The 111,035-nt window shown below is 42.3% G+C and overlaps 6 protein-coding genes across 23 annotated transcripts in view; 3 read left to right on the top strand and 3 right to left on the bottom strand.

Annotated features, from left to right (window-relative positions):
- The first annotated feature begins 18,513 nt into the window (after positions 1–18,513).
- Positions 18,514–22,044, top strand: tmem9 (transmembrane protein 9). 2 transcript variants are annotated; one of them, XM_076095699.1, is made up of 6 exons: positions 18,514–18,647; positions 18,759–18,904; positions 19,795–19,886; positions 19,977–20,085; positions 20,179–20,310; positions 20,516–22,044. In XM_076095699.1, exons 2-6 carry the CDS (start codon positions 18,812–18,814, stop codon positions 20,654–20,656), a joined length of 567 nt encoding a protein of 188 aa, XP_075951814.1. In that variant the 5' UTR covers positions 18,514–18,647; positions 18,759–18,811; the 3' UTR covers positions 20,657–22,044. The 2 variants fall into 2 exon arrangements, with proteins under 2 accessions (XP_075951814.1, XP_075951823.1); XM_076095708.1 differs by lacking the exon at positions 18,514–18,647 and adding an exon at positions 19,463–19,501 and having other exon boundaries at positions 18,764–18,904.
- A 676-nt stretch (positions 22,045–22,720) lies between these two features.
- LOC142954584 (dihydropyridine-sensitive L-type skeletal muscle calcium channel subunit alpha-1-like) lies at positions 22,721–43,851 on the top strand. The gene is made up of 45 exons (XM_076095687.1): positions 22,721–23,333; positions 24,609–24,714; positions 27,073–27,212; positions 27,384–27,517; positions 27,676–27,828; positions 27,972–28,177; positions 28,337–28,440; positions 28,556–28,701; positions 28,775–28,853; positions 28,943–29,103; positions 29,203–29,428; positions 29,515–29,722; positions 29,925–30,045; positions 30,533–30,647; positions 30,741–30,840; positions 30,942–31,011; positions 31,440–31,572; positions 31,711–31,840; positions 31,927–31,986; positions 32,634–32,740; positions 32,830–32,917; positions 33,405–33,512; positions 33,649–33,701; positions 33,792–33,938; positions 34,215–34,416; positions 34,510–34,668; positions 35,397–35,507; positions 35,590–35,673; positions 36,388–36,435; positions 37,331–37,357; positions 37,438–37,563; positions 37,677–37,742; positions 37,886–37,977; positions 38,069–38,228; positions 38,372–38,499; positions 38,622–38,718; positions 39,338–39,440; positions 39,513–39,614; positions 39,713–39,846; positions 40,755–40,880; positions 41,001–41,209; positions 41,297–41,361; positions 41,699–41,745; positions 41,840–41,914; positions 42,369–43,851. The coding sequence occupies exons 1-45, from the start codon at positions 23,152–23,154 to the stop codon at positions 42,666–42,668; spliced, it is 5,538 nt and encodes a 1,845-aa protein (XP_075951802.1). The 5' UTR covers positions 22,721–23,151; the 3' UTR covers positions 42,669–43,851.
- A 357-nt stretch (positions 43,852–44,208) lies between these two features.
- On the bottom strand, positions 44,209–55,382 carry smc1a (structural maintenance of chromosomes 1A). Its single transcript, XM_076095674.1, has 26 exons — positions 54,961–55,382; positions 54,211–54,399; positions 53,668–53,780; positions 53,031–53,234; positions 52,405–52,643; positions 52,026–52,284; positions 51,556–51,696; positions 51,377–51,459; positions 51,168–51,267; positions 50,676–50,783; positions 50,348–50,533; positions 49,680–49,859; positions 49,428–49,574; positions 49,156–49,293; positions 48,861–48,977; positions 48,660–48,766; positions 48,413–48,554; positions 48,171–48,316; positions 47,903–48,056; positions 47,696–47,806; positions 46,764–46,920; positions 46,521–46,675; positions 46,233–46,384; positions 46,056–46,125; positions 45,840–45,950; positions 44,209–45,090 (listed from the first exon to the last, which is right to left on the bottom strand). The coding sequence occupies exons 1-26, from the start codon at positions 55,067–55,069 to the stop codon at positions 45,010–45,012; spliced, it is 3,699 nt and encodes a 1,232-aa protein (XP_075951789.1). The 5' UTR covers positions 55,070–55,382; the 3' UTR covers positions 44,209–45,009.
- Positions 55,383–55,947: 565 nt separating this feature from the next.
- On the top strand, positions 55,948–60,727 carry ribc1 (RIB43A domain with coiled-coils 1). The gene is made up of 7 exons (XM_076090960.1): positions 55,948–56,146; positions 56,322–56,539; positions 56,645–56,759; positions 57,029–57,147; positions 57,765–58,001; positions 58,656–58,822; positions 58,956–60,727. Exons 1-7 carry the CDS (start codon positions 55,948–55,950, stop codon positions 59,035–59,037), a joined length of 1,137 nt encoding a protein of 378 aa, XP_075947075.1. The 3' UTR covers positions 59,038–60,727.
- Positions 60,728–61,795: 1,068 nt separating this feature from the next.
- On the bottom strand, positions 61,796–99,485 carry l1cama (L1 cell adhesion molecule, paralog a). The gene is made up of 29 exons (XM_076090959.1): positions 99,391–99,485; positions 77,662–78,022; positions 76,431–76,445; positions 74,646–74,748; positions 73,863–74,065; positions 72,784–72,906; positions 72,150–72,320; positions 71,087–71,201; positions 70,680–70,864; positions 69,779–69,910; positions 69,549–69,695; positions 69,351–69,462; positions 68,838–68,998; positions 68,560–68,719; positions 68,112–68,236; positions 67,877–67,978; positions 67,217–67,414; positions 67,060–67,130; positions 66,709–66,934; positions 66,496–66,611; positions 65,865–66,081; positions 65,444–65,566; positions 65,004–65,180; positions 64,786–64,899; positions 64,502–64,651; positions 63,951–64,082; positions 62,868–62,940; positions 62,686–62,697; positions 61,796–62,179 (listed from the first exon to the last, which is right to left on the bottom strand). The coding sequence occupies exons 2-29, from the start codon at positions 77,786–77,788 to the stop codon at positions 61,918–61,920; spliced, it is 3,852 nt and encodes a 1,283-aa protein (XP_075947074.1). The 5' UTR covers positions 77,789–78,022; positions 99,391–99,485; the 3' UTR covers positions 61,796–61,917.
- A 9,767-nt stretch (positions 99,486–109,252) lies between these two features.
- Positions 109,253–111,035, bottom strand: part of huwe1 (HECT, UBA and WWE domain containing E3 ubiquitin protein ligase 1) — a 44,066-nt gene continuing 42,283 nt past the window's right edge. For all 17 annotated transcript variants that reach the window (XM_076095609.1, XM_076095600.1, XM_076095567.1 and 14 more), the window contains 3 exons: positions 110,689–110,870; positions 110,191–110,381; positions 109,253–110,093 (listed from right to left, as the gene is read on the bottom strand). In XM_076095609.1, the coding sequence (XP_075951724.1) occupies positions 109,991–110,093; positions 110,191–110,381; positions 110,689–110,870 (476 nt within the window). In that variant the 3' untranslated portion in view covers positions 109,253–109,990. The remainder of the gene's footprint in view (positions 110,094–110,190; positions 110,382–110,688; positions 110,871–111,035) is intronic.

Here is a 111,035-nt window from a genome sequence, read left to right as displayed (position 1 = left end):
TGAGAGGATCCTTGAAAAATGGTCGACACGTCCAAGGGACCAGGAACACAATATTTCAAAGCTTAAAAAGATCAAAACTTTACACATCCCCGTGTTCAAGGAAATAAGCACAAAAATCTGGATTTCTCAGATTTGTGGTGACACACTAGAAAAAAACCAATTTAACTGATTAAGTCTCGTTCAAATTGTTTTGACTTCCCTCGTTTTCCTCCAGTTCAGTTTATTTTTCAGCATCAGACAGAAACCATGACTGGCACTGAGAGGGTTGTTGTGGAAGCCAAGCTTATTAAAAGTATGCTGAAACGAGGGATGGTGCCAAATTCAGCTCATTGAAGAGGGGGTGGAGGTATTGTTGTATTGTGTTTTGCTGGATGAAGGGTAATGTAAAGTTTTTTCAAAGAAAAATCATCTTTCAAGCCCTTCCTTAAAAAGTGCAGGATTTCACTTCATGTGGATGTTTCACTTAATGCCATGACTGTAAGTGACAAAAGTTCAGAGATCAGATATCTTTTCCTGACACAATTCACATGTCACTGTCCACATAAAAAATGTGCCGTTTTCAGGAAGCCAATAAGCCTTTTAATAGATTCCTCCACTGGTTATATCTGCATCTGGAAAAAAAGAGCAAAGAGAGGACAGACACCCTAAATTGATTTGTCCTTATTGTTGTATACAGCATTTAACTGTAATATATTTGCATTCATTCAAAGAATGATTAAAATCTAATTATAAAGATAAAAATAAAAAGGTGTGTTTTAAATGAAGATGGTATTATTTTTCTATATTTTTTAAATAAGGAAAATTATCATTTTATTTAGTTTTATTGTATTTCTTTTGAGCCTACATTTGATTTAGCCTACATAAAATACGCGATGATCTACAATGCACAATCAACATGTTTCTGGTTGAATTTGAAACAAAGAAACAGAAATAGACAAAGAAAACTCACCATCTGCTCTTTATGATGCACAGATATTTTTGAAGCAGATAACATTTTTCTGTGAATCCGTTCCGTCCACGTCCCACCACAATGACCGAAGGACTTTAAATGGAGAGCCGGAGAGCCGACGGGCGCGCGGGAGATGCCAGGAAAGTAATGAGAGTTTCTTAATCGGCGCTTAATCCCCTCTTTTCCTTCCCGGTAGAAAATAGAGTTTAAATGCAGCTAACTTCAGAGGAAATTAAGCCCAGAAAATACCTGTTACAACACTTTGACGCAATTCCAAATGAGGGGCGCACGGCAACCAGACGCTCCTATCCAGAGTGGCTGTGACTCGCTTATCGCAGTGTGGTCCATGGGCAGCCCTCGTCGACACCTGTTAGATCTCTCTCTCTCTCCCCCTCTCTCTTTCTCTCTCTCTCTCTCTCTCTCCCTCTCTCTCTGTCTTTCTCTCAATCCTTTACATCATACTAGCATTTTTATTTTGCTATGTTGTGTCAAGCTGTATTGGCATTTACTGGCAACCACCTAATGTGGACTAGACAACACGGCTCCCATCTGCATCTTGTTAGCCTGACATTCACCTGTTGTTAGAGGCAAACTCTTAGAAGAAAATGTTTGATGAAGTGTTCCAGAATGAAGGCAGATGTTTCTCATCTTCTGTGCACCGCAGAAGGGAGGACAGAGGACGGTGACTTAAGTAAAAAATGCCTCAGCATGATGTGTGAGGAATGGAGAGGAGACACTAAATGTTCCCCTGACCATTGTATGTGTGTGTGACTCACATCCCACACCTATAAAGCCTCATTAGTGAGACACCCTGCCCCACAAGCGGTGCTGCTCTTTTTCCTTAACCCAAAAACCTTACACACAAACACATACAATGCTTGCAGTCTGGTACACAAACACGTATATGCACACACATAGACAAATACAGGTATTCATGGACAAACAGTTTTTGCACCATTAGTAATGGAAGGCCATGTTTGGTATTCTTATATCAGTTTTCTTACTGTGACAATGACAGTGGGGAAATAATGTGATGCTGTGTGGACTAAAATGTTTCCGGATCACCTTCCATTTCAGCTATACATCTTGGGCAGATTTTTACCTCATATCACCATTTCCTTAGAGTTTTGTGTCACCTGTCTGACACGCTCAATCGCAAATCTGCGAGTTTAAAGTTTGATGACTGATGCACTGGGAGCAAGGGGAATAGGACTGCATATTTGATGACACTCTTTTTATTAACCACCACCTCTTCGACCTCTCTCTCCTCAGATATGATGACCACTGTCTGGCCATGTAGGGATCAACCAACCTGATCCCACCGCACATGGAGGGGCAGTTAAGGTGGTTTTCCATGGATGAGTTGGTGTGGGTAGAAAAATACAAGTAAACAAAAAACATAATTGTAATTGTATTAGAGACATACATTTACCTTGTGAGGGGTAGTATCACGTTTTGTAAACATAGTGAGTTCATCAGCAATAACATAATGCCATAGTTCATCAGTTTCCCATGACCGATCAGAAAATTACACACATGTCCTCTATTACCAATCATAAGGTTTCAGCAGCTGTTGAGCATTTAAAGATGGACTGTTGAGATGAAAACATTGCACAATGCCTGGACAGTATCTGTTGAAGTTGATTGTTGCCCGACTTGCAAGTGAGAAGATTCTCAAGAATTAAACTCTGAACGAGATCTTTTCTTGATTACAGAATTTCCAGCACAGAGGGAAGGCTTGGGAAGCGATGGCCTGTGATATTTCCTTTGGGAAAAGTTGGTATAGCTGAGCAGCGTAGATGGAAGTTGAAGGCTGTGTCAGTCCCAGTTTGCATGGTCGGTCAGTCTGTCTTACTAGAACAGTGCTCAGAGGTCCTAAGCAGCATGGGGCAGATAATCATTGCCAACAGTCAGAGGCAATATGCTCAGGATTGGATTTTTAAAGCCTGTTAAAATATTACTGAGGTGATTAATATTGAAATATGTGCATGTCTTTCAGCTGTCTGTCTCCCTCTCTCCCTATTCTCTTCTTGATTTGTTCCCCTTAGTATTCACACTCGCCAAAATTTCAACATTATGCATTATGTTGATGAAATGGTTGTTTTTTTTAAATTCAGTGCAATTGCTTTATTGTGTCACTTGACTTTACTTTGACTCACACAGCCTCCACTGTCACCAATAGAAAACGTACGAAACAGTACTGGGCTTTTTGAATAATCAGTTTGTTTAATAATTAATTTCATATATAATGACACACCAAGAATAAATCTCTGTCTTTTGTGCACACGCCTGCATAATTCGAGCTCTAGCTTTTCTCTCGTCTGTTCTGTGTAAACAAGTAAGCGAGAAGCAGGAACTTATTTACGGTCACATTACTCATGTTGTATTTCTCTTCTGCTATGGCTGGTTTGTCTGCGTAGTTTTTTAAAGACACCACTAATTCTTCAATTCAGCCATTCACAGCAACATTTAATTAACTCGATATGATTTTGGCACAAAACAAAACAAATGTTTCTTGCAAGCGTAGTGGTAATGGGTGGAACAATCTCAGTCAGGGATAGGTACTGTATATGTGACATTGTTTTGTTTTGAGACTGTGGCACTGTCACACAATCCACACCAGCGCAGGGAGTGTGACCAACACACACTGAGCATCAGCTCTGAGGGATGATGACATGCGGTCCCCAAGAGGCACGTTGCTGCCGGAGGGCCGTCACTCCCAGGGGACCACTGCTCACGTCTTCCACAGTTAACAGTGACAAGAATCCAGCTATCAAGCTCCCATTCTTTGCTGTGAAAGACATTCTCTTGTAAAACAATTTAGAGGCCATTAGGGATATAAAGAGGTGATTTGAGGCAAGAATAAAGCATCTACATTGCTGCATATACATGGTCTGTACATGAAGAGTAACATATGAAGAAACATGTGATAATTGTATTTGGTTTGACCCTTGAAAATAAGAGTGCTGTAGGATATATCATGGAGTAAAAGCAAAATAAATGGAGGTCTTCACGGAAAACGTATCACGTTTCTAGCAAGATGATTCAAAGATGAATATGAAGTTTGTTCATGCAGGCCCACTAGTCCATGTGTTACATTGTGCTTGCACCTTGACATAAATGTATTACTTTCTCCATGACTTACCTGGGCATGTGTGTTTACTGTACAGTAGATTTGTAAGCAGATGTGTCCACATCCTGGTGCTGTGCTGTTTCATTAAGTTCTGATTATGGGGCCTGATGCAGAGTGACAGTGTGCAGATTGAGTTGCACAGCCACTCTAATTCTCTCTATTAATAACAACCCTCCACACTGCTGTCCTGAACCACATTTATTAATCACAATTTGTCATCTGTCCGATGCTCCACCCTCTCCTTCCCCCTTTCTCCCACCCTCCCTCTCTTTAGCTGTGTTCTCCTCCCTCCCAGCAGGGCCAGTTATCCCCTGCACCTCCCCACTCCCTCCTCCTCCCACCCCTCACCCCATGCTCCGTTCGCCATCAGCTCAGAGACATGGTCCAGCATACAGAGGGATGTTCTCACTCTCTTCCCTCACACATACACACACACACGCACACACACACACACACACACACACACACACTGTCCTACGAGTCTGATTAATCAAAAGCTCTTCAGCTTTAATTGGCCAAATAACAGTTAACAACTTGGATTGTATAGACTGTTTTGGTAACAATCGACTAAAGATTTATTCTAATAAATGCTCTTTGCCAGCCTTGCAGCATGAATAAACCTTGTACAGTGTAATGCATCATTATAGAGATATTCAACCATGGTTGAATATCTCACTGAGATCGCTTGCAATGGCCTTTTGGAACACATTGATTCTATTTTTGTTTTTTCATAAATCCCAGGCATCTCGAATTTCTATGTACACAAAATGTTGACATTTAATCAATAAGTGTGCTGGGATATCTACAATGTATTATTGCGATATTGGTGAGAAAGTTCTGATAACTAAAAATCACATTTCTGGTCATGTCTCAGTCAAATGGCCCTTGACCTCACTCAGAAATATGATTTATGAGTCAACTAATCCCCCTAGGTCCTGCTCTGCCACTCTAATTTCAAGCTGCATTTATGCTCATTATATTGACACTTTTTAGATATTAATTTACCCTAAAGTGCAATTTCACCCCACAGCTGAACTTTTCTTGTAGTTTGTTTCTTCAGGAGTTGAGTGAGTTTGATTGTTCAATGCTCAGTCGCACAGCTAAAATGCAATTCTTCCTTTGCCACCAACCATCCCACAACCCAGAGCCCCCATCACAGTGAACCAGGGTCCCTCTAATGTTTCCTTTGAGCAGAATGGGTGTTTGGGGGAAACAGAGGCGATTTTCATGTGCAAATGTCAGTCAGTCCGCTCCAAGCAATCACAGGCCCGTCTTCTCCAGAGATCGGGGCTTGAGACACAGCCTGAATAATTTAGCAGCTCTGTGCCACAGTGCTTTAGGGTCGCAACCTTCTAAAGTGATAACAGAAAGACGTTGGCTGACTTCCCCTCCCATTCACTCCCATTACCACTTATTTACCATTCCTGATTCCAGGCAGACGAAGCAGAAGGCCACGCTGGGGAAGAGAAATCATCACTGCTGTATAAACTGCGTCAGAAAGGAGAGCACAACCAAACAATGACATTTTCAGAGCATCCCCAAGTCGGTGGCGATCCCCTCCTGTGACACTCTGTGAAATAAACACACGCCGCACACATGATCACCCAAGCCAGCAGTCACAGACAAAAGAGATGATGGACGCACACGCGGAGAAAAGGTCGACAAGTGACACACAGCAGGGAGAGATGTCAGCGCTAAAACCCTACCGATGTATGAAAGGTGTGTGGATTAAGATTCAGATAGTGATGGGAGAACAAACATCCATATCTTCTATTTCAGGGTAGAAAATATTACAGTGGTTTTCAAGGTATGACAAGGAAAAACACTGAGACAAAAAGGACAGAGTGAAAGAAATTGATCCGTCTTTCAGTACAGACACACTCTACATTTCTGTCATTCAAAGGCAGACAGACAGCGCTTGGTTTGACAAGAGTGGTCATCACTCGTATGCAGCGGGGCCTTGACAGCAACATGACGAGGATGAATGGACTGGCCAGCTATCCCAACCAAGACATATGCTGTTGGGAAAATGATACATTTATCTGCCTCATAATCTCTTTCAATCATGATCAAGTCCTTCCGTTCCTGCATTAAATTATCCTTCAGTTCTTTCACAAATGTATTTTTAGCAAGAAATCGTGCAATCAAGAACTTGTATTTCTAATGTCACCCATATATATAATTTACTTCTATGTGTGATACCTTTTCATCCTGCAGAATTCCTATCCACTTGCGAAATTGGTATTGATCTGTGGGCTTATTTCTCTATGAAATAGGTGGAAATCCAAGGTGCTGTAAACAGCATTGGCTGATTCTGAGTGTCTCCACAGTACAGAAGGATTTTATTGGAATGTAAGGAAACAGCAGTGAATTGTTTATTAGTGATGCAGTGGGACGTTCCCATGGAGATGTCAATTGTGATAGCCTCTTAGTCCAGCCGGTGAGACGCAGGATCGGCAAGAAACACCGGGAGGAATGAGCAACACGCAGCGCTTTTCCCTCCACCCCTCCTTATAACCTGTTGTCATGCACCGCAGCAATACAGTCAGTCGAGTCAAACCCGGTCCAGTCCAATTGCATTCATGAAGAGTGTTAATGGGCATGCGGTTTGACTTTGTGTCTTGGGAATGCGTTACAAGGGCAGGCAGAGGAAGGGAGGACACAAGAGATCCCACTGAATTATTGAGAGTGATTATTTGGTGACTTATGGTTGGTGGCTGTCAGGTACAGCATGATAAATTGTGCTGAGCAGGAATTACACTTTCTCATTTCTCCTGCTGTGTATTTGTCTGCCTTTCTCTGCCTGATCACCCCTTCTCTACCGGACATTCATCCTTCAACCGCCTCTGTCCTTGTAGTAGTGAGGTCTCAGACTGACTTTTGGAGCAGCATGTCCTCAAAAGTCATGCAATGAAGCAGTATAAAGACTGTACAGTAGTGTTCACTTTAGGTTTTGTAGGATAAAAGCTACATGGCTTTGTTTTTTCTTACTCCGTGAAATAGCTCTGATGGATTGGAACACAATTTGGTAGAGACAATCATGATTTCCACAGGATGCATCCTACTGACGCTGGTGATCCCTTGACTTTCTGTCTACAGCCACCATGAAGTTGACACTTTCCCACACTTTCACACAAAGTGACTTTGGGTGAAATGCAAAGAAATGTATTTATTTATTTCTGTCCTCCTCGTGATAAATTGTCATAACTTTTGTCATGATTGATGATGACTCTGTCTGTCCTGTCTCTCTAGATACATCTCTAGTTCCCCAAATCAAACCATTGCCATGTTCCATCCGTCCACCAGATGCCCTTGGAAGTTCCCTCCTTTCCCCATCACCTGACTGCCACACCCATCCACACACCTGTACCCACTTAATCAACTCTGCCTGGCCATCCCCCACCTCCTCACCTACTGTATATCTCGTTGAATACTTTGCTCTGTCTGCCCGTTACCTGCCAGCCATTTGTACTCTGCCTGTAAGCAGTTTGCAATAATTCACTGAATTCATCCTGCTGCCTAGAATTCTCGGCATTTAACAAAAAAAGAGTAAAGAAGTGAGATAAAAGCAGTTATTTGCACTGAAAAAAGAATGATTGTGGATATGAAGATGCTTGAAAGTAAATGATGGACAATGGGGTGTGACTCTGCTTTTCAGACCATGAGAGGGGAGTTTCTTCTGGGAGCCAGGAGAAGAGGGGTCACTATGTGGAAAAAAGACAGAGGAAAGTAGAGCTAAATGGCTGGCAGGGGCCGGTGCATATGGCCTTAAGGTAAGGGAAGGTTTTTAATCTAACTACAAACAGCCTGCGGCAGCCAATGAATGGACTGCGGACAAGGGTTATTTGATGAGGGTGAAAATGAAGCAGAAGATATTATTCTGAATGAGCAGCGGTTGCTGTAAGAAGTGTTATGGAATGAGTAGCAGGGAGGAGTATAGCGCATTGATTAAAGCTTGAACATGGAGCAACGTTTTGTTCCCGGTCTGATGCAGTGCACATAGTTGGAGTTCACTTGGCAACTGGATAAACTGGTAAAGGAAAAGTGGACACAGGGACCACCTTGATTTTGGTTGAGCCCATTATAGCTGAGAACTCCTTTCTTGGGGAATAATAATCTCCCAAGACTATGAAATTTGGGGTTCTTCAAGACTTCTTATGGTGTGTGTTTTATCCTCTTGCTTCTCCTTGAGTGGCTTTGTTTTCCTTTTTATTGTGCATATTCCAGGAGACCCATTTCTAATTGGCATTCCCTGTTGCATAATGTTTCTAACTGACTGATCAGGTATCAGATATGGAGTTCTTTGTGTAAATGCAGTGTGAATAATTCATACAGGGCTGTCAGAGAGAGCGAGAGAAGGAGCATTTTGGAAATCAGCTCGCTAGGCCCCTGACCATGAATAATTGATCTGAACTGATTAAAATTTGCAGTGATTACCCCTCACCTCCCCAACAGATAAAACGCCACACCTGTGTTTGCTGTCTCTTTACTTATTCTCATCTTTCTCTCCTTTCTCTCACTCAAACATGTTTCAATAAACCCATGCAGTCACACTGTGTGTGGTGGAATGTAAGACACTTCCCTATCTTTGCCGTTTCAGTCAGTTGGATTTCCAGCATCAAGCTGAATTTACTCTGTATTAAAACAAAACAGTATTGTGCTACTGTCCTCTATGTTGGTGATCAAAAATACAATTAAGTTCTAACAGCTATTTCAAATATTAAACCTTGATTAGCTGCTGTTGAAGTGCCTTCCCCTCCTCTGCCCTCAAGCAGTGGATCCTCAGATAGCCGTAGACACGCCGTCTCAAGCACAACTGTAATTGCAACAAGCGTACTGTTAAGATACTATTCTCCCAGAAGAGGCCACCTTGATAAATGTGTGTCTACTCGCTGCACATCTCCACATCAGACAACAGACATGCACACAGACACATAGCAGGCTCATTCTGCATTGGGATCGCTTCTCACTTCTCTGAACCTTCAAAGTCCAACTAAAGATGGCACTTTGATCTGTGTTCCAGAGAAGAAAGAAGCGCGTGACAGAGAGCGACTTGAAGGAGGAGAGAGGCAGGGAGCGGGAGGAAGTGTGGGACAGTGACAGCTAATGACAGTAGCTACAAGCTGTGACCTTTCGAGCGATCACACAAGCATGACGAACGGGGCTCAAGGTGACAGAGAAGTGGGGTACTTTAGAAGAGGATGTTAAAAGGACAACAAAGCATTGTGTGTCTGTGGTTTAGCAGTCATGGTGCATCAGTGATATTGGAGATTATAGGTACACCGATGATCAATAACACTACAATATTTGTCAGAGAACAATGGTTAACTGTGTGTAAAGGCAGTTTAAGATTAAAGTTTTTTCATCACCTCCTAAATGTTCTGCTATGGTGTGGTGATTCCAGCCAGAAACCTTACTACCTATTATTACCTGACCAGGACTTTACGAGTGGTTTTTGCATGTTTAAACCCACAACCTTACAATATTGCTTGCAAACCTTTTTCTAACGATTTTTTTGGATTGATTTCGGACTTTTCTGGCAGCTAAATATCATTGTTATATGAAAAATAAATGTGAAACTTTAGATTTGCATGAGATAGGAAATCTATCGTTGTGGACCAGTTTTCTTTTTATCAGAGGTATAGTTGTGTAGAGTTCCATTTGTATGCAAGTAGGCCTAGTCTACAGCCATAGTGGCACTGTGAGCTGTGCTTTGAGCTAAATGCTAACTTTAGTAAACTAACATGCTAATGCAGAGTTAAGAAATCAATGATGACAGAACAAAACAGGCTTGACCTCGTCTTGTCAGAGCATCCTTGCTTTATACATTTCACATTTGTACGGCCAGGTTGAGGTGGTGCGACCATGGTTAAGCCAGGTGCAAGTCATTTTCATACCTGCATGGTATGTTTCAACATACCACAAGGTCTATCACAGATTCACTTATGCTGAAATGTAGAAGATGAGCAAGAGCTTCAAATGGAAGTTTACTAGAAAGCAAAGCAACTAACGACTGCTCTTAACTGAAACCGTCATAATTACCATTCAAGGAATTTGTTACTTGTCATTTGCATATATTAATAGTTTCACATTTGCCTTAAAAGTGAGCATTTTAAATGAATATGTTCCTCAGGAAAGATTTATTACAACCAATAATGCACAATGCTAGAATATAGGTAGGAGATGGACAGGTAGGTAGGTAGGCAGGCTGGAGGTATCATGTCAATCTTGTGGAAATACTTATTTAGTCAATAATGGAAAAGAGATCAGGGATGTGGTGCTCAAAAAAGATATCACATTCGTAGCAGGACCTAGACAATGTCCAGCCTGAGTGTAGTGAGTACTTGGACATCCACACCGTGGACAATTCCTGCTGTGTTGATATGTGTTTTACAGAAAATGAAAACTGTCAGACATCTGTGCAGCACTTACTTACAAAAAACAGAGTTGGCAGGAGGTGAAAATTAAATATCACAAAAAAAAACTGCAGTACTTGGACCTAAATATGGAAATAAAAAAGAGAGACGCAAAGGAAAGGTAATTGAAGTACGTCATGATTTCAGGGCACACTGCAAGCATGTCTGTAACACAATGTATTAATCACAGCAAACAAGTGATCCCAGTAAAAAAAACAGTATGCTGTCCTCTCTCCTTTTTCATGAATGACAGTACACTATAGTTATTGGTCCAGTGTACGGCTTTTGCAACTTTATCAGCCATTTCTAATCATCATCTCAAGAAGTGCAATAATACATTCATCAAACCTCTAACAGAGCAGCAGTCTTCATAAACACAATGTGACATTAATAAAGCCTATCACATGAATAATTATAAAAATAGTAATTGTCACAAAGTGAAAATAATAATAGTACTTAACTGCGTGGCAATACAAATAAGGCAAAGTAAATACATAAGAACTGTAAAAAATTCATATTGGTTTCTAATCAAAGTGACTGCTTGACTGAACAAATAAGGCTCCAGGATTAATCAAGCCTGGCTGTTCGGGGCAGACAATTACGGTGGCGGGAAAACACACAAAGGCAGGAAGTGAAGTGAAACAAGAGGCGAGGTAAGTAACACAAAATAAAACAGGAAACGATGACAAATGATAAAATAAGAAAAACATAACTTACAGTAGGAGACAAAATGAGACATGACAAAAATAAAGAATAGCTGAAAATGACGGACATGTTGTAGGTAAGCCTTTTTGTTAATAAACCACAGTATTGGTCGACAAACATTTATTTCATGAGTAATGTCAGCTGAGAGGCTACATTTTGATGAAAGAAATGATCAAATTTACATTTTCTTTTGCACAACATCCATGTTGGCTTCTTATTTGCCCCCTGAATTAGCTTTTCAGACACTGACTTTTAAATCAAGTGTGTTAAATGTGGAGTATGTATACTTTAACAATCCCAATGGCAACCTGCACTTCACTTGGTGGTTAGTCAGTTAAGTTGGGGTCAACCACGCTCTTTTCCTAAACCTAACTTAGTGGTGTACTGGGTGGATGTGTCCAGTGAAGGTCCTTTATTGGAGGTTTTCAAGTGGCTAGAAGCTCTGTCTGTCCTGTCAGCCCTGAGCAAACACTCCATCCTAAAAAGGAAGAAGAGAAAAAACTCCCAGCTAGCATCACACACGGCTGGCCAGGGCCTCACTAGCAGTCCACTTGTCTGCTCTCCCCTCCGCAGAGCCTTCACAAGAGATGGGAGGAATACTAAGAGAGCAGGCATAGATTTTCCGCTGGGGGGTGGAGGAAGAGAGAGATGGCTTTTGGAGGGTGGTGGGGTTGACTGCCCACATCAAACTCCCCTCCTTTTCTCTCACCCCTCTCCCTTTCTCCTCCTCTCCTTCTCATCTGCCCGACTCTGGAGGGACCCTCTGTTTGTCAGCCAGGCAGTGGAGCGTCTACCTCTAACCCCACCTCTTCCTGGTTTTCTCTCTCTCTCTCTCTCTCTCTCTCTCTCTGCTTCCTTTGTCTTTTCACACTCCTTGTTTCTTGCTTTCCTCAGGTCTGTTAAATAGCCTCTTCACTTCTCTTTTAAGGGAGAGTCTATTGAATGAAGTCAATAAAGTCCAGAGACAAAGTGAGATCCAATAGAAGGCACCTACCTTACTGCAAAGCAGTGGGAGGGGATTCATTTGATGCAAGAAAATGAATCTAATTAGGTTGGAAAAAGAATGCTCTTAACCACCCATAGCAAATCTACGAAAATAACAGAGAATGACTGGCCAATGAAAAATAAATGTGTGGTCTGTTTTTAGCATTTCAAATACTGTACAATTTTGAATGTAGATTCAGTTCACTCGTGTGTTGCACCGCACACTACTACCCTGTGAACCCACCACTCGCAGGAATAGCTATGGTTGGGTGTATTGTGAGCAGGGCAGCAGGCAAAGGCGGGGACTGCGTGGACCCCTGCCATCGCCGATTGGCTCTATGGATGTGGAATGTCAACTCTCTGGAGGGGTAGGAGCCAGAGCTGGTGTAGGAGGTGGAGCACTCTTTGTGACATGCGATAGCAGTGATGCAGGCATTATACCAGACCGTTTTGATAAAGCTCCGGAAATACCAGTCCGTTTTAGGGTGGCTGGGCTCAGCCTTAGAGATAGGGTGGGAATCGCTGACATATGTGAGGGGGCAGCTGAGGTGGTTTGGGCATCTGATTCAGATGCCTCCTGGAAGCTTCACTTTCGAGGTTTTCTGTGCAAGCCCAACAGGTAAGAGTCCTGAGTTCCCCCGGAAGAGCTGGAAAGTGTTGCTGCGGAGAGGGATGTTTGGAATGCCTTATTAAGACTACTGCAATACCGGTGGGTGGATGTATACCACAATGGACCTTTCACACGGGACGAGGTTTGCGCTGCGCTCGCCTCTGGGCTCAGCACACAAAGTTCAACAGATCACCAGATTGTGGCGCAGCGCAAGCCATTGAAAGTGATGGGTTTCAGAGCGCAGTGGCGCTGTTGCCTCAATCTATGGGAAAGGTCCTTAATACATCCAGTTGCACATCCAGTTGCATTGTGGGTAATGTGGAAACTAGGAATTTCCCAAGGAAGAAGAATGCATGGAACACAAAAGACAATATGTCTGTATCAAAACTGATTTTGATGCTTTTTATAAAACTGTCCATCATGACTGTGTCAATGTTAAGAGTGCAATCGTACTCTTTTAACGCGTGAGATCACCTGTATTACGACAATTTATTTGGGTTTTATTTGGTTTTGAGACTTCAAAATGTAGTTTGTGGTGTACACAGCATTGCAAAATGACAGCAACGTCTCGTTCCAAGTCATTCTAAGAAAATCTGTTTATCCAGAGTAATGTGAACACTTTTTTTGGGAAGACACATTATCAATTACATTTAGTAATGTCATTTTTCAATGGTGTAAGTACCACGAACAAAATTAATTTCACTCCCACTTTTTGGTAGGAGGCAAAAATCTGAAATGACAATCCGAAATCCTGGACAAAAAGAGGAACATGAAAGAAATGTTTTTTTAGTTTTTGGGTGAAATAACCCCTTAAATTCAGCCTCTTAAGTCCCTTTCTGAATTGATCAATGCGCATTTACTACATGGGAGATGTCCCCTTACTCAATCCTCACGTCTCGTCCTCTTTTCTTTTTGCCTGCCTTTACTTCTCTTTATACTTCCCTGCTTCCTTTTCAGGCCCGGTCCACACGTGTGTCGAGATTAGAGGGAGAACGGGGGGCTCTATTGATTTCTGAAGCTGTGAGCAACCCTGTCTCCTAAAAATGACGTTCCCCCAAAACTAAAATGCATTCTCAATTACGTTACCCTGTCTCCTAAAAATGTGAGATGACAAGTTGTGTCTCTGATCCCTCCGTCTACATCTGATTCACTGCAAGCCACTTCTGGTCTCAGAGAGAGAGAAAGCACCATTCCAATGTTTCCCTTGTTTACAGAAGATGGGTATCTGTTATTCAGCCATGCTGCGTGTACTCTACGTCTTAAGTATACAATTGTTTCAGGTTTGTGTTTGTGAAAGTGCCGGGGGCTATAGTCCATGGTGACACACCACCGAGCTGCCAGGTCAGATTGTAGTAAATGCCGAAACAGAGGAAGGTGAGTCACAATGGCATTTGGAGGAGGAGGCCCCTGCAGACAAAACCCATCATGCCTGCAGATGTGGCCTGTAGCTGGGGCAGGTGAATAACAAACTGCCACAACATGGGAATCTCTGGAGATAGTGTAAGGGGGAGGCATCGACTAGATCACTGTGGCTCATCACCATCCCATTAAGGAAAAGCCCCTCTACTACATGAAGACCCCCTCCCCCACCACAGACCGGAGATATTATGGGTGAGGTCCTTCTTGGAAGGATTAGTCTTGACAATGTTTTCTGATCTGCCATAGTTTTGTCTGAAAAACCCTTGACTCTTTGTGACATTTAGCCCTTTTATAACTTGTTTCCCCTTATTCATTGAGGCAGCTGATACAGAAAAGGTGTCACATATGATTTCTATATGGTTCTCTGTTAGTGAGACATACGTGACAAACATGCATCTGTTTTATTTAGTTTGCTGTCTTGATCGGCCAGGTGTATAGCATTTCTATCTTTAAGAATTCTATGCATCACTAGATGTATAAATCAGTCGTATGCTGGTCGCTGGTGTCACTGAACTGTGGACGTTAATGGCTGACATTCTATTGACTGGCCTGCCAAGCCTTGTTAAACCAACTGGCAGCTTTTCCGAGAACAAAGCCTATCGCATCCTTTTATGCCAACAACAAACTTCCTTCCTCCCTCCCCTGCAGCTATTTATCTACCTTTCAATTCATGTCACCTTTCATTTCTCGCTATTGTTTTCAGCTGTCTTCTTGCCTGACCCCTGGTCTCTCTTGAAGGATGCATGAGGATTTCTGGCAGCTTGCTGTTTTTTTTTTTTTCTACCAACATGCCATGATTCTATGATTGGCCTTTAGCTCTCTTTGAAGCTTCCCTGCATCTCTCTAAACATCTTGGGCAACATCAAAGACCACACATTACAGGGGGCTAGGGTTCAACTGGGAAGCACTGTGTTTCTAGCATCATCTCTCTTTTCCCTTTCCCCCTCTCCTTCAGGGGTCCTGTTTCGGTGCAGCACTGCTGAAGGAGAGGGGGGGGAAAGGGTAGGTAGAGGAGGCAGCTTCTCTCCCTGCGTTTGTGTCCATCATGTGTCATGGCCGCTCTTGCCTTTCATGTTCTGTCTGGCTGAGTCTCCTGCTCCAGCAGTCTGTTTCCTTGCTGAAAATCTGTGTCCCTCAGAGGCAGGAGACGTTCTCTCCACCGCATCCATTTCAGCTCGGCTCAGGTCAGCTCAGCTGGGTTCTGCTCTCACCTTGCTGACACCAGCTCCTCAGCAGACACCTCTTCTTTCCATGGGCTCAGCTGGCTGACAGGCAGCTGTCTGTATGGATAAAGCAGGAGAGGACAAACACTGTACTCTGAATCACCATCACTGCCTACTTTTCTAACACCTTTGCTATTTCCACCTCTTTGATTTGGACACTTCTCCTTAAAGCATCTCATGCTACCTTAGAAACAAAAAGTGAAGGTGATTAAGGTTATATTTTGTATGTATTTAATGGTTTCATTCTTGCTTTTGTTTAGTTTTTTACTTCACCACAATGTTCAAAGTAAACACAGAGTACCCTCTTCACCCTTTAATGTTATTGGTATTTGCTGACATAAAATAACTATGCTGACTACATCTCAAGTGTGGATAATTGTTGAGCCTGATAAAGCGGACTTTGACTGTAACACTTGAGAAGTAGTCCACGTTTGAAGGAAAATTCCGTCGCTGGGGCCCAAAACAAGCCAGTGGCTGATGAAGACAAATGTGCAAACACATGTTGGCAGAATTGCTTTTTGGTTGAGCGTGATCGGCTACGCTCAGGAGGGCGGAACCAGGAGTTGTGATTTATAGTTTTGTGCTGTCCCTGGACCACCACTGTCTGCTGCCTCCTACTACTGTAATTACCATGTGTGTCTATGAGAATAGTGCTGCTGCCCACAATGCATCGCCTCAGCCGAGAGGATAGGAGAGGAGAGGAGAGTTAACACACAGAGATAGGCTTGTTATTCAAACAGTGTTCTCTACAAAAGCATGATACAGAGGAAGGGAGGAGAGCAAAAAGATACTGCAGATTATGTGATAAAGGTCAAAAAGAACAATGCTGAAAGGTGGAGGGGTGCATTGAAAGTGCGAAAATAAGGGCAGACACTGGTATCTTCTTTCAGTAGGACATGTATGACTTTATTTGTATGCTATAAACCACATACAATGTTTGTTACAATATATATCTACACTGATTCATATTAAATTCTGTTGAGTCACGTTGTATTCTGTGGTGCTACAAACCTGCCATTAATGCAATTTAAATCAAACATCAATGTTTGTTTTTATGTAGCTTCACCTGTGGATTTCACAACATATTGAATCTTGTTTTGCATTATATCTTCCTACATCTTATCTGTATCCCTGTAGATCACTCCAAAGTCTGTTTCACCCAAAGTCTGCTGGTCTGGATTCAGTTTGCTTTGCCGTGGGCCTTATAGCATCTCCTAGTGGGCAAACTGCCTGCTGTTTTCAGTCTCATGAAATGAATGCTTGAATAATGTGATTTAGTCAATAACTCCAGGTACCTTGACAAATAGGAGAACTTGATATATTTGAGTTTGTTTATAAGGTGGATTTCTCTGCAGTGTTTCCATTAGGGATCATTTTCCTTTGCCGTTTGATAATCAGACTGTGCGCAGTCCCTGCCCACAAACTTTGTCAAAACATTTGTGTCTGTCTGCATCAATTACAGTTTTGTTTTGAGATCATAAACTATTTGACATAAGGTAACTAGATTTATTTTCTTTCTGAAATGAATGAAATTGGTTACCTCTACCTAAAAAGGAAATGAATCACCTTTTTTCTTCTTCATGAGAGCTCTGAAGCGATAATGAGACCTGGCACTGAGCTCTGGTCACTGTCATTTATGCTGTAATTGGCCTAAGGGTGTAAAGGGCAGCCATGCATCAGAGAAGACAGGGAACTAAGTGGCTTACAATGACAGGACTGAGAGAACGAAATACAAGTGGAGGGCTTGCATAAGTCCAAACTGAAGCGAGTTTATGAGCTGGTTTATTATACTACGTGCATTATGGCTACAAAGACACACAGTGATTATTACACAGATGAATAAATGCAAGCATGATTGAATGAATGAAAGATCAGTAACCATTGCAGTTGTTTTAAGTGGTTGAATCAAGCGGCACATGCATGTTTGAGGTTACACAGAGGATGGGGTTGTGCTGTTCACACCGATGTCATAGCTCATTAGAGAAATAACCGTGGTCTCCATTGATCTCTGTGACCGCAAGCTCAAGTGGTTCAGGCTGAATTTGTGAGGCATTGATTTCTATGGCTTATTAAAGGTATGAGTATCTTACAGAGAGATGTGAAAGCAGGATTACCAGGAAATAGAGGTATTGATTGGGTCAAGAAGCTGTGGCTTACATTTCAGATTTCACCAGGGAGACATGGTTCGACATTTAAAAAAGAAAAAAATCATTTTGACTGAAAGATATGGAAAAACATTCTGTTGAGTCACAAATTCCATAGTAGTGTGTTTAGAATAATACAGAATATTGATGTTATCTTATCATAAATGTGACTGATAAACGATGATTGTTACTCAAGATACTCAATCACTTGAGTTGTGTTTCTGTGTGCCGAAGAGAAAAACAGTACAGGCAGTAAAGAGAAGCAATACCCCTATGTACAAATACTCCAGTAAAAGGCCTGCATTCAAAACAGAAAAGCACTGAAATACCATCACAAAAATATACTAAACTAAGTATTTAAAGTACTCCTAAACAAACTGATTGACTGCTCTTAACACAGGGAGGGAGTCATGTTAAATAAAAACTCAGTCCAAGGTGTTAAAGATTTCTGCTGCTGCTTCGAGTTGACTGTACATCAGTAATGTTTCTAAGCACAATAGTAAAACTGATCAAAGAGTATTTGAAAACTTAGTCAAAACTTTCTTGACTAACAATTGATTTGGCCCAACAGGACTACGTTTAATGCTAATTATAATTATATTTGCAGAAAAACTTTTTAATTGCAGACTTTCTCAGAGCCCTATGCATGTTGGGGCTCTGGGTAGTTCCAATATTCCCCTCATTACTACGCCCCCTGTAAATAACACTCCATCGTAATCTAATATTCTATTAGATTACCATGCATTTTATGTGTAAAATATTAAAGACACTTGTCTTTAATATTAGCTGTAATATGAGTAAAAAGAAAAGTACAATATTTAACTCTGAAATGTTGTGGAGTACAACGTAACATAACATGCAAGTTATAAAGAGTCTATTTCTGTATTTGTCTCCAGTAGGTGTCAGTGTCGATGCATGTTTCTTGCGTGGCGCACGTGACGTCTGACGACAACCCGGAATAAGGAAGTCCAACATTTCTTTCTTCTAAATAAATACAGCTGGCTGGTGCATTAGCTACATCCTGAATGCATAGCAGCGACAAACACTCCAGCTGCCATTACAACGTAAGTAAACTGTATTGCTAGTTAAGGTTGCCTTTAGCTTCAGTGAATCTGCAGTGAACTCTCGTGTTTTTCTTGCTAGCTAACTGCTAACGCTGCGTTTGTTTTTGACAGAGCGCTGCAGCTGATTCTGAGACCATCGAGCAAATCGTGTCTCCTGTGGGAACATGTCCTCTGGAAGGAAACTATCGTGGACATCTGTTGTACCCGCAGTGGTGACCTTGTTGCTGCTGGATGCTCTTGTTGTTGTGCAGGCGAAGGTAAAACATGCAGCTCCGCACGTGACAGATGCTTTCAGAAACCCTCAGTAGTAACATCCATAAACTGTTGTGTGTCCCCTTTTCCTCTTCACTTAACTCATTTGTCCTAAAACAAAATCCCTTTGTGAAGGAGACTAAACTGCACGTTTATCTGTAATATTAGTATTGAGAGAGTGGAATAAAACCAGTGTTATTGTGGACCGTATTATTAATAATTATGTTTGTTTATGTAGCGTTAGCTATATGTTAATTAATGTCTTTTTCCCATTAAACTTAATTTGAGACCGATACAAGTATTCAGCTTGTAACCCACAACATAACCACTGTAACCGTGTAAAGGTTTCAGGTGTTTCAGCTGTAGATGAAATGTATTGTTTGACATTTATAATAATAGTTTGGCTTCTTCCTTATAAATTGTTGATTCATGAATATGAAATGTGGTCAGAGTAAATGAACTGAGGTCAATTGAATACGAGTATGAGTACCCGGTGTATCCAAACAATTCATTTTAATGTAAATTGAGGGTCATTAATATCAAAACATTGTTTTTGCTTGCAGTCAAGGCCAAAATGAATGCACCAGAGTTTCCTACGAAAAGTAAAGTTTGCATTGAATTCTTAAGTTTCTGTAAATAATGAGTGGCTTGATGAAAAGTGAAGCATTTTAAAGGATATATTTGACTCTAATGTAACGGTGTTAATTCAGAATTATTGCCTTTCAAGCAAGAATTACTAACTTTTTCTTTAACCCAATTGTGTTAATAATGCAGAGAGAGGGCTAGTGCTATGGAGAAAACATAGCATGAAAACAAGACATGTGAGCTGAGGCATTTTAGTAAGCAGTTCGCCAAGTTTGTGCTCACTTTCACTCAATTCTTTTGATGATTACAGAACTTTGAGGATGTTCGCTGCAAGTGCATCTGCCCGCCATACAGAAACTTCACTGGCCACATATATAACAGAAATGTGACTCAGAAGGATTGGTAAGAGAAAGCTTTTATTTAGTCGTTCAGTCATTGAGAAACACGATTAAGAGTTGCCCGTCCATCCCGACTCTTTGATGTGTTTTACAGTAATTGCCTCCATGTAGTGGAGCCTATGCCGGTGCCTGGCCATGACGTGGAAGCTTACTGCCTGTTGTGTGAGTGCAAGTACGAGGAACGAAGTAGCAACACCATCAAGGTACCACCAGCTTTCTTTGGGATTTTAGTGACTTTGAAATATACCTCCAAATATACCAACATTTCTAAATGTTTTCCATTCTGTCCGTCCCAGGTAACCATCATCATTTACCTGTCTGTTGTGGGTGCGCTGCTGCTCTACATGCTGTTCCTGCTGCTGGTTGATCCTCTTATTCGCAAACATGACGCCTACACCCAGCCACTGCACAATGAGGAGGACTCTGAGGTAACCATTCTAACAAATAACACGTGCAATCAAACACACGCACGTCGGTGTGCGAAATACCGTGTGGCAATCGTGGGAGGTCTCGCCCCAAGCCCTGGATCAAATTTGTATTTCGCACTCTGCATACAGTATATGCCTTTATTTTATATCAGTTGAATGTGAAATCCTTGCATTTTTAATTTATTTTTTGTTTTTGTGTGTTCAGGAGATGCGTCCTCCTGTGGACAGTGCCCAGGCCAAAGGAAACACAGTGCTGGAGCGGGTTGAAGGAGCACAGCAGCGCTGGAAAAAGCAGGTCCAGGAACAACGCAAGACAGTTTTTGACCGCCACAAGATGCTTAGTTAAACCCCACAGCTGACCTCAAAGAAGGTTTAGAATAACTTACCTGGGCTCAGCGCTATTACACTGTCACCAGCTGCACTACTACTAACCTTTTTGTTAATGCTGTGTACGGCACCCTCTCAATAAGTATTTCCTCACTAAGAAGACATACTGATCTAACAAGCAGGTGCTTTTTATTTATTATATGTAACATTTTAGGCAAAGTTGCAGTTGTGAAAAAAATGGCATGGTTGTGCACTGTTGACTGCTTGAAACCATCTCAATCATTTCAGCAATTTGCAATGCAACAGATTTTGAATGTCTTGATTTAGTAAATTAAGCGAGACTGACTAGTTTCTAAGCTTCCTCGATATCATTTTTCTTTTTAGCTTCTTGCTAATTTGGTATATTGTTTAGCTGTTTTTTTTCTTGCAGCATAATTTATGAAGTTACCTCGGAACAGAAACGCTTTGTGTATGTGAATGGTCTGTTTAGGTAGAAAGAGTTCTCTACCTATGCTATTGTCAAGCATAGCACATTTCCTAGTTTAGCACTAATAATCATTTTAGTAATTTATTTGTCTCCCGTTGCTGTGCATAGTTACTTGGGTATATTGAGTATCATTTGGATTAATAGAGTAATTGATGGATTATAAATGTCGGGGTTCGTTGTTTTAAAGCTCTGACCTTGCTACATTTAAGAGCCCCAATATGTGCCTTTTCTGTTTCTTTCCTTGTGAGGGTGAATGTGTGACAACAAAGTCCAGTGCACAACATGGATCCTAAATGTCAGCAATTCACAGTTATGAAATATAACAGATGGTAAGGTCTACCAATTCATTAGTTTTACTAGTGTTAGTTGTTAGTATAAATTAAATCTTTTATCTTGAATGTAAATGTGAAAACTGATTGAAAAAGGTTTGTTCAGTGAGGTTTTTGCGTGAACATACTTTCCCATACAAAGAGAGAACTGGAGAACGGCGCGTTTCACAAAGCTCTAAAGCTATCCTCCGTGTAATCAAATCTCTCCTACTGGAGAATGTCCTAAATCAGTAAAGCTGCTGATAATGCGGTTAAGTGTGGCAGAACCAGGATGCCTCTTTTCCCTCGTGCATAATTATGTGTCAGTGAATTCTCCGTTGCGTCCTACTACTGAAGCTCCCTGTTAGGGACCTTTTAATACAGCAAACTGGCTCACATCCTCTCATGCACAATGTGAACTGCTGCAGTGTATTTGTCTGTCATGGTTTGTATTATCATTGAAGTGTTTTTGATTGATTGATGTAAGTATAGTTTCCTATAACTAGTATCCGTGTTATGTTGTTGTATATTGCTCCAGTCTCACTGGATTATGTCACTGCTCATATTTATACATTCTGCTTGATGTGAAATAAAAATATATATATATAAATATTTTTTATTTTTTTTTCCCTTCCTCTGGATGTTTGCGGCAGAAGTCGCTGCTATTGCTGATTGACAATAGGAGGTGACAGAGTACACAAACAAGTTAGAAGCTGTTTGTTCCCAAATCATCAAAAATCTGTTTTACAAATGAGTGATTCTGGCCACTTTTTTGTTGTTTTTTATCGAGGTGTATGTTGAAGGTATATGCCACGCGTGGTAACCACTTGACTATCTAGACACTCCATTTTGATCACATTTTAATCTTAAATTTACAAAACGAGACGTTGGAATATTGGTCTAAAGTAAGGCTTACCATTGAACATCATTTTGATTAGTAAATGTCTATCTTGCTTGCATTTTCTATATTGTCACCTACATTGGAACGCCTTTACCATCTCCTATTTAAGCAGTATACAAACCGTTTAGTATAAATACAGCCAGACTCCTCCCCCCCAAGGATTCAGATAGAGAATATCCAACATGTAAAAACAGTGTTTGAGATTGTGAGGCAGAAATATCCATGTGTATTTTCTCTTCCTCTCCTGACAGTTTAGGGTTCAACACCAGTGTCCAGCAGCTGAGTCTGTTTTGAAAAGGAGAGAAGGTTCAGGGGGCTAATGGTGATATTCTGCTACTGCGCAAATCCCCTAAACTGTGTCTGTCCCCTTCTTGTGCTCTAGTCTGCCACTGCTGCCCTGACCCAACCTCTCCCTGATCACATCTACTCCCATCTTCTACCTTACACCCCCCACCTCCACTCCCACACCCCCCTAACCATCCCCAAGCATGGCCTGTCAGTGGTTCACAGTCTAAATTTAAACTACAGCAGGGCCAACTGCTCCTCCAGCCACTCTGGGCTCCTGTTATTTTTCTCTGCCGAGGGGGTTTTTCTGTCAAGGACCCTCAGCCAAGAGGAGAGGCCTGTGGCTCTGCGTAAGGGAGACAGAGTCAGGGGGAGAGGGGAGAGAAGGCGGCAGAGGAGCGCACACAGGATCGGCAGGTCTGGAACTCCGGGGCCTTCACAACCGGGAGATATAAAGTGCCTCAGTTTGGGATTATTCAGTAAGAAGACACACTTCTACAGGACTAGGAGCGTTTACCGGTTGAGGCGTAAAGATGGCGGCCAAAGCAGAGGACAAGCTGGTTATCATGAATGAAGAGGAGCTGAAGAGGAAGCAGAAGGAGAAGCTGAAGAAGCTACAGGCCACAGGGGGAAACCCTCGACCTGCGAGAACCCTCTTCCTCTTCAACCTCAAAAATCCCTTCCGTAAGGCCTGCACCAGCATTGTGGAGTGGAAGTATCCTTTATATCTCACATACACACACACACCTGCCTACATTATACACAACTCACAGACCTTTGTTTTTGTAATAAGAAGTAGAAATTGGCTTGGAAGTATTTTACCCCTGAGTATACAGTATGTATGATACTCAAGGTTTTAACAACATGTAGGGCTCTGGTTAAGAACACTGAGATACAGGTTAATTATCAGCCATGTAGTTCACCTGTGGTAAGCATGCCCAAGCCAAGCCTCTATCGAACTGTGTTAAGGCGATCCCTGAAGTGTTAAGACTTTGGTTATGTATTTGGTAGCTCTATCAAAGTGAGGTTTGTAGCCTTTGTATTTTCACCTGGAGAGCCTCTTAAGCCAATCTATTTACATCTGGCAGACAATTAATGAAGCCGCCTGTTCGTGTCCTGATAGCTGACATTCTGCTTTTAATGTGCAAATAGCTGCTCTGAAGTGCTGGCACTCTGTGAGGCTTGAAGCCTGAGGACAAGGCAGACTGCTGAGTGATGTTAGGGCCCCTAAAGGGGGTTTCCTGCTTTTAGCCTGATGTCCATTCCTGGATAATACATATTTTACATCCAAAATAGAAAGAACTAATTATATCTATCTAGTGACTGCCCTAATGTCACAATAGAACAGAGATGATTGTGTAAATATTTATTGTCTCCCAATCCTCAGTCGGGTCATGGGTTAGTTAAATCACGTTGGTATGTTATTCTGTAACAGAATGCATTGATGTTATGTTTAGAACCTAATAACAGGAATAGGCTGAACCCCTTAAATCCTTCTAATTGTACTTTTAAAAAGTATATAAATGCTCACAGATTTTAGGATAAATGAATATCCATTATAGAATGTAGAATGACCAAACTGCATTATTTCTGATGAGTAGTCTGTGTTTAAATGGTGTGATCATATTCTTGGGCTGTGCAGCTGTCCTGCGGCATCACAGGGAGACATGATGCTGACCTGGCAGGGGAATTCTCTGAGAGAGCCCTCTATGGACAAGAATGAAGCAGCACAGCAGACAAAGTTACATGTACTGTGGCTAAGCAATGGGCTAGAACAGAGATGATGTTTCAGGCGGCATTTAGAGGCACTTATTAATATAATCAGAGTTTGATTTATTTGATTTGATTTGTTACATTAAATCACAAAACATGAAATTTACAATTTATATTCTAACAGTGTTTCTTACCCATCCGTTACTGGACATGTAAACCGGGAGTTTACCAGTCCTCCTCGTGTGTTGTTGTTATGATCCTGAGTTTCCTCATCCAGAACCTTTGAGATCATCATCTTATTGACCATCTTTGCAAACTGTATTGCTTTGGCTGTGTTCCTGCCCATGCCTGAAGAAGACAGCAATAACACCAACATAAACTTGGTGAGTATGAGTGTGAACACAAACCCTTTCTTTGACGTATGACTCAGTACTCTACAGGAGGAGCTGTGGCTTTTCAGATATGGAAAGGATACAGAATATTTCACTCATGGTCTCCAGTATTTTACCATGACCAGTGGATGACTGCAGCTGTGTTTAACACATTCATATGACTGCTTTGAGCCAGACACTAAATATCTAAGAGTTTCAGCTGGTCACTGATCTGAGTGCCAAGCCACATTAGACACAACTCAGTTCTTAATTTGGAATCCCATCTGTGTCTGCAGAGAAACATGTCATCTAACAACTGTGCTGTTAGTTTATCATCCAACTCAGAAACGGGCTATGAAAGAAGACAAAAGTAACTAACCCTAACCCGTGATAATTAAGTACCAATATGTGGGATTTTGATATGTGTGATGATGTTTCCGCCTGCATGGATACATTTACAGAATACGAAAATGTTAAGTTCAGAAATGGCTTGTGATGTCTGTTTTTATGAATGTATTAATTGAAATGCCGCCAAACTGGTTGAAACGTACATGCCTTTAAAACTAGGATTGTTGCATCTGAGTGGATGACCTTTTTTGCTAAACGCAATAATTCAAGAAATATTTTTTATGTATTCTGTCAAAAACAAATGAAGAAGCCCAAGGGTTTCCTGACTCTCTAGATGGCGGGAGATTCACAAAGTCTCTCATGTTAAAGGAGATACAACTATCCACGCTATGCTGTGAGGATGTGGGTAGTGTATTAAAGGTGGCCGACTGAACAAATACCACCCAGGGATGATCCAAATGTCTGTGTGTTTAACTGAGCAAAGGAAATATGTTTGCTCTTGCACAGTGTACACAAATTGCCAATGTCTAGATATTTGAGGTTGTATTGACACTGGTGTTATGATATTGAGGAGGCTCCGTGAGCTGACGTCATATGCGGATCGCTGTCTGAGAGGTGTCGCCTCAAGCTCAAATCACCATATAGCGTCCACTAGCTTTCCTCCCTCCAGTCAATAAACTCCACACATCACTAGGTTGATATCCAACTGATTGACAGCTAAATTCATTAAGTCATCAGATATCTGAACCTGAAACTGACTCCATTTCTTTAATATCTTTACTTTGGCCCACTCACCAGCCTTCCACCAAATCCTCCTTACTTCTTACTGAGCCATTCCTCAGAGGTGAACGATGTAACAGGAGCTGGTCAACTTAACCCCCCTTTTTGCTGTTAGAAGTATGTCGGCACTGGCAGTGTCACTCCGTGACGCAAGTGGATACAGGAGAGTCCACAAATGGTGCCTCATGTAACCACATTTACTGTACACTCATGTACTAAATATGATGGCTCGTAACATTGATACACTACAATGTAGAAGCGCTGCTCTGCTTGTTCCTCCTCTCCATTTCTTGAGTTAGTCAATACATGTGTGTAGTATTGTTAATGTATGCAAGGTTGGCCTTGGATATTCTAATCGATTAGGGCTTGGGGGACTGCTGTTGGATGGTTCAGCCAAAAATGATTGACCTGATTTGTTTAAAAGGATCAAAGGGAAACAAACAGCATATCATATATAATTTATATTACGCTGTACTTCAACGGAACTTTGATGATGAATGAAGTTGTGGCAGGATTCCCTGGAGGCTCTATGGTACTGTTCTCATCTTCTCCTACATTTGTATTTACGTCAGCAATGACGAGCAAAAGAAGTAGTGTGGATCTAATGAGGACAATTGTAAGCAAATATGTGTGATGGAGTGCTTTGGTAGCAAAATAATACTACCCTGACGTTGCAGTTATGTTAGTTCCTCTTGTGTGCGTTCCATCGTCTTCATTCGTTTGTTGTCAGTGGCAGTCACCACTGAGGAAAACCGTACTCAGCCCTGTGTCTGTCTGCTGTTTGTCTCTGAAAATATCAACACTGGTGATAAATACACAGATAAAGGCCTGATTTGCAAACAGGTGATTTTATTCCATAGATCTGATATTTATCTGTTTACCACCTCTGAACTAAACATTTAAAATATCCGCCAAGAGTTTGCTTTCTCTTAAACTGTCAGACAAAGCTTGTAAATTGTGGCTGGTTTCAGTAATGTGACACATGGGCCATCGATCTGTTTAAACCTATTGAGGTCATGTTTAATCTGCATTAAACAGTAGCCTCATAGCTAATCACAATTAGCCATGAGGCTACTAAAGCTAGTTATTCTATTACCAACAACATCTACTGCTATTCCCCGTAGCCGGTGCTTAAATGCCAAAGTTGTAACTTACTCCAATCACTCGTTACTTGAGAATTGAACCTATAAGGTGTGAGCTTTATATAATGTAATTTCCAGGCATGTGTTTGTCTCGCTGCAGGAGAGTTTGGAGTACATCTTCCTGATCATATTCACGTTAGAGTGCTTTCTGAAGATAGTGGCGTATGGGCTTGTGTTCCACGAAGGCGCCTATTTACGTAACTGTTGGAACATATTGGACTTTGTCATCGTCTTCATGGGGTAAGATGAGCTCCAAGCTGCATGTGGATATCTCTACCACAGTGTTAAACCACATCTATGAAACTGCCATTGACATTTTGTTGAACATTTTATATCTTACAGTCACATCTGAACTGGAATATTGTATTGAGGAGGGGTTGGACACGTATGCTTGTGTAATATTTCCTACAGTCTCTTCACCTTTGCCTTGGATACCATCAATAAGATAGCAGGTGTGCCAAAGGAGAAGGGCGGGGGGTTTGACATGAAGGCACTGAGAGCCTTCAGAGTGCTGCGGCCCTTACGTCTCGTCTCTGGAGTCCCCAGTAAGAGCCTCTTCTGTAATCCAAAAATGCTGCAGAAACACCTTGTGTCCATGTAACACTGTGTGATTAATGTGGAAATACATTTTATGTGAAGAAAGCTTCCTGGAAACAGTGCTGAGATGTTGTTCTGTTGTAATGGTTTTACTGTTCACATTCAGGCCTGCAGGTGGTGATGAACTCCATCCTTAAAGCCATGCTGCCTCTGCTGCACATTGCCCTTCTGGTCTTTTTACTGGTCACCATCTATGCCATCATGGGACTGGAGCTATTCAAGTGCAAAATGCATAAAACCTGCTATTACACTGGCACAAGTAAGTGTAAAGGGCACAATCGTGACGTTGCTTCATTTGAGCTTTTATTTTGTTCTTTATAGTCATACCTGATACTATATTACCAGCTATAATTCCCCCGAAACTACATTTAAATAAATGTATCTCGTCTCTTTTGCCCACAGACCTCTATTCCACAGCAGAAGGCGAGCTGCCTGCACCATGTGCTCAGGCTGGTAACGGACGCCGCTGCATGATCAACGGGTCTGAGTGTCGGCCAGGCTGGGAGGGTCCCAACAATGGCATCACCCACTTTGATAACATTGGCTTTGCCATGCTTACAGTCTACCAATGTATCACCATGGAGGGATGGACCAAAGTTCTCTACTGGGTCAGTGACTGCTTGAACATCTTCTCGGTTGTTTTTTATTTTCAGCGTTTGTGCTCTTGCCACCAAAACCTTTACATCTGTCTACATGTTAGGTATATGTTGTGTAAAGTATACCTAACAGAATTCATTGTTTGTGGCTGACAAAGAGTTGTCTTTCAGGTTAATGATGCCATGGGAAATGAATGGCCCTGGGTCTACTTCGTGCCCCTCATTCTGCTGGGTTCCTTCTTCGTGCTTAATTTGGTTCTGGGTGTGCTCAGTGGGTAAGACAATTATAATCTTCTATCCTTTCTAATGTCTAAATCTTGCCTTTTTCGCGTGAACAAGCAAAAAAATAACCACTAATGCTTTTATGCTTTTCTTTGTCTTTCCACTCAGAGAATTTACCAAAGAGCGAGAGAAGGCCAGGTCACGTGGAGAGTTCCAGAAGTTGCGAGAGTGTCAGCAACTGGATGAAGACGTGCATGGCTACATGGAGTGGATCACTCACGCTGAAGTCCTGGATGCTGACCGAGAGGGCAAAGGTCAGCACTACCATCCACGTCAGGACCAATCCCTTGTAGAGATACTAAATCATATTTGTTCTTCTCTTGTCAGGACTCCTGCCTTTAACCAGCGACCCTGATACAGACAGCCTGTATGACCTGGAAGGCAAGGGCCAAATTGTCTACTACTAGTGAGTCTGCAGTTATGTAAATGTATCAATGTTTACATGCAATACACACGTGACTCGACACAGTAAGCCAGGGTTATTCTTGTGTTTAGTCGCCTGGCCCGTCGCTGGAACCGTTTCTTCAGGATGAAGTGTCTGCTGTATGTGAAAACTAAGAGCTTTTACTGGCTAGTGATGTTTCTCGTCTTCCTCAACACCCTGACCATAGCAACAGAACACCACCACCAGTCTGACTCGCTCACGTCTCTACAAGGTTGGTGAATAAAATAGTATTTAAATATTTAATTTTAAATAAAATGATATCGCTCCCAGCTCCATCCATTCATCTCCCCTTCCCCTCTTATCTCATCAGATGTGGCCAGTCGAATACTGCTGGTGCTGTTCGTCGTAGAGATGTTTGTGAAGATGTATGCTCTGGGTCCAAGAGCATATTTCATGTCCCTATTTAACCGCTTTGACTTCTTTGTGGTGCTCTGCGGTATCCTGGAGATGATCATGTTCTCTGCAGGAGCCGTGGCTCCCTTGGGTTTCTCTGTACTAAGGTGTATCCGGCTGCTGAGGATCCTTAAAGTAACAAAGTAAGTCATGTCTCCTCAAAGGATCGTGTTGCATTAAGTGTGAGTCAATGTAATTTCACACCTCTCTCCTTCTCACTGTTTTGCAGGTACTGGACCTCTTTGAGTAATTTTGTGGCTTCTCTCCTCAACTCTGTACGCTCCATTGCCTCCCTGCTCCTACTTCTCTTCCTCTTCATCGTCATTTTCTCCCTGCTGGGAATGCAGGTGTTTGGGGGGAAATTCAACTTTACCGACCACAGACCCAGACGCAGTAACTTTGACAACTTCCCTCAGGCCCTCATCAGTGTTTTTCAGGTGAAGCTTGACACTGATTCATAGATGGTCTGCTTTAAACTCACAGCAATGTCAGCTTTGATTTTGTTAAACCTTTCTTGCCTGATTTTGATGATCCATAGGGTATCATTACTTTCATTAACAGTGGTAGCATCTACATCATCCTTCCATACCTGACGATAATGAATCACCGTCTGTTTTTTAACACATGGCTGTCTCTCAGATCCTTACAGGAGAGGACTGGACCACCATAATGAACAATGGCATTATGGCGTATGGAGGGCCTGAATTTCCTGGCATCCTGGTCGCCATCTTCTTTATCATCCTCTTTGTGTGTGGAAACTGTATCCTTCACATACACTCACAGTGTAATCTTGGATTTAATAAGAGTCTACAGGCATGCGACTGGCTTAGTTTGCTAACATTTACTAATTGGCACTAAACACAATAGACATCGGAGTTTTATCCTGATGACATGAATGTGTGAACACGATTTAATGGCAATCAATGCAATAGTTGTTGAGATATTTCACTCAAAATCTCAAGTCAATCTCATGGTAGGGCTAGAGGAAAAGTTAGGGGTTCACCAAAGTTGGATACATTACCTGGGACTCATAAATGACTCATAAACTGACCTGCCAGATGGTTTGTTTCACAGATTTTGTGTTTTTAAGATATTTCAATCTAGACCAAAGTTGTGGGCCAACTGATATCTGACCATTTCCGACGTTCCCATCTATAGAACAATTCCACTAGTATAGCTAAAACTTGGATACTTCGCAATAATAAAAATAAAAAAGGTGTTTGTTCTCCTGAGTTTAGCGCGATCAGATATCCTCCTCAATGTCTTCTTGGCCATCGCCGTCGACAACCTGGCAGAGGCTGAGAGTCTGACTTCAGCTCAGAAAGAAAAGGCGGAGGAGAAGTTGAGAAGAAAGTTACTAAGGTGAGAAACAGAATACATAACATAAGTGCGAGGATTTGCTCCGTCTTCTCACAGCTAGACTTTACTATGTTCCCTCTTTTTATTACCCTCCAGGTCCAAAATGCCTGAGAAGACTGATGAGGACAGGGAGAGGATAGCTAAGAAACTGGCAGAGCAGAGAGCCAAGATGGAGATCATGCCCACAACAGCCAAGGTTAGTGTTATTTGTGGTATCATATCACATATTTACTGTCGGTAATTATATATTAATCAGGAGCATAAGTTGCTATAATACATGTTTATTTGTTTTTTCAGCTCAAAGTTGACGAGTTTGAGTCCAATGTCAATGAAGTGAAAGATCCTTTCCCACCTGACGACTTCCCAGGTAACAAATGTCGAAACCTCTACTCAAACTCTTCATCCTCTCACATTTCTCAGTGATGTAGTTGTGGCAGGAGGCGGTCACTGATCGCAGTAATTGATATTCATTACACTGGCTGTTTACCAGTGCTGCTATCCTGGCTACAGTATAAGTATAGTAACCCCTCATTATTATTATTAGACTCAGTCGAGTTTATAGCAGAGTCTAAAGTTAGGCTCTTTTCACACTACTCCTGTGACTACCATCTAAGGTCTATCACATGATTGAATATAGAGAGATTTCCCCTTTTTTCAACAATATTAGTTTAATTTGCTTGATTTTTGCTTTTTATTTTCTTCTGTAATGCTGCAACACAACTACTACCAACCAGTTTTAAAGTTAATTTGTCATTGCACTGTAGAAATTTGAGTCTATTTCCTTCCACATGGTAGGTGATGACGAGGAGGTAGAGCCCGAAATCCCCATCAGCCCTCGGCCCCGACCGATGGCCGACCTGCAGCTGAAGGAAGAAGCCGTTCCATTGCCTGAAGCCAGCTCCTTTTTCATTTTTAGCCCTCAGAACAAGTAGGAACCAGCCATACCAACCTGAGAATAACAGTGGTTGTATTTCTGAGTTTTCTCATGCTGTACCATGAAAAGCCAACAGTGAATTGATTGAACTCACTGATGACTGTATGTCTTTGCATATTTGTTGGTATCCAGGTTTCGTAAGCTGTGCTACAAGATCATCAATGCCTCCTCCTTCACCAACTTAATCCTTCTGTTCATCCTGCTCTCCTCCATCTCCCTGGCAGCTGAGGACCCCATCGATCCCAAGTCCTACAGAAACAAGGTAACAACCGGGTCTACCACTACTCATAGAGCATTATCGATTGAAAGGACAACATTTGACAGCAAACCTTTGTGCTTTTCCTCCAGATATTGGCCTATGCTGACATTGTCTTCACAACTGTGTTCACCATTGAGATAGTACTGAAGGTAATGTGCTGTATTTTTTTATGTTCTGCCCTATTTGTGTTGACCGATGTGGTTCTTTGAAGTCAAGATACCAGATAACACATAGAGATAGTTTTGTTCTGAAGCTGATGATGCATTTTTTCTGATATTCTGTGTTTGAATTTGAGCATTTTGTGCCAGAAATTACAGAAAACTAAACAATTCAATCTCTAATGTTATACTTGGCAAAGGCAAAAGCCTCTGAAACAGCATTCTATGTATAACAGGTCACTAGAATCTTACTTCATAATAATGAAATTGTTTTATGTGGGGGTGAAACATGTCGGACCAGGATGAGGCAGGTTTCTTTGAAGGCCTTACATGTTTCACAGGAATCACTGGGAACCTACTTAATTAACAATGATAGTATTTAAAGCCCCACTGCTGGAAATAAACAACAATTGTCAACATTAGAGCTGAAAATAGATTTACTTTCATTATCGATTAATCTGTCAATTAAAAGGAATCAGATTAATGTTCTGTCAATTGACCGATTGATTAATCAACTACTTTTCACAGTTCTATTTGACATTCAATGCAACACGAGTTCTTCTGACTAAATGAAAAGCTTAAACACAAGTATGTTTGGTGCAATGTCCTGGGTGTTACTGTATGTATCTGAATGACAGATGACAGTATATGGAGCATTCATGCACGAGGGCTCCTTCTGCCGTAACTCCTTCAACATCCTGGATCTGATTGTGGTTGGAGTCTCTCTACTCTCTATGGGGATGGAGTGAGTAAACATTTTGAGATTGCCCTATTAGATAGATATGTGCCACATGCACATTTTAAGATTTTGTTTTTGTCATGTGCTGTATGCAGATCCAGTGCCATCTCTGTGGTGAAGATTCTCAGGGTGCTGAGGGTGCTGAGGCCTCTCAGGGCCATCAATAGAGCCAAAGGGTTAAAGGTACAACACATGCATGAATACAGTAATTCCCCCTGGGGAAATCTCTATGTTTCCAGTGGTAGAAGAAGTAACCAGATCCTTTACTTAATAATACAATACAGTCAATACAACACTATAAAAAATACTCAATCACGAGTAAAAGTTCTGCATTCAAAATATTACTTTAGTTAAAGCATCAAATGACAGAGGCCCAGCAAGACACTGCTTTTTGTGAATGTTCACAAGCAAATATACAAACCACTGGTATCTTTAGCAATGCCTTGTATTTTATAGGCTAATAAAATGTGTTTATGTTAAATATTAATCTGAAAACTTGCTATAGTTATTAAAAGAGTCTAAAAAGTACAATATTTGATTCTGTTGTATGTGGTTGAGTGGTAATATAAAGTATCTTACAATGGAAATACAAGTAAAGTACAATACCTCAAAATTGTACTAGTACATGTATTCACAGTATTAAGTGGTCATTGTTTTTCTTTTATGACAGCATGTGGTCCAATGTGTGTTTGTGGCCATCAAAACCATCGGCAACATCGTCATGGTCACCATGCTGATAAATTTCATGTTTGCCTGTATCGGAGTGCAGCTCTTCAAGGTAATTTGTAAAAAGATGATGTTGACATTAAAAGTATTATAATACTGTTAAGGTCCTATTTCCCGATGAATCTACTATAACTATAGATGCCTTGCTGCTTATGTATTAAATGTGTCCCTAATCCTTTCCCTGCTAGGGTAAATTCTACAGCTGCACAGACTCGTCGAAAATGACAGGAGAGGAATGCCAGTAAGGCAAACATCTTTCAGACATCGTAGATCACATCTATCAAAACCGCAATGCTATTTTAGAGTCACCGTTCTCTGTGTCTGCTTTCAGGGGACTCTTCGTGAAGCACATGGAGAATTCCCTACAAGACACAGTGTTGGCTAAGAGAGAATGGCTCAACAATGACTTCAACTTTGACAATGTGTTCTCTGGCATGCTGGCTCTCTTCACTGTTTCCACATTTGAGGGCTGGCCAAAGTAAGCACAGCATACATTTTCATTTGCTAAATTGCCATTTTTCTATCACATCTGTTTGATTGAGTTAGATGACAGAATATCTTATTATGTGGGTATTTAGTTGGAAGTTATTCCATTTCCTGGAGCCAGAGATGGAAATAAAGGCAATATATATATTTTTGAATCCACTGAATAATTAATTCCATATATAAAAATTTGCCTTCTGGTATTTCTGATCTTTGATCTTTGTCTTGAAAATGTTCCCTCGTCTCTCAACATCACTCCATTTGTTTCCAGACTGTTGTACAGAGCCATTGATTCAGACGAAGAAGACATGGGTCCTGTCTTCAACAATCGCGTAGATGTGTCCATCTTCTTCATCGTCTACATCATTCTCATTGCCTTCTTCATGATGAACATCTTTGTGGGCTTCGTCATTGTCACTTTCCAGGAGCAGGGCGAGCAGGAGTACAAGGACTGCGAGCTGGACAAGAACCAGGTACACTAAGACACCAATCATTTCCAGTGAAATCTAAAAAAATGTTGTGTCGAATATTCTTTTCTTATAACCCACCTTCTGCCTCCACTTCAGCGCCAATGTGTGCAGTACGCCCTGAAAGCTCGACCTCTGAGATGCTACATCCCCAAAAACCCTAACCAGTACAGAGTCTGGTACATTGTCACCTCCTGCTACTTTGAATACCTCATGTTCTTCCTAATTATGCTCAACACCTTGTGTCTGGGGATGCAGGTATGTAAATTAAGATCGTGTTGCAACCTAAAAGCATTTATCATTTAATTAATGAGAATTTTTTTTAAGCTGTATTCAAAATACGGGGCATATACTGTATATGGATTTCCTGCAAAGTCCCAGACTAATATTGGGGGGGGATTAGGAGCGTTTGCACAGAAACACCAACAATTTTTATATGTAACGATGGTAAAAAGGGACCAGACAATACACTGAGAGGGTGAGATCCAGTTGTTAAAGTTTCATTATGGACATGATTTATTTTTTATTAAATGCTAATTAAATTGTAAGACAATTTTGATCTTATTTATTAGGTTTTGCCATCATTTCCATTGCTTAAGATAACATGGTACTCACCAAAACGATGTTCAGCATGTACCAAAGGGCTGGAGGTGGTGGCAACAGGAAGATGAACCGATAATCAGAAAACAATAAAACCAATTGTTTGTGGTAGAAACCGGCAACATGCTCAAGTATCTTCTGCCTCTGACATGAGAAATGCCACAAGATGTCTTTTTTAAACTCTTATATTATTTGTCCAGTCAAATAATTAATGCTTTAGAGAAAAAACTGATGGGCTTTAAGCCGGTACACTTTTTAAATTTCCTTCAAGTTTTGTGTAATTATCTTCAATAAAACTACATTGTAGTAGTACATTGTACTAAAACCTACACCAGATTAATAGTTGCTGTTGTTGAGATTAATATTTTTATTCCACTTTTAAACAGCACTGTAACCAGTCCGACCATGTGACCAAGCTGTCAGACACCCTGAACGTGATCTTCACCGTGCTCTTCACTCTGGAGATGATTCTCAAGCTCATGGCCTTCAAAGCGAGGGTAACAGCCTCACACTCAGATGATTATCCACCCAATCCAATGTCCTACTGTGTCACACTTTATGCTGTATCTGTGTGTGCAGGGCTACTTCGGAGACCCCTGGAACGTCTTTGACTTCGTCATTGTCATCGGTAGTGTCGTTGATGTCATCCTTAGCGAAGTCGATGTGAGTATGATAGAACTTTTATACGTCTTATCGATTCCAATGAATTCCACTGATTTCAGATTCACATTGCAGGTGTTGTGTATGAAAGTCCTTGGTTTTGTCTTAATGAGACATTTCCAGTCAATAGTGTGATTCGATTTGAATCGACTGAATGTATTTATTCAATGCTCTGACGCAGAAGCATATAAACTTTGCCCAACAGCTGATTGTTGCCAGCAGAACTAGCTCACCGAACGTGGTCAGTACTTTCATTGGCCATTCCCACCCCAGCTCCCTTTCTCCCAACCTCCTCAGTGCCTTGTGCGACCTCTGAAGCATCGCCATTTCCATTACCCAACCACCAAACTTTCCATCATTCCCACAATTATCCATTACAATATTTTATGTGATTTGATGTTTGTGTGTTGTCTGAGCACTTAAAATTAAAAGGAGCACCATATCAGTAAAGTATTTTAGTGTTATTTCATGGGGTTATGCTACACAAACCCAGTGTTTTTTCTTGCCAGTCACTGTTTCTCTCACTGCATTGTCCTCACCTTTTCCATCCACAAACACAAGCTTGTCGTAATTTCTGTTTTCTTCGTCTAGTTTCACATCTTCTCCTATTTTCCTCTTTATCTCCCATCCCCCCCTTTCTCTTCTTCTTTTGCTTATTTTCCCTCTCAATTCTCTGTCCTCCACGCACCTCACTCCTCATCTGTCTATCCTCCACAGAGTGCCCTGGCTGCCAGTGGAGGACTGTACTGTCTCCATGGCTGTGCTGTAAATATCTGATCTTCACTGCACTGCACTGCTGCATGAGCCTTGCTGTGTGAGCACTCCACTATGTTCTCTACTAAACTTTAGTACTACTGGACCCTGTGTGGCTCATACTTCTGGTGAACCAGTGCAAACGTAAGATAAGACCTAAAGGCGTTTGATATGCCCTTATAATACTATAAGGGCTCAACATTGACTATATCAGCCCAGCAAGTATTACTAATGGCTGGATTGACTGTACAGGACTTTTACCAGGGAAAGCTCTCCGTATATCGCAGTATACTGGAGTTGTGGTGTCTTGTGTCTGTGGCAACTTTCCCACGCTGACACACGATTGCCTGTAAGTGAACTTGCCGCATCTTCCCCACCCACAGCAACATTCTCTTCGAATCTTCCTGTGCAATTTTTTTTTTACTTTAATTCTTCCTCTTGAAACAAATTTATTTTTTATCTGGAGCTTCCACTCCAGAAACTTTTCTTCGGCGCTTCTTAGGATTTTTTTTACCATAGCTTCCAGCGTACTCCTAGCTCCTGCTCTGTCGCTGGTCTCTCCCATATGGTAATTACTCTTACTACTATAAGGGCGAGACAAAAGTTCCACACTGCAGCTTTAATATTTTGACAATGAAGTTTGTATAGAGTTTATTTCGCATGAGATAGAAATTGCAGTTGTTTTTCTGGTCTTCAGCAACTAAGACCTGGAGGCTTTGTAACTCATCAAAGGTGGAAAGATTGCTCTCTAATATTAACCCTGATTTGTGATTGTAAATCAAACCTTAACAATGTTTAACAGGTCAGTGCTATGTCTGCTATGTACCTCTTAATAATGATATCACAACTTCTATCAAACATAACTCATGTAACTACAGTATTTCATCTTTTCATCTACTTTGTGCAGGAAACCAATCCTATGCAAGCAATTGCGGTAAGCCCAAACTTAACCAGCAATGTTTTTCTCTTTTCAAGTTTTCTTTTCCTCAAATCCTCCGGTCTTTGTGTCTGTAGGCGTCTGAAAATGCCTCAGTTTCCATCACGTTCTTCCGACTCTTCCGTGTCATGCGTCTGGTCAAGCTGCTGAACCGTTCGGAGGGCATCCGTAACCTGCTGTGGACCTTCATTAAATCCTTCCAGGTCAGTCACACTCATATTAAAAAGTATTATTAAAAAACATGTTGAAAGTGGAAATAAAAATGAATGACCAAACTGTTTGTGTTTGTTTGTCTGTCTGTGTTTGTGTCTTACAGGCTCTTCCTCACGTAGCTTTGCTCATCATAATGCTCTTCTTTATCTACGCTGTCATCGGGATGCAGGTACTCGAGTCTTCCATTTTTATTTTCTGTATAGAAACATTTAAACCTCTTTAGATTGTTAATGTGTTTTTGAATAAATGCCACTAAGACAAGTTTCTGTATTCGTCACCAATTTTCGGCTGGGATTTCAAACAACCCTTCAGATCTTTGGAAAGGTATCCTTAGTTGATGGCACCCAAATCAACCGCAACAACAACTTCCAGACATTCCCTCAGGCGGTTCTGATGTTATTCCGGTGAGTCTTCAAGCGAGCATCGTTGGTTGAAAGCCCATTGGCTGCAAGGTCATAAACTGAGCCAGAATCTCACTTTGGTTTAAACACCCAGGTGTGCTACTGGAGAGGCTTGGCAGGAGGTCATGATGGCTTCAATGTATGGGAAGAAGTGTGACCCCAAGTCTGACTTCCTGCCAGGTGAGGAGTTCACCTGCGGGTCCAACTTCGCTGTCTTCTACTTCCTCAGCTTCTACTGTCTCTGTGCCTTCCTGGTGAGCAGCAACATTTATCTTTAAGCTTCATTAGTATCTGTTGTTATATGTAAACAATTGTTTTTTTGATTAAAAAAATACCTTCTTTGCCCAGACAGTTTAAAACTGTGTGAATAAGTGTCTTTTTTTCTTACCTACCTCAGATCCTCAACCTGTTTGTAGCTGTCATCATGGACAACTTTGACTACCTAACCCGTGATTGGTCTCTTCTTGGTCCACACCATCTGGATGAGTTTAAGAAGATCTGGGCTGAATATGACCCTGAAGCCACGTAAGCCTGGACACTAGTGAAACTTGACCCTTCATTTATTTATGCTCAGTCAACACAATAAATAGGCCGGATTCTAATTGGTGCCCCTTAAAATGACCCCTCAATTTTTTCTGATTTAACAGGGGGAGAATTAAGCATCTGGACGTGGTGACGCTGTTGCGACGTCTCCAGCCTCCACTGGGCTTTGGCAAGTTCTGTCCTCATCGTGCTGCATGCAAGGTACATACAGTACAGTCATAAACAGTGTCAAGGACCATGTGGTGCAATTATATATACAACTCATCAGACAGGCTGTTAGAAGGGTCTTATGTATGTTGATTGAAAACATTAACAATACAATAAAATCATTGTAAATGGACATTGTACTATAATAGTATAAAGAGACACACACTACACAAAAAGTGAGACCATAACATATTTAATATCCCAATGAAAACTATGAATAGTGTACAGGTCTTACAATGTCATTTTGGATATTTTAGAAAAGATTAGGCTGTATTAGATTGGTTCAGATTTTATGACTATAATATGGAATACTATGACATTTATTTTGACATTTCTATGATAAACTACATTATGAAATTTGTAAAGACATTTGTTGTGGCATACTACACTGATTTGGTTTAGATGCAGATCATTTGCATTTGTGAAAGTACAATTTACAAATGAAAAATACAAGGTCAACCATATGCTTGAATAACATTAAAAGGAAAGAAAATAATGAATGTCAAATATGAATGATAAAGCATGGTATTAATTTATTTTAAAAGATGCACTGTTTAAAACGATTGGGTGGGTAGACTAGTATCAATTTTAAAAAGCAGCTTCCTGTCCACAGCGCTTGATTGGCATGAACATGCCTCTCAACAGCGATGGCACCGTCACCTTTAATGCCACCCTGTTTGCTCTCGTCAGGACTGCACTCAAGATCAAAACAGAAGGTACAGAGCATTCAAAATTGTATATCTGTGACTTCAACTTGATGTACAAGTAATGTACATTGTTCTAAACAGGTAACTTTGAGCAGGCCAACGAGGAGCTGAGAGCCATTATAAAATCAATCTGGAAACGCACAAGTATGAAACTGTTAGACCAGGTCATCCCGCCTATTGGAGGTGAGTCTTTCAAGATAAATAGAAATACTTAAATTGCACCTTTACAAAATAATCCACTGTTTTTCACCCTGACAGCACTGTGACTTGTCTGATTACAGATGACGAGGTGACTGTGGGGAAATTCTACTCCACCTTCCTGATCCAGGATCATTTCCGCAAGTTTTTGAAGCGTCAGGAGGAGTACTATGGCTACCGGCCCTCTAAGAAGAACGCCTCAGGCCCAGAGATCCAGGTGAGCGGTCATTATGGGGTCAAAATCACATTTTATATTGCTATACTACGATTATTTTTGGACTTACTATACTATGACAATTTTCTGTGACTTTTATAACTAACTTGACTTTTTCAACATGCTATACTATGACTTTTTTAGACGTACTATATACTTTTTATGACTTCATTCGACATGCTATACTATGACTTTTTTCGACATACTATACTATGACTTTTTACGACATACTATACTATGACTTTTTTCGACATACTATGCTATGACTTTTTTCGACATACTATACTATGACTTTTTTCGACATACTATGCTATGACTTTTTTCGACATACTATACTATGACTTTTTTCGACATACTATACTATGACTTTTTTCGACATACTATACTATGACTTTTTTCGACATACTATGTTATGACTTTTTTCGACATACTATGCTATGACTTTTTTCGACATACTATGCTATGACCTTTTTCGACATTCTGTGTTAGAAAAATGTCATTGTATAGTACTTCATAAAAAAGTCATAGTATGTTTTGAAAAATTAGTATAGTACGTCAAACAAAATGTAAAAAAATCGTGTCTTCTGTCATAAAAACTCATATTATATATGTCATAAAGAATTATCAAAATAAATAGTAAAATATTCCTGAAAAAGTGACGGTCTTGTATGAAAAAAAGTCACAGTACAGTTTGTAATAAAAAACATCATATCTTTCATAAAAAGATCTGTATACTATGTCATGAAGAAATGGTCACAACAAAGTTAAATTAAATTAAATTGTACTTCAGTATTCCTGCATATACACTGTTAAGCCTGCGTATATCGAGCCTCTTGCTTTTCTTACACCAAAACTCGACTTAATTTTTCTCTTCTACCTCTCCTCGTTAACGCGCTGCCATGTTCTTCTAGGCGGGCCTGAGGAGTATAGACGATGAGGTTGCTCCAGAGATGCACAGGGCCATTTCTGGAGACCTGCAGAATGAGGAAGAGATGGACAAAGCTATGGAGGAAGCTGGGGAAGAAGGCATCTACCAGGTGAGGAAAACTGTCTCCAACTTGGGGGAACAGTTATACAGTACATGAAAAATACTGTGTATTTGGAGTGACTGGTCAATTCGATTATCTGTGTGTGCTTGTCTTACTCTGTATTTCCAGCGTACACACGGCCTGTTTGGTAACCGGATGGACTCATTCTCTAGTGAGCCTGTCAACGCTCAGTCCCAGCAGATGACCAACCAGCGGCCCCTCAAGTTCTCTGAGAGCCAGACTGAGTCTCCACCAAACTCCGCTGCCTTGGTGCCCACTACTGAATTTTTCCCCACAGCCGCACCAAAAAGCAACACTAACAACAACGCCTTTGCAGAGTGAGTATCAAACACACACACACAGACTAAATGACATATGCTCTGAGTAAACATGTCCGATGTGTGACAACTCTTGTTGTCTTTCAGATATTCATTTGATAGAGAAGGCAGTCCCGAAGAGTTTTACAATCTCAGTGAGGATGCAGAGCCAGGTATTTCAAAGCGCTTAACAGATGACCGACAATCTAATAATACATAATATATCAGTATAAACAGTATGATTTATTAGTATTTGAGACAAATGCACACAAAAAATATGAATCCCATGAAGGGCAAGGAACATGTTCTATGTTGACCAGGCCCCATTGCACTTTTTGCTCAAAGAATTTAAACATTTTATCTTAATACACATCAAATAACACATTTTACATTGTTGTTTATCCACTGCCAATTCTAGAGACACAAATAATGTTCATATAAAATCTGGTAAAGAAGTAGGTACCGTGCAGATTGATAGAGATGAATTTTTCTTTATTCTCACTTGTCAAGGTAACCTGCGCTCCTGGAACTTCACAGTGAGAACAGACAAAACGCAGGTAATATTTATTTATCTAAGGATGACTCATCCAGTGTGAATGATGATGAACAGCTCATATAGACAAAGTATGGATGCATATCTTTTCTTTGCAGTTCCCTTATGAGCCTAACTATGGTGACAGTCAGAGTGAGAGCTCCAGTACTGCAGCTGACCAGCTCGTCCAGGAGGTACGTGAGAAGGGATCTCTGACTCTACGTAGGGGATCATAAACATAACTCCTTTTTTAGCACCAGTCTAACTTCCCAGTCCTGGATTGAACCACATTTATCTCTCCGTTTTAATTTGTTTGAGAACTCCGTACACTTTACACAAACCAAATAATTGTCAAATTCTGTTTTTTAGTTGACCACATCAGTCGTCAAGAGTAAGGAAATATTTGTTAAAAACTATAAATCAAAGCTGAGCTGTTACGTGTTATCGAAATATATTGGAAATATGGCTGTATTTTCCCCTTTGAGAAAGATACTCCCTGTGCTTCATGGATGTTGTTCTGTAGCTGAGCCTGCATGCCTTCAATATAATAACTAATAACTTGATTCAAAATGTCAGGTATGAAATTGTATGATAACAATGAAAATGTCACCGTATGTAAGCAAGGACACTGCATGTTTTCCTCACCAGGCTCTTGTAAAGGGCGGTCTGGCCTCCCTGGCCAAAGACCCTGGCTTTGTCTCTGCGACTAAGGAGGAGATGGCTGATGCCATGCACACGACTGTGGATGAGATGGAAAGCGTGGCTCAGGGCATTCTCAGCGAACGTGCCGGCAGCGTCGCCTCCGTCAAAAAGAGACGTCCCATCCCGGTCCGTCCTCCTCCTGCCGTGGCAGCACGGGTAACGGGCCAGCCGGATCCAGCTGCGAGGAGAAAGAGACGTCCAATCCCCCTGATTCCCTCCGTACAGAAGGCAGACTCTAAAGTTTAGAAGATGCCACTTGAGTTTATGTGGTTATCTCGTGATTTATACACCTGCAGGTAGCTCCACCTCACCTCACTTTACTAAGCTCGTTTCTCTTTTAACAGTCTGTATCTACTAGCCTGGCTCAGGTTTGACATATTGTTAAGTGTGTTTGAAACTTAACTAAAGAGAAACAATATATCTGATGTTGAAACATCGTAATTTTCAGATTTATTGAAAGCACTGTAATAAAAATACTAACTTATTTCAGAGCAAACAGATTGACGCACTTCTTTCTTTGTAGCGTTTGTTGACGTTATCCATTCCATGTGACTTATGGGACAACCATGTGAGTGAGCAGAGCGTCTTACTGTAGGCTCACTGAAGACTCAAACAACTCTCTGAATGAAGGGAGCAGGCGGCCGACAGTGGGACAGTAGGAAAGGACTCCACTTTGGGGAAACGAAGACTTGAGTTTCTGTGCATGCAGGCCCAGAAAAGTTCACTGAGCAGTTTGTGCTTTTAAATGGGCACGGTGCTACAATGACAATGCAGGTTAAACCATTTTTTACTTTGTTGGCAAAGCACCGTCCTCTGATCAGTTAGGACTTTCTCTTAATACTGAGGTTTACTGAGTTTTCTCCTGCTCACCACTGTTCTTTTATGCAGTTGGTATCAGCAGATTTTATAGAGGAAACTTTATTTTTTTCTATGGATATAGAGGTACATTTAACCTCTAAAATAATTATCCAAAGATTTAGCTGTATTAAAAGTATTTGTTGATTTTAAAGCGGTGTAGTCAAAGCAGTGCATGTGATTTTGTTCCAAGTCACTTTAAGTCGCTCTACTGCTACAGGTTGTGTTTTTGATTTACCTTTGATACCTTTGAGTTAGGGACACTTAGTTTGATCCATACAGATGATGTATCTTCATACCTGGAGTATGTGGATTTAGATTTACACCTCATGACAATTATTATTCATAATTGCACTTGATTGATGTTTTTTTGCCTAATTCACACAGTGACAGGCCCTACAGGACTTTTTTTCTAACATTATCATCTGACCAGCCTGTGTGTTGCTGTTATACATACACGATGTTGGAGACGGTTTGAGTGAACTTTGATGCTCAACCTCAGGTCTCCTTTACTTCTGGGTCGATGCCGTTATGGTTGATGTTACATTGGCAAAATAAATAAATCATCCAAACATTCATTTCTGTGTTAGTTTTCTTTCTGCAAACAAACCAAAGATGGACATCTGAGCTCTCAGGCTGTTAAAGGAGAGGGAAGAAAGCCCCCCACAACAGGTTAGTTTCATTCATTAAATAAGAAAACTAATGACAGAAATGCCTTGAAATGAGAGCCTTGATGAAAAGATAGGTGTATGTTTTGCATGCTTCGCCCAGCAGAAGTCACAGTGTGAAAACTGAGACCCTCTAAAAATAGTCTCGCCAAGCACAGACTCCCCTTATGGAATGGAAACTAATGCAGTAAGATGCATTCTGCACCACAGCTTCAAATTATTGGAAGGAAGAAATGGATGCACAAAATGAAAAGGGGCTTAAATAATTAAAATTGTATTTATTGATGTAAGCCAATCTATGAAGCAGACCTGACAGAATTGTCTCTTTACCATTTTCCTGAAGCTGGTTCAGATTATCACTCAAGGAATATAAAGAGACTCCCGTTATTCATACAGCCGTATAACCTCTGCACATCTTCTGACAACATCTTTGACAAAGCTCCATGATCTCATTGCAGCGCTGCCAGTTGCAGCTTACTAAGGGTTTTCTTTAGCCGTCACACAAGGGAATGTAACAGCAGTTTCCTGAATAAGCTTTAAAAAAAAAAAAAGGGTAGCACATGAAAACGCAAATACACACAACAGATGAGAGGCAAGTATTTAAAGCACACCATTGAAAAGAGGGCCGTAAACAGTATAAAAGCTCCGAGAACAAAAACTTGTTTCAGGTGAATTCGACACATTTTACCGCATGATACAAATTCTACAGTCTGTTAAAAAGGTTTGATTCCTTCTCATTTACACTTGATTATAATTCATTTTAATGGATTATTATAATCACTCTTGTATTGCCAAATTGAGAAAGGGCGGGCTTTTATAAATGTACATACATCCTGGTTGTCTGACTATACAACAACCCCCCCCCCCCCCACAAAAAGAAAAAAGAAACTCACCAATTTACTACTCTAGCATACCCAAACAATATATCATTATAAAAACAATAGGTAATAACATGTGGGACCTAATGAATACATAATCTGTGACTACAGAACAGGTTAGCAATCCAGAGAGAGTAGCCAAAGAACGCCCAACTTGCCAAAATGCAGGTGTTGGGAGGGCTCGTATTATTCATTGGGATTTGGGTTGGCATCGGGATACTGGGAGAGGTCAAAAGTAAGCACTTTACTGATGACACAATCTCCTTGCTGTGAGTGGGAGAGAAAGAAAAGCAGTTAATACTTTGATCGTGTGGATGAATTCAACAACAGCTCAAGATACTTTGTTACTACCGGCAGGTTTCTGCTGAGACCAGGAATATGTTTTAATGTTTGAAATTAAGGGTTCCAAATACAACTTATTATGACGACTTGTTCTAAATCTATAATACACAAGTTCCATAGTATTTACAGACTTATGTGAAGTTATATTTTTTACTGTTTAATACGACATATATAATGCAATTCAATACCTTTCTTAAGGTAATACCGGTCAAAGAATAAAGGACTAGTAGGGACAATAAGGCCTATTATTTATCAATTACATGCATTTATATCATTTACAACATATTTGCCATTACTTCCCAGCAGTATATAACAATAATTTATATAAGTAATCAATTTACTTGACTTGGTCCCAAATAAGTTGACACAATTGATGGATGAATTGACAATTAAAAAATATTCTTATTCTGTTTTTGTCAATATAAGTTTTTGCCAAATTTACACTACATTGACCTGCATGCACAATCCACTGTTGCACCAATGCTCTCCAGACCGACCGTACCCAAATACAAAACAGTTTGACTGTCTGTTACAGACATGTTAATGAGGGAACTGAATTTAATGTTTTTTAAGACGTTTTGAAACCAGCATATCCACTTTAACATACAAGGCTTAAAACATCATGGCTGTCCGTTATTTAGTATATTGATCTTATTGTATATTGTGAAACACACCTCTGGATAGACACCGATGAGCGAGTCTGCCTTGGTGTAGAATTCCTCTTTCAGAGAAATGACGATGGCCTGGAAGTTCAGCACCGACTGGTCTTTGATATAATTGGCCACCTTGAAGGCACAAATGGAACTTATGAGTTGTATGAAATGTGATGACATCAAATGCAGCATTGATAAAACGCTCAAGTCACCGAAACAGAGATCGTTTTGACAGACCTTGCCGATGTTAGTGTTGTCCAGAGCAGCATCGATCTCATCCAGTACAAAGAAGGGAGCGGGTTTGTAGCTGGAGACAAGCAGGAAAAATGCTCTTGACAATATTCCGACTGTTTAACGTGAATAAATAAATGAATTAAACATGAAATAAAACTTTGTACTCGTCCGTTGTTTCACCTGTGAATAGCAAAGAGTAGAGCCAGGGCAGCAACAGTCTTCTCTCCTCCAGACAGGTTGTCCATGGGTCTGAACCGCTTTCCTGGAGCCACACAGTTATAGTTGATGCCATCCAGGTATGGCTCCTCAGGGTTTTCTGGGCCTAGGAAAGCCTACAGAAGAGGGACACAATCAATGTAAAACACAAACATGATCTGTGTGTTTTACTGCCATAGCATAAGCCACGTTTTGTTGTAGGGCATTGAATTTTTGTAGGTTATTGCAAAAAAACAAAACATGTTTGCATACCTGGGCACTGCTGTTGCGTGAGAGGGCCTTGTAGATCTCATCAATGTTGGTGGCCACAGACTCAAAGCAGTTATTGAAGCGATCGTACCTTTCCTTCTTGATCTGCTCAAAGGCTTGCTTGGCCTTCTTGGCTCTCTTACGGGCAGCCTCAAACTCTGAGGGAGAGAAAGAGAAAAAGGCATGAGATTCTCTCTCTCTCTCTCTCATTTAGTCCCACCCTCTAACATCATCCTCCCATCTCACCGTCACTGGTCTCTTGGAACTTGTCCCTGACACTCTCTAGCTTCTCCATGGCCTTCATGTTGGGAGCACTGATCCTCTGAAGGATACTCTGCTGCTCGTTCAGACGCTGCTGCAGTGTGTTGGTCTCCCCCTTGATCTCCTCCTCTGACAGAGCATCCTGTAGGACAGCGGCATCATATTCAAATTCAGCTCGGTCCGGTTAGAGAAAAGGTCCGGAACATCACAATGTTAAACGTTTGCTATGATTTAGTGCCATATGTATTGGAGTAGCCTAGTAGTTGGATCAAAGTTTGCGTGTAGTCAACAACTGAATGTCATTTCAAATAAATAAAGAAAGTGCAATTGACTAATATCGCAACAATATTGATAGTCAGTTTTTCACATTGCCGCTTTTAATAATTGCCAATAATCAACTGTCACTGAACATAAGAGACACACTGGTTTTGTACTGACAATGGGAAGAATGAACACAACAGTCTGTCCATTCTTGGTTAAAGGCTCTGGTTTCGCTGTTCACTTTTCTCTTTTTCGAGCACGCCATGTGAAATAATACTGACTCAAGAAACCTCTCTGACTGTTTGGTCTCTTGCCCCGTCTCTCCACTGTGTGTGTGTGTGTGTATATCTCACTCAATGCTGCCGCGATGCTAATGGAAATACACATTTAATGGCAGAGACGCACCACGTCTGCGGCGGTTAAGTGGTTTGGAATAGCCGCCTTTAACTATATACATCTCTCACGTTTCCTCTTTTGTATATTTCTAAGCACTTTGTAGAGAAAAGTGCTTTATAATTATTCTTATCATTACGGTCAGTTAGAAAACCAAGTAACGCAAATACAGAGAGCTGACGTCACTTTTAAATAAAAATGAGGGGAGGTGGTGAAGTTGGACCGTTTAAATATAAGGCGTCTTTGCCGTGTGCACTACCTACCTTAAGGTCTTCAGTCAGGTTGCTGTAGTCAATCTCTATGAGAGCCTCTTTAGCAAGAACAGTGGTGGATGTTGTCCTCTGGCTGCTGGACTCCTCTGTCTGGGAGCTCCCCTTGATTAAAAACAAACAAAAAGAAGGACGTCATTTTCTGTTTCTCTCCCACTAGTATGAAAGTTAGGGCGTGTGTAGGAGTGTGTTTGTGTGTACCTCTCCCTGGCTGATATCATCCATTGTTCCAGAACGAAGAGGCAACCTGATGTCCTGCATTTTGCAGGCTTGAAGCAAGTTGTGACGGTCGCTGCGCTTCTGCTCCAGTTTGGTCTCAATGGCCGTCACTTCCTTCTGGAGATGAGTCAACTCCCTGGAAGACACAAAAACAACATTTTTAACTCAATTGTAATATTTATCATATAATATATCTTATCATATAGATCATAGGACATAAACAAATGTATGTGCTGTTGCAGCCACTGACTTATTGGCGCCCCCCAGTTTTTTGCGGATCTCCTCCATATCATGGTTCTTATCGTTGACTTCAGATTTCTTGGTGAGGTGCTGGTTCTTCAGGTCCTGCAGTTGTGCCATTGTCTCATCAATGATCTTCATGTGCCTGTGCTCCTCCTGCAGACAGATGACAAAGAGACACACAAGTGAGAATAAACGACACACTACATTATTATAAGTAACGTTTTTTTATCCTTCACTTTACGCATTTACTTTCTTCAGTCGCTCTATTTCAGCCTCGTCCTTCTTGACGGTCTGCTCCCACATCATGACTTTCTCCTGGTCCTCCTTCAGCTGATTCTTCTCGTAGTCTACCTGGATACCCAGGCGGGTCTTCTGGGTCTCAAACTCCAGACTGAAGCAACATGTTGTGTGTCAGATTAAGACGACATAGGAAACCAGCAACAGGTTAAAGAACAACGTGGCGAGACTTAATACTTGAACTCATCACTACACTCACCGCTTCTTTGCGATCTCATTCTGCCGCTTCACCTTCTCCTCCTCAAACTCTCGGATGTTCCTCACCCCAATCTCCTTACAGAACTCAATAAACACCTCATCCTCCACCTGGAAAACAAAGAAACATTTATATTGACATTACTGCAATGCTACATATTCATAGACAGGCTTCTAAATGGACCTCACTTCGGGTCAGTCTCACCAGGTTCATGCGGTCTTGCAGGTCAGTGATCTCCTTCTCACGGGACTGGATGATCCTTTTGATGTCGTTGATGCGAGGGCCAAAGTTTGCCAATTCACTCTCGAGCTTAGACTTCTCCTGTATGACACAAATTAATCAAGTTTAAATGTAACCGTCACAATAGCAACAACAATCAACAGGAGGAATATATATATATATATATATATATATATATATATATATATATATATATATATATATATATATATATATATATATATATATATATATATATATATATATATTCAGGCTGTACCTGCATGTTGAGTGAGAGGTGACGGGTTTTTGTCTGTTCCAGATCACTCTGGGAGTACTTTAGTCTCATCTGCAGACCGTGGGCCTGAGACTGCACCTGACGCAGCTCTGCCTCCTTCCTCTTGGCCTTCATTTGCTCCTACGAAGAAAAACAACAAGTTGAAATTGTTGTGAATTTACTTCAAATGACAATCTATCAACAACAATTCACATTTTGAGGTTGCTGAAGATATCCTGATACACACTGAGAGGACCAATAATAATCATAGTTACCTTGAGCTCTTCCGTGAGTTTCTCTTTCTTCTCCTTGAGCTTGTCCACCGCCTTCTCATCCCAGCGCCTGGCCTTGGCCTTCAGGTCGCTGGCTCCTCCAGAGATGACTCCAGACTTCTGGAACAGAGTTCCATCCAGGGCTACCGTCTGGACACGAGGAGAGGTTAGGTGGAAGAATAGACTAAATTCTCATCTAAAAAAAATCATCAGGTGGACATGTAAAACATCAGTGAACTAAATTAAGTCAAATACCTTGTGTCTGTATGGCCCTCCGAAAGCGATCCTTCGTGCGTCCTCTACGTTCTCACAGACAAGGGCGTTGCCACAAGCATACTGGAGGGCTTTCTTGATGTGGGGCGGCTCATAGCGAATCACATCAATCACCAGTTTGGCTCCTCGCAGCTCTCTCAGCTTCTCATCTGTTGGTTTCACCTAAAATAAGACAAGAGAACAGCACAGTTAAAACTCCAGTGCCCTTTCAATCAGGAAACTGGTCTCATTTTAAGCAAGAGATGAATAACCTTTTATAGCTGGCTGTAAAAACTTAACTGTAAACCAGGCACCCAAATTGTTGGTATTTCAATGAGTAGCTTTTAAACGAACAAGACAAATTAGAAGGATGAATTAGGAGGATGTTTATTAATCGGAGTGATAAAAGATGCTTTGAAAAAATTAAAGAATGAAAAGAAAGATATCCGTATGCGTTTGGGTTCTTTTTCCACGGTTTCAAACCGAACCGTGCCTTTTGTGAACCGTTACACCTCTAGATTAGACGCATTTTATGTCTGACATAAATCTCTTCTTCCTCAAGTTTGTTGAAGTTTGATGTTTTCATTTAGGATTGCCACTTGATAGTGTTCAGTCTAACCACTCAAAAAGACTCTTGAGCAGAGCAATCGTCTGTACTTCAAAGTATTCACCTCGAGGTAGTCGAGAGGAAGGAAGGTCTCGGGCTCTCCTCTCTGCTCCTTGATGTATTGAATACAATCTCTGCCAGTCTTCTCCGAGTCAACAATGATGGCGTCCATGTTCTTGCCCAACACTTTGGTCACAGCAATCTGGTACTTTTTCTGAGTGGGCTGGCACAGGTCGATTAGACGACCATACTGCAGAAAGACGGAGCGGCATAGTATTGTTATTTTCAATAAATAAATAAATAAATAAATAAGGGAAACAGAAAAAAATGCAGCCCTGCAATCATTGGAAAATGACATAATCGTGTGCTGAATACTGTCACAGGTGTCTTACCACAGAGCCAGGGTAGAGTCTTTTGATGCTCTCCATGATCTCAGCCTTGCGCTGCTGGCGACTGTTCTCCTGCCTGTCGATTCTGGCGTCTCCCAGCTGCTCCATCACCTACAGCCACAGCCAATAATAATGGGATTCGTTAAAGACTCTTTCACAGTTGACATTTTCACTTGTCAAACGCAGGTGTAACTAATAACATCATCAACAGGAGTGTCGGTGCCAGGTAGTTAGGTGATAGTTAGGTGTGCCAGTAATCGGTGCATGTTTGCCCGCTAGCTTGGATTACTGGCACACCTAACTATCACTTATTATATTTATCACATTTGTGTTTTTCCCTGTGGAAATTTCTATTGATCTGCTTAAGACACTGTTACAAGGTAACGCGTGCAACCATGAACTCAAATATGAAACACACTGAAATCATTGTCAGTCAGCTAAGATCACAACATTTGAAGTCATTTGCGTTTCCTTCCTTGTGGATGTATTAAGCACCTGGTTAAGCTCCGTGTTGATCTCGTCAATTCTCCTCTTGGCACCCTCCACCTCCTCGGTCAGCTCCTCCTCCATGCGCTTCTGCTCATCCAGCGACTGCCTGAAGGTTAACAGGGCAAAACAGTGAATGAAGGAGCATAATGGGAAAAACCTAGTAAATCAATAAACTGAACACAGACTGTTTAAACACAAAGGTGAGAGCAGCATACCTGCTGGTGGTAATGTAATCTTCTAATTTCTCAATACGTTTCTGGTTTTCTTCAATTTCACGTATCTTCTGTTTGATTTTGGCCTGGAGAGAAACAAAGAAATATATGGCTGTACGCATTCAAATCGGTTAAATCCATCGAGTCTGGCACAGGCAAAGCTGCCATCAGCATCTACTTACCTCTGTCTCCACTTTCTTCCTCTCCTCTAAGTCGAGGCGGTCCTGGTCGGCCTTCTGGTCGCGGTTGAACTTCTCCAGCTCCTGTGCCAGGGTGGCCGCACGTTTACTGGCCTCCTCTTTCAGACGATGGTACTGCTTGACCTGGGAGGAGAGAAGCAGTGGGGGATATAAAGCCATCTTAACTTCGGGCTCAGCTTGACACCAATTTATGTTACAATTCACACACCAAAACATGAGATTTTCATGTGCCAGCATGAATGAATTTTGAGATATTATGAGAAGTATAGCAGTCAGGTAGTAGGATAGTCCGATATTTTTACTGCTAAATATTAACTATTATAAATTAAGAATTAGTTCCAGTGTTTCAATTCTATCAACTAAATTAAATCTTGTAATATTACATTATTGAATCATAATACATTATGAATCCAGGGGCCCTCAAATGTGTCCAACGTTCTAACATATCAGACCTGGTTTTCCTCCAGGGTGAGGTCTTGGCCCTGGCTCTGTGCCTCCTCCTCCATGCGCTCCTCAAAGTCTTGCTTGGCCAGCTCCACTGCCTTCATTTCGTCATCCAGCTCATCCATGTCCCCCTTGCGTTTCTTGTACATCTTCTGGGCATTTTGCAATGACTTGCGCGCCGCCTCGAGCTTCTTGATCTTGTGAGAAGTGTTCTCTTTGGCCTTGATGTACTGCGGTCTCTTTTGGTTCAACTCAGAGTCTTTCTCTCTGTGGGCAGAGTCGTCAAGTAATTAACAAAGCCCTAGGTCTTAAGTTGCATTAGCTATGCATCATCTGAGGAGTACACCAAGCCAGCTATGAGTGGGTGATCACATAACTGTCACTTACTTGATATCTTTTTCAACGGTCTGCTGCTCCCTCATCAGTCTGCCCAGCTCCTTCTTCTTGTCCTTCAGCTCCTCTTCCACATGGTCCATCTTTTTACGGTCCTTATCGATGTCCTTGTTACGCTGGCTCAGCTCTTTGTTCAGCTTCTCAATCTCAGTCTCATTGTGGTACAACTTGAAAAGTTGCAATTGAACACTTGCCCTGGCCACTTCATCTTTCAGACGCTGGTAACGCTCAGCCTAGTGGAAAGATGGGCGGAGAGGCAGACAGATGGTTTTTGATGGAGTATATCATTTTTGTATAATAATGGCGTTAGATTTCACCACGAAAGCAACACTGAGATTAAAAATCTCCTTTTCAAGAGAGTCATGGTCGAAATAAGGAGCAATAACAGTGAGTTAGCGACAAATAACACGAGTCAGACGACACAAAATAAACAGCAAATCAACCTAAGTAATCAAATTGTAATACTAATTGAAAGCGTATCTCAACAACTAAACTTTACAGCGAGTCAAATACCTAACATGCATAAACTTTTAAATCAAACCAAACGTTATATGAAGCATTTCATTTCCAATCCAAGCTGGACACAAATACATGGAGGTAAATGTAATTTGAGAACATACCTCCTCTTTCTCTTGCTTGGCTTCTTTGCGCTCAGCAGCAATGTTTTTCTTACGATGGTAATTGAACTGCGTGTCCTCCTCTGCTTTCACCATTTCCTTCTTCCTGCGGTCGTACTCCTGTGCCAGGTCTCCAGAACGTGAGATCTCCTCAAACAGAGCTGTGCGCTCCTTGGGGTTCTTCATGGCAATAGACTCCACAGCTCCCTGAAAGGAGAATAAGCCGGGAATTACAGTTAACAATAGCAACTGCCAACATCATGTTACCAGATATAAATTTAGCACAGAAAAAAAAAAATTTGTGTGTCTCTGCTGAAATTGGTTGAGTCGCATTAAAAGCTGCAATACCCAGCAAAGCATCATGCATGGTTTCATTAACCACACCACCATGAGTGCTGGCATTAAAGAAAACAAAACTAACCCACTACCAGGGCGGATTATCAATTACTTTAATCACATATTATTTGTGCAATTTCCATCTGCAATAAGCAACTTCAATTACTGATCAACTGTTTTGAGATCAATGTAAACTAAAGCATAACTGTCTGATCGAAAACCCGTGGCTTAGTACAGAAGCATTATGAAAGAACCTTTAGGAATAAAATCATCCTAGAAAACATTTTTAGGATTTCAGTCTCACCTGGAAGACCAGGAAGTTCCTAGCCTTGATCAGAATGCCAAGTTTTTCCAGCTCTTCGCTGTATTCAGGCAGGCCCACCACCTTGCTGTTGATACGGTACTCAGAGGAGGAACCTGATGCACACGCCACATGCACATTACAGGAGATAAAAAAATCTGCATATTAACGTACAAGATGGCAGCAATGGTCTTTCCTTTACCTTGTCCAATGAAAGAAAGACATTATAAACATAATATAATGTATTGCCTATCTAGTTTAATTTAATGACACAAAATAGTTCTGCAAAACTTAGTGTGATGTCTGACTGAATAGTTTGAACATTAGGTGCTTTAATATGCAAAGAGTACTGGCAGTAGCTTTCTTGTGGTTTTGCAGCTGTGCTTGGCCGTGTAGGCTTATAAACACATGGAATGCAACATTACACTTTTTGTTTGCTGCAAATGACAGAAGATAGTTTTCACAATTATGTTTTTCATTTCACACATATAGCAATAATGATACTGAAGCATTCAATCCAACATGACTGTCGATGGCGGTTCCTACCAATGATGGCCCTTGTGAAGGAGCGTTCCTCTCCGTTATCTTCCTGGTACACCATGCTGACAAAAGCTCTGTTGGCAGCTGGCTTTCCTACGGGTGCTCCATGGATAAGATCCTTAAGAGTCTTCACACGCAGGTTGCTGGTCTTCTCTGCCAACACGAAGCTGATGGCATCCATAAGGTTGGACTTTCCTACAACAGTATTCAGAATTTTAGGAACTGATACAGAATATGAAAACATAAAAATATACAAACGTTTATTAGGGACACTTCTGGTCAGTTTACTTTCTGTCAGAGAAGCATTGATTCAAATCTGGTAACTTAATTTCACAGCCAGCTGTTAGTGACATTGGATGGCATAAGAGTTTGTCCTCATCATATGCAAACACCTACATAATCTATATAGTTCACAAAGATGAGAAACAATTGTTTTGCAACTAATTTGCAAGAGAAAACGTGATCATGACCACTACAAAGTAATTGTTATGCACACAAGTTAAGTCACAAATTACGACACAAAAAAAGCCATTGTAATAAGCAGTGCAGAATGGTAGCGTTAGCTGGTAGGATAAGTATAACGGTATGTAACGTAGTTCAACTGCTGTCGAGTAAGTCAGACAATCATATTTAAGCTACACGTTTTGATATCTAACGTTAAAGATAACGGGGCACGACTGCACCGTGTTTACAGTTAGCCAATGCTAGCAATAAGTTTGCATTAGCCGCCAGTTAATATGTGCTATCATAACATACCAGATCCATTGGGTCCGATGATTGCAGTAAACTTGTGAAACGGTCCAATGATCTGTCTTCCTTTATACGACTTGAAGTTTTCGATCTCTATCAGTTTCAAATAACCCATCTTCGTGATAGTAATGACGCTGTTGTGGAAAACAAAACTGCAGGGAATATTATAGCTACAGCTAGTAAAACGTTAGCTAGCTAGCTAATGGTATCAACCGATGTTTACCGAGCAAGCGATGTCGAAGACGATGTATGCACGCAAATGAATGAACCTATCTGTTCAGTCTATTGCTGGCCTATGCACATGTCACATTATGAAGTGCATATTTAGTTTAATAATCTAAATAGCTTCATAATCTTAAACAATTAGACGCGATGCGGCGGTGACAACAATGCGCCATTTTACAATCTCACAGGAAGACCCTCGAGCGCGCGAGACACGAAACCTCACAGTTTATCGCGAGATTAACGGAGTTGTTCTCATGACTACAGTATTGTGCCTCTTTATTCCACCACTAACGGTAAAGCAGCCTATCTGAGTTACACAACACATTATGTTAGTTTCAGCGAGCCTTAATGTTTGGTTCACTTTTATGATTTATGTCACCAAAACACTAAGCATGACGCTGCAAATACCGTGAGTTACCATGGTTACTAAGGGCATTCAAACAACAGGATAACACTGTCGAAACAGACTGACCCAGCAGTTAGCGCTACACCGGCCTTAAATCACAAAGTTAAGGACATTTTTCGGGTAAATTTGTTACATCGGAGGTAAGTACTGCTTAACATTCATTAGTTCTGTCTGCGAATTTAGAGACATGCATCCAATACAGTCGAAACCTCTAGGTTTCAGACTGGATAGGATTAAATGGCAGTAAAATTAATACATCAGGGTCTGATGGTTCATTTAACACAGCTATTCCTTTCCAGCATATAATAATCAGTGCTGCAATACTGTGTCTCCTCCCTCCGTGTTCATTAGAAACTGAGAAAATGTACAAAGTGGATTTGCCTGTAGACCCATCCATAGAAAACGCTGTGGAAATGCGAAGGTCTGCAGAAACAGCACGCAAGGCCAGGATCTTTAACACAAGGCTGCGTGTGTTGGGCCTCGACCTTGATGCTCTCAACCAACAGGTCCAGGAGAAAAAACATCAGCAAAACATGGAGAAACAACGGGACAAAGCTTTTGGTAAACTATGGGCATCGTGAGAGCCAGAATTAAATCATTTGAACACAACAATTATTCACCTATTAATACTGAATCCCCTATAAGAATATTGTCTTAGGTAATCTCCATTTATGAAATCCCCTTTCACCACCAATGAGCATTGATCACAAGTGTCTTTATTTTCATTGCATTGCAGATAAGCTGAGAGAATATCACGATGAAGCACTGCTTCATCAAGACATTGATGAAAGAGAGAAGCAAGCAGCTTTGCACACTGACCTGACCCAGTACTGGGCCACTCATCAACGTGTAGAAGATTCAAGCGATGCTGATCTCAAGTGTGGCCTGAAGGGGGCATTCTGTATCACCATTCCAGAGGCTGAGCTGGGGCCCGCCAGTATGAAAATATTTCAGGTAGGAACTTGGTGTGGATCAAAAACCTATCGAACAAAATCCAGCAAATGATTAAATAAATAATGGCATTACCACCCCCTTAACCACTTTTCTTGTTTCATACAGGGAGAGGATATCGGAGAAGAGCAGCGGAGGAGAGAACAAATGAAAAAGACAGAGAGAGATCTGCGAGCACAGAAGGAGGACAATGAGAGAAGGCTCTTGGGAGACAAGCACCGAGGTGAAAAGAGACAAACACAAGCAAACACATTCTGTTATCACTGGTGAGCTAATATGCTGCATGCTACAGCCTCTGTAAATCCCACACATGCTTCATGCTTTCCTGCACAAACAATCCCACACTCCTACGCATGCACAGCCCTTATTGCCAGGTGGCATTGATGGATGCTTATCCCAGAGAGCCGTTATGAATGTGTGAGTGTGTCATTGAAGAGCTTTGCACATTGGGCAATGGCAGGTGTGAAAAAACACAACGTGTGTGTGTCACAGAGATGCTGGCGAGCAAAGAGCTGGTGCATCAGGACCGTACGGGGCTTCAGCTACGTGCACTAGAGGAGGAGTGTAAGAAAGCTGCCCGCATCGCACTCGACAACTACAATCATGCTCTGGTACAGTACACACGTGTGCACAACGCACATACAGATGGACACACAGATGCACACACCACATGCTGATGTGGAGGCTCAAAGCAAAATCCACTGGGGGTTTGAGCCCTGACATGGTGTTCTCAGGTGGGATTTTAAAATTGAAATTGCTAATTGAAAATGTTAAGTGATGCGTACACACACTTGCTGCAGGAGGGTGGCCATCATATTAGTTGGTACCAAGCAACATGGATGGTTAAACTGCTTTGATGTATGCGTGGGCCCTGTCTGTTTTTAAAAGCTCCCATTTAGCGCTCTCCTCATTTGCCTGAATGCACTCGGCTGAATCCTCCATTGGGAGGCATCATTATAAATCCTTCAGGTCATGGTATTTTTTCATGACAATTATGTGGTTTCTCTAATAACCACTCTCATGCACAATGCACACGCAAATACAACTGACTGAGTGGATCTCTCAGGAGGATATTCACCATATGGCTGACTCTTGGCTCTATGTTAGAAGGAACCACATATTACAGGTTGGGTTTCAGAAAGCTCCTGCTATTCTAAACACCAAGGGAATGATCAATCAACTGTCCCTACATCAGTGGTGAGGCCTCACCATGTCCTGCTCCCCACAGGCTGCAGAGCGGACAGAGACACTGAAGGAGCAGCACAGGAGAGAAGAAAGGGAGAATCTTGCAGAGATGCGGCACACTCTGACATCCGACTTGATGACAGAGTGTGCAGAGGCAGCGGCGAGAGAGGTGGGAGGAGAGAGGCTGCCACCGGTTCTGGTAGACAGATGGAAGGGTATGAGCCCTGAGCAACTGAGCGCCATCCAAAGGGAGAGAGAAGAACAGCGTATTGAGAGACAGGTACTGGAGTGACTCTAAAACACAATGCAACTCTACCACACACAGCAATTCACAGTCAAGTCACATCCTGCTTTGCTCCATGCTCCTCTTCAGTTCTGTCTTTCTGCAAAGAAATTTCAAAACTGTCATTCCCAACCTTTTGTCTTGTGACACCTTAACATTAAATCACTGACGGGTGACAAATTGAAAGAAAGTTTCTTATCAGAGGGAGGAACACCATTCTTCCAACATGTATTCACTCTGTTTAACCTGCTTGTCTAAAATTTCCCAAAATCAACAAACCATACAGTGACTTTTTTGGCTTTGATCTGAATTCATTATATTTCTCAACTAATCTATTCTGGGGTTTTCCCCTTAATTTGTCATCCATCTTTTTGCCTACTTATAAACACATGTTGCATATGTCTAAAAGTCGTGTCCAGAGAGGTAATTATTCATTTTCAAAAAAGTATAAAACTAATTTTTAAAATGAGAAATCTTCATCTTGGAACTCCTCCGATTTATTATGCAGATTTTGAGTCTTGTCCTAAACTCCAGGTCCCTAACCACTCCTTCAAAAGAAAACATAAGAAAGGACGTTTTTAAATGCAGTATTCCATATAACACTTCCACTCAGGTTTACCATTTGGACCTTTTTTTTCTTTCCATCTTCAGAGACAACGTGAAGCTGAGAAGATTCAGGATGCAGCTTGGGAGCTCCAGCTCCTGAAGCTGTCCAGAGAAGCAGAGGAGGAGGAGAGGAGAGCAGAAGAGCTGAGGACAGAGAAGAGGATTCAGACAGACCGTTACAACATGCAGCTGGCCAGAGAGCAACAGGCACAGTGAGCACGGACTATTCAGGCACTAGTCAGCAAATGTATTTTGGGTGTCGGTGATAAAGTACTCTAATGTAGGATTCAGATTTTTGGGAGCAGCTGCTCACTGTGTGTTTGTGTGTGTCTCTTTGTGTCCCAGCCAGGAGTACCTGAACAAGAAGCTGTACACCAACAAACCCAGCAGGGACTACTTCTATCAATTCAACGCCAGCTCCCGTTGACCACCACACACCGTACACAGGCTTGTCCCTTTGTGACAATGTGCTAATAAAATCTATTGATTGTTATACTCACACTCAATATAAATTGAATGTTGTTTAATCAATACATCCTGCTCATTTTGAAGTGATGCACATGCATTGATTTTTATCTACAGATACTGATAAAACAGAAGAGACCCTTTTTGTTTGTTTGGTACAGATTGTTCCACTTATTTTATTTTTCATGTCATAACACCAGTTATAGTAGTAGATTCATATTGCAGTTATATTGGCGTGTAGTACACGTCCACCCACCTCCTGTCGTACGCCCATGATACATATAGATACCATCAGTCCCATTGTGCACAGCACACAACACAAAGAGGCACATCTACACCCCGCCGTGACACACACTTCCACTACTTCCTCCCTTCCTCTCTCCCTTTTTTTCGCTTACCCCTCCCCTCCCACTCAGGCATTGTTGTTTAAAATCAGTCCGTTTTTTTCTGAGTTCTGAAGAACCTTCTGAAAATGAACCAGTTCTCTCTTTTTACACATTAAAAAAGGGGAAAAACAACAGTGGAAAAGCAAAGACCAGTGTCCTCAGCCTTCCCCTCGACACATGAAAAGCAAAGAGTGAGTGGCAGTCGAGTGAGTATCTGTGTGTGTACACTCATTCCTCATTCAAAGCTAACGTTTGCCCCGAACACTGACACACACAGATGTTTAGCAGCAGATAGTTAAGTCAAAATATTGGCATATTTTGCGTCATTCATCGCTCCTGTATGAAAATAGATTTTCAAAAGCTTTTTTTGTCCTGAGTGTGTCTGTGTAACCAACAACAGGGAGCTTACACACACCTCCTTCAGTGTCACTAGCCTGTTAAGACATCCCATACACTTTACCACAGGGGTTGTCAGGTGGAGTTTGGCCAGTGTGAAGCTTTTTATTTAAATAGGGAGAAGTGAGGCAGCAGGGTTGCACATAGATACTCCCTGTGGTATGCACAAACCAGCTCACTGTATCCCCGCCTCTCATAGCTGCATCAGACAAAAACTCCACAGATATTCACTGCGCTGCAATTCATTGCAAGATGGTTATGGACATGAATGCATATAGCTTTCATTTTAATGGAACTACTACTATCACTAAGTGCAACTAATGGACATTTTTTTGAGTTTTGAGTTTTGAAATGTTTGCATCTATAGAATGTGGATTTTTTTTTACCTTTTTGATTCTTTTCCTGTCAACAAATTTTTGCTAAAACAGCCAGATACCACTGCGACCAGTTGTCATTAATGGAAAGTTTTTATAGCAATAGTAAATATAGTAAAATATTTTATAGCAATAGTACAAAAGAGGACAAAAGAGGTACTTGCAATAATTAAAATTAAGTTAAGTGGTTTCAAACTTTTTATCACATTTTTATATCAAACACAGTTGGGTTCATCAAAACAATCTTATAAGGGTATTTGCATTCTGTGGAGAAAAAAACAGTTATTCTCAAAACCACTCCAGTACTTTGTATCTCAGATTGTTTTTAATCAGTAGCATGTAAATACAATGTCTGCCCAGCTCTGAAAAGAATACATTCTCTGTGTTTGATGCAAATACCAACTGCTTGCTTTTATTATACATCAACTGGCAATCATTCCGCCTGTCTGCAATATCAACTTGCATTGATGAAGGTCTGAAAATAAAACATGAGTGTTTGCCCACAAGACTCCACTCTCTGATCTGTACATATACATAAATACTGCTCCTCAAACAGTTTGTGAAATATGAGATGGACAGGTCTGAAAAGTTGTTAATTAGAGACGACAATGTTTTTAATACAGTGTAGAAAGAGACACAGACAGATACAGAAAGCTACACAAAGGTCTCGACACAAAAAATTACAACATCATTTCCAATAATGACATTACACTTCTGGTGGGAAGGCGAGAGAGTAATGACATCAATCTGGTGCTCTATGCAGACCCAGCAGGCACAGGAACTTATAAGGAGCATGTACATATCTATAATACTGTATTATGGCTAAATAGATAGATGTAGATGCAGCTATATACACCAGATGCTACTCAGCAGGTTCACAGCAAGTTCTCATAATGCATCCAATGTTATTTATAGTAAGAAACTTGGCTTTACTTAGTTTCAATGAAAACGTCATGATCTGTGAAATATGTCAACTGAGAAAAGTCATGGGCTTTTTTATATAAATGGTGTAGAAAACAATATTAAAAAGTGATGATGTAAATAAAAATTGGGTAATAAAAAAAGGATGTTTTGTATTCAAACACATTTGTTAAAATTAAAAAAAATGTCACTGGCAAGTACAATCTGAGACATCAAATGTCATTAGACATACAAATGTGTTAAATAATATAAGGCATGATAAATATCTAAGACTTTTTACAGCAGCATGTGCTGTCTGTTCCCCCATGCTAGACTCCACTGTCATCCTCCTCTTTCAATGCACTACTCTGCATCTCTATCGGACCATACCTACAAACCCTCTGATATTTCTACCTGTACATCATTCTGTCTTTATCTTTCTATAGAGTTGTGTGTGGAGAGATATAAAGAGAAGAAAGGGAGGGAAATGAACGTTAGTCATAAAGATATGTTGTAAACTACACAGATAAAAGCAGGGTGGGGGGGGGGGTCAAAAGACATCTTCAGGTCAGTCAAACTTGTATCACATTGTCCACTACTTTGGACACTCCTTTGGTCAAAACAGTCCGGTCGATCAGATGACTGCCAGGGGCATCTGAATAGTCAATACATTGATTGTATATTAGTCAATAAACTACAGATCAGCAAGTTAGTAGGGAACAGAAATGTATGGGCACATATGTGTTGACATGTTTTGGTCGAATGGCCCCCGGTGGATGTGTGGGGTTAATCGAGGATGGTGACTGAGTTGGGCATGCCATTGGTGGCTGGGGAGATGGCGGTGGGGTTGAGCGGGGAGTTGTCTGGCAGGCCCTGCAGCGCCTCTGGACCCTCGCTGGGCCGACTGAACTGGCTAACCAGAGACTCATCCATGTTGAGCTCGGTGGTCATGGCACTGCTGCCGTTGAAGTCCAGGTTGTCCTCGCTGCACAGCTTGCTCTCCTCGCCGAGGGACGGCAGGCTGGCCGTGCGCTTCTCCTCGAGGTCACTACAGTATTTGAGAGCACAGAAGAAGTAAAAGCAAGAAATATTATCATATGGCCGGTAAAACAAATCATTAATTATTATTCAGTCCAACATACGCCAACATGCAAGCTGAAAATACATAAAACTGAAACCATTAGTCGATTGACTATCTTGATAATCGACTCAGCTTTTAAGTAAGCCAAAATATCCAATGTTGATAGTTCTAGGTTCTAAAATGTGAAAATGTGCGATTTTTCTTGGACTGTTGGACGGACAAAACAAAGCTTTTGTTGAAGTCCCCCGGGGCTATAGCATATTGTGATGGGCATTTTTGCCTGCTTGCTAATGTTTTACAGATCACACATTAATATGAAGTATAATATAATTGTTAGTTGCAGGCCATATACAAAATAATACACTCTCTGTGATTATACCAAATGTTACACGGAAGTCATTAGGTAAGTAAAGCATTGGCAGGGATTATTAAAAGGAAGTGGGTTTGGGATAACAAACCACCTCACAGCATACCTTTCTAGAGATCTGCATGGCAGGAGCAGGCATTAGGGAGAAGAGGGACAACGAAAGGAACACACAGGGTTAGGAAAAGCAAACAATGCTGATGGAATCAAGGCTGGGTGTTAGAATTGAAATGATCTGTAGAAACATAATGTAACACCAAAAAAGAGAGGATGTGCATTTAGATGACAAACCTATACTCTCCAAAAGTCTCATCCTTCATAGGCCGTGCCTCTGAGTCCATCGGACCCTCTTCTTTATCTTTCACTGTGAAGGAGATTATTGGATGTTATTATCAGTGAGATCTCAACCATTTTCCTCTCCAAACCACTGTCTCAGACATCGATAATGACATTCTGTCACACAACAAGATAACACCCAATGAAAAAAAAAAAGATTGTGTCTGTGGAGCAAAAGGATTTGGACTATCTGTACGCAGAATCTTTTTATCGATGTAGTTTAAAGTGTTGATGTTTGACGTAATTTCTCATCTGACTTTCAACATAACAGATAGCACTCTGAATATTACTGTTAAAATTCTAAACAATTTAAATAATTAATCGCTCAGAAGTATAATGCCAGTGGGTTTGGTTGGATGTATTATTCAATTAGTCCTTGCTTTTAGCAGGGACAATTAAGTCTACTTTAAAAAGGAGCCAGCCACTTGTTTCTCCCTCATGTGGAAAGGGATGAAAGGCCGGTGCTTTTCTCTGACCAGTCAGACAGTAGCCTGCAGGTTGCAGTTACTCTAGTGGTTTGTGATTATCATTTCACAGTTCTTTTCAGAGCAGAGCCTCTTACTGCCACAGTAAGGAAGTGCAGGCTTAGAGGTCTGTTTGACTTCAAGTTTGATGTGAAAGCTGCAACGGAAAATGTTGGCCAAGTGAAAAGAAGTGATCAATTATTTGGATATGGAGCCGCTCTAAGAATTTTAAACATGGTGCAATTTTAATTTACTGTCGTGTTTCCAGTAAGAATGACCTTGTTTACTGTGGCGCATTCCTGTAACTGCCAGGCTTCTTTTTCTACCGCAATGTCATTTTCATTATCAGACAGCTTTATGGCTCCAGCAGACTGTTCGGTGTCTCCCACAAAGCGTGTGTAGAGTGTGACATAGCAGTTGTCTAACATTGTATTGTTCTTGCAGACAGGGCTTAGACGAAGGACTGGATGTCGTGCATTCTTTAAAAAAAGTTGCTCACGGTCTCAACCATCTTCTAGAACACTTCATCATCCCTACTGAATGCTTAACACTCATCTCGGTGGGCTGCACTTGCCTGAATACTTCCCCCCTTTACTCCTCTTGATGAAGCAGAGGATAAGCAGTATCAGCAGAAGCAGCACGATGGCGCTCACGATGCCGATGAACCAGCCTTGCGTTGCAAAACTGGGCTGCACCTCTGTTACTCCTTCAAAGAGAAAAGACGAGTGAGGTGGGGAGAATTGAGTGTATGTTTGTAATGAGGAAACTGGATGAAAGTACAAGCGGAGCGGAAAGAATGAAAACCGTAGGAGAAGCAAGATAAAACAGGAAGAATCTAGAGCGAAAGAGACAGAGCAATATGTATTTTGACAGGGTGGCAATGCACACTCGGGAACCAAAGAATGCAGCACAATACGCCAAACAAACACAAGTAATGGATCATTGCATATGGCTAGCCAAGCTTTCCTTTCACAAGAGTCTTTGAAAGCACTTCACAGGCAGTGGAGAGAACTGCAAGGCACTCTCTGTAGGATCAGGCTTTATATTTAGATCTGGGAAGCCCAGAGGAGCGAGCCGAGAAGATGAAAGAAAAGAGGATGAATGAAGGTGGAACACTCATAGTACCTGTTCCGTCTGTCTTGATGTCAGTCTTCCAGAAGGTGATGTTGCTGTAGGTGAAGCGTAGATGATAATCAGAGCCAGGAGTCAGGCCCTGGAGCTGGTAGAAAGACTGTGAGGAGTTTATCTTCTCTGTTTTCTTCTCTTTACTGCCATCTGCAGAGACATAACAAGGACTTTGATTTCCTTTCTATTGTTTAGGATTGTGAAATTATTCCCCAGCTAGATTTGTGGTTTTAAAAGGTTGACTATAATTAGGATTTCCGTTATGTACTTAGTAGAAAATATACCATTTATGTTGAGGTAGTATATCTGGAAGCTAAAGTTCCTGTGTCTCTTCTTGGCCACCCAGCTGAGGTTGACTAAGTTCTCTCCAGGAGACAGGTTAATGGTGTCAGGAGGTGCTGCAAACATTCAGACAGAGGAATCAAACTCTTAATCTAGTACAATCTGATCCTGTTTGTGACAGATCTATGAGGGTGAAGAACTCTGGGAATCGGCTTTGTACCTCCATCCAGCGTAGTGGCACCCTCCCTCATGATGGGCTCTCCGTCCCCTGCGTCAGTGCGCCCCCTCAGGAAGAAGCGGTATTGGCTGTGGGGGTCCAGGCCCCTCAGGGTGAGGTGGGTGACTACGGGGCCCTCTATTGTCTCTACCTGCATGGGGCTGTCATCACTCTCCACAACTGAGCACATCGCAGCAGAAAAAAAACATTCAGTCACAACTTGATCTTCAACACATCGTTATGGGTGACACATTGACTGACTGATGAGCATCATTAGGAGGCTATGCTTTGACCTTTTTCAGTGTTATTGATTTAGCTGGAAATGTATTGTGTGGTTACATTCGTGATGTTTTTACTGCAGCATAGAAGCACTTCTTAAACGGAACAATTGATGTGCCTGATGGTGGGGTATTTTGTGAGATAGGTGTGTAAACCACGCTCACTCTGTTGGTACTGCAGTAGATATCCAATGAGGACTCCATTGGGCTGAGCAGGTGGCGTCCAGTGGAGGGTCATTTCTGTCTCTGATGGGCTGTCCAGCATCAGGGACATGGGAGGACGAGGAACTAGCAGCAACACAAACATACCTGATTAAAATGGATTATTAAACTATACTGTCACCTCTTTCCCAACAACTGCCTGTTCAATAATATCTATCCCTGCATCAATTTCACCCTCCTTCTCTTCACGGCTCTCCACCCACTCAATCTCTGGATAGTGTCATTTCCTCTTTGAAATCCACTATTCATTCCTTCCTTCCTCCCATCTTTGTCTCTCCCTATCTATAATTAAAACCACCTCACACACTTTATCTATCACCTTCCCTCTTCCACCCCCAATTGTTCCTCTCTTTCTCATTCTTACCTCCCTCATCAGTCTTGAAGGACATCGTCTCAGACTGTGGTCCCTCTCCCTTGCTGTTGAATACGGTGACGGCCAGGGCGTAGTGGGAGTATGGTCTGAGATCACTGATCACCTTCTTCTCCTCGTTGGCCCCAGTCACCACCACCAAAGTGATCTCTGGCTCCCTGGACCTCCGGCCTCTGTGGTGGCTCCTGGAGCTGATTCTGGTCAAGTAGACCTGGAGCCACAAAATCAGTCATGGTGAAATGATGAACGAGGAAATCATGGGTACGTTTTTGAGTTTTGAAATTTTAGAAATGTCACACACTTCTTATAATTTATTCACTGCATATCAAGAAATGTTCTTATGGCATTAAAACTGGTATGGATATGAATCATCCATTCAACATCATCCACCTTCAAAGACCCAGAAGAGAGAAAGGGAAGCATTGTGACTACAGTGTGATACATTCTGAAGGTGAGATCATCTACAATAAAAAAGGCTCTTCTCGTCACAACCTTGAAACTAAAGAGAACTTTAAAGCCCTTGCCAAGCTAAGGTCGGGCTGCCTCCGCTGTAAACCCAAAATATGTATTATTTATCAGGACAGGGGCTGAATATGAAACAACAGAGGAGATACAGGAGCAGTACCTTATATCCCAGCAGGTGTCCTCTGACTGTCTCTTTGGCCACTGCTTCCCAGTTCACGCTGATGGTAGTGCTGTTAATTAAAATAATACCCACATTCATTGGAGCCTCCAATGGAACTGAGAAACAACGACAGACAGGAGGGTGAAAGGTGAGAAAGAATACGAAGTAGAAATATTCCCAGTACAAGAAAAGCTGTATTTTTTAATTTTTTACCATCTTCTCCCGAGTAACCGATGACAGGGTCTGGCGCAGGTCCCTCCCCTTTCTCATTGACAGCCTGAACTTTGATCTCGAAGGCAGAAAAGTTGCCAATGTCATTGACCGCGAATGGGGTTGTTCTTGTGTAGTTGCTTTGCCAGCTGGGTCCGCTGCCCACAACTCGCCTCCACAGAACCAGATACTTGAAGTCAGGTCCATTAAAGTTACGTTTGTCCATTTCCTGCAGTGACAGCAACAGCAAACAATAATGCACAGACAGATGCAGAGAAAATTGGCTTGATGTTGCTTCAGATAATGAGCTTGATGCTGCTTCAGATAGTTAGTACATTCAGGCAACAGATGTACCTCCCAGGTGATGAATAGAGTCTCTGGGTCTTTGGACTCACTCCTAACGTCTTCGGGGTTATTGTCTGGAGCTGTGATTGGAAACAAGTTCATTGTAGTGTCATTCTGAGTTCGCTTTGAGATTGAAAACTTGTGGTTACAAAACACTGGCTCTAACCTTCAGCGGGTGTATTGTGGACTTCAGATGGCTTGCTGGGGCTGCTCTTCCCCACATAATTGATGGCAATGACCCGGAAACGGTAAGACATGTAGGGCCACAGAGGGAGGCTAACACGCTGCTTGTTTCCTGTTACTCTCAGCAGCTCTTCCCAACCCCTCTCTTTCAAACCTTGGTCCTCAAACTCAACTACATACTCTGCAGAGAGAGAAAGTCAAGGAGTGATGGAGAAAGACAGGATGTAAACAATAAGGAAGCAATAGAAACATAAAATCAACACTCAGTAGCGATAAAGTCATACCAAGACACTTTGAGCTTTACAAAAGTCTGATGCTGCAGATCAAATAATGATAATCCTGTCGAAGTAATGAAAACAAAGCAGCCTTTCATTTTGCCAGGGGGAGATGAAGATATGGTTTGTTGCTCTGAGTATTGGAGTTTTATGTTCGCGTGTGTGTTTGTGTGTGTCTGAGTCAGTGCATATCCTCACTTGATGGCACCATTACAAATATTCAAAAAACACAAAAATCAAATCACTATCCATGTATAAGCAGTTTTAGCATTGTAGAGAAGAAAAACAGAGGACGAACACGACAGGTGTGTGCATATATGTATGCGTCTCGTGAGTATACATGTGTCTGTGTGTGTTTGTCTGTTAACCTAGCACAGCGCTGTTGTGGTCGTCTCCAGGAGTCCATCGGAGGGTGACTGAACGACGCTTAGGATCAGTGATCTGGAGGAGGACAGGAGGGTCTGGACGATCTGAAGGGGACAACAATAATATCATCACTACAACTATCTGCTCACTGCTTGTCGACACACTACAAGCTTTAACAAAAAGGGGGAAAAAAAGAAAATTATTGGAAATCATTCAGTATATATTCATTGATCTTACCCCATAAAGTGAGGGTGCCATTGGCTTCAGCCATGTCGTGCTTAGTGATGACCTGACAGGTGTACATGCCCTCATCATCCGCTTCCACATTAGTTATTTTCAGGTCTGGTCCATCCATTGTGTATCTGAAGAAATAATGTCATAATTATCCTCATCTTACTCCCCCTTTAACTACCGTCTTTTTCTTTTCTTACTACTTTTTTCACCATGGTAAGGCATGTATTTGTTTGTTTATGGAACAGGAACAATACAGATAAACATTATATGGGAAAATAAATGTAATGTTTATAGGGCATCTAGCTGAAGCTAATGTGTATCATCTGTTCCTGATTAGGCTTAAAACACCTCAACAAACAAATAATAAATAAATACAATAACCATTTTGTCGGTCATTTCTAAAGTTATCCTCATTTTTGTCAGTTCTCTAATGCGTAGAATTTGGTCTTACTTTCCGTCAATGTGGGACTCAGAGATCTTTTGATAGTTTTTTCTCCACTGAATGAGTGGAGAGCCGAGTTTGGGGTCAACAAGGGCCAGACAAGTGAAGATTGTTGTGTTTCCACGCTGCACCTTCAGAGCCTGTGGAGGTGACAGGATCAATGTCCTATCTGGAGGAGAAAACAAGCAGACGCACAATGCTGAGACAAGCTGCAAGAGGTGCAACTAACATAAGCTGCTACAGGACACAGAGTGTGTTTGTGTGTGTGTGTGTGTGTGTCCACTCACTAAGCACTTCCAGCTTGGCATTAATAGACAAGTTGGTGTTCTGTACAGAGCATGTGTAGGAGCCATCATCGTCATGGGTGACATCAGAGATCTCAAGCACTCCGTTGGTGAGCGGCTTCATTCTGGGATCTGCCAGAAGGGAGGAGGCGCTGCCGCTCTCCCTGGAAAAGACACACACGTGCACACACAAACACACATCATAAACCTGGCAAGCAGAGTAAGAAATAAACCTTTTCAGCTCCTGCCGGGGCTAATGAATTTAGTTTAATTGACACTGTTTTACCAAAAGAACAAAGCCTTGTTGGGCGCCTGCCAAACTGACAAAATTCACAGTAATAGCCCAGATGTAACAGTATTTAGCTGTTAATTTATGCATATGAACAGCTACCTACGCAATTATATCACCTCTGTGAAATTTGTTAAAAGAAAAATCTGCCAGACTAGACACACTAGAATACATATTACAATGCTATGCACTAGAACACAATGGAATAAGGTGGTCATGTGCCTCACCATGTGACTTCAGGTTTAGGAGAGCCAAAGGTCTCACACTCCAGTACAGCTTTCTGGCCCTCTGTAAATGTGTATGTAATCCCATCCTCAGTCAAGATCTGTGGAGGCAGCTCTGAAACAACGCACACAAAGAGAAATGAAACACGCACAGACCTACACCCACAACTCTGTTTAATAAGTTTCAAAACAAACATTCACCAATGACATAGACGTTGGTGTTGGTGATGATGTTTCCATGCTTGTTGGAGGCCTGGCACTGATAGACGGCAGTGTCTCCCAGGTTGACATCCTTTAGTATTAGAGATCCGCTCGTTGTCACAGAACGTCTGGAGTCCTTGTCGGTTGCTGTTTAAAAAACATGCAGTCAGCACATCCACAGTGCCCGAGGTTGTGTGTTGAGGTACGTATTGTTGGGTGTATGCGCTGACCTGAGAGGGAGATCCCGTTGATGGTCCAACTGATGGTAGGAGTGGGGATGCCGTCCGCCTGGCAGTGTAGCTTGACAGTCTCACCTGGGGCATATAACTGACTAGGTGGCTCCTTGATCCAGTAGGGAGCCGCTACAAGGGCCAGAATATATCAATTACACACAGCACAAGCAAAACAATACAATCTTAAATTTAACAGTACCAAACGATTACACAAGATAGTTCTCAGTGAGACTGATGGGTTGAGATTGATAGGTCACGCCCAACAAGCTATCGAAGTCTCCAAAATGAAGCAACTGATCGCAAATCTGTTTTGTTGAGCTTAAAAGGAAACTTTTTACAGGTCAAGGTCTATTTACTATAGTCACAGGGAGTACTATTCAGTTTGTGACAGTTGTGTTGTGTTTTCTTTTACTCAATTACTCACTTAACGCCATCCAGGTATCTTAGCTTGGGATCGGTGAACAATCATTTTACAGCCTGGGAACAACCGCACAAGCTTTAAAGATGTGAATACTTGGCATCTAGTGAAAGATGCTATCAGGTGGAATTATGTGACCTGCAGGAGTTCGACCCATAGTAGGAACTAAAAGTGCCATAACTTTATGAAAGTGTTTTCCTAAATCACTTGAATACTTTAAAACCTTTATCTAAGAACAAAAGTGAAAAATAAATTTACCACATAGCAGGGGACATCAGTTGCTAAGTGTGAAGCCGGTATGTATACATGCTAACTGGATAGACTTAATGAATACAAGATACAGTAATATGATCAACTGTGAATCTGGATTATTGCAGCACCTATTATATTGTAAAATCACAGTACATGCTCAAATCACCTTTCACCCACATGCAATTAAGGATGCGTATGTGTGTGTATGTGTGTGTGTGTGTGTCATACCTTCCACAGTCACAGTGTAAGTGTGTGTGGCCTTCCCTTGGGAGTTCTCAGCCATACACTGGTACTCGCCCCCGTCGCTCTCTGAGATATTACTGAAGCGCAAGCGGCGGTTGAACATGTCTTTAGTGACCCGAGATTCAGACATCTCGCCGTCTCTCCTCACCCATGAAACTTTGGGAGTTGGACTGAAGAGGAGGAGAGAGGAGAGAGGAGAGGAAGAGGTATAGCAGAATTCAGAAGGATGTGGATGGAGGGATGCAACAGAGGAAGCAACACATTGAACAGAGAGAGATGGGAGGTAGAAGGAAGGGAGAGGAACAGATGAGACCTACGTAAGATTGATTAAAAGGTGCGGCTTAAGTTTTCTGAATGATGGGGCAGAAATATGTGCACACACGGACACTCACAGGCCTTGGACGATGCACTCAAGCTCCACAGTCTGGCCCCTGAGGGAATGGTAAGTGCTGTGGCTTCCAGTAGGTATCATCATTTGGGGCCTCTTGCTCTTGCTCAGAGAGTTGGCTGGAGAGGCGGAAACACAAAGACGGAGCAAAAGATTCATACATATGTATGGGTCATTTTCAAATTGCCTTGCTGCTGACACAGCAGCCACTGTAGAGACTCTGACACACACAAACACAAACACATGCAGGGTGTGGAATCATGTGGAGAAGACTTTACCTTTCTAACAACACATTGTACAGATTTTCTACACACACACACACACACACACACACACACACACACACACACACAGGTCTCGTGTTAACATGTGCTCATCTTTCTGACCTCTGGTTGGGCCACAGATGCTGCAGCCACATCTCAGTGTGAGCAGCATCTCATTACCAGAGGAGGTGATGGGCCCCCCCATCGGCTCTGTGACCGGTCTACTGGATAAGGTACTGCTTTGGTCAGCACAACATGCCACCACATGGGGGTGAGATGACTTTGGTTCAAGTATGAGGCCTCAGTGGTTTTCAACAAATTGTCACGCTGACTATTTATCATACTGTGTTTGCCAATTTCATATACAGACCTATACAGTGTTTTATTGTAACAGACTTCTCTTATATAAAGAAAACAAGACGCTTTTTACAGAATATCAATCGATACAGGCCAACTTTCAAAATGAATGTACTTTACAAAAGAAATGCATGTCTCACGGACAGTGTAAACTTGATCTTAAAGGTTTGGTTCACCCAAATGACAAAGATCATATATTTAGTCATGCTGAACATCTTTACATCTTAATGTTGATCCTCGGACTTTTCCTCTGGAGCCACCACAAGATTCACATTTGCAGTTTTGAGAGAAATGGTTAAGTAGCTATTGAATGGATTGCCGTGAAAATTGTCCATCAAACTTTGTTGCTTTAGATGAAAGCAGTCTTAGCCTAAGGATGCAATTCTGAAACTCAGTTTAGGTCAGATCAGTCCAGTGTACTGTCAGTTCATCCAGAACAAAACTCACAAGGGTTTACAGTCAGAGTGATGGGTTCCTTTGCCAGAATGGTGCGTGTCGCCAGGTACTGGACATTGCAGGTGTAGTCATCCCTGCTGTCCTCGGTTGTCAAATGGGCAAAGTATAGGTTGCCATCCTTCCCCACGACCACCCGTTCACTTAGCTGGATATGGTGTAGGTCTGTAGAGAGAGGGAGGGAGGATATAAGAGAGAAATTGATGACAGATAGAGGCAGCAGGGAAATGGGAATAAAGAGAGAGAGAGAATGAGGAGCTTAACAAGAGGATAGAATAGGGAGAGGAAATAGAATAGGGAGACATAGAGGTACTATAGGATGAGACAATGAGAGAAATAGAAAAATTATAATAAAGAGACGTTGGAGAAAAGGGGTAAGAATAGACTCTGCTCAGTCTACAAAACGGAAGACATTAAAAAAAAACATCCAGGGAAAGATAAATGCATAAAAGGATATTTTGTACATTGAGAAAGGAAAAAGGATAATATTGTTTCAGAAATAAACAATCATCTATACCTCACTATGATGCTAGTGGACCACAAAAGGACAGATAGATTGTCTAAGTAGCAGATTTATTGAGGAAACAGGAAGGATGTAATGCAAGGAGAGATGGAAAGGTATACTCACTCCAGTCCATCCAGTGAATATTAGGCTCCATGGAGCTCTGCGGGCGGTTACACTCCAGAATGATACTGCTTCCCTCTTCAGAGTTCTTAGTAACCTTCTTTTCTTTCTGCTGGGATGGGAGAACTAAAGGGAAGCAAGTGAGGAAAAACACAGATCTGTTCATGTGCGTCGACAAACACGTACACAACCGGCTTTGCACACATTTACGGCGTCAAGATTTCCTGAGACAACCCATATCAAAAGTCAACTTAAAACACACAATGCAGTGGATAGGGAGTATTATTTGTAAATCCCATTTTGAGGAACATTAAGGATCTGAGGAGAAGCGTGTGAGAAGGCGCCAGGTTGTCTTTTGCCTTGTAAAATTACGTGATTTGTGATTCATATGTCTCCTTCCCTCCTCCCTTCTGCCCATTGTTGATAACCCCACAGGAGCTGCCGAAGAGTGCTTCACATGACATCAACTCAAGAGCGTTTCTGGGGAAACCGTTGTCAGGGAAACTGTGATGGAAGGAGGTCGCCCAGGAGAGAGCCAGTCACACAGGTGGATGGATGCACAGAGGTGCTCTTTACTTTTGCCCAGGGGACCATGTGTGTGCGCGTACGAGTGTGTTTGCATGTGTGTGCGTGAGTATATGCTGATTATCATGTTATGTTCTGGACGTGAGCCTCCATCTTCTAACAAATGAGCTCTCTGCAAAGCAGGGCGAGGAAAAGGTTTACACACTGGATCCGCTCGCAGCTTTGTAAATTGCTCTGTTATTGCTGATAAGAACCATGTGTCGCTTCTACTCTGGACCTTGAAGGCATTTACAGGTGCTTAAACCTTAGACCCGTGACGCCTCTAATGTGATGCAATTTGTTTGAAAACACATCAGAGGAAGTTTAACTAGTTTGATATTATTTCAAATGGTGTGAGTCGTCTCTCAAGGGTAAAGCCAAATGACACCAAATCAGCAAATACTCACTAAGCATGATGGGATTTGAATATTCAAATTAAACATCAAAATTGAATGACTCTTTCTTGGTAACTGGTCAGTGGTTGCTTTAGGATTAAACAGCCATCAGCATGTTCTTACCATCAGTGTTGAGAAGGGCCTCGCTAGAGACGGCTGTCCCCAGCTCGTTGGATGCATAGCAGACGTATTTGGCTTGGTACTGCTTCAAGCTCTCCATGCTGTTACTCAGTGTGTAGAATGCAAATAAGCCAGAGCGCTCAGAAACCTTCAGCTCTGGGTCACTGCCTGGGTCAAACTCCTCTCCATCCTTTGTCCATCGGAAACTTGAGTCGAAGAAAAAATGAAACAGTAATGCTGATGGGAGAATGTTCACTCAAATATCAAACACCAAAAACATCATTTCCATGCCTTTGAAAAAGCCGTTTTTGAACACATGTGCACACAAAACGTCCTTCCATGTCACTGAATTCAAGGGCACAAATGAATTGATGCAAAATTTACAGGAGATGCCCCAGTGGGACTCATAAGCTTGTGCTGGGTAATTGCGATATTCATCTTTTCCTTGGCAATTCGAGCAGTTTTCCACTTCAGAGCAGCTAAGACACTCTGAAAAGATTGCTCGAGGGCTTAATGACATTTATCCCTTGTTGAAATGAGAACTCTGACTGGAAGAAGCTGTGCTCTCATGTAATACTAATGCGTGGATGTCAGCTGAACAAGGAGAGGGAAGGTCAATGTTCCCAGTTGTCTAAAAAGATAACTAGTGGCTAAGGCTCCACCATGAACAATATAGGATCTTCAGACTGTTTGCCTACGTGTGTATGTGTGTGTGTGTGTGTGTGTGTGTGTGTGTGTGTGTGTGTGTGTATGTGTGTGTGTGTGTGTGTGTGTGTGCTGACTAACATGGGTAGAGGGTTGCCAGTGGCTTCACAGCTCATGACGAGGTCTTCAACACTAAAGACGGTGACAGACTCCGGCTGTACGGTGATCATCGGAGGCGTCTTGACTGCAACGACCAGAAACAGAGTTAGTGCTGTCATAACAACAGTTACAAAGCAGGCGTGCATGTGCTACAACACACCTATTGGTTTGAATAGATAGCGACACATGCACACAGTCAGAATAGCGCTGCAGTCTTCACATGACCTGCTTTCATTCTGCATGCTGCTGTAATAACTCCAGCTATGACATACACACACATATATATCATCCCGTTGAAACACACTTTTTATGGCTGTTGTTAATGGCTTAGCAAACAGCACAGAATAACCAGAGATACCACTCATTTTCTTTGCTTTAACAGCTGCCGATAAGTATATTCAGTCAATATCACTTAAAAAGACTCCCCAGAGAAAGAGATGAAATGTAGGCCGAGGAAACGAGTGAGAGTAAGAGAGTAGGCAGAGAAAATGCGTTGAGATGAGAGGAAATTGATATAGCATAATGTAAGAGGGAGAGTTCATGTAAAAGAGATATTTGGCCCAGTGCTCCCTGTGAGACTGAGAGATATAGGCAGAGGGAGGGAAAGAGTCTGCGGGGAAATGAAGAAGGGATTTTGAAGGGGAAAAAGGTAATGGCCACCAAAACAGCCATAAAGCAATGCCTCAATAAGAAACTCATAAAAACCAACAAGCTAGGATTTGCTGTGAATACTGTATTGAACCAGCATGTTTGATTTTTCCACATGCTTTATGGCCCATGTTGTATTTTTATGTTCTGTTTTTCAATACCTATTGACAAAAATGTAAATCTTTTTCTCCAGATAGCTCAGTGACTTTAGGCTGTTTGCAGTGGAATAGAGGTCACAGCTTGATAGTAGTTAGTGGAGTTTTAACAAAATTTGACTCTTAAGGGAAAGAGACAGAGCCCGAGATGAATTTATATTATCTAGGTAAATGGGTAAAGAGGACACAGGAGGGAAGGGGGTTGTGGTAGATGAGGAGAAGATGGAGATGGAGATGGAGAGTTAAGCGGACAGGGGAGACGGATGGAAGTACAGCAAAGAGAAAGCCCATGCAGAGCAACAGAGAAGCAGAGCAAATGGAGACCGAGAGGAGGGAGAAACACAAACAAACAAGGGGTAGACTCACAGAGGTTCAGGAAGAGATGGATAGAGAGAGTGAGGGAATTTAATGAAAGAATTCCCACTGACAGAGGCAATAAGCCCATTTCCTCAGCTGATCAAATTGAAGTTTGGGCTGCGGGCGCAGCTCCATTATTGGCAGAGGAGGAGGAGAGGAGCCGGTGCTTAGTGCTTTAACTCCTCTTTATTTCTCCGTGTCTTTGATCTGACAGCCCTGCTGTCTCCTTACAGACAGCAGCTCCTCACACTTCCTCCTCCCTGCTCCTACAGGGATCTCACCGATACTGAACACGCACCCACATACAAAAAAAGGCACACAGAAACAGGCGCATGTTCACCATACAACACACAAACGCACATACATCCTCACGTACAAACACACGTGCACGATACAGAAACAGATGCATAAACACGGACACACGCAAGCATAGCACTACAAATGCACACTAATGCCTGATTCGTTAATGTGCAGCACAGTGCTGAAAGACTTTCAATGTGTGCTGGATGGAAAAAAAACCTCTCTGGCATAATGAAAGTGTTTACAATAAACTTTGCCAGCACCTACATTAAGACAGATAGAATTCAATAAAGTTATAAGCACTTACGATCACTTATATGGTCTGTAAAGCCCCAGTGGTGGCCAGAGAACAAATGAGGGGAAAATATTTTAGTTACAGTAATCAAGAAGGAGAAAGAGATAGTTAATACGGACAGACAGCGACGAACATGCAGACAAACAGAGAGACAGACGGATAGACAGACTGAAGTTGATCACTGATAATTGAACAACATTTATGATACATGGGAGATAAAGCAGCGTAATGTCTCATGTAACTGAGCGTCGCTTTAACCTCGGCCTCCTTGACACAGATTCCAACGCACGTCTCCTTTATTGATCCAGATCACTGCCCAAGTGACTCTCATTGACATGGAAGAGCCTTGCTAATTTAAAGGCAGGGGACACCTTGACCTTTTACATATTTGACCTGCTCCTTCTTCCTCATCATCATCATCCTCCTCAGCCCTCTCACCTCTGTGTCACCGATTCCCCCTTTGGAAATTAGACTGGGAGATTTACTGCATTTCATCAACATTTACAGGTCATGCATGTGTGTCCAGGCGTGTGCAAACGCTTGTTTGTACACACACTTTTGAAGTCTGTGTGGGTGGTGAAGGACTGTGACTCACTGGAAGTAGATAAAGAGTGAGCAACAGAAGCAGCAGTGGAAACAATATTCTCTCTCTCTCTGTCTCTCTCTCTCTCTCTCTCTCTCTCTCTAGCTCTATTGGAGCTCTGTGGGCAGGCCGGCGCAGCAGAGAAGATGAAGATCAATTTCCCTGCAGGGCCACAAGCTCAGCTGTATTTCTAATGCCCACATATTGCATTGAGGAGGAGCTAGAAATAAGAGCGAGTGAGGGAAAACCTTGCAGAATTTTTGTTGTATAACTCAATTGTTGATTAAATTACTCCCCAATCAGATTCTGGTTTGCACCAAGAAAAACCAAATCAATAGTGGGACTAATCAATGCTGTGTGAGGGGATCAATTACAAAGTAATTAGACACACCACAGGCACAGATGAGCGCTAACCAAAGAAACCTCAGACAGTGTAGTATTTGGAGCGTAATAGAGCAATCCAACCCTGCATATCGAGGTTACTGAAAGAGAAATACATGTTCATTCTGCTCATTTGCACAAATTAATTATGATGAAAGATCATTATTAGCGTGCTTTGATGAATCAACAATGTAATTAGCACAACAAATAGATCTTTGAACCTCATGGAATCATTCAGCTAATGTTGTCATGAATGGTACGATATGAATCTGTACTCACAGTTGGAGGGTATGTGTATGGCTGCTTGGCTGGGCTGGGCAGCGAGGGAGAGGAGGAGGAGGAATGGGAGGAGGGGAGAGGAGCATCGCCCCCTACTGCCAACCTGCTGTCGCTGCGTGTGAGGCATTGCTCACTGTCCCATCCAAGTCCCACCTGCTCACACACAGTACAGTAAAACGCAAACGGAGGTCAACCTCGCACGCACACTTGTGCAGAGCAAGTGTGAGGCTTTGTTTCTTTTCCAGGAGGCCTCAGCGTTGCCTCGTATGTCCCTCTTGTCTTCTCTCTTTTTTCCCCCCTCACTCCTTTTTTTTTTGCTGTCTCTATAAGTCAGGTCCACGCCCTCCTGCTGGTCTCCTCTCTGTAACATGAAAGAGAGGGGGGAGGAGAGGAGTGGAGAAGCGAAAGGGAGGGGCAGAGAGGGGCCATGTGTCAGAATGGGAGAAAAATTACCCTGCGCCATGTGGTCAGACCTGAACACGGGCCGCGACATGGAGTTAACACACCAATCAAGGGGCAACAATACACATCCCAACAAAAAGCACCAACAATGCCTCTCTCTGAACCTGTTCCTGCAAACAAAAATCTCCATTTGTTTAATTACGTGACCAGTGGCCCATATGTAAGGGGCCAGTCAGCTGGACAGATGGACAGAATACTGCAACAAGAAGCTGTACAGAGCCTCTCAGCACACAGATGGGCTTTTCACAGACAAATGCAGATTGATGAAGTGTCAAATCAGATAACACGCAAGACAGGCAAACAATTAGGTTGACTGGTCCGGGCTGCGTTGCGCGAACTGAACAGTCCGCAGTGCACTTGGGTGATAGTGCTGTGATAAGTGTGCGATAAAGATGCTATCAGTCATGGCGAGTGAGGCAAGCCACCCCTGCTAGGAGTCTATCCGTTCTCCATCTGTACCCTTGGATCTGGTCCTCGCCACAACATGCAGGCTGTCCTCCCCCGCGACACCACGTGGCGCAGCCCGCTGACTGTTTACACCACTCAGTATCACACACAAAGAACTGTTATAGCACACCATGATTAAGACGTACATGTGAGACAAAAGAAAATGGGGACAATAGAGAAAGGAAGCTTATTTGGCAGCTCTGCAGTAATGGCAGCCTGATTGAAAGAGTTCTGGCTCTGCTCTCCGCCGTTTGCTGGCAGTGCCACAACGGAGTGATGGGTGACCTTGGAGAGTGCGGGGGAGGTCAGAGAAGAGAGGAGATGAAGCTGAAGATCATGGAGAAGAGTGGTGGGTGAGAGGAGGATGGAGAGATGTAATCATCATTCATTTTCTGTTATCTAGTGGGTAATGGCTGGCCAGTTAATTGCGAGGGAAATTTCTGTCACTCAGTGTAAAATATCTTGAAAAGAGCAACAGGAACACAGGATTTGTGTACATCAGCAGAGCCAAATTAGATGAAATTAAAGACCAAACAAGAGCTAAGTCTTTAATAAGGCAGTTTAAACCGACCGCATTAGGATTAAATGAGCCATTACGCTGAGTTGCTTGCTTTGTCAGAAGAATGCCACAACAGGCACATAAAGAGGGAGAAGAAGGAAGGGTGAAGTGGGTGGAGGACTTAAGGGGAAGATAAAAAAGGAAAAGTGGGTTTGAAGAGGAGAGCACAGGAGAGGGAGAAGTGGAGGTGAGGGAGGAGAGAGGCAGAGTGGAGGAGGGAGGGCGAGAGGTGATGGGAGGAGTGGAGGAATATAGAAGAAGAGGAGGAGGAGGGACGGCAAAGGGTGACAGCTGTGATGCTAATCCTATCCATCCAACTGCACACATACACACACACATGTGCAAGCTCTTCCAATCAGTGTGAATCATTTGTTCACTTTCTCCTTGTTCCTCTTCTTCTCCTGTCCTTTTATCAACCGCTTTAGTGGTTGTGGTTCTCTGGAGACAGGGGGCCAATTACAGTGATCCAGTCTTAAACCAGCTTCTCCAAAATGCCATTAGAGGCAGATGAATGAAGCGGGGCTAGTCAGGGTATTACTTGTGTTAATGTGATCTAAGGTTGGAGCTTGCCTATCAGTGCCCCTCTCCAAAGTAACGGTGAGGGAGAGCCGAGTGAAGCAAAGCAGGATGCTGATTAACGATGTGGCACGCCGCCGCTTGTCATACCGCCAATCACAATTCACTAAGGGAGTGTGCGCGTGCACTAACATACACACTCGGGTACGCACTCATAGGGAGTAACAGAAAAACAAAGAAGCTTGCAATAGACCGACAGAAAGGAAGGCAGACAGACACACAGACACACACCTCGAGTGGTCTGACAGAAGAGATCAGACTGATAAAAGGGCACGGTCCAGTGGCTCCAGTCAGGAGGTAGGCCTTGCCAAAGAATATTCCAGTCATGTTGAGTAGGAGCAGTAAAGGGGAACACTATAATGGGTTGGGAGGGGAGTGTAAAGGAGGGACTGTGAGTGAGCGAGGGGCTGAGACAGACAGAAAGAGAGAAGTGGGATGGAAGGTTGCCATGTAATGAGGCTAACCCAGCCACCCAAACATGCTGATAGCACAGACTGATGTGGCCTGACACACACACACACACACACACACACACTGACACACTTGCTGTGTGCACGGCATGGAGCTCCATTATCACAGGGGTGAGAGTCACTGACATCGAAGCAGATGCCCGATTTCACTTCTTCAGGGTGTCCACTGTGCAGCTGTCAACGATCCAATCCAAGCCCTGTTACCTGCTTCATTGGACAGGGTGAAAGGTCACGCCTGGGATGGATGCTTGCAGCTGGGCTGAGATGACCCGCCACACTGTTCCTGAGTGCTTTTAAAAACTATTATCACCGCTAGGATGTCAACGGGTGCCATCAGAAGTCGTTCAATCACAGGGAGATTGTAGAGTGAACAGCGCTGTGTTGAGATTTCAGGGCGTGGCCGTTTCGTTTTTTCCACAAGAAAGCCTGACTGCAGAAAATTAACCGCCAACAGGCCATGTATCAAAGAAGCCAAATCGACCAGTCAATTTTGCAACTCCTTCAATTATTCATGAATTCCTGCTTTGAGGCGTTTTGCTTACAAAAACACAAATAACTCAAACATTTTGTATTATGCTGTTAGTGTTGCTATCATTAGTAGAATGTAATTGCTGTACGCCATTGTGGTGAGTACCCCCCTTGTCATCCATTAGATAGAAAATTGCACCCTTCCTTCCTCTGCAAGTAGTAATTAGCATTAAGTAGACATGTTGGGTGTTGCCAAGGACTTTGAATGCTGAATAGGCTCTCTTAAGAAGAAGCGGGGGGGGGGGGGGGGGGGGCAACACACACAAGATCAAACCTCAAGAGTCAAATCATGTTTTGAGATTCACACATATTCTAATCCCCATCGTGCCACCCACCCACATATACATGAGAGACCTTTACTGTTTGCTTCATATCCTCACGTATTCATGTGAGGAGCTATGTTGTATATTTTCTCTCAACACTGTGAGTCATGCAAATATCTAGTCTGAAAGCTTCTCTGTGCTTTGATCAGATGTGCTGCTCTACTGGATTTGTGTGTGTACGTGTGTGTGTGTGTGTGTGTGTGTGTGTGTGTGTGTGTGTGTGTGTGTGTGTGTGTGTGTGTGTGTGTGTGTGTGTGTGTGTGTGTGTGTGTGTGTGTGTGTGTGTGTGTGCATGTTCAAACATGTGTGCAGGTCTTGTGTCCTGTCATGCCTTGCTTTTAAATATTAACCACCTCCAGCTGTGAAGATGTGTAGGGGGAAAGGAAGCGGGACGGAAGAAGGGGGGGAGAAAAATAAATGAAAACATGCCCCCCTTTACCCCCTACTCTTCCCCTAGGGTTCGTCTGTCTGAAGAAACATCAGTATGAAAAGAGACGGACGGAGGGACAGGCGGGACATGGGGTGATTTAGACATAAACAAAAGGAAGTACTCACTGGGAGAAATGGACTGATGAGGCATTACACGAGAAAGGCAGTGAGAGATTATAAGGGTCAATGGATGGTAAAAGTGATGAGGGGCGTCTGAGAAACAAGGTGATGCTGCTGGGGGGGATGATGATCAGGCCCCCTACTGAGTGAATTATTCATAGAAATCCCCTTCCTGTCGGCACAATTTGCCCTAAATTCACCAAAATTCATAATTCATTTGTACCCCCCGCCATACATTTGGTTCGGTCCCTTAGTGATGCTGTCCATGTATACCTGGTGTCTTTGGAGGCCGTCTGATTCTCTCCTTCACTCCCTCGCCCCCTCCTCCTCCTCTCTCTGGCAGGGTCATACTTAATGCATGAGCCTGTTGCAGTGAGACAAGTCTCAGACCCACTTTGTCGCTACAGCAGAAAAATACCACAAATCATGTGTGATAATACTGACTACCTGTTTCTGCTCTGCTCCACAATTCACTTCGTAACACAGACGTATCTTTCATCGTTCACCGCAGTGAAGATTGTATTTCTTACGAGCCTTTCTCACGTTTTCTACTTAGGAGCCGAACCCTATAATAGGAACCGTCCGAGCGGATGAGTGCCCATTTTCCTGTCACCTTTTTATCAGTCTTCTTCTTCTCTTCTCTCAGCCCCCTCGGTAGCTGACACTAAAAGCTTTCTTCAATTCCCCTCCGATCACTTTTCCTTGTTCCTCTTCCTCTACTCTCCATCTCTTCTTACTGTATTCAACACCTTTCACTCTGGCTTAGACAATAGGCAATGTGGCTGATCAATTCAATATTTGCAACTGAAATGGAAAAGGGGCCTTACAGCACAGTGGGAAACCAATATCTTCCTCATAGCGGTACTCTTTTTTTTAAAAGGCCAACTAAAGTGTGTTTCAAGACCAATGATCCATGGTCAACTCCAAATGGAAATTTACCAGCGGAAAAAGCTGCTGAGCTACATCTTATCTGGAATCAGGGTGCACAGACAGCACATTTATCAATACCACGATTAGCATAAGCTTGGCCGATAGATGCTTGGCTACTCCCACTAGAGTCAAACGCTGCGATAGAATGCACGCCGGACGCCATATTTTCCTCATTTTCCTCATTTTCGAAGACCCCACCGCACCCCCCGTCGTTCTGTCAAGGGTTAGGGGTTAATATTGGAGTGACACAAAGCTGGAGAAAATAAAGGTTGTCAGAGGAGCCGTGAGGGCAACCGCCCACTCGCTCTCTCGCTCTCTCTATCCTGGTTGCCATGACAACAGGGTCTCCACACAGCATCCCCCCTTGTACATACAAATTCAGTTATTCACACACATGGACACCAATGGGTTTGCGGTATCACTTACATATGCACACGCACGTACACACACTCAGTCACTTGCTGCTGCACACTGACAGGCCCTTCCTCACTCTCTCACTCTCTCACTCACTCACACACACACACACACACACACACACACAGGTGCAAGTAGAAATACTGGATGTCTTCATATATATACCATGTGAACATATTTAAACAGTGGACACACACAACATCTTGACTTGGCAGAAAGTGTTTAAGTTACTCAAAGATTTATGAAGTGAAATCATTTCCAAACTCATCCAGCTGAAAGTTAAAATACAAAACTACAAGATTTCCAGTCTTTTAAAAATCTCCACTGTCCCTCTCCTTTGTACACCAAAAACACGCACACAATCATCCCTCCTATTGCCAAGACTACAAAAAGAAGCTACCTCTGGCGTGACTTATTTATTGATGTTTTTCCCCTAAAGACACAGTGGGAATAGTAGAATAAAAGAAGTGGTGAATAATTGAACGAGAAGGGAGTGAACTCATTAAGATATCCGTGAGGGCTGGAGAAAGAGAAGAAAGGTGGACGGAGGAAGGAAAACTGACAAAGAGAAAGAAGGGCAACACCGGCGGGAGATCAAAGGGGGGATTGACAACAAAGTCAACGACAAAATGTCTAAAAAATTCATAGGATTTGAAAACAAAGAGAGAAAGCAGTAGGATGGAAAGAACAAAAAGGAAAAAAAGTGGAAGTGACAGATGTGGGAAGGGAGAGATCTGGTTATGGGATCACTGACCAGTAAGAGCTCTGCAACGATCAAAAACAGGGGTGTTACCCCTAATGTAATAGTGTATCGTATTCCCTGCATGTGTGTGTGTTTGTGTGTACATGAGTCTATGTGTGTTGCAGTGTGTATCAGTAAAGACCAGCCTGTATGTCAGCAGGTCAGATAATCTCTCTTGTCGGCTAATGGAGCCGATCTTGCAGATGGAGTGCCGCCTAAAGCTCTCGCTGCTTCTAGCATGTTAGCTGCTGCTCACTTAAGTCCACAGCTGATAAGGTAATTTGCTTATGGCTTGCCTGTCAGTCATATAGTCACAGGAAATTGTATGCTATCAATAAACAAAAAGGAAAAATGGTAGATTTGTCTGTTTCCGTGGATAAAATCATGACTGTAATCTTTTGTATGGGAACTTTAAATGTACACATGTTGGCCGTGCTGCAATATTGAATCTCTTTTTTTTAAATTTCCTTTCAATTCACCTGCAATCTCAATAAACATGGAAAGAAAACAGACTGTTCGGTCTCATTGGAAAAATAAACAGAGACAAGAACAAAGAAACAAATCAAATTGTTTCTGTACACTAAATGAGAAACATACGTATTTATACATTCACACACGCACACACATCCTACACTGCTGCGCTGCTGCCTGTGGGCGTCATTTGCTTCATTAGCAGCAGCATCAGTCAGATTCTGTGCCTGCAGCACAAAGCGCAGTAATTACGGACACACCCTACGTGTCAGGCAGAAGACGTAAGATGCGATGCATACAAGCGCCGCCATGAACACCGAACATCCTAACAGGCAAATTGTTATGCACTCTGTGTGCAGTATAGGAGCATGCAAACACATGAACGGATACAGCTTACGAATATACTTTTTTGTTGAAGAATGGTTCAGTGCATGTAGATAGTTAATGGCGTTAGCTTGAGTAAATAGGGGCAATTATGACATTATGAAATTACGTGGACGAGCTATTAGGAGTGACCTTCCCTTGTTCCCCTCCCTGCTTCCTTTTATGTCTCCTGCTCAGTCCTACAGCTCTTGATTTCTCCCTCTCCTTATCTCTCACAGTCAGCCTCTCCCCTTTTCTCCCGCTCCTCTGGAGCCAACAGTCTGGCTTGTGTGCTTTCTTATTTGACGTGCATTTTGACCTTCACTGCCACTTTCTTTTTCTTTGCTATACCTTTGTGACGACATACGCCGTTTGTGTAAAGGGAAGCTCAGTGGAGATCCTTCAGTAAACGTGTTTGTATGCAGCCATTTATCCCTTAGAGAGAAAATTTAGAGGGAGATCAGACATGCGAAAGGCAATTTTAATGTGTGTGTGCTTGTAAAGCCTTTGGGGATCAAACTGGAGGCAGGCAGGGCCGGTAAAAAAAAAGAAGCTGACATCAGTATAGTATCTATCAGTGTTAGCCCAGAAACCAGATGCAGCAGCTTAACACTGTTGGAGATGACAAACCAGCTGGAACAACACAAACAGTATACAGCACCAGAGGGAAATGAGTCACTGAAGCACATTCTTGAATAACCATGGAATACATGAAAGAGCACAACACATTACTTTATTTTTCCATACAGGTCACATTGTTATTCAAGTCAGCCATGCTTAAATACAGTGTAAAGCAGCCGAAGAGAAAGCTACGAGCCTCAAAGAGAAGGCTGTGGCGCTAAGGTTATCTGATGAGCCTCTGGTGTGCCCTTGTGTGTGTGTCTGGGTTGCATCAAGTGTGCAGGTGGGGGCAGGTTGGTGTTGGCTGTTGTAGGTAGCGATGTCTGAGGAGGGGCTGTGCAGTCAGTCATTCAGCAGACAGAGAGGAGGAGGGAGTGGTCCCTCGGGTCAGGTGATAAGTGGCCCGTATAGCGCTGAAGGACTTAGCTGACAGCGACTAGTGTGACACGCAAGGACACGTGGCCGCCTCCGCAGGGACAATCGGCACGCCACACCCCGAGGAGAGGGGCGGAGTGTGTATACGTGACCTACGACCTCCATCACAACAGGTTAGACATTTGAGATACTCGTTTTTCTGAGAAACAACACACTCTTACTGAAGAAACAAAACTAATTTACCTAACGCAATTTTGTGACATGGTTTTGTTTTGAAGAAATACATTTGTGTCAGGTTCTTAATTAACCACAGGTTTTCACAATGTTGTTTTTTTGCCCTATAGCTTCCCTGCAGACAGCTCATTGCTAAGATTTAGACATTGCCAGAAACATTTGTCAAGGTCTCCTTAGGTTGGATGTAATCCTGTCTTTTCGACCACTTCAGGGAAATGAGCTGCTGGCAGGGTAAGGTCACCCACAGTGCTTTGCTAACACATTTGCATGGAAGAGCTCCGGTGGCTCAACGACTGTGGGGAAAGTGGCTGATTTCTTTTTTTTTCAAGCCTGAGGCTGGACTTGTGGCGGCATGAAGAAGTCACACATGACATTACAGAACGTCTGTGAATAAAAACATACATCAGACATACTTACACCCATGCACAGACTGTACCAACACACATCAGCACTGCCACAGTTGCTTTGTCAATCAAAGCAATGCTAACTAAGAGATAAAAACATTTGCAAATTCTTTACGGCAAAAGCAAACAGCTGCTGAAATAGCACTAGCATACCAATCAAACGTCACAAGTTAATTGACTACAGTAGAGGTGGAGGTAAAGGCTCACAGTACCAGGTGATTTGCATTTTCAAAATGATTAACCAGCTCAAACAACGGCTTTTTTGCAATCCCATTAACTTTGTTAAAAGTTGCACAAGCAGCACTTCCCCTTAAGTGCTCGTCTAATCAAATACAAGGTCTTCTGGGGACGAGGAAGGAGATGCAACGCCCCTAAACGGAGAGTAAACGTCTTTCGAGTGGAATCAGAGAGGAAAGAGAGGATGGGGATGTTTATGGATGAGAAGGAACAAGAGGAGCGAAGAGGAATAACAGATATATTCCAGCTCTCTTCAAACTGTCTAGTCTCCCAAATCCAGACTGACGTATTAAAAATGATAACAGTTTCATAGACTGTGGAGAATTTATCTATCCTAACTCCACCTTCAAGCACTCTGTCTACTGTTAGGACACGACTAAAACCACATTTTATATAAGGGCTAACGTTCTGAGTGAGACATTTTATTGATTTGTTTGTTGTTCAAGATGGTAATCATTTTTTTTTTTCTTCTTGCTGTGTTTGCACTTTGCTGTATTTCATTTATGCATCACAGCCTCTCGCCAGACTGCAGTGACACGTCAATCGTGTCAGTGCGAATTCAAAATATTTGCAGTCAGACTTGCAGAACTTCTAATGTTGGGAAAGTTCACATGATTCAAGTGATCTTAGTGAATTGCTGTTCTCTGTAAACATGCTCTCTACTACTATAGGCCAGAGTAATGAACCTTTATTCAGTTCATCTAAACATAGATCCTCTGGTGTAAGGAGGTGATATGTTTTACATTGTTTTCAGCAGTAACTGCAGTGTGGAGATGTGTTTTTTTACTGCAGTTTTGTTGAGCACAAAAAAAAAGTAGTATACAAATACAAATTATTATTATTATATAAGTGTGTGCACTGGCTTAGAAAAAACAATGCCCCACTGGAGCTGCTTATTGTCTCTACATCAGCTTGTTTCTGCCTCTCTCATCTCTCAGTGTCATCAACACACACGAGGAAAAACGCAAAGCTCAGATATGTGAAGACTCACACACACCGTCGCTCAAACCTGCAAACACACACACATGCACACAGCAGCAGCCTGAAGGTTGGTTTAGGTAATTGTCTGGCAAGACGAGTCAGTTTACGGGGATTTGCCTGCGATTCAAATCAAACTGAGTGAGGATAAAGCCAGCAGAGAGACAAGGGGAACAGAGTTTGCATGGTGATAAGGCTACTGGGCTTCATACATGGTCTCAGCTTATTTGTACGCACCACCTGTGTGTGCGCTTGTCGGTTTGTGTGAGAAAGTGTGTGTGTGTGTGTGTGTGTGTGTGTGTGTGTGTGTGTGTGTGTGTGTGTGTGTGTGTGTGTGTGTGTGTGTGTGTGTGTGTGTGTGTGTGTGTGTGTGTGTGTGTGTGTGTGTTTACTTAGGATGTGACAGGTCAGTATTGTTGTGCATGACTCATTTTGTTTGTTGTAGGATATGTCCTTGGGCGTGTTTTACTCGTCTTGTGGGCACATAAATCTGTCTACACAGTCACATTTATGGGGACTTGCCTTCCTTATGAGGACAAAATGCACGTCCTTATAACGTAAATCGTTACATTTTAGAGTGAAGATTTGGTTTCGGGTTCGAGTAAGGTTTAGGTTACGGTTAGTGTAAGGGTTAGGATTAGGCTGGTATGGTTATGGTTAGGGCAAGTGTCAATGTATGGTCCCCAAAGTCATGAAAACACGTGTGTGTGTGTGTGTGTGTGTGTGTGTGTGTGTGTGTGTGTGTGTGTGTGTGTGTTTAGGGCTAGGTGTCAATACCCCTGCCTCCCTTTCCTTTCCTCACCCCGCTATCACCATGACAACCTCCTGACTCCAGCTCAGCCGCACGCAGAAATTATTTCTCTCCCCTCCCCCTCCTACATGTTCATCCTTCTCACCCCACCCCACCACCTCCCTTCTCTCTGCCTCTCTCCTCTCTCTCTCTCTCTCTCTGCCTCTCTACTTTATACTCTCTACCTTCATCTCCTGTCTCCTGCGTCTCCATCTCCTGCTCTTCCCCCATCACTGGCTTTCTCCATCCCCTGTTATGTCTATGCTCCCCACACTTGAAAGAGTTCCTCCTTCCTGACTGTCGTCTTTGCTGAAAGTCTGTTATTTGCGCTCTTCTATCTCTTTCACTTCTGTTCTCTATTCGCTGCTCCCTGCCGATTGCCTCTCACTCCTCAGTATAGAACTCACTTTTTTTCTCCCTGAACTCTTTTACCCCACCCCTCCCTCCCTCCCAGTCTTCGTCTCCTTCCCTATAGAAAGAAGCTTATGGAACATTGTCTTCCATCCGCGCTGCACTACATCTTCATTAAAATCTCCTAGCCAACATCATACACAATGCAATTACAGGTAGCATTCTATCAACCGCTGCCATTAACTTGTATCAAGCCTGAGAGAGACCGTCCAGTCTTAGGGGAAATTTGCAGGCTGGCACAGCATCGATACAGTCCCTCGACTCTAAGTGGCAGACTAACTCCCATCGCATCTGTTATCATTATCATCAGCAAACCATTTCTGCTCTGTAACTAAATCCAATCATTACCAATGGAGTCCGCAGCGGACATCTATTTGAGGCGGGGCGGCTTGTGCTCTCCAACAGAGGAGGGCCAAGCTCCGTCAAAGGCTGCAGTGTTATCTGAGGCGCACAGCCCCGTCTCTGCTGCAGACCCCTGTCACTGCAAATCCCCCCCCCCCCCCCCCCCCGTCTCCACACAGCCCCTCCACACACCAGTGTGTAGTGGTAAAGAGATCAAGGACGTGACATTTTCCAGAATGCGCCGCAATTTTCAGCAAGGCGAAATATGAAAGAGAGTAAACAGACAACCACAACTAGTGTGTGTGCGTGTGTGTGTGTGTGTGTGTGTGTGTGTGTGTGTGTGTGTGTGTGTGTGTGTGAGATCGCCCGTCAGAATGTTAAAAAGAGTGACAAGTATATCTGTCTTTATATTTTCAAGGAGGCAGACAGAGTGAATAAGCAAAAAAATAATGGAGGAAGCGGTTTCATCGCCTCTCTATTTATATTGTTTTGCAGAGCTCCACTGCGCTTCTTCTTCCTCGCTCCCCTCCTCCTGCATCATCTTTTCTTCCCCCCTCCTCTTCCTCCTGGGGTACTGCCCCGTACACTGAAGCCCCCCGCTGTGGCCACAACTCCACCGCTCTCTCTCATCTCACTTTTTGCCTCCCGTTTTGCTTCAGTTATGAGAGATGACAGAAAGGGTTCGGCCCCAATTCCAGCGAGAGAGGGAGGCAGAAGAAAAACAGATAGAAACTGAGAGAGCGGCCACAGAGATGCAGAGGAAGCTGTGGTGACCTTTCCCTGTGGCTAAACAACCGGTTGATGAGCTTTTCATAGAGTTAGGCCAACAAGGTCTGACAATCCACATCTCTACTGTAGACACACAAAACAAAGATGCTCATGGCCAGCTGTTGATACTCTAGTGTATACTCCTACAGTCAAACATATATAGTAATAATGTTATTTATAGAGCACCTTTCATATGTAAAAACTGTTTAAAGTGCTTCACAGAAGAAAAACATAATAGATCAGGTCTACACTCAATCCCCTGCTTTCTGAGGTCTTTACACTGGCTTCCTGTCGGTCAAAGAATTGATTTCAAAATATAAGCACTGAATGTTTTAGGGCCAAAATACATTTTCAATCTACAAGCTCAGGAACCCTCCAGACATCTCAGTTCTTCTGGGACAGGCTGTCTGTTCCTAGAGTCAGAACTAAACACGGAGAAGCAGTGTTCAGTTTTAATGCACCATATATTTGGAACAAACTCCCAGAAAACTAAAGGTCGGCTGCACCTCTCTGTTCTTTTAAATCAAGGGGGAAGACTTTTCTGTTTTCCGCTGCCTTTATTAAATAACTTCCTACGCGGTACTGTAACTTTTATTCTTGCCTTTTATACCTGTCTTGTTCTATTTTAGCTTTTATTTTCTATATTGGATTTTTAATGACTGCTTTAACTTGTATTTAAATGTCCACATATAATGGGTTTCTTTTGCACTTTATCTTTTGATGTTTTTTACGTAAAGCACTTTGAATTGCCTTGCTGCAGAAATGTGCTATATAAATAAACTCACCTTGCCCTGCTATGGTGGCATATATCTAAATCATCTCCATCCCATGATAGCATGGCTTAAAACCTGCTGATCGTGCTGGTTCCTTTATAGGACACCCGCACAGCATGTCAGCAACGCCTGCCAGCGAGCACTAGCCTACAAACACAGCTTTTTCATGATAACCTTTCTCAAACACCTCAGAGTCTTTTTCTTTTATTCAAACTGAAAGGAGAAACCAGCTTGTCTGTCACTTGTGGAGGCGGACGGGCACCGCAGACAGGCTGAGGGGCCAAAAAACAGAGAACAGTATGTCTGGCGGCCGCACGGCTATAACAGCCCTGTCATTAACGTTTACTGTTGAATTGTTTGTTCCCCCTCTGAACCAAGCGCTGGTCAAAGCAGTGTTCACTACACAGTCATAAATAAAACACAGACTTTCTGGAGTACTAGATGGAGGAGAGACGGAAGGGGGAATGGAAAGACTGAAGGGATGGTGAGAATGAAGGAGAGTAGGAAGGAGAAAGAGAGAATAAGTTACAAAGACGTTTAAAGATGGATGATAAATGGTACACATTGAGAATTAAGTCATCCCAGCTGAACACGTGCTGATTTCATCCCGTCAGTTCAGTCTGTAGGCAGCTCTATGTGTGTTTGGGGTTGTGCTCCTTATTTAATAAGCGTCACAGAGTCACTCTGTACACAGCCTGAGAAGATGCTGGTGAGCTACATATGTGTGTGTGTGTGTGTGTGCGTGTGTGTGCTTGGCAGGTGTGCATCTGCCCCTGCACGCGCTGACATTTTAATCGCTACAGGATCTCTATCCTTCACCCTCCCATCTCCCTCTGCTCCCTGTATCTTCTTCTCTTTATCTTCTCACATTGTCCTCCCATCTTAACCTCCACACTCTCACACTTCCTGCTTGTCGCCCTGAGCAGAATCAGACTATAACAGTGTACACTATAACTACAACATTATTAAAAGGTTACTGATAATAAACTTCCTTTCTTTCTCTCCCAGTATTCCACCTTCTCTCCTGCGTCCCCTGCCCCCACCCTACCGTGTAAGGCCTGGAGGGTGGGGTCTTTTCTTATGTGTATAATTACCTCGTTAAGCTTGTTAACAATGTCCGGGCCCTCTGTCTATTCTCTCCTGTTGCTATCTCCACGTGGTTTGTTTTCTGCTCTTCGTCTTCTCTCTCTCTCTCTCTCTTTTCATCTCCCTCCTTCCCCCGATGTGACATCTGCCCCTTTGAATAAATCTATTTTTCCTTCTTGTTGCTCCTGTGTATTCTCTTGGGGATTGTGCCTTTTATCTTTTCCTCGTATTAACAAGAAGCCTCACCCCGTGTCTCCTTATCGCTTTCTGCTACATCAGTGGGTCCTCTCTTCAGCACAGATTTCAACAAATGATTCACAAAAATTGCGACACATAAAGTGTGCCCTGCAAGTTTGGCCACAAAAATACAGTTGCTTAATTCTTCCCGCTGTGCAACAGAGCATGGTGGCTGATGTAAACAGATAGTTTTATAGCTAAATATAGAGTCTTATTATTGCAGCTCGGGCACTGTGGGGGGCTCTCTGTAGCACCATGCCCAATTACCCCTGATCAGTTCAGGGAGCAAACTCAAACAACTCCAACATCAACCTGATTTAAAAGTCTGCATTCAAAAGAGGCCAACAAGAACAGATTCACAGACATCCATCTATTCAGGTAGCGCGTGGAGTCTGTAGCAGGTTAGCATGGCCTCGTTTATTCTGGCTATGAGCAGATAAGGAGGCATGTGGGTCATAAATTGTAAAGAAAACTGCATAATATGTTACATAAACCCTTACTTTACTGTGTTCAGTCTCCCTGACATGCAAACTAATTGCAATTTGGCCAAATAAATATAATGAGATGGGGGAGGCATCCCGATATATATTAAGCAGAAGGCACACTAGTTATCCAAACTGAAAGATGATGACACAAATACCATACATACAAAACCAAACAGGTGAAATATAGTACACCACATGCTATGGCAATAACTATAATTATGATGGCGTTAATGAGAAAGCAAGAGGCGATAATAATCTGTTCCATCGGCAGCTGAGGCATTCTGCAGTCGTGCATGGGTTGAGAAAATGACGTGATCTTTACGGTCATGAAAACGTTTTCCCTCTCTCTCTCTCCCCGTGTTTCTTGCCAATCTCTACTGTCACTCTCAATACAGGCTAAAATGACAAAAGAAAGAGGGAAATTTATTTATATTCTATATATAATAAGTCATAAGACATCTAAGAATTGTCCTTATATGCGTTCTGAAAGGCGAAGCTGCCTGCTTACAGGGGAAATAAGCAACACAACTCTTCTTACGCATAAACAACAACCTCAACGAGCACACCTCTCGAACTCTCATCTGTCTACACTTTCGTCGCTGACATTTCTTTACTCCTTGACATTTACAGTTTCTCTGTACTTCTGCACAAATCTCTCCTGCTGTTCATAATCAATTTCCCTTCTCTGCAGCTCTTTTCTTACAATCCTCCCTCTTTGTCTCCATGCCTCCTCTTGTCTGACATTACCCTGTTTTAACCTGGCCTGACCCTCATCCGCTCTCCTTCAGCCAGTGCCTGCACGCGTGGGGTGGGCGTAGTGTGTAATAGGATGGCACAGTAGGTGAGATTAAATTAGGCCAGTGTATGGGGGATTACAACCCACTCAAAACCTGATCCCCTCCCACTCTCTGTAATCCAACCTTAATGAATATATCATGGCTGACACAGCAGATAAAGGGCCTGCTAGAAACTACAGTCACAACATCATCGAGACGCGCAGAGGAGACAAATACAGACAGCCTGTTTCCTTTGCGTCACCTGCAGTACTTGAGGCCACTGCGTCTGTTCAAGCGTGCGTGGATGCTTGTGTTTCATGCCCCATCTATTTCATTTATGGTTAATTCAAATGAAGTGTAGCTATAGAGTGGGGAAGAGGCAAGTGAAACAAAATCAATAAACGTAAACAGTCCAAATAAATAAGCCTTTAGATGGATTCAGAACACTATCAAACCACACTGTGTTTCACATGTGACGTGTGCCACTCAGTCAATGTCTAACAGTCACATTCAATTCAGCACGCTAACTCTAATGCCTCAAAGAACACAGTTTTTGAATGTCTGCTCTCCCGACTATTTGTCTCTCGGCAGCAACGTACCAGACATTGCTTCCCCTCTTTTCAGTTCAATTTTGAAGACTTAATTATTCTACAACTGAGGCACAAGATTCCAGGGAACATCATCTTGATCAGTAAACTCTTGAGTGCTTCTGTGATGCTACAAATGACTGGATGTGCTCTGGCATAAGCCTCAATGTTTCAATCCAGTCCAGGCTTCCAGAAACACAAATGGAAATGGAAACTACTTGAATGTGATAGTGCCTGAGTGCCAGAATGTATCTACTTTGGTGAAACAGAGACTGCCAGCCTCCACACTAAACAGTCGTGCTTTATTCTGCCTTTGGTTGTAAAGCATTTTGGTCAGCTCGTGTTTTTTTTAACGTGCTATAGAAATAAATTGGACTTAACTTGATGACTGTTAAACACTACCTGTGCAAAAGATGCACCTGTACGTCTGAAGGGTGGCCGATCACTGCTTTTCCATTGACAGTCTATTGACAGAATAAATCTTTTTTTCCTCAGTTTAAGTGTTGGCGAAGGGAAAAAAATTCCCAGCCAGAATGAAAGTCATGCCAAGGACTTTGAGACACATTGTCACGGGGAAACGATTACAGGAAAAAAAAGTTTAGTGGAGCAGTGTGATGTCAAGCAACGGTGCAGAAGTATCTTCCAGCTCTGAGATACATCATGCCCACAAGTTTCATTAAAAATGCAGCGGGCCTCTCAGCAACAAATCAATAAATTTGTAAACCAATGCTGTCATGTCCCCTTAATAAACAGCCTGTCCAATGTAATCAAAGCCAGAATGGTGTCATGGTCAAAGTTGTCTGAGATATTGTCCTGAACAAATAAACCAGCTTATACAACAGAGAAAGTTATTCATTTATAATGTTCTTGATGCTAAATTCGCTTTGTTGTAAATTACATAAGGTAGAATAAAGTAGAATTACAAACTTCTGTATTAAATTAAATGACTAAGAGCTTTACAGTAGAAAGATTGAGAGGCAAAACTTTAAAGCATTAATAACGTTCTGGGAAACAGAAACGGTAGCACATGATTTAATAGTGAAGCTATTTTACCCAGAAGCCATTAAACGCTAGACTTACTTACTGTATCTCAGCAATGTGGCCATCGGATACTTGACATCATCTTTCACAAATGAAAGGGAATAACCCAACATTGGTAATTTATGTAAGGTTAATTCATTCATGAGGTCATCTCATACTGGTTACTGTTAGTGGTGAGTCATGCACGCACACAAATGCGCAGAGAAACATCTTTGAAAATCAACAGAACACTTCATAGACGGAGTTGGGAAACACACTGGACAAAGGGTCAATTTAGTCCAATTATAGTCACTGATGTGGACAATAAAGCCTTTCTGATAGAGCTGACTGTGGTCCAGTTACTGAGGGGAATTCTGCGTTTTGCTGGGACAAAGACATGATTTTGTCAGAGACAGAAAAAGGACGAGGACAACATCATGGAGGCAAAGACCAGGTCAGTCATGGAGATCCACATCTCCCCTAATTCATAATCATTATGTGTAGATTTATATATTTGCTATATATTAGACATTTCTCTGCTCGATAATAATAAAATAAAGTAATAAAGAATGCATTATGTTTTTTATTTCCTCAATTTGAGATTTTTCCAATAGGGGCCTCCAATTGCATTATTGGTTTGGCAGTAATTAATTTCTGTCCTGGTTTCAAGTAATATCCCCTATGGGGTTCCAGTTTTGTAATTTTAACCACCAATATCATATTTGTCACACATGGGAAATCTACAATTTGTACTCTCATACCATCACTTCTGAAAGCTGTAATAAGGTAATTTACTCTGCCCAAATTAAATTCATTTCCATGATGCCTCTATTTGTGCCCTTTTCCTCCATCACGGCTTCAACTGTATAATAGGGCTGGATTTACGAGTCTTTGTGTGTCTGGGAACCGCGATCAGGAGCCTCAGTCATTATTTGGATTAAGACCCTGATGTGAGCTTCTCTGTCCACCACTGCATGAATACTGATATGACAAGTGAAACCAAGAAGCTGCATGGCGGGTAGAGTAGGGGAACGAATACAGAGACAGAGACGGTAAAAGGAAAAATGGATTGAAAGGTTTGCTCTAGCTGTCTATGCAGAGAACAGGACTCTTAAATGACAGCTGGAACAAGGTGGTTCAGAGAAATTGCCATGACAGTCTTCTTCCACTTTGTCTCAGCTTACATAACAGCCTTTATCCTTTTCACCATCTCGGTACCATCCTGCTGCCTTTTAAATCAATCCTTTCCATCTTCAGGTTTTCCTCCCTGCCTGCTTCATTTCACCTCTGCAAATTCCAGTCTCCCTTTTTGCTGGCCTCCTTCCCTCCTCGTCAATTCTCTAATCATTTACCCGTGGCTGGCCTGTCAATCCATCTCACCCGTAGCTCCCTAAATCGCCTCAATGTATTCTCCACCAAAACCTGACAGCATGTCTACACGATCCCCCCCCACTTGACACCCAGCGAGCTGACTCCCATCTGCACCATCTAAATCAAACAGCCTCCAAACTGCAACCGGTGGGGGGGAGGAGGGGGACTGACTCTCCATCTTGACAGCCTCCTGAAGGTGCACATGCAACCTCTGCGCACACACAAGCACGACTTTAAAAAGGCGTACGCACACTGGAAGATGAGTCAAGGGAGTTCGCTCACAAGCCTTTGAATCTCCGATTTAGAGTTTGTAACTTTACAGCTAAAATTCTCAAAGGAGGATAAAAAGGAAACCAGAGATGAAACGGTTATTGTTGACACTTCAGTCTAAAAGATAGTTCTCTCTCTCTTAACCCTTATTTTACCCTGTCGCTGCTTTAATGGCTGAATCCCCAAAAGTGGAAAGTGCGCTCTTTGATCAGTAGCAGACGCTTAAGTAATCAGGCCGGGGAGGCAACATTACAGAATCCTTAATTTGGCGCACTGCAACAGGATCTCTGCAGCGTGTAGCCTATTTGCAGAGGTTTTTTTTGTGTGCGAGTTTCAGAAGTTGTGCCTATTCAGAGGCGGTAATGTGTGTATGTGTGTGTGTGTTGGTATATCTGTGTTTGGCGAGCAGGATGCCTAGCAAAGATGCCCTGAGGCAATAACAGGTGGCTGAGGAGGGAAGGGCCAGTGCAGCACTGCTCTTCCCCGGAGTTGCTCCGAACAGAATGAGAGCAGATCTCTCCTCTCCTCCTACACAACACCAGCTCTCCACTTCAACTGCAGGACTAAAGGCATTTGGAAACAGGCCAGACTCTGACATTTTCATTCCATAAAAATGTATAGAGAAAAAGCACAACGATCTGACCATACATTGCAGGGCTTTTCCCTTTTAATCTTCGTCAATCAGAATCCTCCTTTTAATCTTTTCTCCTTTCACTTCTATGGTTCTTTCTTTTGCTACGGCCCATCCTCCCTTGTGACCTTGCCCTTTGCAATCCCCTACGTGATCCCTCCTTCTCTCTCTCTCTCTAGTCTCTTCAATACCAATAGCAGTGAACACGCATTAAAGGATGCAAAGTGATTTGCATTTCAAAAGGAAATCCACTTTCTTCTCTTTCTCCGTTTTCTTTTCCATGTTGCTTACACCATCCTCCACTGCCTTTTCTCTCTCTCTCTCTCTCTCTCCATTCTCTGTCCTCCTCTCCTCACATAAATCCCCGTTTCCACCCATGTCTTTGATGGAACAGCTCAATTAACCAGCCCGTGTCCAGGGGGAGATTACATTCTGCACCATACTGTAGCGAGAGTAATCATACACTCCAAGTCTAGCCAGCTACTCCGACAACAACATCCCTGCTACACTAGCAGCTCCCAACACAGTGCAGAGACCGGGCCACCACTGCCATACAAACCCTACTGCATTAAATAGTATGGTAATGTCCCCAGCAGTGGTTCTCTGGGGCATTGCTGCCACGGTGAGGATGCGCACACAACGCACCCACACACACTCATTCACTCCAACACGCCCTCTTCAGCAGCAGCTGTATCTTGATCTATTGTGTGAACGTGTGCAGTGCAGTATGTTTATGGATGTTGTACAGATGGTAACACTTCATTGTCAGGCGCAGTGCCTTCCCTCCCCTCCAGTCCCTAGACTGGGTTCATCTGGGACAAGCTGCAGGCTACTGAGGCATGGAGGGAGGGAGGCAGAGTGTAGGTTCAGTACATCACTAGCACTCACATGACATGAGCAGACATACTTGTGTATCTGGTCATATCTTTAGGATAAGAGTGCACAAAGGTATACCACAAAACACCAGACATGCACAAACAACCTACAGGCGGAACAAGCGTAGAGTCTTTAGCAGCTGCTTTTGGCACTACATTTTTCTACATCATTAACACAACTGGTGGAACATTGTCTATTTTCTGCTGTTGGGTAGACCAGATGTGTAACAGGCCACAGAGGGTGACAGCAGGCAGCTGCATGGCATGGAGCCAGGTGAGTGCCTCCTTTTCATGGGCACACCTCCACATAGTCTGCTGCGAGCACTGCCCCACCCTTATTTCCACTTCCCCTGATATCTCCTCCCGTATAAATATCCCACTCATTCTGACTCCTGTTGATATCTGAATCTCTCTTCCTTTCTTTCCTTCCTCCAGTTCTTTTTTAGATTCTTGTCTTTCTTCCCTCCAAGGTCGGTAGTTTTGGGTTACTCTGCTTTGGAAAAAAACAGACCTACCGCAGCTGCAGGAGATAAGACTGGTGGACTAGAAAATTGTTGTGTGTTTCTCCGCTGTGCCGTCCCCTATACAGCCGAGTTACATCCTCCACATCAAGGAAAATCGTAGTAGCACATTGCAATCATGGGCAGTACTTAAAATTAAGCCACTCAGCTATTAGCTGGGGGAGGGGAATGTGGAGAGAAAATGAATTAAAGTAGCATGGCAGCAGGAGAGGCAAAGCATATCATTTGCCTAAGAAATAACCACCAGTTTGCGGAAAAATGCACCAAGTAATATTATTTGCAAAGGAGCCGATTTAAAGTGCATTATATATTTTTCAAATTTGGTGGGAAATTGTAAAGAAGGGCTGTCTGAAGATTTTGCAACTGTTCAATACACTACACAAACTAAAAATCTATTTTTTTTTAGGCAAGTAATCCAAATCACATACATTTTTATACACATATCAACTTTAGACGTATCAGATAACAAATTGTAAAATGGTTTCATAATCTGGCCGATAAAGTGTTCAGTGACGCGATGCAATGGCATAAAACACTGCTGTATATTCAATATTAATGTCAGAGGAGACCCTGTTGCATGCAATGCACTGAATGTTCAATCAGCAAGATGAATATGCAAAAACAAAAGGAAAAACATTTTCTCGAAAAGTAATCTGCACCAACAGGTTATTCATGACACCTGGCTTCCAGACGCACAATTTCTTTTTACAGTTCAAAGTGATGCAGTGCATATAGTATAATTAATCACAACCCCCACTATCACGCAAATAAAGATTTGTTTTGTAATCAGTGTAATTATTCTTTTTTTTCTCCAAACTCAGTGTGTTGAAATAGCTGCGATTTCATAGTTTCCTAAACATCAACACACCTGATGGGAATAAGACAAATTGCCAGAGAGGAGACATTTAAAAAAATAGCTGTTGAAGTAATTTACATGAACAAGACTGTTATCTTTGACTGTTAATGGTAGATGAGGCAAAGGTGCAATTCCATAACAAGCCACCTCCACCTAACAGCCTAATTAATCCTCTTACCAGTTCTCTGCCGCTCTCATTCTGTTCAATGACAAACTGTGCGTCTCATCCCAAAACATATCCTCTTACCTTCTCTGGCAACTCCTTGCGTCTTTTTTCCCCCCTCTCTTCCTTATCTACTTGTGCCTTTTTCTTCCTCTTCTCTATGAAATTGATTGCGTCCCTCTCCTCTCTGCTGATGCTGCAGTGATAGAAAAACACACCCTCCTCCGGCCGCTCTCTTTCTCCCTCCCTGACTCTCATTGGCTGCCTGTTAGAGGTGACATCACCCTTCTTCTCTGCCTGCCTCCCTCCCTCCTCCTCCTCCTCTGTTCCCTCCTTCACTCTCTCTTCACCTCACTCCCTGTGGATTCTGACCATTCCTTTATTGTACCCCCCCTCCTCCTTCCTGTCTATCTATTCCCTCTGTCCTCGTCTTCCCTTCCTATATACAGTCTGGATTAGCGGTCCAGTTGCTCTTATTGCTGCTTTTATATTCATGCATGCAGTGCCAAGCAAAATAATGCATATAGTGTACATTAGCAAAGAGCACATAGCCTGTGGCCCTACAACCCCTTTCCCTCCTTCTCTTCCTGCACCGCAGGATCTAATAGACTACAAAGGTGAAATAATGACCGGAGGAGGTTTTGTGTTGGTAATCTCTACACTCCACTGGGCTCAACTTCCATAAGCTCTTTTAATGCATTCTGCCATTAAGACATTAACTGGGCTTCAGTTCATTACAGTGTAATCAAAGGCATGACTGGGATGAATGTTACGTAACGTTGGTGAATAAGAATATGTGAGAAATGACTGCCATCTCTTATCGGAGTCTGGGGGGCGGGGTAGACAAGATGCAGAGATGCCCTGATTTCCAGGTAATAAAGGGCTGGGTAATCCAGGGGATGTCTGGCTGTGTTTGCTGTTGTGTTACAATAAATGTCATCTGGTGACTGTGATCCAGAACACATGATAAAGATCTGCAGGTGTTTTGTTTTCCATGCTTTTATCTCTTTGCAACTTGATTACTGTTTCTGTCAGTCGGCCTTATTTCCCCTCCAGCTCATCCAATATCCAGCGATACAAAAGTGAATCTTCCTCGACTTGCTTTTAAAGCTATGCATGGACTGGCACCAGTTTATATTTTAAACCTCCGAAGTCCCTTATTCCACCTCCAGAACCCTTTAGATCCTCTAAACAATTGTTCTTTTCAAGTCCATGCTTTCAGTTCAAATCCGAAACTCACTGAGCTTTTCCCACTGCTGCCTGCAGACTGTTGAAAAGCTTACCCCTCTCTTTGGGGAGTACTTTGATACATACATTTCAAATAGTGTCTTAACGGTATCATTTTTCCTCTCATCTTTTTTTGTGTTTAGTAGAAACAACTATGCTTTTTGTAATTTCTATTAGCCACACTAGTGGCATGGTTGTCTGGGTGGCAATGTCGGCCTGTCAGGATGATAAATCCTACTGATTCTGGGGATCCCCTGACTTTTCTTATAGCACCACGAGGTTGACATTCATGGCTTTGAATGAAATGTCTTGACAACTATTGGATCGATTACCATAACATTTTCATTCATTCATGTTCGCCTCAGGATGAATTAACTTTGGTGATCCTCTGATTCATCTGGCACCATCAGGTCAGAATTATAGTCAGTCCAATATTTTGGTTTATGACCAAATACTTGCAAATCTAATGATGCTCCAACACTAGCTGTACTTTATGCTTAGTGCTACCTCGCAAACAAGCTAACAAGCAACAGTAAGATACTGAAAACACATTCTCATTCCAGCTCGTCTCATACTGACGCTTTGTCCGATCTCTTGGCGTTTCTTTCTAACCCACTGGGTATCCCAGCGCGCAGTCGCAGTAAACACGTGGTTAACGTTGTGAATTCAAACAAAAACACGTGCTTAGGTTGAGGCAACAAAACCAATTAAGTAAAACAAAAATACAATATAAATACTGAAAACACCTGACAAACACATTGGGACAATAACACTGGTCTCAAACTGATTGAAAGTCATGTGAATCATCCACCTCCCCTCCTGCGTGGTTTTTTCTTGTTGGAATATATTGAAATAATCATTTTAATTAGTCATCTAACTGATCTTTTTTAATCAAATGTTTATAGCACTTTGTACAATACATCTGTTTTTGAGTTTGTACTTAGAAGTTTAAGGGTTAATTTATAACATATTCACAAGTAAACTGGGCAGCGCTGACCCCTCCAAGAAACACAAGTTTTGATCTGTGCCTGAAATAAAAGAGAAAGAAAGAAACGGACATGAGGACACATAGCGGACACAATCGTTCCAAACCTCTTCCTAGAAACAAAGTACGCAATTCAGGTAATTGGGGCAGCAGTGCAGCACCATGTCCAGTCAGAAAACCTCTATTCCCACCGAGCTGCTGTAGTTTTTCTTTGTGCCTTTCCAACCCGAGGGTGTCAGCGTGCCCATCTGCCGCTGGTGCCAGAGGATATGCCAGGCATGCAGACAAAAGCTGCCACGGGAGCAGACGGCATGGGAATAATGATTGATGAAGCCAGTTTAGATAGGTGAGAACCTCGGCCGTTATCCTCAGGAGGGGCTGGACGGCTGAAGAAAGGCTGAGAGATCAGGGTCAAAACTGTGGCTGGATGGCCGCCAGGAGGGGAGACAAAAAGTGGGTGAGAGATTGGAGAAGAACATGAGGTGGACATGACTATGATGGATTAATCTGGAATCACAAAGTTGTTTTTTTGGGTTTGTTTTTTTTACATTAAATAAGTAGTCGAAGTAGGAAGAACCTTGAAGAGAAAGGAATGAAAAGAAGACAAATGTGGTGGTTTTTATTTCTTAGGAAAGGTAGGAAATTAGTAGAAACAGAAGCTCTTTGTTTGCACTGTAATGTAAGACGTTATATTAATGTCTTACAAAGGCTTCATCAATGCAACAGTACTTTTTTGGTGTCTTTTAAATCCATTTGGGCTGGGCACTAAACTAACTAGCTAAGGCAACATAAGGGCAGTCTTACAGTAAGAAAACAGACTTTACCTTATCAACAGGAGGTTATTAGGACTTAACGGTCCATGGGATGCATAGTCGGAAAACCCCGAGTCATTTCATCTCTACAGCCTCTGTTCTGATCAAGCAATTATAACATAAACCAACACTGTATTATTTAGAAGGCAGGTGCAAGTGGAAGATGGAAGTAAATAAGCATCCCGCTTGAAGGAAGTCTTACTCAGAACGATCAATAGAGATAATGTCTTTCATGTCTCTCTCTCATTGTTTTACCTCATAGCAAGATTTTCATGTTAAAGAAAAAGTCAAACCGGAACTCTCCGGTTTGAGAGAGAATGTGAGTGTGTGTGTGTGAGAGAGAGAGAATGTGTGTGTGTGTGTGAGAGAGAGTGTGAGTGAGTGAGTGAGTGAGAGAGAGACATCAGCTTGAAAAGCAAGGAGACGGAGGCAATATAGCAAATGGATGCATGGGTGTGGAGGTTCAGAGAGAAAGGGAAAGAAGTACTGAGATGGAGAGCACAACAGATATAAATCAGAAAGAGATAAGAGGATACTGTGTCAGAGGAAGGTGTGATGGACATATAAATATACATACAGACAGGTGTTTGAAAAAAAAAGATACAAAAACTGACTTGTCATGTCCTCAAAAGCTGATTGGATGTGGAAAAAGAAAATGAGCTAAAAGCCATGCGAGTGTATTTTATTCTCCTTGTTTGAATGTATCTGCTTATTTTAATTTGTTTCTTGCTGATGTGCATGCATGTGTTTCTGTACGGGAGTTACTTTTCTTTAGATTCCCCTTATCTACAATTACTTTTTATTCATTATCAATGTCATTACTTAAAATGTTAAAATAATGTGTTATTTAAAAAGAAACCAAAAATAAATGTGCATTAGAACAAAGCCTGTAATGTGCGGATTGTAACTAAAGAACTTAGAACTCTGAGCTGATGCACAATGCAATAGGAAGCTAAGTGGACACAGATGGCCGGGGACAAAGACAGCCAGATACTCATCACTGACTTCTCATAAAAGGTAACGACGTTTTGGCCAATAATGATCGCCAAAAACCTGGGGTTCATAACATAAACAGTTCCAGGGACACATTTAAGTACGCTCTCCTCCGTGTTGTGAAGATAAAATGTGCGTGTAAGCCAAGTGCATCGATAAAGGGTCTTGTTGGTTGCTCTAAATCCAGCAAAAACAACATTCCGCTGGCAGCAAAAGTGTATTTTCAGACTGAATCACTTTCCAGCAACTACACCAACTGCTCCAACGGGGAGGATTATGTAATTACATAAGTGGAATAACATTGTAAGTAAGGACAGTGGGTTTGCTGGTTAAGCCCTAGAGCGCCTTTAGGAGGAAAGAAGTTGGCATCTAAATAAGGGCTTTAATATGAGGGCTCATCTGGACTTGTGCAGAAACAATCACATAATTAATCAACTGAAAATCAAAAACCTTTAGTAAGCAATTTGTCATTTATCAAGAAAAAAAATGCAAAAACAGTTGCAGGTTCCTCCTTCTGAAATAAGAGTTTATATCGTAGAGTCTTTTCACAGAGGAACATTGATTTTACTGTCACAGCTCACTGGGATTGATGTTGACGCCGGTGCTTCTCCTGCTGTAAGAAGTCATGAAGTACTGTGTAAAAGACCCATTGGCTCTGAGAACTTGTGACTGACATTTCACTTTTTATTTTATTTTTTTAGAAGAGAAAATTATTCAACAGAAAATTTGTATAATAAAATAAATGAAAAGACATTGCAAAGTTAGCTTTTGTTGCAGCCCTAGTCTGAGCTGCTGCTCTGGCATGTGCAGGTAACACAAGGGTTCAAATAAACTATAGGAATGTGATGAAATGTGTTGCAGAGGCGCTTGGAGCCACAGAGAGTGACAGAAAAAGATAGCAGTGAGCCAACAGTACGGCGGGAAAAAGAGTGTAAAATTGTCACATCGATGCTACTTTTTCTGAGAGAACGAGAGAGGTGACAGGCCAGCGGTGGAGTAAGAGTGAGAAGTGGGCAGTCAGAGGTAGATTCAGCTACTCCCGGTCCACCGACTGCACGGTCGCTGATGTGGTGATTGGAGATCCATTGATCCAGTTAAAGTCATTAGGCGGCCAGAAGGTCAGCCAGCCGTCTCTGACCAGCCGTTAATCACTCCCTAATTGAAGGGAAATTACTCTGATTTAGTTTCCTGCCATGCTCAGAGTGGCCCCGGCTGCCAGATATGACGAGCACTTCACTCACCAGGCCACATCTCATTAAGCATGTTAACTGCATGTAAACTGCTCTGAGTCAGCCTCAGGACAGAGCGTGCAGCGGTGCGCCAAAGGTGAGAGCGCCATCACAGAAGGGTTGTTGTCGGACAATCAACACGAGGGCAGTCGGTCAGAGGGGAAAACGGCAATTTGCAGATTAAGTATAGTCAAATTTCCATCACTGATATTCAAATTGAGGTTTTGCATAGAATTTGTTATTGCGCCGTGTGCCATGTGTTGTTCAAGCAAAAGAATGAGTGAAGTGAACTCGTTTGATTCCTTTCATTTCAAGGCTCCTTTCCTCTAAAAACAGAAATGACCCTTTGCTGTACTTCATCTTGTATTGCAATGCACCAAGTAGGAATTACATCATCCCGTGATTTGCATTCTTTAACACATTGTAATGAGGTAGTCGTGAAAATGTCACCAGGCAGAGTGCACCGTGAACAGGACATGCTATGTTTACAGATAAATAAGATGCTTATTTCAGATTACGCCATGTCACCGCTGTTATTACCTCCCGCTTCATTACATCTCTGTCAGTGGCTCAACAACATCACGTCTCCAAACGATAACCTCCGGTAGCTGACCGCATCACATGATCTGTAATATGACGGGGCTGAATTTCATGCAGTGCGTTTGCCTCCTTTAAAACTGCCACAAGGTGCTCACTGCTGCGCCACTGAGGGGAGATGAGGGAGAAGCTGGGAGGGGAGGGGGTTACAGATGCAATGTGGTAAATAGATAGCGACCACGGATACTTGGAAGCTCAGAGCTAATAAAGACTATGACCTTTTACAGTAGACAGACTGGTTTGCATCTGGACTCTGTGGTCTCAGCGCATGCGTCTGTGACCACAGGCCAGCCTATACATGCTCCCACCTGAGCCCAACTTTTTCCACAGCCGACTCTCCTCTCCTCCCCTAAAAAGGACAAATCGCACACAGATGCACAAATGTATCAGCACTCGAAAGACAATGTGAAGGCAAAACGATTCGTCACTACAGTCATGTTTGCTGCTCTCCTCCCCGGTCCTCGTCCTCACAGGCTGAGCAGAGATAGCAGCCTCATCAAGAGGTGATGACGAAGCCGACAGCTTCACAACAGAACATAACACCCTCGCTAACCCGTCACACTGCTGTCACAACCGAGGGCTGCTCCTGTCCACCTTGATATGTCAAGTGTCTCCTTTATCTATACCGCAAGACATTCTGAATACAGAGAAATGGGCCCCGAGTGCAACATCACGACAACAGAATGGATCCGATTCTCACGGTTCACCGTCCACAGGGATGCTTTATATTTGGACCATCTATCATGAATAAACCACACTGAATTAACGGGGAAGAAACGACGACGAGCTGTGCTCACGCCCTGTAAACAGCAACAGTGCTAACTTGTTTCTTCTGCAAATGAAGCCAGTGTTAACAGTTTTTGAATATTCATCAAGGCCTCACCTTTCCCATGATGGTGCTTTGGAGGATCACGCAACCAAGGAGGAGCAGAAGTGCATGATGCATTCTGCAAAGGAAGGGTTAACGATCACCATCACCTTTCCTTCAGTATAAAACCTCTTTGGCAAATGAGAAACACTGAACCAATTACTCTAATGAACTGATTCTGTTCCCTTGCCGGTTTGGGCTCTGTGCTAAAGAAGCCTTTTATCATTTTGCCGTGCGAGCGCTGTAATATTGTGATTTATTCCAGAGACACTGACGACAGCAGCAGTAAAATGTGTTAGGCGGGGAGCTTTCTGGCTCACACACAAAGTAGTCATTATCAATCAACTCCGCCGGCCTTCATTTCCTGCCCAGCTCCACAGTCACTGATGACGGATAACTATTTTCAGTGCACTTTGTTCACTACCAACAAGTTTTTTTTTTTTTTAACTCTCTCTAGTTGATTTCTGCTGCCTTTAAAGTCATTCACTAAGTATGTATTTATCATATTGTAAGCTGAGGTACCATAGTAGGACAAATTCTGAATTCGTCACACCGTTACTCACATGCAGACTAACAGCTTCAGTGGCACCAAACACACAAATACTTTCTATTCTTGCAAAAGTCAACTTGTTCCCAGAGCATGAAATGGAAAACATCTGACTGACTTTACTGGAAACCAAAATGCACTGACATGGAGAAAGCGTGACAGAGAACATCCTGTTTACTCTGTGTAGCACGATGATCCCCACCCAGTGGAGGGCCTGGCGCAGTGTAAAGCAACAGCATCACTGATTTCTCAATCTCTAACAGAGTTACAGGACGGGAAATCTAAATTCCAGAGCAGCAGTAAAGTGAACCCATTTGTGGGGAAATGTATTGTGAAATCTTTTGCTTGGCAAATTCCATGCAAGACTTCATTATTTATTCCTCTTTTATTGCGAATCGAAGCCGCCACGCAGCAACAGATGCTTGCAGAATATGTGAATCAAACCTGGCAGAAAATTGCATCTGTGCTTCATACATGAGGGGGGGGGGGGGGGGAAACCTGGTTAGCCAATGTACTGTAAAACCAGGGCTTACTGTGGGGTCTAAAATCCCTGCATGACAGCACTGTAATTTCATTTATCACAACTCAGCACACACCAAATCAGACATGGATGATCCCCATTCTGAACCGAGTGCAGGTTTGCAGTTGGGGGGGGGGGGGGGGGGGGGTCAGAGAGGCAGCAAAGGAACACCTGCAGTAGTGGTGGTGGTGGGCATTCGATTTCCACTGTTGTAGCGGCTCCTCAAGTGGAACAAATTCATCACGCAAGAGCAGGGGAAATGAAGACGGATACACGGGGACCGACAGGTGAAAACTGCAGACATGCGAGGGCTTCAGTGGAGGAGCGAAGAGAGAGAGAGGCAGAACAAACAAGTGTTGTGGCTACATAGAGCAACAGAAAGCAATCAGCTTGAAGACTCTGGTGACATTTTCTTCACGGAAACAAGGGCCCCCTCCCAATCCAGTCCCCACACCCTCTCTCTCTCTCTCTCTACCCACTTCCACTCTTAGCCACAATATTATTTGCCATCCCAAACCAAATTACCTGGTGGATTATAAAACCCTCCAGCAGTGAGTCTACATCGATGTTGACCATAGATGCTGACTCAACCAGCTGCCCATACTGTACAGACCACATAGGTGTATTAAGGGGCCGGATTGTGAGTGTTACAGGGTGTGGAGATTTCTTTTACACGGTTACCATGAGGTGTTCTCAAATAAACTTTGGATTCAAGTCCATTTCCAAGAAGCACATGAACATATTTAACGCACCCTTCTTTGCAAAGTGGTGGCTGGTAATCGTCCGATGATGCCGGCTGAGCTGCCAGCCTATCCAGGTCAACCTGCTCAAGTACTCAGATTTAGGATTAAGTTTTACTTCGTGGCATCACTAAATTAAAACGGTTTAATCAAAAGAACTGTTAGTTCTTACATAGAGATTAGAGTAGTTGTCACTAGCGTGCCAAATTTCATGAGCCAACTGACAAAGCTGACTGACGAGAGAAAAGGGTAAAAAAATAAAATTAAAAAGCAATATTAACTACAATTTCAAACCAGCTAATATGTTTTCACAATTAGGTATATTCCACATCCAAATATGTTTGCATAATATAAATAAAACAAAGTGATACCTACACTTACAAAGGATGAGCAAACGTCGTTAGTAAGTCGATTGAATCCCTAAAACAGATTTTCTTTTTGCAGTTACAGTAAAAGGTTGCTGTGTGTTCAGCTCAACGTTTGTTGCAAAGTGCGATAGATGTTTCTTGGCAACTAATTACACTACTAGTCTTTATTAGCCAAGTAACAAAGATGTTTTTCTAAAGTTTTAATTGTGCAACCAGATTGAGTAATTGACCAGTTTTAAGGTAGCTGACTCAGTGGTGAGCAGAGTTTAGAAAGGACGAACGTAGACAAACAGACGGATTACGATTGGTTTGTGGAAAGTGATCCGGCAGCTTTTGGTCCTTTGAAAATGAACTTGTGATTTGCCTCCGTTAACAAATCAGTCTTCATAGAGTCAAAAACAAGGCAATTAATAGACTGCAGACATGTTGACTGCATAGCAGGAAAATAGACGAGCACGATACAGGACACGAGCTGGAACCAGTTATCTATGAATCTGTTATTATTACGCCTGGGCTTCTCCTGCTAGAAATGTCAGTCTCCAACCATGATGATGTTACATGAACATATACAGATGACACCCTGAGGAAAAAATAAAAATTCATACTAAGAAATGTAGTTTGTTGAAATCAGTTCGTCATTGTGTGACATAATCAAAAGGTACCAACAATGGTTTCAGACTAGAGGGAAACTAAGCCAGTGTCAGTATGGGAGACGGCAACAACGCTGCTATGAGCTGCTTTTATGCTCCGACTGAGTATTTAAACACAAAGGCGTCGGGCTTCAGGATCACATCAGTCATTACACGTTGTGACTGTACTTGATTGATCGTTTGTCTGACTCACAGCTGGGATCAATGTCGGTGTAAACTGTGGGATGGATTTCAACCGTCACAGAATCGTTAGGCTCACTTGATCGACTATCAAATTACTAAACATTTCTATAGAAAATGTCTAATAAGATTGTACTTTGGTGTGATTACACACAATTAACACATTGAATTTTGATGAAATGAATTAACTTCAAGCGATGATTAAAACACTGTTAAAAGAGACAATGGACGCAATTTTATGCATTTATTCATGTAGTTATTCCACTCTGATTCAAAGGCTCAAGGCTGGGTCAGCGATTTAATAGCCAAAAATACTCTAGAATTTATGGTTAACTGTTTTTTTTTTTAATCTCCTTCAGGTTTTCGCACCATCCTTCCTTAAAAATGCCACAAAACTTTGAAAAGTGCATTTTTGTGAACATCTCAAGTTGTTCATATACCCCCGATAGAAATGTTCCCCGTTATCAAGGCTTGTGAGGTCACAAATTTGCAACAAGAAACAACCAACATTTTTTTCCCCAAAGGTTTTATAACCATCCTGTTCAAACAACATTCTCTTTTTTCTTTTTACACAGCCAGAGAACAAAAAAGATTAAACATAATAAACTCCCAAACCTTTTGTACAGAGAAATCAAACTAAATGAAGAAAACGTCTCTTATATTAGTCCATGTTTTATCCTCTGAATCCTCTCTTGCATTTGCCATTAAATTGGGAAGGGACACACAATTGTGTCAACATGAGGCTCTCTGTGTTGTACGCGATGTCAATCAGTCCATTTCACTTGCTGGTTTTATCGGTTTTATATGGAACAGAAACCAGTAAGTCTAGGCCATTCAACAAGTAAGTCAGTAATGTCTATGATAGTGTGTGCGTGCGTTCAAAGGTTATCAGTGTGAATGTGTCTGGAGTAGGCAAATCTAAATCAAGTGTTTGTATGCATGTCTGTGTGTGTTACGAGTCTCATAGTCTAAGCCAGTCCGAATCCCTCGGAGCATTCCTGAATGGCCAACAGCAGCATGTGTCTCAGCTTTTCATAGCTTTCATACGCTGGGAGGTCCAGCTGGTTAAAGCTGAGAGTGAAAAAGAGGGAAAAAAAACAATGTTACAATTTCACAATTTTGTGTTCTGCCAATGTTGTTCTCACTATGTGTGCCTTGCTGTGTTTACCAGGTATGAGCAGATGGCAGGCGGTCAGTGGAGCGATCGTCACGGTGGATCTGGAACTTCTGGATGCCGTTCATGCCCTCCAGAGCAGTGAAACCCTGGAGGGGAACCTTGGATGTGCCAGTGACAAACTGAAGGAACTTGGCCCGGTCTGCTTGGTCAAAGGACCGCAAGGCCCTCCAGAACCACTGGATCTATAGTAAAAAAAAAAAAAAAAAGGTTTTAAAAAATGAAACGCGCAAGGGAAAAGCAGCTGTTATAAATGTGTCCCAACATAGTGTTGTCTTTGTTTTATTCTGCCCTGGGGAAAATGGTTTACCTCCACAAATAAAATGTGTCTTCATAAGTTCTACTGAGCTAGACGCGAGTACAGAATCGGCATTGAAATTAACATTGAAGGAAAAAGCCTTAAATCTCTGATTTACTGTTGTCAACTCCTAACACAAGTGTGTAGAAGTACATTAAAATAATGATGTAGCACACGTGTTCACACATCCATACCTGGATGGAGCTGGACTGGTATTTGTGATATTCAGTGTTGGCCTTCAGGTCATCGATGTCGATAGTGGGCAGGCCAGAGATGAGCAGCTCCAGTTCCTGCTCAGTGAAGATGGAGATCAGCCTCTTGGGGATGATCTCGTAGAATCCCTCGAGGAAGGCTGCCAGCTGCTTGCGGATTGCACCTAGAAAACAAATTATATACGTTATGTTAACGCTGAGATCTTTCTGTAGTGAATACAGCATTCTTTATTTTTAATGCAACTAACATTATTTCATCAACCACTTTGGTGGCTATGTTTTTCTTCAATTAAGCGGCTGCAAATTCAAAGCTTCACTACACAATGTAT

This window comes from Anarhichas minor, unplaced genomic scaffold (genome assembly GCF_050575085.1).
Source record: "Anarhichas minor isolate MPS153535 unplaced genomic scaffold, ASM5057508v1 ptg000003l, whole genome shotgun sequence".
Classification (NCBI taxonomy): Eukaryota; Metazoa; Chordata; class Actinopteri; order Perciformes; family Anarhichadidae; genus Anarhichas; species Anarhichas minor.
The sequence above is the reverse complement of the archived record's forward strand: the minus strand, read 5'-3'. Positions and strand labels throughout refer to the sequence as shown.

Excerpts from the sequence above, each read along its gene's own strand:
- tmem9 (XM_076095699.1), top strand. The coding sequence starts at position 18,812 with ATGTCCTCTGGAAGGAAACTATCGTGGACATCTGTTGTACCCGCAGTG. Across the intron at positions 18,905-19,794 it reads TTGTTGTTGTGCAGGCGAAG|AACTTTGAGGATGTTCGCTG; the intron begins GTAAAACATGCA and ends TGATGATTACAG. Across the intron at positions 19,887-19,976 it reads AATGTGACTCAGAAGGATTG|TAATTGCCTCCATGTAGTGG; the intron begins GTAAGAGAAAGC and ends TGTGTTTTACAG.
- LOC142954584 (XM_076095687.1), top strand. The coding sequence starts at position 23,152 with ATGGCGGCCAAAGCAGAGGACAAGCTGGTTATCATGAATGAAGAGGAG. Across the intron at positions 38,500-38,621 it reads GAATATGACCCTGAAGCCAC|GGGGAGAATTAAGCATCTGG; the intron begins GTAAGCCTGGAC and ends CTGATTTAACAG. Across the intron at positions 41,210-41,296 it reads AACAACAACGCCTTTGCAGA|ATATTCATTTGATAGAGAAG; the intron begins GTGAGTATCAAA and ends GTTGTCTTTCAG.
- ribc1 (XM_076090960.1), top strand. The coding sequence starts at position 55,948 with ATGTACAAAGTGGATTTGCCTGTAGACCCATCCATAGAAAACGCTGTG. Across the intron at positions 56,147-56,321 it reads ACAACGGGACAAAGCTTTTG|ATAAGCTGAGAGAATATCAC; the intron begins GTAAACTATGGG and ends ATTGCATTGCAG. Across the intron at positions 57,148-57,764 it reads ACAACTACAATCATGCTCTG|GCTGCAGAGCGGACAGAGAC; the intron begins GTACAGTACACA and ends TGCTCCCCACAG.
- smc1a (XM_076095674.1), bottom strand. The coding sequence starts at position 55,069 with ATGGGTTATTTGAAACTGATAGAGATCGAAAACTTCAAGTCGTATAAA. Across the intron at positions 54,400-54,960 it reads CATCGGACCCAATGGATCTG|GAAAGTCCAACCTTATGGAT; the intron begins GTATGTTATGAT and ends ATACTGTTGTAG. Across the intron at positions 46,126-46,232 it reads CTACTCTTTGCTATTCACAG|CTACAAACCCGCTCCCTTCT; the intron begins GTGAAACAACGG and ends GCTTGTCTCCAG.
- l1cama (XM_076090959.1), bottom strand. The coding sequence starts at position 77,788 with ATGCCTCACACGCAGCGACAGCAGGTTGGCAGTAGGGGGCGATGCTCC. Across the intron at positions 72,321-72,783 it reads TATTCACTGGATGGACTGGA|ACCTACACCATATCCAGCTA; the intron begins GTGAGTATACCT and ends CTCTCTCTACAG. Across the intron at positions 66,082-66,495 it reads GACACCTGCTGGGATATAAG|GTCTACTTGACCAGAATCAG; the intron begins GTACTGCTCCTG and ends TTGTGGCTCCAG.